The sequence below is a fragment of the Phalacrocorax carbo genome, chromosome 1 (assembly GCF_963921805.1).
Source record: "Phalacrocorax carbo chromosome 1, bPhaCar2.1, whole genome shotgun sequence".
Lineage (NCBI taxonomy): Eukaryota > Metazoa > Chordata > Aves > Suliformes > Phalacrocoracidae > Phalacrocorax > Phalacrocorax carbo.
In genome coordinates this window covers 164181897-164326075 of record NC_087513.1, presented here as the reverse complement: position 1 = coordinate 164326075, position 144179 = coordinate 164181897, and positions in this window count along the sequence as shown.

Here is a 144179-nt window from a genome sequence, read left to right as displayed (position 1 = left end):
AGGTAAAAACATTCACAGCCTTTCCCTCATCTACTAAGTGGCTCACCTTGTCAGAGAAGATCAGGTTAGTCAAGTGGGACCTGCCTTTCATAAACCCGTGCTGACTGGGCCTGATGACATGGTTGTCCTGTACATGCCATGTGATGGCACTCAAGATGATGTGCTCCATAACATTTACTGGTACCAAGGTCAGGCTGACAGGTCTGTAGTTCCCTGAAACTTTCAGCCCTTCATAGATGTCACATTTGCTAACCTTCAGTCAACTGGGACCTCCCTCATTAGCCAGGACTGCTGATAAATGATAGAAAGGGTCTTGGTGAGCATTTCCGCCAGCATCTTGGGTACCCTTGGTTGGATCCCATCCAGCCCCATACACTTGTGCTTGTATCAGTGGTGTAGCCCTTTCTCCATGGATTATGGGGCTTCATTCTCTCCATCCCTGCCTTCCAGCTTCTGGGCCTGGATACCCAGAGAACGACTGGTCTTACTATTAAAGGCTGAGGCAAAGAAGGCATTAAGTACCTCAACCTTTTACTCATCCTTTGTCACTGTGTTTACCCCTGCATCCAATAAAGGATGGAAAGTCTCCTTAGCCCTCCTTTTGTTGTTAATGTATTTATAGAAACATTTTTAATTGCCTTTTATTGCAGTAGCCGTACTAAGTTCTAGTTGGGCTTCGGCCCTTCTAACTTTCTTCCTGCATAACCTCACAACATCCTTGGCATCCTCTTCCAAAGGTGGTAAGCTCTCTTTTTTTCCTGAGTTCCAGCCAAAGTTCTCTGTTCAGCCAGGCTGGTCTTCTTCTGCACCCGCTCGTCTTTTGGCACTTGGGGACAGCTTGCTCCTGTGTCTTTAAGATTTCCTTCCTGAAGATTGTCCAGCTTTCCTGGAGTCCTTTGCCCTTCAGACTGCCTCCCAAGGGACTCTGTCAACCAGTCTCCTAATCAGGCCAAAGTCTGCCCTAAAGAAGTCCACAGTTGCACTTCTGCTAATCCCCATCCTCACTTCTCTGAGAATTGAAAATTCAATCATTTCATGATCATTGTGCCCAAGATGGCCTCCACCAACACATCACCCACAAGTCCTTCTCTGTTTGCAAACAACAGGTCCAGTGGGGTGCCTCCCCTATTTCCCTCACTCACCATCTGTGTCAGGAAGTTATCTTCTACACATGCCAGGAACCTCCTAGACTGCTTCCTCTCTGCTGTATTGTATTTCCAGCAGACATCTGGTAAGTTCAAGTCTCTCATGAGAACAAGGGCTAGTGATTATAAGAATTCTCCCAACTGTTTATAGAATATTTCATCTTCCTCTTCATCCTGGTTGGGTGGTCTATAACAGACTTCCACCATGATATCTGCCTTATTGGCCTTCCCCCTAATTCTTACCCATAAACTCTCAACACTTTCATCATCATTGTCAAGCTCTAGAAAGTCAAAACACTCCTTAACATACAGAACTTCCCTACTGCCTCTTCTTCCTTCCCTATCCCTTCTGATGTTTAGAACCTTCCATTACAGCACTCCAGTTGTGTGTGTCATCCCACCATGTTTCCATTTTTGTAAATATATCATAGTTTTCCTGCTGCATGATGTCTTACAACTCCTCCAGTTTGTTTTCCATGTTGCATGCATTGGTGCAGATGCACTTCAGTTGGGCTATTGATCTTGCCACCTTTTTTGAGGAGAAGGCCTAAATCATATGTGATGTTTTTCAGGCACTTCTGTGGTTTCTAACACTTCAGCAGCCCTTGCCTTTTCCTTGCCTCCACTGAGATGGCTAGAATGCTTCATGCATTAGTACAGGGACATTTCAAATGTGCTCTGGTGTACCCAGCACATAATGGCGCAGACTGAAGGCCCTTGCTATCACACTTGCCCTCAAACTTTGGCATGCCACGCCTAGACTTATCTCTAGTGAGCCTGGTTTTATCCATTTACCCTCTTCAAATCTAGTTTAAAGCCCTTTCAATGAGCCTTGCTAACTTCTGTGCAAAGAACATTTTCCCCCCTTTGAGATAGGTGTACTCCGTCTATCACCAGCAGACCTGGTGTCATGTAGACGGACCCATGATTAAAAACCCCAAAATTCTGCTTGTGACACCAGTGTTGGAACCAGGTATTGATCTGCTGGCTCTTCCTGTTTCTTCCCTCATCATTCCCTGCACTGGACAGATAGAGAAGAACACTGCTTGTGCTCCTGATCCCTTAACCAGTCATCCCAAGGCCCTGAAGTCTCTCTTGATTGCCCTCAGACTTCTTATTGCAACTTTATAGCTGCCTACTTGGAGAAACAGCAATGGAATGTAATCTGAGGGCTCTCTCAGGGTAGGAAATTTCCTCGTCACATCTTTAATCCAGGCCCCAGGGAGGCATCCGACTTCCCTGAGAAGCTGGTCTAGTCTGCATATTGGGCCTTCTGTTCTGCTCAGAAGGAAGTCTCCTATGACAATAATTCATCTTTTTTTTTTCTTTATGGAAGTGGTTTTGATGCAGGATATAGGCCAGCTTAACCTTCATGACACCTCCAACCTAGATGAACCATTTTCCTTGTCATTGTTCAGTTCCACTTGCAGAGCTTCATACATATTATGTGAGGGCACCTGGGAAGGTGAGGTAGTAACAAAGGAGACGCACCTACTGTGCTGGGCAGGAACGTGTCACATTTCCTCCTTATCCCTTAGGTCAGCACGTTCTGCCAGGCATAGAAAGGATAGGGAATCCTTTGTATCACATGTCCTGTCTGCCTGTGCCAGGGAAGGTAGGGTGTGATTCCAGTAGTTTATCCAGTAGTTTATCTCTCTCTCAGAGTCCCTGATACTCCTCAACGTACTCACCACCTCCCAGAGCTCTGTCACTAAGCTGAAGAGTTTCTCTACCTGGGCACACCTCCCACAGGTGTGCTCGCTGCTGCCATCTGATACTGGCCTAAGAGTTGGGCACATCCTGCAGCCTGGCACCTGGGAGGCAGCACGTTCTCATCGGAGCTGTCTCTGGGAAGCTGCATCAGTTGTGGTGGGTGCAGTTTTGAGAGGACATGGCTTTCTGCCAGGTAGGTACCATTGCTCCCTGGTCGAGCTGGCAGAGCTACAGTATCCTTCCTGCACGTCCTCCTGTGTGTACTGCCCCATCATGCCCTTGCTGCCGCATCACACCCTGTTTGCCTGGTCACAATTGTCCTGGTCACTAGTGTGCCCTAAGGGCTTCTTTTGCAGGGGGAGTGAGTCTTGGCTGCCATTGCTCCTGGTCCTCCCAGGTCTTGTCAGCCACTGTCACATGAGCTGCAGGCTCCTGGAACATCTTCCTGCTCCCAGGAGGTTTCCCCAGTTCAGGAAACCCCCTGTGCACAACAGTAGAGTGCTCTGCTACTGGTCATGCCAGCACTGGAGCTGCTCACCTTGGTGACTGAGGCAAGGATACTTAGTATGAAGCACAAATCAACTGTAAATTTATTTGAGATATATTAGAAAATGTAATGAACTTCTATAGGGTTATCTGTACAGGGGTGGATTCCAACAAGGAGGTGAAATCCAAATGGGACTATCCATGAGAACCCAGGAACTTTGGTTTGCCTCTTTCGCCGCCGCTGCACTTTAGGTATGGTGCAGTCCCATACACTGTGTTGCTATACAGCTCTCCAAATATGCGTGCATATGCACCCAGTTTATCCCATTCTCAAATAATTTACAGGAATTATAAAGTAACTACTATAGAAGTACACAAAATTTGTGGTGCGATTTTTTTAAACACATTTTAAATGACCTAATGTGGTTAAATATTTTTTAATATTGTCTGTAAATCAATAGATTTTGTTACCTTAATGAATTATCAGACTTTTCCAAAAACTGGATTTCTAATGTGATTTTTCCATGTGCAAAACAGTATTCTTCTCATGTAATTTTACATTTCTTAAAGTTTGGTGTCTAGCCTAAACTAATTACATCTTTATCGACAACGATAGATAATAGTCTGTGTAGACAAACACTTCCTAAAGGATGACGAAAGAGAGATCAGGTAACTAGCTAAGATAAGAAACCTAATTACTAGAGCACCTGAGTCACATTCTTTTTGATCACTTTCATCCACACTATTTTAATCTTCTGTTCTCAGTCTGTTATCCCCTGTTATGGGGGTTTAAAATCACTTGCAACCAGTTACTCAGTCCCTCACCTGCAGTAAAGGTAGTCTCCAACATACTCCAGTATCTTTTCAGGCTATCTGGAGAGAGGGGTATAACATTGGTTACCCACTCAAAGAAAGAATACAAATTCAGAGGAAGACCAGTGTCTAAATTATCTTAGTAAAATAAATTATTCCTAGCTGGAACATTTCATGTGAGGTGGAAATAAAAAGAAATATATTTTTATATAAACCACAGACATTATGGAATTAGTATGTTGCAGAAAGCTAGGTATTCAGAATAGCAGTTGGGAATATTTTGCATTTTTAAAAATTGCTCAAGTGAATGTAGTTGCCATTTATTCCAACAATGGAGGAGTAAGCTTCCATTTCAGCAACTCATCCAGATGGTTTACTATTGCACGCATAACCACGTATATTCTTGAGTCCTACCCCAAAGTAGGACGCTTTGAAAAACCCTTGCACAGCTATATCACAGAGGACAATGTTTCTCTTTTTACTGTTGTGAACCCATGCAGGAAAAACACTGCTCTCGTATCTTCTAGCCTATTGAGATTTCTTCCAAACAAAACTGTGAAGTAAGTATACATTCATGTAAAACCACTTATCCATCAGCTGAGGAAGAAAAACTGCATAGCTTTCAGAAATACAGAATGAAGTATGGTTGGCATTATCCATATCCTCATAAAACATTCAGAAACACCATACATAACTGAAAATTTGAGAGTCCCATATATTTAGAGAAATTGAATTGGAAGTAATTTCATAATACCAGAATTCCATCAGAAGAAAAAGAAAGAAACAACAAAAACAAAACAAACAAACAGAAAATGCACAAAACCCAACTGGAATACATCTGTGATATACTGGAAGTACCTATTTTACTATATATACACATATACCAATACACATCATGCTATATGTTATGTGTATTTATATGTAGATAATTTTATTCTTCTACCTACTTGAAAATGGGTGACAACTAGCTTTTCACTGATGCTTTCTTTTCATTAAACATGGACTTCTGAAGGGTGGAATTAATTGTAGTGTAACTTCCATGGATGTTTATTACAAAAAGCTAACAGAAAATGAACATGTATAACAATTGTTATCATAAGTAAAACCTTAAGAAATCCTTCCACTTTACAAAGCCCTACTTGGAGAACTGCATCTGGTTTGGATCAACAAAACTGAACCAGACAATTGGACTGAGTTCAATACCCAATCCGAACTTCCCCTGATACAGCTGTATACCATTCCCTTGTGTCCTATCTCCAGGCACCAGACAGAAGAGATCAGTACCTCCCTCTCTGCTGCCCCTCACAAAACAGTCGTAGACGGCAAGGAGGTCACCCCTCAGTCTCCTCAAAGCTGAACAAACCTAGTATTCTCAGCCATTCCTAAGTCATGCCCTTTAGTCCTTTCTCCATCTTTGTTGCTCTCCTTTGGACACGTTATAATATTTTTATATCCCTCTCACTTTCTGAAGCCCAAAACTGCACACAGCACTTGAAGTGAGGCTGCATCAATACTGAGTACAGTGGGACAATAACTTCTTTCAGCTGGCTAGCTGTACTGTGCTTAATGCACCCCAGGATGTGGTTGACCTTTTGGATGTCAGGGCACATTGTAGACTCATTGAGCTTACCATGAAGCAAAATCCCCAAATTTCTTTCTGCAGGGCTGCACTCCATTCTCTTGTCCCCAATCTAAAAATACATCCAGGATTACTCCACCTCAGGTTTAGAATCTGGCATTTGTCCTCGTTAAATTTCATACTGCTGGTGATTGCCGAGTGCTCTAATCTGTCAAGATCTCTCTGTAAGGCCTCTCTACCATTGAGGGAATGAATAGCTCCTCCTAACGTAGTAACATCAGCAAACTTAGTGCGCGTTTGACTCCTGTGTCCAGGTTATTGATAAAAACATTGAAGAGAACTGTCCCTAAAATTGTGCCGCGGGAAACACCATCATTTGTAATAAATGCTGTGAAATCTCCATCTTTTATTCAGTTTTTAATAACATCTTAGACAAATAACTGTCAAGAATGGTTTATGTATGAATATCTTACCTTGTGGCAGAGGAATGGACTACAGTACTTCCGAAAATGTCTTTTAGAACCATTTGCTCTAATTGTTGAAATTGCATAATTTTAATAGAAATGTTATAATAAAGGATAAATTTTGCAAGGTAAGCATACCCTTACAACATCAACCCTGGGGAACAGAAGCATGAAGTATGATGAGATAATATAACCAGAACTACTTAAACTACAATAACAACAGAAAGAGGAGAAGAAAGATATAAACATGCTGTGAACAACTTGCCAATAATTTTCTTCTTTAGAGTCTGTGTTCCTGACCTGATACATGATGCCACATTATTTATTTGGCTTCATTCATCAGGACTTTGGAAATCAAAGATACCTGGCATTCTGTATCATTTTGGTTTTATTTATGTTAATTTTTTTGTTTGGTTCTTCTGCTTGCCTGCAGGAATCCAGGAGCTGATTTTGCTAGTAATGGAAAACTCCCACTCTTTCTCAGCTAGTTATTGCTCATTTGAGATGTAGTAATCAAAATAAGTTTGTTTTTAAAACTTTCTGTAATTGAAATACATTGAGTTTTAATTTCTGGGGGAGAAAAACATGTAAATGGGAAGTTGAAGCTAGCAGCCAAATTTTAAGGAATAATTTAATTCTGGCTACAGGTTTTCTGTCATTATTTATGATTCTTTTCATTACAGTCCTCATATGCCCTCATTTATAAGTATTCTTTCTTATGGAATTACAATTCAGTAGTATGATGTCTCAATTTTTAACAGCATGGATCATGATTCGCTAAAGCGTAACATCACTGTATCAAACCAGTAATTTTTCTCACAGGAAGTTAAGTATTTAAGTTACTCGTTAACATAAGTTTATCAGCTGGAAATAAACAAAAATAACTTAACTCAACAATGTGCAGCTAGCCAGCTCTTCACTGGAACATGCTGTGTGGGCTATAGTTTCAGAAATCCTACTTGTAAAATATTAAGAAAAAACCTCCATATTTCCTGTACTTACATTTTTATCGGAAGAGGAGATATTTCCTACATTAAAATAATGCACTTTGTAATTTATTTATTTCTAGATTTCTGCAATATACGCATAAGAAGAAGAGGACAGGTGAAGAACAAAGAATGCAGAGTTACAGGAGAAAGAGAGACTTCAGGAATGGAAAACAGGGCTAAAGGAGGACCTCTTCAAGTGTACACACATATTGGCTTTGCATGACAAGGTTTTGGTAGCTACAGGGGTGGCTACAGAAGTGAGAAGCTGCTAGAAGCTTCTTCTGTATCTGATAAAGCCACTTCCAGCAAGCTCCAAGATGGACCCACCACTGGAGCAGGGGAAGAGTGTGAGGAAGGTGCAGCAGAGACAATCGGTGATGAACTGACTGTAACCCCACCTCTCCATCACCCTGTGCCACACGTGGGGAGGCGGTAGAGAAAATTGGGAGTGAAATTGAATCTGGGAAGAAGCAAGGGGTGGGGGAAAGGTGTTTTAAGATTTGGGTTTCTTTCCTTTATTTCTCATTACCCCATTCGGATTTGATTGATAATAAGTTAAATGAATTTCCCCAAGTTGAATCTGTTTTGCCGATTATGGTAGTTGGTGAGTGATCTCTCCCTGTCCTTATCTTGAACCATGAGCCTTTCATTATATTTTTTCTCTCCTGTCTAGCTGAGGAGGGGGAGTGATAGAGCAACTTGGTGGGCACCTGGCATCCAGTCAAGGTCAGCCCTCTACAACATACAGAAATGCTCAAAACCCAGAAAATGAACAGCAGAATCCAGGGTGCTGCATATGGTCACAAGAATACAACACTGTTGGAATAATTGAGGTGGGATAGCTTGTATGACTCAAGTGCTGTGACAAAAGGATCCAGGCTCTTCAAGAAATAGCAGGAAGGATGATGAGGAGGTTGTCCTCTCTGTGAAGGAGCAGCTTAAGTCTAAGCAGCTCCCCTGTGGGATGGATGGCTGGCAGGTTGAGAGCTTGTGGGTCATTGTCAGAGGAGGGGCAGTGTGAGTGATGTTGTGGTAGGATTTTTTTGCAGATCACTCAGTCAGGGTGGCAAAGCAGAAAAATTGTTCTTAAATATCTCAAGGAAGTCTTTGTATCACAGACCTGGGATCTTATGGGGGACCTTCAACTCCCTGCAGGCTGCTGAAGGGTAGTATGACAGTACGCAGGCAGTCAAGGTTTCTGAAGGGTGAGGATAATATCTTGCTTCAGATACCAAATGGAACAACTGAGGGGATGCACAGCTGGATCTGCTGTTTACTGATAAGGAAGAACTGGTTGGGGATATAACAATCAATGGCAGCCTTTTCTGCAGTTGCCATGAAACAGTGGAGTTCAATCTCCTCATGTGAGCAAGGAAGGAGAATGGAAGTACAGATCCTGGGCTTCAGATAAACAGACTTCATTTTATTCAGGAAAATTGGTAGGTGAGTTCCCAGAGGCAGCTCTGAAGGGCAAGGGAGTTCGAGAAAGGTGTCAGGACTTTAATGACAGAATCTTCCAAGGGCAAGGGGGATCCATCACAATACTTGGCAAACTATATATCAGGAGATCAGCGGCGACTGAGCAGGGAACTCATGACAGCTTCAAAGCAAAAAGGCAGCACAGAGGAGATGGAAGGAGTTCAAAGGAAGTTCAAAAGAGGAATTTTGAAATAAACTTCCCCAGGCAAGTAGGCAACCAAAGAAATGGTGAGGTGATGGTAGGAAACCAGCTCAGCTGGAGCTGAGACTTGCAAGGGATGTGAAGGGCAAGATGAAGAGCTGCATTACTAGTAAAAAACAAACATGGAAAATGTGGGCCCTTTTCTGAATGCTGTGAGTGATTTTGGGACAGTAGACACAGTTAGGGATTAAATACTCCATGCCTTCTTTGTCTTCGTCTTCACCAACAAAGTCTGCCAGTCTTCCATGAGCATAGGAAGCTTTGAAGGTGGAAGATGAGTACCAGCAATGGATGGTGATTTAGTCATGGGCTACTTGAGAGACCTACACAAGCTCTACAAGTCTTTGGGAGGTGATAAGGTGCCACTTATGGGTTCTGGGAGAGGTGACTAATGTTCTTGTGAGGCAATTTTCTATCTTCCTTTAAAAGTAATGAAGATTGAGGCAGCTTGACATGAATAGAGAAAGGGAAGTGTTGCACCCATCTTCAGAAAAGGCCAGAAAAGAATCTGAGAAACTACTGGCTCATCAGCCACACTTCAGTGCCTGGGAAAACCATGGATCAAGTTCTTTTGGGAAACATTTCCTGACATACAAAAGAGAGGAGGACAATTCTGACAACATGAATTAACTGCGGATGAATCAAACCAACACCACAGTGAGGTGAATTGAAATTATCTAAGTATCTGGGCTCAGAGGATTGTAATCTGGGAGCAAAGTCCAACTGGAGGCTAGTTACTAGTGGTGTACAAGGGTCAATACTGTGTCAATAATCTTTAACATCTTTGTTAATGAATGGGATGATGGGACAGAGTGCACCATCAGCAACTTTGCAATGATACAACACTGGAAAGACTGGTCAATATACCAAATTGGTGCACTCCATTCAGAAGGACTTTGACGTCCTGCAGAAATGGACCAACAGGAACCTTGTGAAATTCAGCAAAGGGAAATGCAAAGTTCTGGACAGGAATAACCCCGTGCATTAATACATGCTGAAGGCAAACTGGGTCAAAAGAAGCTTTGTGAAATAGAACCTGTAGGTCCTGGTGGACAGCAAGATGACCACAAACCAACAATATGCCCTTCTGGCGAAGAAGGTTGACAGCATCCTGGGCTGTGTTAGGAAGAGTATTGCTGCAGGTCAAGGGCATGATCATTCTTTTCTAGATCTTGCATCTAGTTTTGTTCTCCTTGCTCCTCCCAAAACAAGAAAGCTACTAATAAACTGGGGCAAGTCCTGGGGAGAGCCCCAAGGATGGTCAAGGCTGGAGCACTTGCTGTTTGAATAAGGGCAGAAGACACAGTTGCAGGAGACCCTAACAACAGCCCCCTGGTACGTGCAGGGTGAAAAGCCTGAACAGTGGTGCAAAGTGGGAGGGTGAGAAACAACAGACATAAACTGAGATGAAAGAGGTTCATATTGGATATAGGGGAAAATCTTTTGTCCATGAGAGCAGTCAACCCATGTATCGCAAAAAGTTGTGCAGGCTCTTTCCTTGAAGGTTTTCAAGGACTTGATCAAGCCCTAAGCAACCTGGTCTGACCTAAAAGCTGACCCTAATTTGAGCAGGAGTTTGGATTAGAGATGTGCTAAATTCCTTCTAGACTGAATTATTTATTGTCCTGTGATTCTTTGAATTTAAAAACTGTAAGCATTTACAGACTTACAGTCTGAAATTAGAAAGATTTGAACACATTGCGCAGCTAACTCACAAAAGGGTAATATAAGTTGGAATGGAAAGAATGTAGGATGAAAGGCAGTAGCATCTCTTTTACTATTTTGTTTTGTTTTGTTTTAACAGGTTTGGACAAGATAGACAGTCACAGCAGAATTGTCTGTGAACTAAAGATTTAAAAAATTAAGTTGAATTGCTGTCTCAGCCTTGCAGCTGTGAACTAAAAAAGAACTTTTTACTGAAGGTGCTGAGTGGCCAGTCTCAGCATCCTCAGAAATTCTGCAATGTCCTTTCCTGAGAGTCCAGAGAATAGGGATGGGTATTCAAACAGTGATGCAGGGAAAGGAAGAAATGATCTTATCAAAGATCGATTTGTCTTTTCCGAAAACATCTATGTGCTACAGTAAGCTGTTAAATAGTTTGACCCCACACTATGATTTTTGGTTGTGGGGTTTTTTTTTGTAAGCAGCCTTTTAAGAGTTTGGGATCTTATATGGAGTTGATGGTGCTGGTTAACAAGAACCAAACATCAGCTTCTGTATGTTACATTTATCTAACTTGAGGAAACAAAAAAGCAGAGTATCATAAAACACTAGTGTGCACTGCCTGAAAACAGTAGTGCTCTTTAAAAGGTTACAGCACTCCCAAGCAACTGTAAAGACGGATATCAAAGAAATTTTAACATGAAGAACACAGAATCAGAAATTGCAGTTCTTAGCATTCTATATCTTCTATGAATTCCTAATTTTTAAAGATCTGTTAAAGTTTACCTGTTTTATAAATGCATTGTCTTTGAGACCTTACACATATTACTTTCCTTTCGTGAATGCTGTACATTATTTGGTCCAGGAATACAGCTGTGTCCAGACTATTATTGACTCCCTGATGTTCATAGGTTTTCTCCTGGCCTTTGTGGTTCATAAGCGTGGCACTGCTGGTGGAGCTTCAAAATACTGATAGCTCTTCCCACCTAAAGAGTTCAATGTCACACAGAAATGTCATCATAAACATGAGCAATCCAGAGAACAAGAATACTTATACCCGTTTTCATAGACTTATTCAAAATTAAATTGGTTATTTGCTCAGAGAAAGAGACACTTCATTCCCTTGATAAATAATTTACTGTGAATCATTCACTGACCTATATAATAAGCTTGTCTTCATACACAGCAGCTGATTTTCCGTCTCAGAATATATGTGTCAGTTTTCATGATTAACTACAGGAATGAGTATATGGTTAAAACTAAAGAAGACACTACAATGTAGTTTTCTGTAGAATTCATTAAAAAATGTTCCTTAAAATACTTTATTTTGCAAAATGCATTTTCTTCTAAGTCAAATATATATTTGCTTTATTTCTTCTTTCAGCTGATTATTAAATTGCCTGATACCTGTAAAAAAGTAATTTAGATATAATACAAGCCTCTATTGTTAAGTACTTTGCACTACTCTTACTGAGATTCAAGAAATATTATGAAAATATGAAATTTAATTTTAAAATAAGCCAAGGACAACCCACAAAGTTATTCAAGTTTGTTTAGACATTAAATAATTTTCTAAATTATTATCATGGATCAAAATTTGTTAAATAAAGTTTATTTTTTGAGAAGAAAAAATATTTTAAAGTTTGGAACAAAAGCATAATTAGCATTTGAAATTTTCTTTGAAACTATCATTCTGAATTCTGTTCAGATCTAGTCTAATGGCTGTTAAGTGGGAGTCAGGAACTGCAGTGTGATTCATTTACATCTGAGTAGTACTCCTAGGCTCCTTTGTAGTCAATCACAAGAGTGCTATTTATTTGATCTATTTTATACATCTAATATAAAACAAGATTGAGTGCTTATTGGAAGTACCTCTTTCTCTCTATTGACTATAATGGACGTGCAGAGTGAATAACTTAGCGGCAGAGGCTTACATTTGGTCAAATGAATTGTTGCTGCTTACTCTATATTATCTTGACAGAACTGCTTCATGTTTCCTTCAGCTAAGGTACAATTTCATCACTGCTTCGTTATAATGTTCTTATTAAAAAGTTTATTACATTTGAGTGGAAAGGCAGTTAAACTACATCATTCACTTAATGGAGAAGTTTCTGATCTTTTTAGAAAGTTGAGGAGAGATGGAAAGCACATTACACATCTAAAAGGTTACTAGGATCCTCAGTCTTCAAAAATGCAGACATTAACAGTGGGTTACGTGAGAGTATTCTGAACATGATCTCACTGTGTTCATAGATGTATTAAGTCTATGAAGTGAAGCTTTTGGCATTTGGCAGTAAATACGTATATGGTTGCCTTTATGCTTGCATATTGGTTTTCATTCATCTAGAGTGGGATAAAATAATTACTTAACAACATGAATTGCATAAAAAGATATAAACCAGAGATAATTATTACAAATAATTAAAGCTGATATATATTACAGTGAAGATGAATGCTAAGCTAAAGTAAAAGTAAGTGCTTATGAATATGTAAAATCTTACCCTAGAAAGAACCTTTGGAAGTCATCTGGTCCAAAACCTCAGTCAAAGCAGGACAACTCTGAAATTTGGTCAGGTTGCTTAAAGCTTTGTCCTGTCAGGACACCTCAGGAATGGATTATTCACAGTTTCTAAGGGTAACATGTTAAAGTGCTTAATCATTGTAAGCACCTTTTTTCCTGAACTTGTCTTGTTTCTTTACAAGACACACTTCTAAGAAATTCTTTATTTCTCCTTCAAATAGTACTACTCTAAGATTGTCATTAAGACTTTACTTTTAAAATCATGCAACATGTGTACTGTTTAATGTTACATAATGTCAGAATCATATTTTTTAATTTTAGAAACCAAATGTTGTAGTGCAAGCCAGCTACTGTAGGTTTCCTGTATGATCTATGGAGGGAAATAAGCACTTCCAGAGGATAACACTTCTTATCTCTCACCTCTTTATTTTAAGAGTAAATTATTTGTCATCTAGAAATGTAATTTATTGCTTAGAAAACCATGAAAACAACACATTAAAGTAACTGTTCTTTTCTAAATTGAATGTAAATTTTCTTTATATCACGGTAGGTTTTTGTAATATATTTGTAATATATTTTAACAATCACAGCAGGTGGAGGTCTCAATTTTTTTCTTATGTTATCTATTGTTCTAATTTTATTTTTTTAAATAAAGCAGTGGGTTAGGATTTTATTTATTACATAAGCCATGTGATTTTCTAATTTCTACAAATAATACATTTAGTCCAGTTTAGAGCAGAAAAATTTTGTCTAGTATGTGTAGTGCATTTTATTGATTAAGCAGGCCATTATTTGTTATTTTCTTGATGTCAGTTAAAACCAGTGTTAACCTTTTTATTGTTCTATTTAATTATGGAAAAAATATATTTATGATTCAAAAAGCACTAATCAATAAGCAGGTAAGAGGTGAAATACCAATGCTTAGGAATTATGGATTTCTCCAGGATATTCAAAAGAAAATTAATTTTGGAGAAAATTGTAAACTTTATCTCTAAGGAAAATGAAACAGGAAAAAATATAAATTATTCCATTAGTGGACTGTTCTGTGAACATCAGCTTGTTGAATCCCTCCCTCATTACTCCATCCTCTGTTATTTCTTTCCCTACAGAAAATATGTGGCCATTCTTGTAAAAATATACATCTAATATGAACTAAGTTAAAATTCATAAACTCATTTTCATCTCAGGTCTTCAGTATGAATAGTTAGTTTTACTTATCTCCCACAAATCCTTCAGATGGGCACATGTAAATCTATCCCTTAGGCTATGTTATCATATGTTGTTTAGTAAGAAGTTTTTAATTACATATATTTATATTAACAAAATGGATATAGATAACTGTAGGTTTTTTTTTCAAAAAAAAACCTTAAGTAAAAACCCCACCAACAACTAGCAGCTGTTTCTCAGAAGAGAGGATCTGTTACCCAACAGGGGAAACATATTTTCAACACCAGCTCAATTGTTATTTGTAAACAAGTCTAGACACATGCACAAAAAAATTCTAAATGTTCACAAAAGAACACAGACCATTGTCAAAGAAGGGGTAGATATTTGGATGACATCTGCTTATTTTAAGAGAATTACAATTTTAGGGAGAGGGGCAGAGAGAGAAAGGGAGGTCAGTATTTAGGGAGCACTACCAATGGAGGTTCCTCAGAGGAAGACTGTGTTTCTTCATTCTCATTCTTTTTGCACTGTCACTCCTCTCTACCTGCACAACTTCTCTCACTTCAAATGCTTATAAATAAATAAGTAAATTCAGGAGATAATAGCTATCAGTCTCCAGTAAGAAATTACTTTATGCGAAAAATTGTTTTCATAACAATGTGTTATTGTATTGGGTGTAGGTGCCAAGGTGTTGGCAGTAGCTACAAGGGTCACCTCTGTGAGGAGAGGCCAGGGGCTGCCCTGTGCTGGGCGCAGCCAGTTCCAGACACTAGTAAAACAGACACACCACAAAACACAGCTGAGTCCCTCAACCAAGGTGGTTGTGCCTCAGGGAAAACATATTTAAGAAAGGGTGAAATGCTTTGCAGCAGTTGTGAGAAAGGCGTGAGGGGGGAAAAAACTTTAGTGAACAGCCCTACAGACACCAAGGTCAGTGAAGAAGGAGAGGGAGCTCCAGGGGCTGGAGCAGAGATTCCCCTGCAGCCTGTGGATGAGACCCCACTGGAGCAAGTGTTTCCCTGTGACTCTGGAGAGGTATTTATGGTAGATATGGCCTGAAGGAAGCTACAGCCCATGAATAAGCCAAGCAGGAGGGGTCTTCTGGCAGGAACTGGGGTCCATGGAGAACCCATGCTGGAGCAGGCTTATCCTGAAGGGCTGCAGTCCATGGAAAGGGCTCATGTCGGAGCAGGGGAAAGGCATGAGGAGAAAGGAGTGGCAGATAGGAACTGTTATGAATTGACCATAATCCCCCATTCCCCATCCCCCACACCACTTGTGGGGTTCGGGTAGGAGGTATAGGAGTGGGGAATGAAGAAGTGACATTCAGCCTGAGGAACTGGGGGGAAGATGTTGGTTTTTTATCTTTGTCTCTGTTTCTCACCATTCTACTCTGCTTTAATTGGAAATACATTAGATTACTATACTTCTAGTTGAGTCTGTTTTGTCTAGGATGGTAATTGGCAACTGATCTTCCCTCCTTTTTTCTTGACCCATGAGCTTTTCTATCTTATTTTCTCCCCGCATTCTGTCAACATTCAAATGTAATTCTCATTCCAGCCTCTCCGATGATCACTATAGCTAAATTTCAAAAATAATCACATAAAATCAGTTCCTGGGGAAAGAATATCTGTTGCAAGGTGAATACAAACAATGGTTAGAAAAAGAAAATTATTTGATGACACCATGTCCTGGTTTCAGCTGGGATAGAGTTAAATTTCTTCGTAGTAGCTAGTATGGGGCTGTGTTTTGGATTTTTGCTGAAAGCAGTGGTGATAATGTGGAGACATTTTAGTTGTTGCTAAGTAGTGCTTACACTGCTAAGGACTTTTTCAGCTCCCTGTGCTCTGCCGGGTGCACAAGGGGCTGGGAGGGGACACAGCCGGGACAGCTGACCCAAACTCACCAATGGGATATTCCATACCATATTATGTCATGCTCAGTATATAAAGCTGGGGGAAGAAGAAAGAAGGGGAGGACATTTGGAGTGACGGCATTTGTCTTCCCAAGTAACCGTTACGCGTGATGGAGCCCTGCTTTCCTGGAGATGGCTGAACACCTGCCTACCGATGGGAAGTGGTGAATGAATTCCTTGTTTTGCTTTGCTTCCGCGCGCAGCTTTTGCTTTACCTGTTAAACTGTCTTTATCTCAACCCACGTGTTGCCTCACTTTTACTCTTCCAATTCTCTCCCCCGTCCCACCAGGGGGGAGTGAGCAAGTGGCTGTGTGGTGCTTGGTTGCTGACTGGGGCTAAACCACGACACACCCCTAAGAAAAACCATGCAGAGTCATATTAAGCAAAATATTTAGAAACCTTAAGTGTGCTTTAGGTGTATTTTTGAAACATACATTAAGGAAAGAAATCAAAAAAACCACTTTCTAACATCTGTGGGATTTCAGACTCAAACTATTCCTAATAGCAAAGGCTTGTTACTTCATAATCTGTGCACACAAAAGAAACAAAAATATGGTTCTTAAGAATTTCTCAGTCTGAGAAAATTTGCTTTCATTGTTTCCTCACTCCAGAGAACTGAATAAAAAATCATCACCTTAGAATATAGTCTTGGAGGAAGGAGAATCTTGTTCCCTGAAGTTTTGGTAGCTCTGCTGCAATTAATCCAAACTAATTTTAACTATACAAAAGTGATGCAGCCAGTTCAAATACCTTGCAATAGCTAGTGAAGACAGACAGGCATCTCCAGAAGACATTGTCTAAAAGATTTATCTTGGCTTAGTATAAATTGTCTGAATAAGATACCTATCTGTCTTGCCTTTCATCACAGAATGGCTAACAAACATTTGCTGTCTACTTTTAAGATGATTAGAAGTAAGACAGCTGAAATTCTACCCTGAAGTTCTATAGATATGACACACTTCTTAACTAATTCAGACGTTAGGTTCAACATGATTGGTAGTGACAAAAGCTTTTGGAGATGGTTGTAACAACTATAACCGATCCCTTGAACTGCAACGATGACTGTTTTTCCTTGCCCATTCAATCTTTTTCCTCCCCCTTCTGGTGTGACTAAAGAGTATGAACCTATGGCAGTTTTATGGTAATCATTTCTGGAAGAACTGCTAATGTTCAGAATATTTTCCTAACTTGAATATCTTTGCTTTATTTATCATCCGGTTCCAGCTGTCAGCATGTTACAATGAGCACTTCCTATTATTATACCAACCTTCTTTGTCTGCAAAATACAGCTTTAAAAAAACAAGTAACTAATACTGCATAGGTGATTATGGGAGCCATTGTGATCTCATATGAACAGAGTAGGAACAGCTGGTCAAATAATGTAGATCACAATATACAAATATCCTCACTCATACACAGCAGTGAGTTAATTGTTCTGTGTGAGCCATTATTGACCATTGTTCCTGATTACACAGTTTGCAACTAGCCATCCAAAAAAGTCTGTGAATCCTGGATGTCTTTTTGAAGTTAGTACGAATAATTATTTGTCTAAAATTTGTTCATAGGATGGCAGTCATAATTCACCATTATCTCTTATTCTTTGTTATCTTATTTAGTATAGTGCGGTGTGAGCCAATCTGGGAGAAAAAACAATATACCATATAAGATGAGCAATCATACACTATAAATAACAAATAATGACTAGTCAATGTGAGCAGCTGTGAACAGGCCATAGGCAAATACATATGAATAACGAATACATTCACAGACTCAGCATTAGTTTGCAAGCAATTCACGGATAGAAAAAAGGACAAAATTTGTAATTAATAGTATTTATAATGAATAATTTGGTTGGCTCTACTTCTTGACAATTGTCATGACACTTCCTAACAAATTTCTTCATTGAGATCTGCATATTTTGCTCTTTTAATCTTTCATATATTAGTCCTCTCAGCCTAAGTCTTAGATGAAAGTCCTGCAATTCCTAAAGTGATAGCAAAAATCTCATTCCACCTGAAATCTTTATTCTTTCTAGAGGTATTAGTTTATTATAGTTGTGATTATCTACATTCTAAAGGCTTACCTTTTCTGTCATTTAAGAATAAAAAGTATGGCAACTTGTTCCTTTTCAGTGGAAGGCTTACAGACAAATGAAGCAATTTCTATGCAAAGTGTTGTGGGTTTGTCTTGGGTTTTTTTGTTTTGTTTTGTTTTTTCTTTTTTTCCCCCGGCATTTGCTTCCTATTGTAAAAATGTAGAATTAATAGAATAAGGTTAACCTGTATCCAGAATCTTAATTTACCTTCACTTTCCTGAGAAAAGCTCCTGATTTTATTTAGAAATGTCGTTCTGTGCTTTGCTAGAAATCTCCTTAATATTTACTTTTTATTTGTTTTACAGATTTTCAATTTAAGAAACTGAAAAGCGTGTTTAATTGCCATAACTTTAAGGATACACCTGATATCTTTCATCTCCTTTAACAATTTAGGTAGACATACCTTATTCATTAAAAGAGGCATAATACAAAACTGTTGGATTAAGTTGAAAACACTTGGCTATTCTCTAACTAATCATGGTAAAGAACATATTTTAAAGCAGAAACTAAATACTTGCATCTACAGAAAACTGCCTAGTTTTCTCAAAATGAAAATGAAAACTGGTATTTTCATTAAAAACATATTCTCTCAAGTATAAATGCATGCTATTATGTAGTTTCTTTGTCAAATAACTTGTGGAGTCAAATCATAGAGGCCAAGGTACAAAACATCTCAAGATTTCTAATACATTTTATAGATAGACATCTAGCTATGACTTAACCACCACACTCTTCTTTCAAAGCAACTGGAAGGATATAACTGTAAGCATAGGGTGATTTATCTGGCCTACTTCAGGATGAGACTAATTATCTTCTAGAGACATCTATTTCCTCTATTGACTATAAAAGTAATTAGTTAACTAATTCAGAGTCATATGCCTAGAACAAGGTCAACATTAGTTTAGATAAGACTATGGAACAAACTGGAAGTCCAAGAAAGAATTATCACCAGTTGTCCTGCAAAGTTTCTTGCTTACTTTCGTTGAAATACACTGTTAATGTGGACTTGAAAATAAAGAGCATACATTATTAAACAACTGTATACAACATTTTCCCTATGGGAAGAATGAGGAAAGTAATCTACTTCAGATACCAAATCCATCATCATTAAAATAAATCTATAATGCTCAGTGGAACATGATCCAGAAGACAAGTTAAAGCCTGCATGGAGCTGGCCATGCTTTGGCAGATTGTGGCTTGTCATTCTATAGCATAGTCTCAAAGGCAGTACAGGTGTTTATCAAGGTGAGTTCTCCAGTTCTGATTCCCTAGGTGTCCAGTTTAGGGAAACTGTTGACCATCACGTTCTGTGCACTTAGATTTAAGTTCAATGGAAACAAAAAAGGAATCATTACTTCAAGTCATCTTGGAAAGAATACAAATTAATTATGTTATAGAAAACAAATGAAGAATAAAAACCTAGAAAAAAGTGAGAAGTAAAATGGCTGATAAACTTACTTTAATCCCTTTTTGCATATGTGTGATATATATTTGCATAATTCTACTTTGGTTTTTCCTGTCTATATTCTTTACCTTATATGTTATGCAGCACATTCTTTTAAAAATAAAATACAATGTCATTTCAAAAGAGAAGGTTGGGATATTCTGTTCCTGGTCCTTTCTCATTCACAGCACAGGATAGATGGTTCTCACTTAATGCCCAGCTATGTGATAATTCTGTTTTATTTGCGTTGCTCAAGGTATGGCCTCAAGCCAAATTATTGTACGCTATTTAAGCCTTACTCTGAAGGCAGAGTTATCGATTTTGTTATGGACATCCTTATAGCAATCCCCACTAATGTATATGAGCACTTCACAAACAATTTATCTTCACAACTATCCAGTAAGGGCCCTGGAAGGGAAGGGGAGGTGGTGGTGAAGGATTATGTTCTCACCTTGGTACAGAACTAAAGCATATTGTGTGTAAGGTTATTTTGGAGTAACCAATGTGAAGTAGTCTAAGACTTAATTTTTTAGAAAAATTTCCACTACGTAATACTTCATATGTTCAAGCACAGTATCTTTTGAGCTTAGATGCTTTCTTTTTGAAAAGCAATCCCATTTCTCAATTCAGTTAAAAGGTCAGGTTCAACAAAGGTGTTGGATGCTAAAGAGTGTGTTGATATTGTAGCTGCAAAGTATAATTTCCAAATCAAAATGAAGGTCATTAGGATAGAGCTAGAGACATGAGAAGGTTGATTAAAAAACCATAAACAAACAAGCAAAAAAAGCCCTACCCATACAGCCAGAGATAGCTAGTAGTAAAATGGTGAAGAAGCATTCACTAAAGTAACACTTCTTTGAAGTTTAGTTCAGAGGTATAAAAGGAGGTGCAAATTTGTACTGATGTTCTACGGTGCCTTTCCTAAATATATTACTGTACTAAGCATTTAGTTGAGAAAACAAGAGACCTGAACTGTATTTCCCATGAAGTATGTCTGTTTCATGCTCTTTATGTTACACTATTCTCATTAAATATTATTTGTGTTGGAGCAATACAATGGGAAACAATTTTTTAAAAACAGAAATTAATTTGTGAAGATTAATTTGATCCCCCCCCCCAAAAAAAAATAAAATTCATGGCTTCCGTTTGGGAAAACAAACCAACCAAAAAACATTAAAATATACCAGCAAAATTTTCTATAAACAGGAAGTGTTGCACAACACCCTCAAATGACAGAAAAAGACTTCATGTAACAGGTAAGTCATCATTTTAGCTGATAACCATTTTTTTCATGGGGAGAGTTAAATCAAGTTCAGGTTTATTTTTAAGTACTGAGGGGGGTTATGGAGTCTACCATCGACCTACCATTGGCAGGACCTAAATAGCAACTCCCTTTTTTTAACATGATGCGCCTATGAAGCCCTTCAACTTGTACATCGATATTGTAATTGAATCTTCACCAGATTAAATATTCACTGATCGGTTATCATCTATCAATTTAACTGTGGACTTAGTATGGGCTGGTCACCTCACTGGACTATTTTCATGACTTTGCAGTTCAGATTTGTGACTGTAGGCTTTGATTATGGAACCACTCTGCCAAAAATTGATAGCTAACACCATCACCCAGTGTCGTGGTTTAGCCCCAGTCAGCACACAGCCGCTCGCTCACTCCCCCCACCCCAGTGGGATGGGGAAGAGAATCAGAAGAGAAAAAGCAAGAAAACTCATGGGTTGAGATAAGAACAGTTTAATAATTAAAATGAATTATTAATTATAATAATAATGGTTATGATAATAATAATAATATAATAAAACACAAAATAATGAGAGAGAGAAATGAAGTCCGGAAAGAAAAAGAAAAAATAACAAACCACAAGCAATGCAACCGCTCACCACCTGCCAACCGACATTGCTGATCCCCAAGCTGCGATCGCTGCTCCCCACTCCTGGCCAGCTTCCCCCAATCCCCCCAGTTAATATACTGGGAATGACATCATATGATATGGAATATCCCTTTGGCCAGTTTGGATCATCTCTCTTGGCTTGGCCCCCTCCTGGCTTCTTGTGCACCCTCCAGAGCATGGGAAGCTGGAAAAGTCCTTGACTAGTGTAAGCACTACCCAGCAACAACCAAAACATTGGTGTGTTATCAATCAACATTATTTCCATAGTAAGTCCAAAGCACAGCACTATGCCAGCTACAGTGAAGAAAATTAACTCTATCCCAGACAAAACCATGACACCAGGTTCGGTTTTAAAACACTGTCTAGATTTCCCAACGAAAAACATGAGAAAAATAAACCAAAATTTCTTCACTCATAACCATGAGCTGAACATCAAGAAGTTTGGTCTAATCTTTCCATGTTTTGGGTAGGAACACCAGCAGGTGTCCTAAAGAAAGAAAACATTAATAAGGTGATGGAACAAGTCAGTATATAAAATATAAATCATAAAAATACAACTATAGTTAGCTTCCTTTTTCCCAAAATACGGCAACTTCTAGGTTAGGTGGGAACTTTGTCTTGTTGCAACAAAACAACAATAATTAAAAAAAAAACAAACCCCAAAAAAACCCCACCCATCCTGTATATCAAAGCTTAATTTAATCAAAGAAATGAACCTGTGGGATCAATTGGTTCCACTGAATGATGCCACAAGTTTCTTTCTGCTTCTTGTGCTGGCCACCCTTTCAAGTTTTGCCATGTTCCCTGCAACTTTTTGTTCTGCCTCCTGTTTCTGCTGACTGCTGCATGCTCTGCTTTTCACTCATACAAACAGCTGCTCACAGCGCTCTCTCTTCTGATTAACCACAAGAGCACTGCTAAGGTCCAGTATGTCACCTACAGGTGAGGTTACCTCTAACACTGACAGTTGACCCCATCCTACAGTGGGTGAGGGATTCTCAAACAGCTCCTCCAGTCTCCTCGCTGGTCAAAAAATCTTAAACAACTTCTACCTCATTCCTTACACAAAGTCTACTGCCCTCTTCCTTTCCTTTCTAGGCTGTAATATGTGCTAATCCTGAAAGTTTGGGCCTTACTTTAGAATAAGTACTTACCGCAGGGATGGTTACTTATAGCTTGCTAGACCAAAAGCTATGGTAAATTAGAAACTTTTTCAGTTTATAACATGACTATCTTTTAGTAAAATTGCCTCTCATACATAATAGAACATCAGCATCTTTTTTTTTTTTAATTTATTTCCCCTTATTTCCACTTAATGGTACCAGGATACTCTCATTTCTTGGGGGTCCTGCCCCTTTAGATTTCTTTGGTGGGGAAGAATGTCAGGGTTTTACTTTCAGTTTATTGAGTATGTACCAAGTTCATGGATGCTTAATGGATCTTATCCAGCAGGATCCATGTGTGAGATGTCTATACTCCTGAGAATTTCACATGTAAGCCTCTCAGGTGTGTGTGTGCATGTAAAATACGGAGAATATATAAGTTTTATAAGTTTTTGCACTTATCAGTACAAGAAAAAGTACATTTAATCTGTTATGTTTCTGTGAAGAAATCTGGACATTTTTTACTCAACATCAGAGCAATAGGATAAGATCCTAAGTGTTCAATATAAGAATAGTATTCTTTGTTAAATTACTTTTTTCTTTTTAATTACAAATGTATTTTTAAAGATTTCTTATATGTTTTCAGTAAAATATAGCCAGACTCACAATGAAACATGCCAGAGAATTCCAATATGAAACTTGCAGATTGATTGATTTCTTGATTTCTAAGTAGAAATCCACTAAATACCACTAAAATTGGATTTCTTTGATTTATTCTTTACTTTGTATTTACTTTTTTTCTATTGAGAAAAAGAGAACCAAATCTATAGAACAAATAGATCTCACATATGTATGCAAGGAGAGATGTGTACAGAAAAAATTAAAAAGGACTAGTAAGAAGCTACTTTACCTATGATAAAATTAAGATATATTATTTTGAAACAATATTTCAAATAGTTATTTTACAATGAAAAGGTAAATGATATGAATTTTCCATTTTTCTTCAGTCTTTAAAGAACATTCTCCTTTGCAATTAGATTATAGCTCACTGTTACCAAGACAAAGCAATTTTCAGGGGTGAAGTCTTAAAGACATTGAAGTAAGGCTTTATCAGGTATCTTGGAGGCAACCTTAATCACAGAGATCACTAATCTCCATGATAATGACACTATAGTGTAGGAACAATTTACTGTCTCACATTTATCACAAAATCTTTTTTGGGGCAATCTTTTTCTCTCAAGGAAATACAAAGTCATTGCATTATCAGCATCATTTTTCTGCAGCACTTCAGATATAAACACACTATAAGACACTTCTAATTGAACAAGAAGTGCTTAATTTTTATGTTTGCCAAAAACGTATGTTGAAGACAACTCTTAGTATTTCCAAATAGGAATATGAACTCAAATTACTATAATCCACTCTGAGCAGCAGGAGTTAAAACATTAGTTTCATTGTGTGGGTTGTTAGGAGACGAGCATTTGCAGATTGCTTGATGTGATATTATAATGATATGCTTGTTGCAATACCTTAGTAAAGATGGATCCTGGTATCTGATATTGTTCTGTTTTCTCTTCAGCTCTGCCTACCTCTTCAGTATGGCATTTTTACATTAGCACTCTTTTTTTGGTGGTTATTATGCTCTTCTCTACTAATCCTGTTAAAAATATTTTCTTGTGTTTCCTCCCATTAAGAGCAACAGTATCTCTTTCTTCATGTATCTCTTAGCATCCACAGGTTTTTTTTTTTTAATCCAGATGGAAAGTAAATCCTAGAGGAACTCTCATTTTATCCCTTGACAAGGCTATGATTTATCTTTCTTCCAGTCACTAAGATGATGAACACAGTACAGAAGCTTATTTTCAGACATTTTGTTCCCAAAGTGGTTGCAATGCCATCTCACCCACTAAATATTCTGTTCAAGCTTCCAACGGAGTAAATTGCTTTCTGAAAGTCCTTTATTTTTCCATTATTCTAGCTTCAATATTTCCCTCCCACTGATGGTCCCTTTTCTGCTCTCCATATCATGGTTATTTGTTGTCTCCTGTCAGCAGGGGCAGTGCTGCCCCACGAAGGGGGTCAGGTTGTGGGGTGCCATTGAGCCCCTGAAACTTCTGGTGTGGAGCAAGACAGAGCTGGGATCTGGTCAAGGGATTCCTAACAGGAGCAGCCAGAGACAGGGCTAGAAATAGGGCCAGAGGTGGGGTCAGAGATTGGAGACAAGACTACAGCTCACACCTGAGGTCCATCCAGGAGTCAGGGCTGAAGCCAAGTTGTGGCATGCTGACATTGGCCAGCCACCAGACCCCTGTGCAGCAGTTCTTTCACTCCCCCTCCTCAACAGGACTGGGGGAGAAATTAAGATGGAAAAGCTCAAGGGTCAAGATAAAGGCAGAGAGATCACTTACCAATTACAGCCACAGGCGAAAAAGATTCAATCTCTGGAAATTAATTTATTGCCTTTTAAAAGGAGTAGGATAATGAGAAATAAGAAGAAATCTAAAAATACCTTTCCCCCACCCCACCCACCCAATCTTCCCAGGCTCACCTTCACTTCTTCATCACCAGCTCCTCTACCTTCCTCCCAACAACCAGTGCAATGGGATGGGAAAAGGGGGTTGCAGTCAGCTGATAACACTTCTGCTCCTCACACTTCTTCCTTGCACTTTTCCTCTGCTCCAGTGTGGGTCCTTTCTATGGGGTACAGTCCTTCAGGAACATATTGCTCCAGTGTGCGTCTCCAACAGGACACAGCACCCACTGGAAAACCTGCTCCTGCATGGACTCTTCCTGCCAGGAATCGGCTCCTGCATGGGCACTCCACAGGGCTACAGGACATATCCGCTTGCTCCAGCGTGGGGACCTCCAGGTGGATATCTGCTCTACCAAGTTTCTACATGGACTGCAGGGGAATCTCTGCTTTGGTGCCTGAAGAACCTCTTACCCCTTGTTCTTTGCTGACCTTGGTGTCTGAAGAGCTGTTTCTCACACTTTTTTATTTCCTCCCTCCTCTCTCTCAGGCAGCATTTTACCCTTTCTTAAATGAGTTTTCCCTGAGGCACCACCACCTTGGCTGAGGGAGTCAGCCGTGCCCTGCAGGGGGTCAGTTGGACCTGGCTGGAACCAGCTGCGTCCAGCACGGGGCAGCCCCGTCCTCTTCTCAGAGAGGCCACCCCTGCAGCCCCCCTGCTGCCACAACCAAACCTTGCTACCTACACCCAATACACAAGTATAACAGAAACCTGGTTCAGGCAAGGACTGGGTGTGCAGGGTTGAGCTGAAACAGGGCTCCTGGTCCTGTTGGTGAGGGGAGGACCCAGGTGATGCTGGACCAGTTCGGTAAGACCCAGTGTTGTCCTCAGGGTCCTGGCATTTCCAAGGAAGATGCCTAGGACAATGTTTGCTCTTCATCTGCAGCTGGCCATTTCTCTACAGGGGCTGTATACCATTTTGATGAGATGTTTGTTCAGAAGGCAGCTTGCTATGCAGTACCTCCCATCTTCCTAGAGGTTTTCGATTTATTTTGAGGATGCTTTTAGGATGTAGCTAGGGCATGTGCATTTCTAAGGGATTTGCAAGTAGTCATCTCCAACCCACAGTTTAGACAGAGCCTCTCTACTCTGGGAATCAATGCCAAGTCCAGTCTTTATCACTTATACATTCCAATGACATTTATATTCCAATTCCAATTCTGCTGTAACTGGAAAATTGGAGTGCTTCAGTCCTTTTATCAGTCACAAACAAATCACATACTGTCATGTTAGATTCCCATTTTACCCTTGAATCTTAATCTTTTGACTGTTCTTACTAAAGAAATGTTAGTTTATACTGTGAGCATATGCAAGAGGAGTATGTCTGCTCCTTTAAGGGAGCAGTACCCTTAATGATTAAAGGAGCCAGAAACCAGAACATACAAAGACAAACCTGACTGACACACGATGAGGGAGGTCATGACAAGAACAAACCTGGTCAGCAGCACAAATACGTAAAAGTATGTGGGGATGTGAGAATGTTTAGGTTTTTTGGTTGGGAGGACGAGGAAAGGGAGGGAGACAAAATACACAGAGACATAAATCCTGATCAACTAAAGTTAACAAACAGTAACCAGAAACAAACCTGATCAGTCACAGTAATTGATAGGCTTTCAGAAAACTGCAGGCAAACCAGCACTTTGCAATGGATGAGGTTGCAAACCTGGGCAGTACAGGATGTTAAACAGGGTCAGTGAGACTGTGCCACCTGATGAGGCGGGGAAGTAGTAGTGAGGGTCTCCATGCTGATGGCTGGCGCAGGACCACAAGTCCCAGCTGGTGTGCTTGGTGCTGGCTGCTGGAGGGGTGTTAGCATCTGCATCTTCCCCAGTCCTGGTGTGCATGGTGTGTACATGTGTATTCACTAGCAAAATTCAAGCTGGACCTACCAGTGAGTACAGGGGCCTTGGGTCCAGGCAAGGATGTCAGGCAGGAAAGGGTCTGTGCTGGTTTTTGGGGGAACCTGTAAGTGTGGGGTGCCTGTGGGTGAAGTGTGTGAGTGCTGTGTGTTTACAGCAAGCACTGAGATGAACCAGCTGGTGAGTAGGGAACCTGTGGGGCAGGTAAGAGGGGCCAGGATATGGGCATGGGTGCCAGGTGGGCAGAGGGGCTGTGAAGGTGCTCAGGGGATCCATTAATGTTTGTGTGTTTGTGTCACGTGTGTGATGCAATAGTGATCTTCTGTCTCTGCTAGCACAAGAGAAGGAGGGGCCTTGGTGGCCATCTTAACATCCCTTAGCATATACTATAAGATTTTTTTTATCATAAGAAAGCACACGCAACATATGCCATTGCTTTCAGGCTATAAAAAACACACTTTGGTGACTGACTGTAACATAATTTTTGAATTATTTCAGATACTTTGAACTGAAGAAGAAAAAAAAATAAAATAAAAGTAACTACCTCTTAGAGTCATAGGGATGCAAATGTGAACCTAAATATTCCCAATATCAAGTGTTAGATAGGGTGGTCATGACCAGTCTGCTCTAGCAGAAGCTAGACATAAGCATTACAGGTGCAAACTGCTTGACATCTGTGGTGGGTTGACCTTGCCCTATGTGCCAAGTTTTCCCATGGGACTGATAAATTTTGCAAGGAGAGGTAGTTAATATGTCTTCCATGACAAAGTTACTAATCTTAGATATTTCACTTATGTTTAAATGTCTGTTTTCTACTGATGTTTTTAGCTGTCAATATCTCTTTCTTACTAGTATTATTAATACAGCAATAAGCATCAGCAACCTATGTATCAGTAATCTTTATTTATATGTTTGTCTGCATCCAGCCATCCCAAAAGTGTTTCCCACTGCCCTCTCATTCTCCCTTACTTTTTCACTACTTTTAGTTCCTCATTACCGGACATAACATTAACAATTTCTATCTCCCCTTCAATTTAACAGAGGATATTAAACATTTTTTTTCTTTATGTGACAGATATGATTGCAACCTTTTGCCATGGGGAAGCTGGTTCAAGGCAGTAGACTTACAAGCACATAATCAGTCAACAACCAAAGTAAGACTGCTGTAATGCTTAGTGCTTTGAACCATGGATCTCCATACTTAAAGCTGTGGAGTCTTAAGCACAAACAGGTTAGATATCATGTCTAATGTGGAAAAATGAGAGAAGAAAAAAAACGTTTAGACACTATTATTTCAGTCTTCCCATGTATTAGTCAATTCATTGCATTATTACTCTGTAAAACATAAATATTATCAAAAGCTTTCCATTTTTCATAACTGTAAAAGCATAAGATAATATAGCTAATTATATAACAAAAAAACCACCCTGTACTTGTATTTTCTCTTAATTTATTGTGAAAAAAAACCAACCAAGATTTGATTTATCAACATATTCTAACACTGGGGCTTGATCCAGTAAGAAATATCTCACATCAATGTAATTAGTTCAGGTATTTAGGGGTTTAAATGTTACCTCCTGTATTTATTTTAGAATACTGAACATGTAAAATAATGATGAAGGTAAATTTTGTTTTTTCTATACTCTCAATAAAACTTTCTTTTTTTCTTTTCAGTGTTAGTATATTTGGTTTCTTTATTTGTCCCTAGTGGCATTACTGGACCAGAGATTAATACTTTTAAGTAATAAAAGTTTATCAGAAATTGAGAAGTTGAGGTCAGTTTTCCTAAAGACCATGATTACTAGAACAATTGACTATCTGTTATTGCCTGGTGTTTGCTCTTACCTATATCATCTTTCTTCAATGTATTTCAACTATAATGTTCAGGCCATTGAAGAAATCAGCAATGGTAATCAAAAGAGATGAAGGAGAGACGTGTATGTCTGAAGCCTGATTCAAAAATCTACCTACCCTCCATTTTTCAAGCTTTGCAAAAGAATATAATTATCACTGAGATCTCATTCTCCTAACTAACTGTATACATATATATACTTATAGATGTATTTGAAATCTGTAAAAGATTCAAAATTAATTGCTACAGAAGATACATAAATATTCATCATGTAAGTCTTGTTGCCCACAGCTTGGTACTTTAGTTGCTCTCTCTTGTACCCTAAATGCTACTTTTCATCACAGAATCAGAGAATCGTAGAATGGTTTGTGTTGGAAGGGACCTTTAAAGGTCATCTCATTCAACCCCCCTGAAAAGGGACTCTTCAACTAGATCAGGTTGCTCAGAGCCCTGTCCAACCTCACTTTGAACGTTTCCAGGGACGGGGCATCTACCACCTTTCTGGGCAACCCGTGCCAGTGTTTAACCATCCTCATCATAAAAAAATTTCTTCTTTTATTTAGTGTCAGTGGACACTCTTTTAGTTTAAAATCATCACCTCTTGCCCTGTCATAACAGGCCCCACTAAAAAGTCTGTCCCCATCTTTCTTATAAGCCCCCTTTAAGTATTGAAAGGCCGAAACAAGGTCTCCTCGGAGCCTTCTCCAGGCTAAACAAGCCCAACTCTCTCAGCCTGTCCTCATAGGAGAGCTGTTGCAGCCCTTAGATCATTTTTGTAGCCTGCCTCTGGACCCACTCCAACAGTTTCATGTCCTTCTCATGCTGAGGGCTCCAGAGCTGGACACAGTACTGCAGGTGTGGCCTCACCAGAGCAGACTACAGGGGCAGAATCACCTCTCTAGACCTGCTGGCCACGCTGCTTTTGATGCAGCCCACGATACAGTTGGCCTTCTGAGCTGCAAGTGCACACTGTCAGCTAATGTCCAGCTTTTCATCCACCAGTACACAAAAGTCCTTCTCCAAAGGGTTACCCTCAATCCCTTCATGCCCCAGCCTGTATTGATACGTGGCATTGCACTGTCCCAGGTTCAGGGCCTTGCACTTGGTCTTGTTAAACTTCATGAGTTTGACATGGGCCCATTTCTTCAGCTTGTCCAGGTCCGTCTGGATGGCACTAATAATAATATCAATGTAATAATTATAATTATGACTGTTGAGCCCTCATACCCTGTGTCCAGCTTGACTAAAAGTGGCCAAATAATTCATATTTTAAGTAATTTCAACAGTAGGGATTGGAAGGGACCTCTGGAGATCATCTAGGTGCCCAAGGACACCTAGAGCAGGGGACACAGGAACTCATCCAAGTGGGTTTTAAATGTCTCCAAGGAAGGAGACTCCACAACCTCCCTGGGCAGCCTGTGCCACTGCTCTGTCACCCTCACAGCAAAGAAGTTTTTCCTCATATTTAAATGGAACTTCCTATGTTCCGACTTGTGCCCATTGACCCTTGTCCTGTCATTCGGCACTATTGAAAAAAGCCTAGTCCCATCTTCCTGACACCCACCCTTCAGATATTTATAGGTATTGATATGATTCCTCCTCAGTCTTCGCTTCTCCAGGCTGAACAAACCCAAGTGTCTCAGCCTTTCCTCATAAAGGAGACGCTCCTCTCCCTTGATCATCTTGGTAGCTCTCCGCTAGATTTGCTCAAGCAGTTCCCTGTCCTTCTTAAACTGGGGGGTCCAAAACCAAACACAGCACTCCAGCTGTGGCCTCACTAGGGCAGAGTAGAGGGGGAGGATAACCTCCCTTGATCTGCTGGCCACAATCCTTTTAATGAACCCCAGGACACCATTGGCCTTCTTGGCCACAAGGGCACAGTACTGGAACATGGTCACCCTGCTGCCCACCAGCACTCACAGGTCCTTCTCAACAGAGCTGCTTTCCAGTAGGTCAGCCCCCAGCCTGTACCGGTGCGTGGGGTTGTTCCTCCCCAGGTGCAGGATCTTGCACTTGCTCTTGTTGGATTTCATGAGGTTGTCCTTGGACCACCTCTCCAGCCTGTCCAGGTCTTGCTGGATGGCAGCACAGCCTTCTGGTGTATCAGCCGCTCCTCCCAGCTTTGTATCATCAGCAAACTTGCTGAGGTTACACTCTATTCCTTCGTCCAGGTCATTGATGAATATATTGAACAGGAATGGACCCAGTACAGACCCCTGGGGAACACTGCTAGTGACAGGCCTCCATCCAGACTCTGCTCCATTGATCAAGACCCTCTGAATTCTGTTGTTGAGCCAGTTCTCTGTCCACCTCACTGTCCACTCATCCAACCAACACTTCCTTAGCTTGCCTGTGAGGATGCTATGGGAGACGGTGTCAAATGCTTTACTGAAGTCAAGCTAAACAAGATCCACTGCTCTCCCCTCATCGACCCAGCCAGTCACACCATCACAGAAGGCTGTTGGGTTGGTGATGCATTCCCTTGGTGAGTCCATGTTGAGTATTTCTGATAACCACCTTGTCCTCTGCGTGCCTGGAGATGACCTCCAGGATGAACTGCTCCATCACCAGGGACAGCGGTGAGGCTGACTGGCCTATAGTTCCCCAGGTCCTCCTTCTTGCCCTTTTTTGAAGTTTGGAGTGACATTTGCTTTCCACCAGTCTTCGGGCGCCTCTTCTGTCGTCCACAACCTTTCAAAGATGGTGGAGAGTGGCTCAGCAAGAACATCCGCCAGTTCCCTCAGCACTTGCGGGTGCATCCCATCAGGGCCCATGGATTTGTGAGGATCCCGTTTGCCTAGGTGTTCTCTGACCCAATCCTTCTCAACTGATGGTAAGACTTCCTTTGTCCCAATTTGTCCTCTCTTCCCTGGGGGCTGAGGTGCCTGAGGGCCAGCCTTAGCAGTAAAGACCGAGGCAAAGAAGGCATTCAGTAACTCTGCCTTCTCTGCATCCTGCGTCACCAGGGCCCCTTCCTCGTTCAGGAGTGGGCCCAATGTATCCCCAGTCTTCCTTCTACTGCTGATTTATTTAAAGAAGCCCTTCTTGTTATCTTTGTCGTGCCTTGCCAGATTTAATTCCAAGTGGGCCTTGGCCTTCCTTGTTGCATCTCTGCACACCCTGAACAACATTCCTGTGTTCCTCCCAAGCGGCCAGTCCCTTTTTCCACATACTGTGAAACTCCTTCTCCCATTGGAGTTTCTCTAGAAGCTCTTTGCTCATCCATGCAGGTCTCCTGGCTCCTCTGCCTGACTTCTTCCTCCTAGGAATGAACCGATCTTGAGCTTGGAGGAAGTGGTCCTTGAATACTGTTCAGCTCTCTTGGACGCCCCTGCCTTCTAGAGCGCTAGCGCATGGGACTCCTCCTATTGGGTCTTTGAAGAGGCCAAAATTGGCCCTTTTGAAGTCCAAGGTATAAACCCGACTCATAGCCCTGCTTCTACCACACAGTATCCTAAACTCGACCATCTCATGGTCACTGCAGCGAAGGCAACCCCCAACTCTCACATCCTCAACCAGCCCTTTCTTGTTAGGATAAGGTTGAGCAGCACATCTCGCCTCATTGGCTCCTCCACCACTTGCATCAAAAAGTTGTCCTCAATGCTCTACAGAAATCTTTGGATTGTGCATGGCTCACCATGTTGCTTTTCCAGCAAATATCAGGGTGGTTGAAGTCCCCCATGAGGACCAGGGCCTGCAATCGCGAGGCTACTTCCAGACGTCTGTAGAAGGCCTCATCAACTACCTCTTTTTGATCAGGTAGCCTGTAGCAAACACCCACAACTGTGTCGCCCATATTTGGCTGTCCCTTAATTTTTACCCACAAGTTCTCAGATAGTTCTCCTTCCACTCCAAGGCAGAGCTTGGTACATTCCAGTTGTTCCCTCACATAAAGAGCAACTCCCCCACCTCGCCTTGCTGGTCTGTCTTTCTGGAAAAGCCTGTAACCATCCATGACCACATTCCAGTCATGTGAGCTGTCCCACCATGTCTCTGTGACTGCAGTGAGATCATGGCCCTGCGACCGCACACAGACCTCTAGTTCCTCCTGTTTATTCCCCATGCTGCGTGTGTTGGTGTACAGGCATTTCAGAAAGGTAATTAAGCATACAGGTTTCCCCGGAAGGGTGCATGAGGACCCACTACTGCTAATCAAACCCTTGAGGTGGTTGGTCTCATGGTTACCATCACATGAGGCCACCACGGAACCTTTATCACTGCTCAGGTTATCCTGTCTTATTCCCCCACTGTGTGTGGTGGCATTAGCATTGCCAGTTTGTCCCCCTCCCCCCAACTTCCTCAGTTTAAAGCCCTCCTCACCAAGTTGGCCAGCCTGCTGCCAAAGATTCCCTTTTCCTTTCCAGACAGGTGGAGTCCATCCCTCCCTAGCAGCCTATGGTTGTTGAAGAATGTCCTGTTGTCATAAAAGTCAAAACCCTCACATTGACACCAGCCATGTAACCAGGAGTTGATTTGTATTATTTACCTATTTCTAGTTGCCCGTTTTTCTCCAACAGGTAGTATGGAGGAGAAAACTTGGGCACCAATACTCTTCACTTGCTTTCCCAGAGCTTTATAGTCTTGCTTAGTTCTGCCCAGACTCTGGCTTGCAGCGTCATTTGTGCCACATGGAAGAGTAGCAGAGGATAGTAATCAGTGCTTTTGACAAGTTGTGGCACCCTCTCAGTGATGTCTCGGATCTTAGCTCCCAGACAACAGCAAACCTCTCATGACTGCCTGTCAGGTTAGCAGATGGGTTCCTCTCAAATACTTATAGGAAAAACACAGAGACTCATACACTAAAATTCATATGATCTACTACAGGTATTTACACACCAGTAGCACTATAAGGTACTGTGTAGCTGTTTTAGTCAATGAGGACAAATAAATTGGAAAGATACTGTAGAATGCATTTCCTATACAACTGTCTTCAGTCTGTCCAATAAATCACAATGAAATCCATTGGAAGATTTCCAATAACCTGATGATGATAACATTTGCCCAGTGTGCATATTCCAGTAATCTAACACCTCAATAATCTTCTCAAGTATTTTTTTTTCACTTGTCCATTTGTCCTTTAAAACATAATTCAGCTTTAGAATACGTGTTTGCACTGAAGCAGATTTATAATATCAAAATATCATTTGCAAAGAAAAAAACCTGGCTACTTCAATTGAATAATGATTGTTCTATGTATGCGTATGCGTGTCTCTAAGTAGGTAAGAGACAACATCTTATACTCAAATCCAAATGCAAATTTATGTATACACTTAGGGTAATCTGAAAAAAAGTTATCTTTTATGTCAGAAAAGTAGACAACTTGCTTAAGCAGGTTTATACCTTTGACAATTATTTATGAAGTATTTGTAGGATGTTGGAGAAACACTATTGTCCTTTGTATTTATGAAGTACATTTCACTATTAGATGAGTTTGCAGATTGGCTGCCTGCCTTGAGCTACTCCACTTTGATAACAAATTTAATGGTACATACGTCAGCAGATGTGGCAAATTAGCATAGTAGACAGCAGTAATAAATCTGAACTATGTTAACAAAGAGTGTTACTTTTCTTCTATTATTTCTTATATTGCCTTATTCCATCCTAACCAGTTTTATATACAGTCTGAGAGGTGAACCTTCACTTTTTAACCAAATATTTAGATTGATAAATACAATATTTCTCATATAGTGTCCAGGAACAGTTACAATTTTGACAACTGTATACATTTCATGAGTAATTATTACCTTGAATATTTCTTATTCTGTACATCAGCTATTTTGATATTAGTGAAATGTTACATGTTGTTAACTACCTAGAATGATATATCATCTAACCGCTAATAACCCTTCTGTCTTGGCTAGGTTTCTAGACACTACAGTCAACCAATACAAGCTGGCAGGCAGGTTTACCTCACTTGTATATCTCTCTCACAATGAAAAGGAAGCACGTTGTGAAGAAATTTCTTCTAATGACCATAACAGTTTTGATATATACAAATTATTTCAGTAAATACAAATTAAATCTATCTCTAAAAACTATTTCCACTTCTTTCCATGACTAAAAGATTTCATCTTGCAGTCAGACTGTTATCATATCTCATATCTTGCAGTACAGTAGGATCAAGACCACAACTGTTGAAATAGGCACTTTGTTATCTGATCACTTTTTTTCAAAAGAGATAGTACAATAGAAATTATTAAAAACTTGACTTTTTTTCCCCTTAGTTTACACAACCCTTTACCAAAAATGTAAAAAGTAGAGTTAAGTGAGTCAAATATGAACTATTTGAGACTTTAAGAAGTCAGGAATAAGAATTTTCTTTCAAATCAAAATCTTACCAGCCCCACCAGTAGGACAACTACTAGCAGGACAGCTCATAAAATGGAGTGTTACTTGATTGCTGTATAAATAGGATGCTGATTTCTAGACTATCTTCAGTTTTCAAATGGTGGTGCAGAGTAGCCCCAAACAGACTAAATTATAGGAACATAACTGTTGTGATAAAGGCAGGAGTAAATGAAGTGAGATCAGTTTCTGAATTAAAAGTTTATACTCTCTCTAATAAGCAGAAATGAAAACAATAATTCTTTGACACAGTCACTACAACACCCCTAAACAAAAACGGGTTTACAGATAACAGAGTCAATAAAAATAACTTTAGTATCAAGAGTGACCTAATTTTGCATACTTAAATTTTTCTCAGCTTAATTTGTGATTAGAATGTGCGTGTGTGGGGGGGTGTCTTTGTTTTCCCTGTTGAAAAGATACAAGTCTCATACTAATTACATTAAGAGAGGTAATATGTGTTTGTTTTTCTTGGATATAATTTTAGAATAAACTATTGATTGCAAAATATCTTATTCCAATAGCAACTCATCACAGCATCAGCACACCAAGACAAAATTCTCCTTTCTAATTGCTTGGTTTGTAAAGTATGCTGTGCACAACAAGGCGACTAACAAAAACAGATGTACTCTGTCAGCCAAAAGAGAAATATCTGCATAACAAGTTAGCTCAGAGGAAGCTTTCGTTAGCATAGAAATGTGGTCATTAATGTGCATTATCATTCTTCATCACTCTGCTCTTTGCTCACTATTTTTGCTTTCATCTTTTAAAATCCTGTGTGCTACTAGCATTGGCATGTACCATTTATAGAACATATGATGCTTCAAATACTTAATAGATCATCCAAATACAAGAGATGAGGGGGGTGATATATGCTTTTAGAAGCAGATTCTTACACCAGGGATTTTCTCGCTGCAGTGTGGAGGCACGTTTGGAGCAGCATATGCAGATGTAGCAGTCAGCTTTAATCTCTCTAGCTGAGTTACAAGTGAAGACAGGGCAGCTATTCAATGAAGTCCCTTAGAGGTTCATGTGCTACTGGAAAAAGTAAAACAAATTCAGGAGACCCACAGAGGACAACTCCATTCAGTCAGCATAGTCATTTGGTACAACCTGGGTGCTTAACATTTCAAGCATAAACATATCCCAGGAGGGCTAAAATTATGTTTTTTGATATGGCACAAAAAGGTTGTGATTTGTTAAACTGCCCATGAGAACGCTCATTACTCATCTTTCTTTGTTTAGGATCTTCAGAATTCCTCTTAAGATTCTGATTTTATAGTGTGTTCAGAACATACATATGTATGTATGTAAGGAAAATGAAATTTGAAGGGAAAAAAAAGTAACTACAGAGTACTGGTAGAATAGTCTATGCAGTTCTGGTTGCTTCCCTCTGCCTTTCCTTCTCTTTCTCTCGCTCTTTCTCTCTCCCCTCCTCCCCGTTCTCCCCCACCTCACACCCTATTTCTCCTTTTCCCTTCCCCCTCCCCCTTAAATTATAATAGTACATCTGAGCACGCACAAAAGTGAGGCCAAGACCTTCTAGACCAAATAGTTTTGAATATATTATTCTCACATTTAATGAGGCTGAAGATAACAGAAGAAGCTATAGATAATACTTGAAATTTAATTAGATTGTTCATGTATTTTACCATAGATGAGAAAAGGAAGGGAGGTGAAGGAAAGGGAGGGCAAGGAATGGGTAGAGAAAATGAAAAGGAAGCAATATTATTGAAGTTATGCATACTTACACTTCCATAAATGGTTGGTGTGGCACAATTTTCCTCAAAAGGAGGAAGAATTCCTCCTTACGAGGAGCAGCTGAGGGAACTGGGATTGTTTAGCCTGGAGAAGAGAGGCTGAGGGGAGACATTATCACTCTCTACAACTACCTGAAATGTTGTACTGAGGTAGGTGTTGCTCCCTTCTCCCAACAAGTGATAGGACCAGAGGAAATTACTTCTTTTTTAGGTTTTAGATTGGATATTAGGAAAAATTTCTTCACTGAAAGGGTTGTCAAGCATTGGAACAGGCTGCCCAGGGAAGTGAGTCACCATCCCTGGAGCTATTGAAAAGACCTACAAATGTCATGCTTAGGCACATGGTTTAGTGGTAGACTTGGCAGTGCTAGGTTAACAGTTGGAGTCAGTGATCTTAAGAGTCATTTTCAACCTTAAATATTCTAAGATTCTATGAATTCCAAAGCAATGAGAAATTTTCATTAGAGTTGTGAAATCAAGAAGAAATGGAATTTTAGGGAAAATCTGCTCTTGAAAATGTAAATCAAACCATGAATAGGACAATTTAAAAAAATTTAAAGATGTCTTTCTTAAGTCTTTTTCATTCTAAAGCATGTGTAAAGAGAGAGAAACAGTAAGAAACAAAATTCAGTTACCCTAACTGATACTAATGAGCAGACTAATGAGATGACAGGAAGATGGTTTGATTGTAAACACATAACAAAGAAGTCTACAGTTCATTCAGCTCTGATTTGGTGATTTTACCTGAGATGATAATAATTTTTGAACACTGATAGTGTTATCAATACAGTTATTTTAACAAATTAAATTGCTGCAGTTAGAAGTTAAATAGTTTGTGTTGATGTAATAACAAATTTAATGAAAGATTAATGAGAATTCCTAGAGAACAAATGGGTATTATGATAAAATATCATGCAACTGAAGATTTGCTGTAGGCAGAAGCAGAATATCAGGTTAAAGGTATCCTTAACAATACAAATATTTTGTAATTGCACTTTTACAGTTATAAGTGTTAAATTGCTTGATCAAGGTATGTGATTCTGGGAGGATACAAAAAGGTCATACAAGGAATTTAAAAATTAAAAGTGACAATCATAGTAAAATATGATTGATGTAAAACAAATGTAAATTTAAGACAGATTGCCAGGAAGGAATTGCTTATGGACTAAACAGAAAGAATGATAAAATCCTTCAAGTAATAATTTATATAGAACTTAGAAAAGTCTGGAGAAGCACAGAGGAATAGTTGCTTGCTTTGTTCCATCCCTATGTGAAAATGAGTTGTTAAAAATGCGTAAGGTAAGTGCATGTGGCCAAAACTACAGAAAAAAAAAAACCCCAACATTTGGTCTATTGCATACGTTCCAACTGCAGAATTTTGCAAGAAAAAAAAATAATATCTGTAGATAAGTTATATTGGGTTTGCGTGGCAAGATATTGGTAGTGGGGAGGCTACAGTGGTGGCTAATAAAAACAAAAACATGAAGAAGAACAAACAACAAAAATTTTTAAGAGTATGCAAAGACTGTAATGGATTTTGGGTTTTTCTGTGCTTCTTATGGAAGGCAATAAAGAGCAAAAATTACCTTAGTTAGCCATCTTAGTTGGAAAATATTCCTCCACAGAAAATTCTGGTGATATTAAGGGTCTAATTAACTGCATATTTATATATTTATTTTATTGACTAGATAAGCTTATATTTTTAAGCAACTGTGTATCAATCTTGTGATGGTTGGCTGTGTGTTGGTTCTTCATAACAAACAGCTAAAATTAATATTTTAATATAAAATAGTATTTGCTAAATATAAGCAGATATACATCTTGTCGTAGATGCTATAGGCTAGTAGTCAGCTACTCTCTTTTCTTTTTCTTCCAAAACTTTTTGGAAGACATGTTAAAGGAGTCATAAAGCAGATACTGCATAGTTCTTCCTCACTTCCTGTTGACTTTTAACTGTTAACCTTGTCATAAGTGTATTGGTGGGACCACTTATCATACTAAATTATATCAACTCCCTATTCTTTCAATTTCTGCCAGTATTTCCATCATGTTCTCCTCTGGTGTCCCTTCCAGAAGACTTATTTATTCCCTCTAAAATGCCACGTATGTCTCCACCGATGGATTCCCTACCATTTGGGCTTTCCTGATACCTTCCATACACCCTTTCTCACATCTGTCCCTCTTCTCCAGGCACCACTGTTGTAGATCATTGTTAGCAGATGTTTCAGCCTTGACTCATTTCAGTAAGTTCAGTAATCATTGTTTTGAGTCTTTTGCTCATTTCAGTCCCAGTTCTGAAACTAACCCTCAAAGATTCATTCAGGCCATGTAAGTCAATCACTCATTTCGGGAACCTAAGTCAGAAGTTTAGGTGTCCTGGGATCTCTCCGTAATGAAAAGAATAATGTACATCTAGCCTACACAAAATGTGAATCACCTTCTGTTGTTCTGATGCCTCTGCAGCGAGAGAAATGTGGCAACACTTTTATCTCAAGGAACCTAGATTAATGCTTTAATTTGCATGGGAAGATCAAGGTGCTTTGTACATTTATCTGGCTATTTGATTAGTAAATTAACAGAATTTAACTTAGGGTATTAAAGATTGATTCTCATTTTGCTTTATACAAATAAACTTTGAAATCTGAAAGTAATGAAGACAGAATACACCCAGTGATCAACACGTAATTAAGATGATTATTTACTCTAACACTAGAGAATTATTTCCATGGAAGAAATGATCATGTGCATTTAGCTAATCTTTTCTATTGTATGAGTTTATTAGACACTAATAAAAAAACCCTCAATGCCTGTATAATTGTCTTTGGACTATTCTACCTGAGTTTTCCTCACAGAAACCCTGATCCAATGACAATTAAGTTTAATAGAAATGTTCCTTTGACTTCAAAGGACTAGCTCAAAGAGAGACCAAAAAGCTAGTTGAAAATTTGATGAACAAAAGCGCATTACCTTCTCAACATGACTAGCATAAATAACAACATTTCACAACAGAGACCATGAATAACTTATGATTCACTGGAAGCAAGAAGAGCAGACTTTGAACTCTAGTAATTGCGTTTTGTATAAGTTTGCACTTAGCAGCTATTAAACTTGCAATTGCTCATTTACCTTTTAGGTGTTATTAGATGTGTGAAGATTCACCATTCTTCAAATAACAGAAAAAAAGCAAAAAGGTAATATAGCATCAGAACAGAATAGTTAAGACATGCCCGTTTCTGTAATGCATTATAGTGAAGTACATATGTAGAAAACCGATATTGTAATTGAATGGGGGGAAAAAAAGTGCAAAAGTCACTTATGTATTTCCCAGAATATCTTCAAAAGCATAGAGGGCTAGAAATACTGTTTGTCCATTGTACGCTCTTTTTCAGTTTTCCAATAGAGTAAAATGAGACAAAAATACCCTTCTGCCTTTGAAGAGGTATAAATCAGGAAATGAAATAATGGAAAATCATACGCAAATATCACAGATATCTGTTCTGAATGATAGACCTTTGTATTACAAGGTCAAGCTTGATATCTCAATTTACTCCATATTTTTATATCAATACTATCAAAATAAATTATAAAGTTCTTTCCTCAGTTCTATAAACACTTTTAGCAAAATAATACCATAACAGTGTTCACATAGACTTAGACTCTTCTATAATGTGACTGATAAAATAAGTATTTCTAAAAAATGAAAATCCCTCTTCCTATAACAGTACTTATTTGACTGTTTCCTTTAACAATATTTTAATGTTGTTTATGGAGGGGGGGGAAACCAAACAACAAACAAACCAAGAAAGTAGTATCCTTCATGAAAGTAAATTTTTGTTTTCTTCTCTAAGAGCTTCTTACCCATATTTATAAAAAAAAACCAAACAAACCAAAACAAACCAAAACAAACAAACAAACAAACAAAAAACAACAACCAAAACACACAAAAAAACCAAACAAACCCAAGGAAACTTTTTGGTCAGAAGACAGAGAGGGTGGGAGGAAAGAAGGGATGGAGAAAAAGAGAAAGAAGTGGGAGGGGTGGGGGAAGGAAAATAAAAATGCAATCTAAATTGACAGGCTTCCCTCAGGCACGAGGAGAGACTTCTTTACTTCAGAGATGTTCTTACTGGAAATTTTTAACACTAAAAGGTTTTCATCACAGATGTGTCTGTTTAGTCACCTCCTAGGTCTGGATCCCCATCAGGACTATAAGGAAGTAACTGTCAGCTTGGGAAGAGTCTGTGTGGATCTTGGCATACAAATAAGCACATTATGCTTTTTATCTGTGCAAACCTGGGACACCTGTTTTTTTTCTGCTATGTATGATAGATGTTTTATGCACAATGTGAATCTCTATATCATATGCAGCTTTATGCTGTGTGTAAAATGCCCACAGGTATCACTGCTAAGAGCTCCGTATATGAAATGAATGAATAATATGCAGCTGAGCACCTGAAAGTTAAATAGCAATATTTTTACAGCTAACCTCTAGAACACAGTTATAGTAAACACTTTCATGAGGTAGTTATTGAAATCTGTTGAAACTTTTTTCACTATGTCAGTGCACATATATTTGCCATTTTTTCCCACCATATTTCATGCTTCCTTTATAACTTCTCCCCTCCTTTTTGGTGTGAAATTGAAATAATTTGGATGTCTAGTTGAAATGAATGAAAAAATAAATAGTTATTTTATTAGTATACTCACAGTTGGCCAGAAAATATCCATTATTCTGATGGTCTTTTGAAGTTTTATGTAAATACAGCTTTGATGTAACAATGCTTGCAGACATCTGACTTTCAGACAAAACCCCAAAACTAAGAATGTGTTGCCTAGGTGCTTCTGTCTCATAACAACTCTTATGATGAGCAGGACACAGCCTAGAGCAAGCTACTAGAAACACTGGGAAAAAAAAACAACCAAAAACCTACATAAAAAGTCTGTCTTCCTTGGTCAGAGGAAAAGCCAACCTCATTTGGTATCCTGACTCCAATTGTTCCAAAAATTGGTGCCTAGGGAAGACAACAGACTTCAATAGCAGACCTGAGTTGTGTTTTATTTAATGTATTTTAGAGCCCTCAGTGTATTTCTCTTCTATGGTGTGTCCCAGTTTCACCCTGACTAAACCTCAACAGCCACAACATGACAAAGAGCTCCAGGACATTTCTTTACATGTTACTTGACAAATTGTTTTATTTTTTCTGTTTTCTAATCTGCTTCCTACTTCTTTCAGCTGCTGTTTCATAATTCTTCTTACATTTTAAATGACAACAAAAAATTAAATTTTATGATGATAATGATTTTTATAGATCTCAAATATTTTTCCCCTATTTTTCCTCCTTATCAGACTAGCTTACTTAGTCACTCCTTATGTAGAATGGCTTATGTCCTTTCTCTGAGTCTTTTAAAGTTCTACTAAACCTTTTCTGAGCTAAAAGTACTAAACCAGCACTCATTATTAGGTAACTATTCAAATTTAGATAATAAAGGCATTATAACTGTATTGGTGGATTCACGATATTTTTCAATTCTAGGGTCCACAAGGTCACCATCATCATCTTCTGAATATAGGACAACTAAAGAGCCATGCAGTAACTTTTTCCAGCAGCCTCAAATAAAGGCATTACAGTTAGCCTTAATCAAAAGAAATCAAGGATGAAAGGGATCCATGAGATGTTCCAAGAAGGCATGTTGGAGCATTTTGGTCCACTTAGGGTAAAATTAGTAAGGCCATATACCTGTTCCTTCTAAGTAACTGTACTGTGTATAGCCCTGTAGCCTGGGAAATACGGTGTTGCTATTGCTGGTAATAGACTGTGTGCTAAGGTAACCACAGAGGCCTCAAGATTTACAGGCTTTATCTGAGCTTGACCTGCCAGGAGCTTCATTAGGCTTCTTTAACTGTAACAACAGTTATTTAAACAACCAGATGACTTACCCATTTGTTTTAATTTTTGCTTAGCTTTATACAGTTGAGTGGTGTAACAATCTTTTATATACACACACACACGTATATTTGTATTTGTAACTAACAGTTAGAGTAACAATCAATTATTCAGAGTGGCATGAACTATCTAGAACCTTAGAATAAATTACAACAGAGTAGTGCAGCATGATAGCAGAAACTGTGAAAATATGAGCACAGGACTGTACTGGGGGCTCCAAGGATATACGAATTTCATCATTGTTTGGATACTGGTCCTTGAAGGAATTCAGTCTTGAGAGATATGTAAAAACAGTTTTAGGGCTAACAAAGAAAAGAAAGAATACCTGAGCTACTGTAAGCCAAATCATATCCAGTGAGATTGGGTGTAATGTGGAATTGTGGCAAATGCATGAAAGTAACCCTAAGCACATCCTAGAATAAAAAGGAAGAAATCAGCTCTCCCTGCCACAGTGTTCCTGCCAGCAAAGTACTAGGGATGCTGATGATTCCCTGGCCAGTGATCTCAGCGCCTAAAGGGCAGGAGCCACTACTTCAAGGTTGGTGTATGTATCATATTAACTGTATGAAATTTGAACTATAAACTTCATTGTAATTGTAACTGGACTAATGATAACACAATTAGACTGTTAAGATTTTAGTTCGACTAAAAATTATTCTTAGCTTTCCATATAAATTGTATTCCTTTGAACCACATAAAATACATTGCTGTAGTGTAACGAACTGACAGAGAATTGGTGCTGTGTAACAGTGCAACAAATCAGTGATGTGCTGAAGAGGGACAATAACTGTAACCACTGTGTTCTAAACAAATAACTGCTTTTTCAGAGATAGCTGAACCTCAGTATGTAAAGAGTACATATTACTCAGAGATCATTAGGAGGCAGTGTCACCTTTCTTTACGGATGGAGAAGTGAAAGGAGCTGACCATTTAACTGGACAAAGTTTAGTACCTCACACACAAAGATTGCTGAGGGAACTTTCAGAATAAAATTTAGGTCAGCTGTGGAAAGATCAGATGGTCGCTAGGCAGAGTTATATACAACATAGTTCTGGATTTCAGCACCTAACTTTTGCTGATGTCCTGGTTTAGATTCTTCTGGTGAGACTGACAAGTCTGACAAGACCCAAGCAGACATTAGATGTTCACGTCTCAGCAGTTAAGAATAAATGCCTCCTTGCTGTAGCTCTTAACCCAAATTTCAGTCAGAGCCTATATTTTGGCCCTCAATGTCTCAGGTAAAGATAGCCAGGATTTCTCAGCAGAATCCCAGTCTGGGCATGCAGATACCTTTTTCTTGCTGAATCACCACTGTGATTCAGAGGATGCAGAGAGGTTCCTGGACTCTATCAAAGGAATTAGGTCAAAATCTTAGACCCAGTCATAAGCCTTTTTTTTCTATATAGGCCCTACTGTAAGCTCTCCTGTGCCAGGGTTTAGCTGCCTGTGCATCAGGGCCACAGGGCCCAGGTCTCATTCAGTTCTGGTGCATAACTGGGGCTTGGGCTGCTGAAAGAGAGGTAGACAGTGTTCATAGAGATGATGAAGTCACAGAAACAGGTGGTGATGGGACTGGTGACACAAGACTCTTGTATTCAGGTATTCATGAGGAAAAATGTCAGGAGGAAAAATGTCAGAAGGAAAGGTATAAAAGCCTAAAAGACCAAAGCTGGGAAGGCCAGGCAGCAGGGTCAGTCCTATCCAGGACTGGTCAAGGATCACTGGGTCAGGCTGGGCTATGAGCATCCATGGTGTTGATAAAGCTGGGGAAAATGTTAGCTAGGCAATGCCAAGGACCTACAGGATGGAGCCATGAGGGTCACCCCATTCCCTCCTAGTTGTCACCTGCTGGCCAGCAAACACACCTCACTGGGGTGGTGAGCACACCAGTGCTCAGCCTGACAGTTCACAAAATTTTTGCTGTCTTTTGTGTGTGGTAGCCAATGAATGACTGCCTTGTATTTGTAAATTGTGTATATCCTACTTATTTGCATGTCTCTGTGTTTGGCTAAGAATACCCAAACTAATTGACCCAAAAGGGGGGCAGTAATACTGTCCAAAAAGGTGATTATGTATGATACAATGTGACTCTGTGGTGTAAATCTGCATCTGAACTGGTCACCTTCAAGATATTTTAGATTCAGCAGAGAATAATAGACACTTCAAATCACAGAAAATCACAGAATCACAAGAAGGTTGAGGTTGGAAGGCACCTCTGGAAACCATCCAGTCCAACCCTCCTGCTCAAACAGCGTCAGCTAAAGCAGGACACTCTGGACCCTATCAAGTCAGGTTTTAAATAGCTCCAAGGAAAGAGACTTAGTAACCCCTCTGGGAAACCTGTTCCTGTGTTTGACCACCTTCACAGTAAAAGTTTTTTCTTGCATGCAAGCAGAACTTATTGTGTTTCAGTTTGTGCCCATTGCCTCTTGTCCTGTCACAGGGCACTACTGAGAAAAGTCTGGCTCTGTCTTCTTCATCTGCTCCCATTCCCCTGTACCTCCTCCCAGCTATTTACACACATGGATAAGATCCCACCTGAGCTTCTTCAGGCTGAACAGCCCCAGCTCACTTAGTTTCTCCCAGCTTCTCTCAGATGGTCCAACACTTTAATGATACTCAGGGCCCTTCCCTGGAGTTGTCCCTGAATGCCCATGTCTCTCTTGTACTGGGGAGCCCGAACTAGAAACAGCACTCTTGATGTAGTCTTTCTGCTGCTGGCTAGTTTAAAAATCATCTGCAGAATAAGACAAATCATGCTGTAGAAGTGCCTGTTTCTTCATGCTGCTTATAAAGACGACTTGGGTCATAAGCAGCATGATAGATACCTGAATCCTATCATCTTTCACCTCATTTTGCTCATCCCTAAATACCATCTGCAGCCATTTCTATTTAAAAACAAGGGAGATATACTGTCACCCACCTTTTCAGTAAGAGATGGTAGCTAAAGCATTTCCCAGAAGCTTGACATAACTGCTAAGATACAAAACAAATAATAAGAAAGAAGGGCAAAGGTAAGGAAGGATCGGAAAGGGATGATCTCTCTCATCTTGAAAATGGATCACTGTGCAACTAGGAAACCAGCAATATTTCCACAGGGAAGAAAAAAATAACCCAGCAAAACAAACATAAACACCAGAAAAAAACCCACCAAACAGCATGTAGAAAATTGAAACTGTGGCTATGTAATTTGGAAGATACTTTTTGCTGCTACAGTATTCTCAGTGGTCTTTCTGATTTTCTCCAATGACCATCTAGTGTTCAACACATTAGCAGTCATGAGAGTAGTATCCCAAGCTTATGACTGCTGTCCTAACAGTGAAACTGTAAGGTTAAGCCTTTGTCACTTGTTTTAATCCTATTCCTGTAAATCTTATATTGGCAACACTGACAGCTGCCTCAAAGCTCTCTGAACAGTTTATGCAATTTCCTAGAAAATGGGCTTCATGAATCTCAGTCCCTTCAGAACAGCATGAAAGCTGAAGCCAGTTATCTCATTTTCTGGATGAGTGCTTTAGCCTCAGACTTATACACAAAAGTCAATCGATGCTATCTGTGTCTTAAAAAGTCAGCCATCCTCATTTAAATGTCACCTTTAAGAGGCAGACTACATATTTTAAATCGCATTGGACATGTATACTTGGTGTACAGCTAAAGTCAGGAGCCCTGCACTCAAGAGAAATGAGGGAATTCTTAGTATGTTTAGATTTTCTGTCAGCAAGCTATAAGCTGGCTATATAGTATAATATTCCCTGCTTATAGATGGTAACACAGAAATTCGTTTCCAAGACACCTGAATATAACTACAGAACCTCAGAGCATTGCCCACTTCTTGGATTTGGACATAAGTCACAGCTATGTTCTAACTTCATCCTGGATTTAGATGGAGCAGAAATCAGTTTTTCCTACTCCTAGTGTTCTAGGAAATCTGATGGGTGACCCAAAAGGAAACATCCTGTGCTAGATCTATAGTCCAGTCTGAATTACTGTGGGCCCAGGCTCTGTGAGTATCATGACATGCATCTAACCTACATTTTTTTAATGTCCCATATCATACTCTTGACAATCTAGGCAGATTATAAAATGCTTTAGGGAATTACTTCAACATCTATCAAAACCAATCCCAACTTTAAGAAGATTATCAATAATGTCTTCAGACTTTCTTATTGTCTTAGAGAACACTGATGCTCCTTTTCACTATTTCTGTATTTCCATCTTACATTTTTCACTATTCAGTTGTACAAATGGAATACTATACACAATTTTCATTCTGAGGTTGAACTAAATTTTGAAATAAAAGTCCTTATGTATTCACAGATATGTAAATGCTTAAATGTGTGCTTGTTTTAATAGACAGACAGAGGTTAATATGTTATACAACCTCACCTTGTAATTATCGAGTTTGGGAAATTATCTCTCACTGGAATTTGATATTATAGCCATTCTGCAAAAAGATTTAGACTGACAATCATAAACATTTCACTTCTCCCAGTGAGTTTAACCTAAGCTCATGGGTAAGCCTGTGAAAGAATTAAACTATCCAGAAATTCTGCCCACATCTTTAATGTGATGCTCCGAAAAATACTTTTGCATGTGCTGAATTTCTTCCCTTTTTGATGTTTGACTTTATGGGAAATAATTTTGAATGAATTATTCCAGCAATACTTTCAGTTCTTCCTTTATTAATTTGCTATTAACAGTGTTGGAAAGAGGCAATGTATATAACTCAAATCAAGAATGCACTACTGAAGATGGGTTTTTTTGTGGCAAAGAAAGGTGAAAATCAACAGCTTGGATATTTGGTATTTTTCATGCTCATAATCCCAATGTCATTTTCTTTCCTTCCCACTGACAGAATATATCAAAAATACAAATTTTTGTTTTGAGACACAGAGATAAATTTTCAATTCTAGTTTTAATATTTGTTTTATTGTTATTCAGCAATGGAAAAAATAAAGTTCTCCACTGCCTTGAGATATTGTACATGACCTGGGGAGTCTGAAATAACACATACACTTATGCCCTTTGCTGACCAAGAAGCATGCTCATGTAGATCCCTTGAAAGCATGAACAAAATTTCATTTGTCTTCTGTGAAGTAGCTAGACTGGAAAAGTACTATCAGATTCACTGGTTTGAGACCACTTGCACTTCACATTCTGTGATAAACTAAAGCCTTAAACAAGTACAGAGATAATTTTCAACATGTTTTGAGTGCACTAATGCCGCTTAATTAACTAGCTTTTATAAAAACAACTGAAGTTTTGAGAGTCATAGAAGGAAGAGAGAACTGGCCTGTTAGAAGGCTGTAAGAGATTAAAAAGTGGTCAGATTAGAAAGAATGGTATCGTCTAAGACTGGAAAATAATGTTTGAACACTGCAGAAGGTTTATGTTGGACAGAATTAGGTGGACCATTATTTCAAATCAACTGTGTGTGGGAGCCCAGTATTATATGCTGACATAGTATTGTAATGAATGAGATTGAAAGTATTATGGGGATGATGCTTTACATGTCTATTTATTTTCTCTAGTAAACGAAGAACAAATTTTCTTTTCACTATTTTACTTGTTATATCTGGAAGGTGTTATTATAGAAAATATTTATGAAAACGTTACACCAATAATATAACTAGCTCCCATAGCTGGAGGCTGTAAAGGACTCACCTAATTTTCCCTGGTTACCTAAACTGCCATTTAGGCTGAACTATAAGTATTTTTAGATGCTTCTTTCGTATTTAATATTAATAAACAGTCTACAATTTAGCACATGCAAATAATACTCTTTCTAGGAATGAAACACCAATAATCTCTTGTACCTTTATAGTGTTCTGCAAAAAATGTTAACTTGAAGCAGAAGAAAATTTGTAAATAAAACTAAAAATATAGAAGACAGAAATCTGAAGAAATGTAATCAGCTTCCAGCTGATTTTGAGTGAAACTATATAGAATTCAATATAAATAACCACTTCAAATCTCATCTAAGGTTTTGTTCATCTGTGTGTTGTTTTTCTTTTTTTCTAATTGCATTTAAAGCTAGATAATTTTGTCCTCTTCTCATCTTGACCAAAATGAAACATCTTCCTAGAAAACAAGGTAGGCCTCCATTGTTTTGATGGTTTATGACTCAATAAAGTGTGAGGGTACTTGTTTAACTGGAAGTCAATAAATGGGGGTGATTGATCCAATTACTGAACAAGATAAATCTGTTGATGAAAAACAATGAATTAGCTAGTCTACAGGTTCTACTTGTAGACTAATGGCTTTACTTCCTCCATTTGAAAAATCTCACTAGTTTGTTTCTTTCCTTGCTAGTGGTGGAGTATATAAATTAACATCTAATTAACTTCTAAATTACTTTCACCTAACTATCTCTAGTATCTCTAACTGTATTTAGATTAAGTGCCAAAGGTCTGTTAAAAGTCAGCTGAGAGAACTGTGCTATCCACAGGCAGCAAGCCATTCCCTTTAGGATAGTACTAAGGACCACTCAATGGTTTTTCTTAAGTTCTTTGAAATAATCCTTTCAGGAATATTTTAAAAAGCAGATGAATTAAATCTGGATGAACTGCTGAGAAAAAAATGGTAGAAATATTATGTGGAAAAGTAAGATAGCAGACCATCTGGTCTATTTCTATCTGATGCTATTAAATAAACCTAAATATTAAAAAAAGGTCTGGCTGTTTTGTTATGATCATTAACTTGTGGTATAAAAATAATAAGAATAAGGCTAATTTTGACAGGATTTTGATTTTTTACTAAAAGCACTTTATTTAGATGGCTTTTATAAAGTCATAAAAAACATTTAAATATTCAGTCCCAAATCCATTTAGTTAAATGTTATATGAACTTAGTTGATACATTCACTTGTATCTAAAAATAATTTTAATAAACTCAAGACACTTGGGAAATCTATGTATCTTAGACATTATTGGCATATTATGTGTTTTAGTAATGAATAATTACAGCATGTCATCATATATTAAGTAATCAAAAGCAGGATCATATGTAAGATTTATAAGTTAGAAACAGCTTAATCTAAATATGATTGGGTGCCAGTAGCATAGATGAAGCACATTATTCTATCAATTTGAAACTTAACATCAAAACAGTCTAATGATCTTTGAATTTTATCCTGTGGAGGTTGGCTATGCAGACAAAATGGTAAGGTTACTTGAAAAGGGAAGGTGCAATCTGCAATGCTTTATAGAATTTCAGGCAACTTAGCCTTACAATTTCATTAGTTAACAAGAATAAGTCCTTTTCACTGTCTGTTCACCTGGTCTCCACAGATGAGATAATTTACTGAGGCAGAAGTCAAGAGGAAAAAGGATAAATGAAGCAAAAAAGGAATTAATTGGTATGTAGATAATGAACCAAGGCACAATAATGCATTTCTTAGATAAGGGCAATAAGACAAACTGTGTCTGATAGAAGAAACCCATAATGAAAATATTGAATAAAAGTCTTACTCACTTATAAAGATTTATTTTAACCTTATAAAAAAGAAGACTATTTAATTCAGCTCAGTTAAGTCTTAATTCAAATCCAGTTTGAATGACTTTCTGCTTTATCAGCATGCAATTTTCTTGTATATCTTAATAATTCTCCAAGCTATTTTGAGATGAATATAGATCAAAAATAAAAGTTAAAAGTTTTAGGTTTTCTTTGACATATTCTATTTCTTGATTTTTGCTTATAGCTCACTGGACATGTCATCATCATCAGAGTTTGCCTTTAAGCTATCTTGATACTAAATAAAGAAGTATAGGTGTTTTTGAGTGTGATTCAGCTAACCAGTTTTAGACATCTACATTAAGATGGAAAAATCTGCTCCTTAAAAGACTTTTTCTTATCCTTACAATGACTAATCCTTTTGTACTTAAAATTAGGCAAATACAATTAAAACTCATATTATGTACTATATTAAGGGTAAGTTTAATTCTTATTAATTTATTTCCTTGTTTATTTATTTTAAAAATAATTTTATCTTAGAACAGTCTTTTAACGACAAGAGAATATGGTTAAAAAAAAAGAAAGACGGAGCTATACAAATGGAAGGAGAAGTAGAGATGATTATAGAGATATGAAGACTGTGATGAGATGGGAAAACCTGTTGAAATCAAAAGAAGTGTACCTAAGAGGTTATTAAAAGGGGCTTTGGCTTTCAAAAGACTGTAAAAATAATCCACAAAGGACCTAACTACCTGAATTTCTATGTCCAACTCTTTGTGCTCTTAATTCTTTAAAGTCCTTGTTCAGCTGTTGCCCAGGCAAAGAACCTTAATTCTCTACTTAATTCTTACTTTAATTCTCTTCTTTTCCTGTCATATAAATGTTTGCCAAGTACACACTTCTTATCAACTTTACTGTTGGTTGATGGTTCAGCCAGTCGTTCTAGATTCCTTTATAAATGCTGGAAAGAATATCTACCTCGAACCATTCCCATGCACTGAATCACTGGATCCAGGGCGAAAAGATCAGCACCTCCATCTCCACATCCCCTCCTCAGGAAGCTGCAGAGAGTGACGACGTTCCCTCTCAGCCTCCTTTTCTCCAAACTAGACAAACACGGAGTCTTCAGCTGCTCCTCACAGCACATGCCTTCCAGGCCTTCCACCAGCTTTGTTGCCCTTTTCTGGATGCATTCAAGTACCCTAACATTCTTTTTAAATTGTAGGGCACAGACACAGAACTGCACATGACCTGTAGTTCTTCTAAGTCAGATCTCATATAACATTCTTATTTATGTTCTCGGGACACTTTCCTTTCTATATTTGCCACTGAAGAACTGTAAGGATCTATATAGAGGTGATGCTTACTTTTTTATGCAGTTTAGTATATGAAAACCATCTCCATATTCAAAGAACATGCCAAGTACATTATCTTCACATCTCATGATGGGGCTTCTCTTTTGCACACAGAACATCAGGGAATCCTAGATAGAAACATTTAGGTTCATGACCTCAAAGTCTGTACAGAGATATTGTCTTTTGCATTACTGATTCACTTTATAGTTCTTATAATAATTTTTCTTTAAGTATGGAAACCTGTAATGTTTGATTCTGTTCCTCTCTTTTTTTTTTTTTTTGAGCATTTGGACATTTGTTAATTATTAATTAACATTTCCCAGTCTGTGTTCTCTATTATTTTCAGTGTATATTTTGTCAGAACCCCAATAAATATTTCTTTTTATCTTGAGAACAGCATTACTATCTTGTTCTATTTATTCCTTTCATATACTTCCAGGTCATCTTTTGGCTGCACTGTTCTGCATTTTTTTACCCTTATAATGACACAATTTGAAAGATGATTCATTGCCCAGTTACTTAGCTTACTCTGGGCATAAGATTAGTACTACTGCTCTTACTATTATTCTCTTTCTATTTCTACCCAAATTATTACTTCTGATGTAGACTTACGTAGACTTCTATGGTATGTTTTTTTCCCCATCTCTTCTGCACTGCAGTTCATTTTTTATGATGCTGTCATATCAATCAAATCAGTGACTTATGTGCTACTTAACCTCTTCAACCATAGCAGTTCCTGGAGGTAACATGTAGCTTTGGCTTTGGCAAGAACAAAGAGAGAAGGAGGGAGGGAGGGAGGGAGGAAGGTAGGTTGGTTACACCTCTATGAAGACATTTATATTTACCAACAAGTTAATTTGATATTACTGCAAAGTTTTTTCACCTATTTGCTTTTTGCTAAAGAAAAAGCTGTACTTCCTTTAACACCATAAATTTACATCTTACATACTATACATTTACAACATACAGATTTAGTCCATTTTTTAACTTGTCATTTGCATGGTTTCACTAGCGTGATCTAACTGCTAACAAAGATATAACTACTTTCTGAACCTCTTAGCTGCAACTTGTAAGGGTTTGAGGCTCACCTTACATCTAATTTACGAATTAGAATATTTGCACGAAAAAGTCATGAAGTCCTCCTAGCAAGTCTTTTAAGTTTTTGTTGTCATTGCTTTAATCTCCCAGAGGACTGCACTAATCACACAACACTGCAAAAGTCAAACTGAGCAGTTCACAAATTTCTGATGTAGTGCTAGTCTATCTGAAAAATTAAGTATTAACTGGCAGAGGAATCTGGACCTGGCTCTCCTGCTTTCAAGAAAGCAGCTTACCTGCTAGTCTAGCAAAGAAAAGTTTTAGGTTTTTTCTCCTCCTTTGACTCAATCATTAAATAAAACTGAAAATTCTTCAGGAGATGCTGAACTCTGTGTGTCCACAATGTTTAAAAAGATTGGATCATATTGGTTAATATTTAAAGTGCAACATGTTCTTTCTTTTTCTTTCTTTCCAAGAGAGGCGTGATCACTCACTCAGGCTACAAGAGATCATCATTGACTTCCTAACTGCTCTCCTTCACTGCTTTAGGGAGTCATATGCAAATGTTCCACCAGCAAGTAATAAACAACAGCTGTAGTGTACTACCGCTGGTAGCGCACCCTCAGCAAAGTTGCAGATGATACAAAACTGAGCTGATACACCATTGCCATTCAGAGGGACCTTGAAGAGCTGGAGAAATGGGCTGGTAGGAATCCCATGAAGTTTAGGAAAAAGAAATGTAAAGCCCTGCCCATAGAAAGGAGTAAATCCAGGCACCAGGATGGGCTGGTGGACAACTGCCTGGAAAGCAGCTTTGCAGAGAAAGACCTGGGGGTCCTGGTGGACAAGAACCTGACCACAAGCCAGCAGCATGCCCTAGCAGCCATAAAGACCAACAGCCTACTGCATTGCATTAGGAAGAGTGTCACAAGTAGGTTGAGGGAGGTAATCCTTCCTCTTAGCTCAGCACTAGTGAGGACACACCTGGATAGCTGGGTCAAGGTCTGTGCTTCCTAGTATAAGAGAAACATGGGCTTACTGGGGCACTTAAGTCCAGCAAAGGGCCATGAAGATGATGAATAGTTTGGAACATCTTTCATTTCAGGAGAGGCTGAGAGCTGGCACTGGTTAACCTGGAGAAGAGAAGGCTCAGGAGGGATCTCATCAATGTATATAAGAGCCAGGATCTTTTCAGTGGTCCCCACTGACGTGACCAGAGGCAATGGGCACAACCTGAAACACAGAAGGCTTGCTATCAACAACAGGAAACACTTTTGTACTGCGAGGGTGATCAAGTGCTGAAATAGATTGCCCAGAGAGGATGTGGAGTCTCCATCCTTGGAGATATTAAAAATCTGTCTGGACATGGTCCTGGGAAGCCTGTTCTAGCTGATCCTACTTAATCAGGGAGGATAGACAACATGACCTTTAGAGGTGCTGGTGATTTCATGATTGTGTCCCTTCTGTTGAGAGGTCAATTCCTTTCCTTTGGAAACGATTCACAATTATTAACAATTGTGTTGAATAACAGATATTTTCTTTAAGCAGTTATTTTTGCTGTAAATCAATATTATTAATATAGAAGACTATGGAATATTTGATACGGATAAAGTCAAATTATACACAAGGGTGCTGTAAGAGCATTGCAACTCAATGTGATTATATCAAGATGTAAGAGAACAACCCCCCTCCTTGGAAATAAGAGGTATTGTCTATGTTTAATTAGCATGAATCTAGACTTCATTTTGATCAAGTATTTTTTATGTAGCATTTGATATTTTAATATTTAACCTAAACTTCGGGACAAGATATCTTGGCCATCAATGTTGCCCATTTAATCAAGGACAAATGTTCCTTTTGGAAGAAAATAAAGGAGAGCTGGCAAGAGAAAAATAGCCTTGATTAGTCCTTAGGTGACATGCGACTATATATATGGATAAAAAGGGTTAGGGTACGTCATCCATAAAGACCACCAAGGACCCCCAAATAGAGGAAAACATGCGCAGAAGGATCTGAAGTGGAGCCAAGACGACTTCATGCCGTTACACAACCTATGTAGATTGGAATGTATATGTGTTAAGTAGGCAGGATATGCATGAATGTATTGTATAAATATAATGAAGGAGCCAGCTTCAGTGTGCTTGATTTGTGGAAAACCACTGAGCACCCAGGCTTGTACAACCCTGAAATAAATTAATAATATCTCTCCTGACTGTTTGATTATTGACACACCAAGTGACGAATCTGTTCTTTGGACGACAAGGAATTCTAGTAAGGAAGCTTGGGACCTCTCCAATTTCCAAGTAAAACCATAAATGTAAAAGAAAAATATAAATAAATGTTAACAAAAGCTGTAGATGCATGTAAAGGAAAATAAAATACGCTTTATATTAGAACCTCAAAAAGCATATATTTGCCTGCTTTTTATATGTGACATTAAAAGATAGAGGGACTAATAACAGACAAAACAGCTGAAGGTGGATTTCCAGAAATTTCTGGGCCTTTGGTCCAGAGAGAGTAAGATATCTATGGGGCAGTTGGCTGCCCCAGCTGTCTGATGTATCAAAACCAACTCAAAAGTAAGTCAAATTAGTGACATTTAATAAGTACTGAATATATTTAGTGTTAATGCTTCTATATGCTCTATATATGATTTATTTCAGCCTTCAGTTATTGTTTGATACCTCATTTGAGTTTTATCCTTTTTCAAGCTATCATGTAAATAAACTGCACAGTTCTATTTTTAACATCACATTAAAACTTCTTTGCAACATATGCATAGTAAGTTCCTTTTATTTTCTTCAAAAAGATGTACCTTTTATCTCCCAAATTGCTCAGGGCAAGGAAGAGATGTAACAGGGAATACAGCCTTTGAAAGTCCCACTAGATAGGCCAGAAGTGGGCTGATCTGCAAGAGACAGCAAGGGAGGATCATAAAAATAATATTGCACTGAAACCCAGAAAATAATGAAGAGCAAGAAGAAAAATGAGAAAATGGACAACTCTAAAGAGGGTTAAGTGTGACTTTATGTGAAATAAAGGCGGGGGGGTATGTTCTTTAAAGGTAGTTATAGTAAGTGTGTAATGTATAGAACAACCTCTAAAGAGATCTGAGATTCAATCTGAAAATGGGGTCTTGTTCCAATGGATCAGTTAAGTGTATTATGCCTGTCACAGTTATGGAAAGAGAAATTCTCACCTTCCTTTTACAAAAAGGTGTATATTCAGTAATAACATTTGTCATGTCAAGTTGCTTAATTGATTTTCTATCTTTACAAAGAGGCAATTGCAAACCAGGTAAGAATATTTGCACAGTCCTAATGTCATCTGCCTTCATGTGACCAGGAAGACTATGAAAAATTCCTGTCAATTAATTTTATGTCAGCGCTCAAGGCTGATTCAGAAATATGAAGTGAACAAAAAAATGCTACATACTTCAAAAAATTATATTTTAATCTAAAAATACCTAATTTTATACTTTATTCAATATCAGTTTTACTACAATTTTTAAAATCATATGATATTTTATTTGAAATACAGTATACAACAGAGAATAATTTATCTGAATTTAAGAACCTTTATAGGACTAAACCTGCTACATAAACAAATGAGAATTGTGAATATGGAACTGCTATATACTGAACCCTTCTAAAGTTCTAGATGGACTGAAACTTAATGGTATATACAGTTCTGTTACAATCTTTTACTTTTCCTTTTTTGTTGTTTTTGCTTGTTTGTTTTTTAAGAAAAAGCTGCTTTTCTAGAGGAAAACATCTCATAGTAGTGTACTATGTTACATTCTTCTTTCATACCAATTCAGACAGTAGACTATGACAACTGCAACTTGATATACTCAAGCAATGAAATGCCTGAAATATCCAGGAAGGATGATACTCTTTTTTTATAGTATATTTGAGTAGAATGGCTTCCCTTTCCCTCATACACAGAATTTATAAACTCAGTTTTCCTTTAGTTTCTCCTTATATTTGAGATATTAGACATATATGTTAGAATTTTTTTTTAATCATCCTGGATCTCTGGTCAATCCATGATTCATTGTAAAGACTACAGCTGAAAGACTCTGGAAATTAGAGTTACAAACAAATATCTGGAGAATACATAGGTAGATTGTGCAGCTGTCAGTAAGAATGAAATTTGGTTTCATGTAGAACTTCCAGACTCCTATTATTATACATGAGGTGTAAGTTTTCCTTGTTAATTCATCTTTCCTAAAACTATGAATAATTTAACCAGGTAACTGTCCAACAAATTTAGCTCAGAGGATCATAGGATAATTTAGGCTGGAAGTGACATCAGAGCATCTCTAGCCCAGCTTCCTGCGTGAAGCAGGGTCATTTCTGAGACCAAGAGGGTCAGGGCTGTGTATAGTTAAATCTGAAAAACCTCTAAGGACAGAGACTGCATAGTCTCTCTGGCCATATTTCATAATCTTTTTATAACTAGATGAGCTGTTTAGCAGGGTGGTGGGGGTGCGGGCTTTTATTTTTTTTTCAAGAAGTTCAGTGATTTTCCCCCATTACTCCAATTGCAAGCCTAATCCTGTACCTCCCTGCTCAGATGATTAAAATCTTTTGCTAATTTATAGCTTGAAGGTACTTAAGACTAGTTTATAAGCACTAGGTTTTGAAACAATATTGTCTTTATTAGCTAGCTATTATATTTCTCTGCCATTTTGCAAGGTATATTTATAGAGAAGTCATTTTTGTTCTTAGTCTTCATTTTGTCAGGCTAAACTACCCAAGTTCTGTCATTCTCCATAAGTCTTTTCAGACTCCAAATTGTCCAAGTAACCCTTCTCTGTTCTTTCCCCAGTTTGAATTGATCTCCTCTGAACTGTGCACAGAACAGTAAACAACTCTATAAAGTAGCTTTAGTATCTCCTTGCCTCTATTAGGCATCCTGTCCTAGTATATTTCCCTTCATGTTGGTGTGTCATCTTAACACAGATTCTTTAGTGCATATATTCTAATACAAAAATTGTCCCACAATAATAGAAGTCTTTAGTTAGCATTTTATTCAATTTTTAAACTATTGAAACTCTAAGCCATAGAAACAGTTTCATAGGTGCTGAGTACACTATGAAAATAACATTGAGATGACAAAGTTTTATTGTGAGGTAAGCCACAATCAGCATACATTGCAGAACCCTTACTATTGTTTTTGTTTTTCCTTCACAATCATTCTTTTTATTTTTCTTTTTTTTTTCCCAGTTTCAGGAAATTATTATTTTTAAAGCCTTATATATTGCTGGACAAGACTGCAACCTTTCAAAGGCAAGCCTGTTTCAAATTATTTTACTAGGCAGGTGATCAAACATTCCTTAATCTGAAACCTTTTATACAGGCTCTACTTGAAGACTTCTGAAGGAAAAGTTATATTTTACCACGTTTTATTTAAATTAAATTCCCCCTTTCTTGAAAAGTAAAACTCTACTCAAAATTCCAATAATGTAACTGACAAGCACAGTCATAAAGATAAATCCCAATGTTTACTAAAAAATGTATACAAAGTAACTAATATTGTAATTTATAGTACTTTAAGAATAAATCATAAGCAGCTAATCTTGAATTAGAAGAAAATTCCCCAATAACTGTGGGAAGAATATTCTAATCCAAAAGAGTGGTTCAGAAATGTTACATGGAGCTTGTTCCAAGAAAGTATTTTCGCAGCATACCCTACAGTCCCAGCAATGACTACCTGACATCTGATTTAGTAAGAATAGTAAACTTCAGTTATTTTAAGAACCTGGGATGAAAAAAATAAAATAATTAATTAATATTTTGCTGAGAGTTAAGGGCACCCACTAAAGGAATAACAGATTACATAAGGGAAAACATAGTGGTATTGTGACTGAAAATTTAAGCCGTATAAATATAGCATCATAAGAAAATGGGCAGCTGGAATCAATGATGAATAAGAAATCATAGATGGTAATTGACAGTGAAAGGTGATGATGACAAGCAATTTGTGTTTGATACAGAAAGAGGAACTGAATGGAGGGTTCCTCAAACATTTTGGCAGAGATTCTCACAGATACTGATGCCTTAGGGCCTTTTCATATATTTCAGAACCAATTTATTTTAGTGCAGTGCAACAGTTGATACATTATATATATTTCTCTTTGATATGATGAATTTATAATGACATTGTTGCATGTGCCACTTGCATTTATTGTGTGAAATGAAATTTATTCAAACAGGGTCTGTTAGACATTTGAAGAGTTTATTCACATTGCATTCTTTTTTTTTCTCTCTGCATAATCATGCCAGAGTAGATTGCACATAGTTTTTGAATGCTACAGATTTTTCAAATATGCAGCAGGCAAATAGTTCCATGAAAGAAAACTGATGCATGTGTTTGTGTTTATGAATCAAGCATCTTAGGCAAAGGAACCAGAACTGTAAGATGAGAGCAACCCAAGTAACTGAATAACTCAGCAAGTCACCATCCATGCATGTGTTTTTAAGGTGAGCACCTCAAGGAAGAGAACTATCCAGGAAATAGAGTAGAAGTCAAGTACCTCCAGGAAACAAAACACTTAAGACACACTGACTGCTCATGACATGAGTAAACACCTGAATACCAAGGCAAAACAGCCTGCTTTCCAATTATTTCTCTTCTCTTCTTTATAATGAGCGCGACAGTAATAACAGACAGCCAAGAACAACTAATGGTATTACCTTAGTGGCATATTTGTGGATCAGTTAAATCGCTAATTAAACTTACAGACTAGTCCTTAGCCTCCTGGGAAATGGATTAGAGGCAAATACTGTGCTGTAACTTGATTATTCAAGCAGGCCTTGAAGGATGACAGGTACCACAAATCATGCCTCATATCAGCTGCAATCCTGTGTCAAATTTAATTAACACTAGCCAGCACATACAAACGCTTCAGAATGAGGGACTCAAACTGAATTATTGATGAAGATTTTTGTTTACATTAGAATCTAAACATGACTTTTTGGTTTTGATATTCTAGCGTATACGAGAAATACAACTCTTGCTTTTCTTTTCAGTGCAACAGAATGCTGATGTATTTTAGTGTGGTAGCAGGTTTCTCCTTGATATGAATTTGCTTTGTGTTTATCCTTGATGTCTTGAGCTTGGTGGGCTTGAAAATGTTTCCCTCATGGTGGAAGAAAGATTGAAGTTGTGCATTAGATCACCCTCTTGAGTGACTCACTTTCAAAGATGGTGTAAGGTTAACCAGCAGTTAGCTCCCTACTTATATATGTAGTGCCCACCTAGGATTAGCAACATCCAAGACCTTAACTGACAGCTGGCATGCAGTGTGGACATGCATTTCTGGAACCAGAATGTATTGCAGCAAATTTAACTCTGGTCTTTCCCTCTTTGCATTAAACACCACCTTTGAGTCATGTATGCAAGGATGCTTAGTCTGACAGTAAGATGTTTTTATATGGTAACTCCTCAGTATGGGGATTTAGAGCTGTGCATCTATTCAGCACCTTCTGTCATGGGGTTGCAATCCTGTCATGATGTAATACTACAAACTTTGTTCATTACCTCATAGGTATCTGCAACAACAAAACTGTCACAGAGAAAGGGCTGGGAGCATAAACTTTCAGTGTAATTTCTATGAAGAAAATCCATTTCTAGGAGTTATTGGTGTGAGAAAACTGGCAAGAATTTAAAAGGAATGTCTTTAAAAGGAATATTTTCATGTTTTCACACAAAGAAAGCTAGAATATTGATCAATATTTCTAAGTGAATGCTAAGTAGATTTATTCTCTTCTGTATAAACAAATAACCCCAAATTTATTGTAGAATAGATGAAAGTAGTAAAATACATTTTGTTTTCAGTGCTTCAAGTTTTTAGATATAGTCACAGAATCACAGAATCACAGAATCACAGAATGGTTGAGGTTGGAACAGACCTTGGGATGTTACCCAGTCCAATCCCCCTGCTCAAGCAGGGCCACCTAGAGCCAGTTGCCCAGGACTATGTCCAGACAGATTTTTAATATCTCCAAGGATGGAGACTTCACAACCTCTCTGGGCAACCTTTTCCAGTGCTCAGTCATCCTCACAGTAAAAAAGTGTTTCCTAATGGTCTCCTGTGTTTCAGATTTTGCCCATTGCCTCTCATCCTGACATTTGGCACCACTAAAAAGATTCTGGCTCCATCCTTTTTGCACCTTCCCTTCAGGTATTTATATAATTATAAGATTCCTCCTGAGCTTCCTTTTCTCTAGGCTAAACAATCCCAGTTGTCTCAGCATTTCTCCCTCGTACTGAGGAGCCCAGAACTGGACACAGGTCTCCAGGTGTGGCTTCATCTGTGTTGAGTAGTGGGGAAGGATCACCTCCATCAACCTGCAGGCAACACTCGTCCTTATGCAGCCCTGGATACGACTAGCCTTCTTTGCCATAAGGGCACATTGGTAGCTTACGTTTGATTTGTTGTCCCCAAGACCCCCAGCCCTTCTCTGCAAAGCTGCTCTCCAGCTGGGTGGCCCCAACATATACTAGTGTATGGGATCGTTTCTCCCCAGGTGCAGGACTTTGCACTTGTACTTGTTGAACTTCCTGAAGCTCCTGTCAGCCCATTCATCCAGCATTTTGAGGTCCCTCTGGATGACAGTGTATTGGGTTTCTGTGGCAAGATTTTGGTAGCAGGGGGGCTGCAGGTGTGGCTTCTGTGAGAAGCTGTCAGAAGCTGCCCCCATGTCTGACAGAGCAAGTTCCAGCTGGCTCCAAGATGGACCCGCTGCTGGCCAAAAGCGAGCCAATCAACAACAGTGATAACACCTCTGTGGTAACATAGTTAAGAAGGGCTAAATTCTGCTGTGCAACAGCAGTGAGCATGCGGAGGAAGGATCCGCAGAGCTAACGTGTGAGGAGCTGACTGCACCCCCATTTCCCATTCCCCTGCGCCACTTGAGGGTAGGAGGTAGAAAAACTGGGAGTGAAGTTGAGCCTGGGAAGAAGGGATTGATATGAGGAAGGTGTTTTTAGTTTTGTTTTTATTTCTTATTCTCCTACTCCACCATTAATTATCAAAAAATTAAATTAATCATCCCCAAGTCAAGTCTCTTTTGCCCATGCCAGTAACTGCTGAGTGATTTCCTGGTCCTTATCTCAACCCATAAGCCTTTTGTCATTTTTTCTTCTCATCCAGCTGAGGAAAGGCAATCATAGTGCAGCTTTGGTGGGCATCTGGCAACAGGCCAAGCCAACCCACCACAAGCAGCATGACCCCTTGTTTTTTTAGCAACTCTACCCAGTCTGGTGTCATCTGCAAACCTGCTGAGGGTACATCCTGCCTCATCATCCAGATCATTAATGAAGATATTAAACAGGACTGGACCCAGTTTTGATCCCTGGAGTGTACTGCTAGTTGCTGGTCTCCAACTAGACTTTGCACTGCTGATCACCACCCTCTGTGGCAGCCATTAGTCCAGTTTTCAATCCACTGCACTATCTGGTCATCCAGCTGATACATCAACAATTTCTCTACGAGGATTTTATGGGAGACAGTGTCAAAGGCCTTCCTGTAGTCCAGGTGGACAATATCTCCTGCTCTTCCCTCATCTACAAGGTCAGTCACTTCATCACAGAAGTTTACTAAGTTGGTCAACCATGACTTCTTGATGAAGCCACGCTGACTACCTCTGATGATTTTTTTGCCCTTAATGTGCCTGGAAATGGATTCAGGGATTAGATGCTCCATCACCTTCCCAAGGATCGAAGTAAGGCTGACTGGCCTGTAGTTCCCTGCATCCTCCTGCTTGTCTTTCTTGAGGATGGGGGTGACATTTGCTCTCTTCCAGTCCTCAAGCACCTCTCCCAGTCATCATAACTAGTCAAAGATTGTCAAGAGTGGCCATCTGCCAACTCCCTCTGTATTTGTGTGTGCATCCCATCAGGGCCCATGCACCTATGTGTGTTCTGTTTGCCTAAGTATTCCATGACCTCTTAGACCAAGGCTATGTATCTCTTGCTTCAGCCTTTCTCCCTGGTCTCTGGGACCTGTGATTCCTAAAGGCCAGACTTGGTAGTAAAGACTGAGGCAAAGAAGGCAGTCAGCACTTCCACCTTTTCCATGTCCTGTGTAGCCCAGTTCCCCGTCTCATTGAACAATGGGCCCACATTTTCCCTAGTCTTCCTTTTGCCACCTATGTACTTGTAAATGCCCTTCTTGATGTCTTAGATGTCTTTGGACAAACTCAATTCCATTTGGGCTTTGGCTTTCCTGACTTCATCCCTGCATGCTTGGACAATGCTTCTGTATTCCTCCCAGGTTACCCATCCTTGTTTCCACCCTCTGAACACTTCCTTTTTGTGTTTGAGTTTGGCCAGGCGATCCTTGTTCTTCCTTGCAGGCCTCCTGGAATTTTTGTCTGACTTCTTATTTGTTGGGATGGAGCTCTCTTGAGCTTGGAGGAGGTGATCCTTGAATATTTACCCACTTTCAAGGGCCTCTCATGTCTCTAGAGCCTTATCCCATGGGACTTTTCCAAGCGGATCTTTGAAGAGGCCAAAGCCTGCTCTCTGAAGTCCAGGGTTCTAAGCATGCTTTTCTCTTTTGTCCCTGCCCTTGGGATCATGAACACTATCTCATGGTGACTGCATCAAAGGCTGCTTTTGATCTTCACATCCCCAGTGTGCCCCTCCTTGTTTGTGAGTATGAGGTCCAACAGAATACCTCTTCTCGTTGGGTCCTCCATCACTTGGAGGAGGAAGTTACCACCAATGCACTCCAAGCACCTCCTGGATTCTTATGCCCTGCTGTGTTGTTCCTCCAATAGATACCACAAATAACATTTTAACATATTTCACAAATAATATTTTTAACACATGCCACAAATAATATTTTTAATTATGTGAATCTTTGTAAGATGGCTCAAAAGCTAGAAATTAATAATACCTGGGTAAAACTTATTGTCATCTGGATATAAAACACATAGGCCACAGTTTTGATATTATTTAGTGGAATGTAATAACCAATTACTTGTCTGTGTTTTGCTTTTAGCCTTTACAATTGGTTCTAAGAATCAGAAGTGCTTGTAAAAGAACCACTTCTGAAATTTCCGTTATACGTTTTTTCAGCTTCTAAAGATCACTTGTCTTCAAGTACCAATTTTCCCTAGTCCTTGCGTATCTGCTTTAAAGAGTTTTGACTATGTTTAGTCACAATCCTTGTTACTTTTTGAAGAGACTTGTAAGAGAATAATTTTCTTTGGAGTAAAGAATCCCGTTAAGGACCTACAGCTTCAGAAAAATTGAAATCACAAGGTAACATTTATTAACTAACCACCTCAGTGATGTCAGCATTAATATAGTATGCAGTATGAGGATCTGGAAAAAAAAAATACGTCTTCCTGACGATATAAGGAAGGAGAACATTTAGAATAGGAACTTGGAAGAGGTGAAACTATTAATATAATAAATGATGATACAATTTATACAATCTCTAAACTTCTGTACTTTGTTGCTTCCAATAAAAAAGGAAAAAAAGACCTTGAAATAAAATATGTTTGACATTGATATGCATACCCTTTGGGGAATAAAAAATGACAACTCCCTGGCTTTTACAGCTAATAATGCATCATTTGTGACAGAATAATTATGATGTCATAGGCTTTTTTATGCTTCAGATATATTCACCTGCACCACATTTTATATTTCAGCAGTGAACAAACTGTATCAAGAATTACGGATACTGTAAATACAGATTTCTATTTGTTCCAGATAATAATGTATCTAGACAAAAATTTTCAGTCTGCCTGAATTTCAGAAACATGAACTAACATGAATCTTTAATATGAAATAATATTAAGAATTAGATACTATTCCTGAGATTCTTATTAATGAACTGAGTTTATACACAATGTGTATGAAAGATAAAAGCCTGCAGCTCTTCCAGCATTCAGTAGAATATTGTGGGGTTCTTTGTACAAGTGCATGTACAATACTAAGATTGCTAAAGTTATTAAAAGACAATGGCAGCACTGATAAAAATTTCCCTTATGTGTCTACATTACATATATATATAAAATGCATTCCTTGCCAATTATGTAATTTTTCTCTTTAATCTTCATGTTAGGATATGCCTAAGCCTTTGTTCTTGACCCTCTCTTGACCTCATCTTTCTTCTTTTAAGATATTTTACTGAGAATTTCGACACTTATCATCACATATGTGGATGACAACCTCCTTCAAATCACATCTCATGGGTTTCTCTGTCTTTTGGTATGTGTTAACTGCTATCCACACAATTTGCTTCTTATTAATTGCTAAAACAGCTGAAATATACCTTTACTAGCTGAAATATCATCATTAATTTCTTTATATACTTACTAATTATTTTTTAAGAAATGTAAAACCTGATTGCCTTTTTACTTTCTTAAGCTTCATACATACGAAGCCATGGATTTCAATAGAGTTATTCTTATAATTTTAAGAAGTGGGATAGGTAATCAGACCTTTTTGTTTGTTGTCAACAGTAGTGATCTTGGAAGTATTATTGCTTTTTAATTTTTATTTCTTTTTAAAAGATCATTTTCCCATAAGATGTTTCACTTTCAATAAAACACTGTTTTATCTTAAAAATCACTCACTAGGGAACTCCAAACAAGCCTCACAAATGCCAGTTGTTGTGTCTGACACTGTCCTTCTCAATCTTAAAATCATTTTGAATGAAAATTGTTTTTTAAAAAAACTTTTATTTATGAAAATGGTAAAAATGCATCCCTGGAATTGTATAATTCATATTTATTTTCTTCTACTAAGAAAATAAACACATTTAATTGCAGTACGGAGCATGAAACAATCAAGATAATTATGTCTGAGGTATATTAATGTGTTATTCCTGGTATGTGTTAATGTTATTCCTATTGGTTACCCGAATGAAGGGGGGAGGAAATGAATCAGATAATTAAATAGTCAGGATATATGACATGAATAAGTAATTTGTTTTATTGTATGGAGCCAAAAAGGCCTTAGAAGGCATACTGCACTTCTTTGTCTAACTCTTTTCTTTCTGCTTTGTCCTTCACTACTCCTTTGGCAAATGTGGAAAATGCTTATACTTGCTAATCGAAAGACTGATGATAATTTCACACTTTATCCTTGATTTTCTGATAGCTCTGCCCCTGCATTAGTTGTGATTCAATAATGGTATTGAAAATTCATTTTCATATAAGAATTATATTTTGAAGAAGGCCTGGCAACTGAAATACGTGCTCAAATGTTCTATAATCTTGTTAATACTGAGGTAAACTGCTGAATATGGTATGCTCAAGGTGCATCAAACTGAAACAAGTGTTTTAGCCAGGTATTCATATTTTCAAGCTTTGTATCAGACTAAGACCTTCTGAAAGAAGTCAAGATTCAAGAGTTATTAACACCATGAATCTTAGAAAGGTTGTGCTTTTTTGTTTGTTTTTCTTAACCTGAATAAGCCTATTCAATTTTTGCATAAATTGAAAGTGAGTATCAATTCATATATGTGTGTGTGATTATCTACCCTCTCATGGCCAAAAAATTTTCATACTCAGCCATCCTCCAGCTGCTCATCACTGCCTGTCTTCTTCCTCCGTTTCTCATATGTGAGAACTGAAGGACTTGTACATCTCCACTATGTCAAAAGGAGTTATCAAAACTCTAGTTTTTCAATTGCTTAAACTAATCTGGGTCATTTTTTGCTCTGAGAGATCAGGGATTGTTCTCACAATCAGATAAGACTGTGGTTTCAGGATGAAAAATCATCAGTCAGTATTTGCTTTTTTTTGGCATTTCTCGCCTTTCACCACCTGTTCCCACTTCTGTGCCACGCATGGAGTACTCATATGATGTGTTGGCATCACTACTTGTGATATGCTGTGAAGCAGAGAGAAGATTCAATCCAATTAAAACATACAAAAACCGTTTATTAATTCCTAAAAGTAGTTGTGCAAGCTCTATGGCCCACAAAGAACAGTTAAGAGTGAGCAATTGCACAACAATGGAAGAGGAAACTAGAAAAATATAGTCACATCACCTATGAATATAATAATTTTTTCTATGTTGACTTATAAGAAAAAAAAGAATTTTAGAGAAAATGTTAATGTTACCAGAGTATATTCTCCACCTAGTAAATACAGTAACCTTTTTGCTACACTTCCGTTGTAAATTAAAGAAAATTAATTATCAAACCCCAACAATGTATGATAAAAAACAGGTGCAAAAACTTTAGCAAAGCAAATGTTAAGCTTGAGTAACTGAGTTTCTTTTTTCAGCTGCAAAACCCACACTAAGCAATGTAGTATAAATGTTATATTTTATTGTTAATTTTACCTTTCATAGTTACTGGTGCATTATTTATTTATAGAGGTTTTGTGATGTTCAATAGCAAACAAAGGACTTTTCTCAGGAACTGAATAAGGAAATCATATATATAATATATTTATATTCACACATAAAGTGGGAAGAAAATAAACTCTCAGAACTGGGCTTTATACTTGATGCATGCTGCCATGCCTAAGAGAGGCAACCAGAAATAACAAAGTTGTGTGTGTGTAGGCATAGGCATTAAGTTTTATAGAATTATAGAATAGCTCAAGTAGGAAGGGACCCATGAGGATCATTGAGTCCAACTCCCTGCTCCTTGCAGTACCACCTAAAACTAAACCATATGGCTAAGAGTGTAGTCCAGATGCTCCTTGAACTCTGACAGGCTTGGTACCATGACCACTTCCCTGGGGAGCCTGTTTCAGTGTCCAGCCATCCCCTTAGTGAAGAACCTTTTCCTAATGTCCAATGTGAACTTCCCCTGACTCAGCTTCATTCCATTTCCTCATGTCCTATCACTGATCACCAGAGGGAGGAGATCAACACCCTTCCATCTGTTGCCTGCCTTGAGGAAGTTGTAGACTGTGATGAGGTCACCCCTCAACCTTCTCTTCTCCAAGATGAACAAGCCAAATGACCTCAGCCCCTCCTTCTAAGTCTTGCCTTCGAGACTTTTCAACATCTTGGTCACCCTCCTCTGAACACACTCTAATACTCTGATGTCCTCCTTATATCGAGGCACCCAAAACTTCACACAGTATTCACAGTGGGGCCACACCAGTGCAATGTACAGTGGAACAATCACCTCCCTCAACCAGTGGGCTATGCTGTGCTTGATGAACCCCAGGAGTCAGTTGGCCCTTTTGGCTGCCAGGGCACACTGTTAACTCATATTCAACCTGTGTAAGGGACTAGAAACTTGTCTCAACATTGTCGGCAGAATGGCTTGTCTACCAAGGCTTCACCACGACGGCAACTGAGGAAGTTCTACCCAACAGCAACATATATATATCTACATCTTCTTGTCTCGGAGCACATAGGCCCAGTCCTCTGCACATGCGCCTGGCCCCAGGGTCATCTTACAACAGATGGGAGGGGAGCTTGGAACCCCTGGAACCCTCTGGAACCATCGAGCACCCTCTAGTGACGATACTGCGCATGCGCCCCACTGCCGAGTGGGAGGTGTGGCCATGCAAACCAGCTCATTGACTATGCAACGGGACAATGCTATAAAAGGTGGAACCAGCGGAGACCAGTTGGAACGTTCCCCCACTGGACTGAAGATACATCGGACTGATGGGATGCTGCAGATCCATGGTGGTAGCTATTGTAACTCTCTGTCTCTCTTTTTCCTTTCTTTTTCCTCTTTCTCTCCTTTTCTCTTGTGTAGTTGTTGGTGGCCAAATAAAGTGACTTGGCACTTGACTCCATTTTGAGTCTTAATTCTGTTTCTGAGAATACAACAAACCTGGTCACGATAACACATCCAATTGAACATTGCTCAGAAGTTAATCCCAGCCGCCCCCAGCCACCCAGAATTATCTGAGGTTGGTTAGAAAGCAAGGGGGCTCAACTTCGGCCAAATTGTGCAACCCAACAGTGAATTGTGACAACCTGCCATTAGCCCAAACCCCCACATGTCTTTCCACAGGGCTGCTCTCCGGCCTCTCATCCCCCATTTATATGTACAACCAGAATTACCCCATCCCAGGTGGAGAATCCAGCACTTACTCTTGTTAAATTTCTGCTTCATTGTATCTGAAGTTTCATTGTATCTAAATTGAGACAGGCATTCTGTCTCTGAAATCACAGATGTACCTAACCAAGTCTGCAGACCAGCTTCTAAGATGAACCTATCTAAGGTTAAAAAAAAAAAATAAATTTTGGAAAGAATATATGGCAGACTCTAGTCCATTTTTTTTTCAGCTAAGGTCTTGGAACTCTTGTGAATGTTATTCACTCTCTTTTCTTGATACCTCCTTGCTAACTTCCTGCATACCCCTTCAACATCGTATATCTATTTCATCTTTCTCATTAGCAACTAAGTCAGTAGATTTACTACAGTCTGAAGAACAGTATTTTTTTTCTTTAACAACTCTGTATCCCTTTTACACCTTATTCCATTTCCCAAAAAATATTCATTCATTAATCATAATATATTTAGTTAAAATGTGTTTAGACTGTGTTTTCCTTGCAGTGGAGGGTGTTTATATGATTAATTTTGAAGAACCTGGTAACTGCTTTTCTCAACATTACATCTCTTAGGATTAAGGTTCATATTCAGACATCTAAACCTAGCTTACAGTGACAGAGGTATCTAACCTCTGTCACAGGTTACATCCTAGTTTAGGATCCTGTTTTAACCACAGGGTATTAGGTCAGTATTTTTGGTCTAGGGAACTGCACTGTTGACCCTGCAACTCTGTCCAAAAAATACATGTCTACTATAGAGTAAAATAAATAGTTGTCTGTGTTGACTAAAGGCTGTGTTCAGCTTGCCTGCAGAAAGCCTATCACCATCTGAGGTGACCGAGTGTCAGTGAAGAGGGCTGGAAGATCAGACAAAGGACCTGTGCGAGATTTTTACCTCCTGGAGTAAAGGCCATATGTCTGACAGAATGTCTTAGAACACCATAAATGCTAATAAATGTTTATATGGGAGTAATTAAATTGAGCTCTAGATCACTGCTGGTGTTGGACACATGCGTATGTATGTGTGTGTGTGCGCGCATGTGGCAGAGACTGGCAAAAAGGATGTCTTTGTAATTAAATGCATTAGCTAGGCTCATGAGAAAATGTCGCAGTTAACACTTCAGATCTTTTATTTTATTAATCTTTTAAACCTTGTTCTTTTCCTGATGCTATTATTAAAATCAGATTTACTTCAAAATGTGCAAATAATTGCTTTTCTCACTACAAAATATTTTAATGCAACATTATGTATCTTTAGCTCCTCTGTTAATTATATTTGCTGTATTCCTATAAATATTTTTCTGTGCATATAGGTTATGTATTTTTATCTGAGGAGAACTAGGCGTATACCTTAGAATAAATGCAGCATAAATTTAAATTCAGTTTCCTAATTCCTTATACATCTGTAGTTGTCATATAATTTCAGACTAAAAAATGTTGTCTATAAAATGTGTCTAGTTATCTCCAAATACAACAATTATATGAGATTTAACTGTAGAACATAACTTCAGACGTTACAAATATGCTGTAAATATTATTTTAGAAGATATCATTTTGTTGAGAACTATAGTTTAGCCTTAGATAAAGAAATGGTGGGATTTTAAAAAATTTTTGTAGAAAACAAAGCAAGAACTATTCATGTTTAGGATAACTTTTCAGTAAAACTAATCCTTTGGTAAAACAGATTGCAGTTTTGCAACTGCTTTCAAGGAGAGCAGGAATCAAGTCAAAATTCTTATTGTTAGGACTTCAGTTAAACATACTGGGATAGGACACAAAAAGAAGTCAAAACAGGTTTGGGTTTGGGGGGGTTGTTTTTTCTTTATTTTATGCTTTGTTTTGCAAGAGTAGAAGCATATGAACAATACCATCTGTTACAGAAAAATCCTTTGATAATTTTGATGTCAGAAAAAAAAAATTAGCAGAGGCATTTTGCTTGACTAAACTAAAGGTTACATATATCAGTCAAGGTACTTCTTCAGAAGGTTGAGGATGAGATTAAATAAGCAAAGTAATTTGATATTGGGTTATGCTTTATGTGCTGTGTGCTGTGATTATCTGTTGTACCAGAGGAAGTTAAATGTGGGGCTGTGGGGGTTATGGGGAGGGACTAAAACTTCAGTAGGCATTATTTGTAGCTCTGAGTTTTAAAAACATGCTAAAGAGCACTGGAGGTTTCAAGCTTTCTTTGACTGCTTGCTACAAGAGTTATTGAGACACCAATAGTATTTTTTCATTACTGTCCAATTCCTTCCATTATGAAGTAAATATTACAGAAAACTGTGTCATAAAATACAGTTCTATATATAAGCACACAAGTTTTCTTATTATGAAAAAACCCAGTTAATAAGGACAGAAAATATAAAAGCACAAAGAGAGGATGAAATAAAAAGGTTATTGAGTTTTGTATGTCAAAAGTTGATTATCCAAGTCTGTGTAACCCACAGCTGTGGCTTTCCATGGTGTTTGATTTCAACAGTAGTCAAAGGCTTCACAGTGTGAAGCAATATCCAAAACAAACTAAGTATGAAACACATCCAGTTTTGGACCGTCCATCTCTATTGTAGCCCAGTCCTTGCAGGCTAAGAAGAAACATATTTATTTGCTTGGGGTTTTTTGGTTTTTTTATTTTTTATTTATCTTCCTGTTATATTACATTTGTGATATAAAATAATTCAGTAGAACTTTTAAAGTCATCTTTACCTGTTTGTTTCTGCTACTCCTTCATCCTCACCCTTTTCCTCTATTCCAGCTTGGGTCCTTCCTTGGGCTACAGTCCTTCAGGATAACCCTGTTCCAGTGTGCACTCTCCACAAGCTGCATTTCCTTCAGGAAATATCTCCCTGCTGTGGCATGCAGTCCTCCATGGGCTGCAGCATTGATATCTGCTCCGGTGTGGTCTTCTCCACAGGTTGCAGGAAAATACCTGCTCCTTGTTGTCTCCTCCAGGGGCTGCAGAGGAATCTCTTCTCTGGCACCTGAGGCACCTCCTTTTTCTCTCATCTTGGTATCTGCAGGGCTGTTTCTCTCATATTTTTTCTTATTCCTCACCATCAGGCATGTTTTGCCTTTTCTTAAATATGTTTTCCCTGAGGCACCACCACCTTGGCTAAGGGGCTTAGCCATGTCTTGGACTCTGGTGAGTCCACCAGAGAAGGCTGGAACCGTCTGTGTGCAGCATAGGGCACCCCTGTCCTCTTTTCACAGAGGCTGCCCCTGCAGCCCCCCTGCTGCCAAAACCCCGCTGCGTAAACACAACAAAAATGTGCATAAATTAACCTTCGATTGTTTGACAGAGGATAAGGTATACATCTTCTGATCTTGCCCAGTTTTTGTGGGGGATGAATTTGCAAGTAACTTAGCACTGTTTGACACATCTTTGACCTGAAGCAACGCAGCAGTAAAAAACAGAGACAGGAGCATGGGAACGCCAAGAAAGAATTAAGTAAGCCAAAACAAATGAGACAGAGATAATAGAACAGCCTATTAGAATGTAGCATAAGGCACGTGCTTAGAGCTAGCTGACGAATAACAGAAATTTTTTATGCATGTGATCGCGTGGAGAATGTGTCGAAAAGATATATAAGCAGTGAAAAGCTGGCAATAAAGGTCTTCTGCAGAACATCTGTCAGGAGTCCGTGACATTCATCCCTGCAAGTTTTCAGATAGGTAAAAAATTAAAGTATCCCACGTGGCTTATAGCTTCAGAAACCCACTGTGCAGTGAAGGTTTTTTCTGGTGGCTACAATGTTGGATCAAGTAAAGATGTGTAGTGCTATCCTAGCGATGATTAATCAACACTGCTTCCAGTGAGAAGCAGTAAGAAGTTGCAAGGACTAGGGTACTTTGTTATGACTCTCTAATACTTCAAGGAGGTAATGTTGAGAGAACTTTCACTAAATTTTGCATAAAAAACATCCCTTCTTCTTACTTCTTCTTGCATCTGTTGGATTATAACTGCAAGACTTTCTGAAAGGCCACTGGTGATGCACATCGCACTATCATAAGCACATTTTGACTTCAACAGACATCCTGGGAAGTTTCCTGGGGTCATAAGTGTAATAAGAACCAAGTAAGAGCTACCATTTGTTGTCAAAGGCCTCCCTGCCCAAATAGCACAGAAAAGCTTGGACCCCACTGCCTAAAAGACGTAATACTGACCCTTATTTTCCCATGGGCTCCATGTGAGATGCCTCAGATAGGAACATTTTATTCAAAACCAATGTTTCAGAAATATTACGAGGGCTATACTGAAGCAGTATTTTTGAAGTGCCAAAACACAGGTTTGTGTTTTATTCTCCAACACTCTGCCTGAGGGCTTGTTGCAGTTTTTGAGACCGTAAAGGCTACTGGGATAATGATTAAGGATTATATAGAATGTAAGGAGACAAATCTGTTACACTCCTGTCTGTATGGGCTTTTGGCAACCAGACTTTCTTGAAGAAAGTTGTATAGAATGGATGAAAATAAAGCTAAGGAATAGGGATGATCTGGGATCCTGTACTCAAAGTCACTGCTGTTTTATTTAGCAGTGCAGATCTACTCAGGTATCTCTGTCCATAAACTTTGGGAGCAAACAGCTATTTAATTTTAACATTAAGATGATACCAAGAAAAAAATAAAGTTTTAAAGACAAAGAAAACTCCAGACACTAGTAGATAAAATAACAAACTATTCTATAAGTCAAAATTGTTTGAAGTAAGGATTACTGAAAAGGTTGAGCAAGGTGAATAGAGAATTTGGTAACTTTATTTAAGTGAGGCTTCAGGGCCTGACACTCCCATGAGCACTGTATGAATAAGAACATGAACACGGCCTGAACAAGCAATGTGCCTTCTCAGGACTTTATTCACAGGGGCTTTTCACAGAGATCCACAGAAATCTGTGCTTCTGTACTTAAACATCAGTCTAATATTTCTAGAGAAGAAAACTTAAAACAGTCAGCTCAGGTTTTAAGGCAGTTAGAAGAATATTAAAATTAACTGTGGATTTCAAAGCTGTTTATCCTGTCAGCGTAATCACAGCCTTTCTTAGGTGTGCTGGATACCACTATCTATGAATGCTGTTAGCAGGTCCTATGGACTTTCCCAGGTGTAAGCCAAATGGCCATAGATTAACTTCACACCCTTGTCCAGTGCTCCCAAAGGGTAAAACTAGAGAACACTTTTATTCTATGAGAACACTCTTATGTAGGTATGAACTATTCTTAACCACAATTTCCTGACTGATGAACTATTAAAAATGTTATGGAAATCTGTTTTCTTTTTATTCTAATAGCATAAAAATCTACTGGAATCTTGCATACTAGAGTTTATCCAGTGGTTAAGCAAATTTAACTAAAAAAATTGGAGGACGGGATACCTGAGCAAGGAAAAGGAAAACAGAATACCTGTGTTAACGTTTTCATGTTGAGACCACAATTCAGTAAATCCCTTCAGATTTTATGCTATTTTTATCCTTTCCTTTTTGTGATCCTACTGTCACTACTGGAGCTTTGGGTCACACTAAAATAAACCACGTCTTTAAAAAGTTCAATACCTGGCAGCCTGAAACAACTATTTTTACAAGGAAAGAAAAAACTAAGAAGTGTTTTTTAGATGAAACCAGAGTGTACAGGAAATGAAATATTTTGCTTCTTTTTGGAGTTGAAAGAATTGTCTTTTCTTTTTTTTAATTAAAAAGTGCTTTAAAGTACGGCAAATATTTAATTTAGAAGAATATTGAAACAAAGCATTTAGACAGTTCCAAAATGTAATGTTTCTTTGTTAAGTTGTCAGAATGAAATGTTTTGATATTTTTAAATTATTTCTTCCTTCTGGACAAAGGTATTTGCAACATTTGCAGTGGAATTCGATCTCCTCATAGCTTGTGTTTCCTTATTCCTTTGTTTTTGATAGCTCTTCTAACCAACCAGAAAAGACTCATTATTTACATTAGAAATATTTTTTAGGTCTGTTATGTAAAGGAGGACTAGCCCTCAGAAAACACTAGTGGCTGTATTACTTAGTTGATTCTATAAGGATTCAAAGTCTTCTAAATGCAGTGCTTTTATGTAGACAGTGAGGTTACCTACTGATTTTGAAAAAGGTGAGTCGTGGTGACAGGACATTCTCACTGAATGTTAAAAGTCAGAAGGCGAGATTGGTCTATTTTTAGATAATATTACTAGGCTTTTTCAGAATAGCTTTAAATTAGTCCAGTGAGTGATTCATTCTGTCTGCTTCATTTATTGTTGTATGGGGTCGATTGCCCTCTGCAGTGCCTATTACTGTTAATAGTTATATTAGGTTAAATTGGTTACCTAATTTTTCAGTGCTTAAAAACTGATGAGGTCCCTTCCAGGTGACTCTTGAAAGTGTCCAACGTGGCCGAGTCAACCGCTTCCCTGGGGAGATTATTCCAATGGTGGACTCTCCTCAATGTGAAAAACTTTCCTCTCGTGTCCAATCGGAATCTCCCCAAGAGCAACTTGTGTCCATTCCCCCTTGTCCTCTCCATGTGACTCTGTGTGAAAAGGATGTCTCCATCTTCTTTGTAGGTACCCCTTAAGTACTGGTACATGGTCGTGAGATCCCCTCTAAGCTTCCCCAACCTGTGATTCTGTGATTCTGTGATTCTGTGATTCTGTGATTCTGTGATTCTGTGATTCTGTGCGATGAGCCCAGTGACATAATAAAGAAAATATGTAAATAATATATGAATATATATTATATATAATATATATATATTTATATATATTAAAATATATAAATATAGACATAATAAAGAAAATTTTGCTGATTATAAAGGTCAATGGGCAGGATTCTGCTGCTAACTATAGGTGTCTAATGCCACTTTAGACATCATGGAGTATCCTGTTTGGATGCCCTTTCTAGGGGGAGATTTTTTGGTTGGTTGGGGTGGGAGTGCTGGGGTGTTTCTCTTTTTTTGTTTGTTTTTCCCATAAAAAGAAAGGTCTTTCGAAAATCTGGTATTATACCTGCTATATTCACCCAGAGGAATTGTACAGCCTAAGGCTCATCAAGAGCTTTATACTTAGCAAGGAAATCCCATCATTTGTTAAAATGGCTTTAGTGCAGTTTACTAAAGACTGGACTCCACTGCCAATTTAGGTATTAAGATAACTCAGATATCTTAATGCAAGCATGTATTACATGACATGAAGATTTCAATTGAATTGACAGGAATTTAGAAATCTGGTTCATATATAGGCATCTACGTTTACACCTTTATTTGGGTATCTGAGACCTGGTGCTGAATCCCACCCTTGCTGATGTTAAAAACAAACCCTTGAAAACACTCAAAAAAAAACCCCAACACACTCTAGTCATTAAGAAACAACAAAAAACCCTGAAATTGTATGAATCATCTTTAAACATTTTTGTATTAATACAGCTATAGTTATTAATTTATTTTGTTACATCTTTTTGTGAACCACAATTACAGAACCTAAATAAAATATTATCATGTGAGAACAACAGAAAGAGCTTCAGATTCTCCTGAAATCAATGCAATTTCTCTTTGATAGTGTAACTGATTTTCTCAAGATGCTATCTGCAATTTGTTAACACACTGATTTATTTTCCTAAGGGAAAGATCCAGTTTTCAGTTCTGGTAATTTGTCACCTAGCCACTACAAGGATAACACCTATGAATTTGCTCTGAGACCTGCTCAGTCTAAGCACAGAAAAGTCATTTAGCAATCATAACTTACATTCAGAGGAGCTGCTAGCTCAAAAAATGCTACAGCTACCTCTGTAACATACCCTGCTAACAACTCTCCATAATGGTTGCACAATATGTGAACAAAACTGCTCCTACATACCACGTATTTGTAACAATAGAATTTAGCTGAATGTCACTTGCAATGCCTTCCCTTTTTTTTTTCTTTTTTTTTTTTGTTTTTCTCTTGCAGAAATCCAAAAGCTCCAGCTGGCTTTTCTCATTTCAGAGCAGAAAAAAAAAATGGCCTGGGAGAATGTGAAATTCTGTCTAAAGAAATGTCATGGCTATGCTGTAATAGGTGCTAAACAGAACGTGCCTTCTTAATGTTGGTGCTCATCTCCTTTTTCATTAATTGTTAACCTTTCAAAATAAAAGTAACCCCCCTGAAATCATTATACTGAAAGTAATTTATTTCTTCGTGAACCTGCACTCCAAGCTGTCTTTTGTTTTGCTGGCTTTTTGCTCTAAATAAGTAAACAGATGACTATTTTAATAAGAATCGGGGTAATAAAAACTAAATTAATAAAAATGAAAGTTCTGTTCTTTTTAGCACTGAATGTTTCCCGATAAAATTAACAAAATGGCAAGTGTGATGATTCCAGTTCTTTAAAGATTTTATTGGAAAGTAGGGAAATTAATGGGAAAGGATTGAAGAAATGTATGTCTGCTTGTGGTGGGTTGAGCCCAGCCAGCAGCCAAACACCCATACTGGTAGTCCCTCTCTCCCTCACTGCCACACCTCAGGAATCTTGGGAGACAAAATACAAAGCAAAAAAAAGTGAGAAAGCCCTTGGTTTGAGGAAAAAAAAGAAAGTTTAATAGATGAAGGACAAACAAACCAGCAAAGCGAAAGAAATCTCTCATCCCCTCCCACAAATAGACAAATGCCCAGCCTTTATCCAAACAACATCTATCTTGGAAGACAACTCCATTTCCCTGCTTCTTCTTCCTTCACTCCAGCTTTTATTGCTGAGCAAGATGTTGTATGGCATGAAACATCCTTTTGGTCAGTTTGGATCAGCTGTCCCTGCTGTATCCTTCCCCAGCCCACTCGCTGAGTGGGGCAGACTGGGAAAAATAGGAAGTCTTGATGCCATGCAAGTACTGTTCAGTGTCATGGGTTTGTCTGGGACAGAGTTCGTTTTCTTCACTGTAGCTGGTATAGTGCTGTGTTTTGGATTTAGTATGATAATAATGTTGATAACACGCTGATGTTTTAGTCATTGCTAAGTAGTGCCTATGCTACTCAAGGACTTTTCCAGCTTCCCATGGTCTGGCGGGTGCACAAGAAGCCGGGAGGGGAGGGGGGCACAGCTAAGAGAGCTGATTCAAACTGGCCAAAGGGATATTCCATATCTTATGATGTCATGCCCAGTATATTAACTGTGGAGATCTGGCTGGGGGAAGCAGTGAATGTGTCTCAGGGACTGGTGGCATCAGTTGGTAGGTGATGAGCAGTTGCATCACTTGTCTGTTTTTGTTCTTTATCCTCCCCACACCAGGTTTCATATCTCTCTCTCTCTGTCTTGTTATTTTCCTTTTCATTACATTATTATTGTTACTATTACTGTTACAATTACTATTACTATTTTATTTTAATTATTAAACCGTTCTTATCTCAACCCACAAGGTTTCTTACTTTTGCTCTTCCTGTTCTCTCCCCCATCCCACTGGGGTGGTGGGAGTGAGTGAATGGCTGTGTGGTTCTTAATCGCTGACTGGGGCTAAACCATGACATGCCATTAAATATTGGTGTGTTGTCAATGATATTTTAGCCACAAATCAAAAAGGCTGAAGCAGGCTGCTATGAAGAAAACCACTTCCATCCCAGCCAGATCCAGCACATGGCTTAGTATTTAAAATTGTCTAAAGCCAGCACCACATTACGGTTTTCCCCATGTCTCGAACCTTTCCTCTCTGATCTACATACATTTACCTAAATTCATACAGGAACCTTTACTTTCCTCATTTTCCTCCCTAAGAGTTAATCCTTCAGCACTTTTCACCATCTTAAGGAAACACAGGTAACTCTGTCTTGAGAATCCTTAAAACAGATTCCAGATTTCAAAAATGTATATTCTGGAGCAGTAGATTTTCTATTGTTTCATATATCCATTTGAATGTTATTGCTTGCTGATGGGACAGAAAGAGCAGCTCATATTTCTGTAGAAATGAAAATTTATCAAGAGCACTATTTCTAATCCCTTGTATGCCAGAAGCCCACAATGGCAGCTAGCAGTACTGCAGCCTCCAAATGTGGTAAATTATGCTAGAAATGTGAAGATTGTTTTGAATAGTGAGTGGTAGATTATGTGTGTAGAAACACCAAAAAGGTAAAAAAAATGGACAGAAGGACTATAAAAGTAGTATGTGTCATGATTCCTTGTGTAGTTGGTCATCCAGATTGCAGCATATATCCATGTGCAGCTTCTCAGGACACACAGACTGAATAATAATAAAGGACAGTAAGTAAATCTTAATGGCTCACAAAGTGAGTTAGCGTGGAGAGACTAATTACTATCAGCTCCTGAAAGCTACAAAAAGACATATTCACAATTTGTATGTGCTCACTAGGTTGGTGCCTGCTACCCACATGCCTGCTAACATTGCCTGTACCAATGCAAAAAATCCTGGATGAGGGTGCATGGATGTAAATTACTTCATGTCTGCAAGCTGGACAAACCACCTGAATCAACAGGTCTTGCTGTTGGTATGTATGTGTGTATCTATGAAAGGGTGTGTGAACATTCTGAAATAAAATAATCTTCCCCTCCGATACCTCTTCCATTGTATTTAGTTACACTGTTGCAAAATTATATCTTACACAAAGATTGGAAATGCTTTAGTCAAAATTAGTAGTAGTAGATGATGGCAAATCTGTGAAAGTTGTCTACCTAGACTTTAGTAAAGCCTTTGACACTGTTTCCCACAACATTCTCCTGGAAAAACTGGCTGCTCATGGCTTAGATGGGTGTACTCTTCACTGGGTGAAAAAGGGGCTGGATGGCCAGGCCCAAACAGTTGTGGTGAATGGAGTTAAATCTAGCTGGTGGCTGTTCACAAGTGGTGCTCCCCAGGGCTCAGTGTTGGGGCCAATTCTGTTTAATATCTCTACCAATGATCTGGATGAGGTGATCTAGTACGCCCTGGGTAAGTTTGCAGATGACGCCAAGTTGGGTGGGAGCATTGCTCTGTTGGAGAGTAGAAAGGCTCTACAGAGGGGTGTATGGGGCTCAACGAGGCTAAGTGTCAGGTCCTGCACTTGGGCCACAATGAACCCATGCAATGCTACAGGTGTGGGGAAATGTAGATGGAAAGTTGCCTAGAAAAAAAGGAGCTGAGAGTGTCAGTCAACAGCCAGCTGAATAAGAGCCAGTGGTGTGCCCAGGTGGCCAAGAAGGCCAACAGCATCCTGGCTTGTATCAGCAATAGTGTGGCCAGCAGAACTAAGAAAATGGTCATCACCCTGTACTTGGCACTGGTGAGACCACACCATGAACAACTGTGTTCAGTTTTGGGCCCCTCATTACAAGAATGACATTGAGGTGCTGAAGTGTGTCCAAAGAAGGGCAACAAAACTGGTGAAGGGTCTACAGAACAAGTCCTGTGTGGAGCGGCTGCAGGAACTGGGGTTGTTTAGCCTGGAGAAGATGAGTCTGAGGGGATACCTTATCGCTCTCTACAGCTACCTGAAAGGAGTTTGTAGCAAGCTGGGCATCAGTCTCTTCTCCCAAGTAATGAGTGATAGGATGAGAGGAAATGGCTTTAGGTTGTGCCAGAGGAGGTTTAGGTTAGATATTGGGGAATATTTCTTCACTGAAAGGATCACAGAATGTCCTGAGTTGGAAGGGACCCACAAGGATCATCAAGTCCAACTCCTGTCCCTGCACAGGACAACCCCAAATTTACACCATATCTCTGAGGATGTTGTCCAAGTGCTTCTTGAATAGCATCAGGCTTGGTGCTGTGACTGCCTCCCTGGGGAGCCTGTTCCAGTGCTCCACCACCCTCTGGGGGAAGAACCTTTTCCTAATACCCAACCTAAATATCCCCTGGCACATCTCCCTGCCATTCCCTTGGGTCCTATCATTGGTCACCAAAGAGAGAAGAGATCAGTGCCTGCCTCTCCTCCTCCCCTTGTGAGGAAGCTGTAGACCGCAATAAGGTCTCCCCTCCGTCTCCCCTTCTCCAGGCTGAACAAACCAAGTGACTTTAGCTGCTCCTCATACAGCTTCCCCTCTAAAACCTTCACCAACTTCATGGCCCTCCTCTGGACACTCTCTAGTACCTTCGTATCCTTAATACACTGTGGTGCCCAAAACTGCACACTGTACTCGAGGTGAGGCCGCACCAGCACAGAACAGAGCAGGACAATCACCTCCCTCTACCAGCTAGCAATGCAGTGTTTGATGCATCCCAGGGCACAGTTGGCCCTCTTGGCTGCCAGGGCACGCTGTTGGCTCATGTTCAAGTTGCCATCGACCAGAACCCCCAGGTCCCTCTCTGCAGAGCTGCTCTCCAGCCTCTCGCTCCTCACTCTGTATGTACATCCAGGGTTGCCATGCCCCAGGTGCAAAACCCAGCACTTGCCCTTGTTAAACTTGATATGGTTGGTGACTGCCCAGCTCTCCAGTCTGTCCAGATCTCTCTGCAGGGCCTTTTTGCCCTCGAGAGTGTCAACAGCTCCTCCTAGTTTTGTGTCATCTGCAAACTTAATTAGGATTCTTTCAAGTCCTGCATCCAAGTCATTTACAGGTATTAAAGAGTACTGGCCCCAAGATGGATCCCTGCAGAACCCTGCTAGTGACTGGACACCAGCCCAATGTAACACCATTTATTATAACCCTTTGGGCCCGACCCATCAGCCAATTGCTCACCCACTGCATCACGTGTTTATCCAGCTGTGTGCTGGGCGTTTTGTCCAGGAGGATACTGTGAGAGACAATATTGAAAGCTTTACTCAAATCCAAAAAGATCACATCGACTGGCTTTCCTTGGTCAACTAGGTGGGTAACCTTGTCATAGAAGGAAATTAAGTTTGTTAAGCAGGACTTTCCCCTCGTGAACCCGTGCTGGCTAGGACCAATGACTGCTGCATTGTCTTTCGGGTGTTTTTTCAGTAACTCCCAGAATAATCTTATCCATTTTTTTCCTAGGCACAGAACTGAGACTGACAAGAGTTGTTAGGGATTGGAATAGGCTCTCGTGGGAGGTGGTTGATTCACCATCCCTGGAGTATTTAAAAGACCGTGGATGTGGTGCTTAGGGACATGGTTTAGTGGTGAACTGGGAGTGCTAGGTTTATGGTTGGACTCAATGACCTTAAAAGTCTTTTGCAAACTATATGATTCTGTGTATTCTGTGTAAAATTACAGTGCTGAATGACAACGGATGCTGTGCTCCAAAATTTTATGTGTAGAACTAAGAAGGATCAGAATCTTCTGTTACAAATGGTTTCCAATGTAGATGCCCCTTTAATGAAACTGATAACTTCTGTAGGTCATTAGATTTAAAAAATGAAATCAATATTTTTCTATATTTGAGATTTTAAAGTAATTAAGATATTTGCATTATTCCCCACATTCTTCTGGGAGTGCCAAAATGACACTTCTCCATTGCCTTCATCTTCTTAGAAAGTATCATTTTGATGCTTCTGTCTTGGGTAGAAGGTGAAACTGCATTTGCAGATTTCCTGTTCATGAAACTGAATAGTTATTCCACAAATGATTTTTCTCTTCCAGTAAAACAATCGTCTTCAATTTTCGTCCAAATTTGTGGAGTAAAGATGATTCCAATAACAATATTTTCAGTAAGTAATGGTTTTCATTTTGATTTTAGCTGTAGTCATGACGTTGCCGGCATGGTTGAAGATGAATGGTTCAAAAGTCAGCTGTGCCTTCAGCTGCTTGGACAAATACAACCGTAAAAACTGTATCCAGAACAGTTTCTCCCAGTCAGTTCTTAGACTGTTTAGTAAACAAATGTTTATCCACACTTAGTGGAAGTCTGAAAGGATTACTCCACATTTTGAAAATCATCAGAAAAAGCCAGGCTGAACTAATCAAAACTAGAAAAGAAATCTGAAGTAATAAAATTTCTGTGTTGATACAAATGTTCTACGTACTAGCAGATGTAGAAGTAGACATAAATTATGGGTATAGTGTTTATGCAACACAAAAAGAAAACATTTAGAACAAAATAAAAGGATGTAAAAATTATTCACTGTGCCCCTGCAGAATGCTCAGTTGTTGAATTTGCTCCCCAAGTTCTCTGTATGGCCACTATAGAACGATACATGCTGCTAAAAGGTACACCAGAAAGCTCATGCAGTGTCAAGAGCTACCAAAAGCTATTGTGCTGGTTTTGGCTGAGAAGGGGTTAATTCTCCTCACTGTGGGGGTCGGCTGCCTTTCCAGCTTCCCGCGCTCTGCCGCGGGGGGGGGGGGGGGGGGCTGGGAGGGGTGGGGCCATGGCGGGGGCGGCTGACCCCCACTGGCCAATGGCAGGTTCATTCCATACCACGTGACACCGTGACCAATATATTGAGGTGGGGGCAGTTGCAGTGGCAGCGCGGGGGCGGCGCGGCGTCGGGTCGGCGGGCGGCGAGCGGCTGCAGCGCATGCGGTTTGTTTCGGTAGTTCGTTCCCCTCTCCCCTCCCTTCCCCCCTCCCCCGGGGCTTTGCGCCTCTCGCTGTTCTCCTTTACATTGCATTTCTGTTGTTGTTTATTTTAATTTTAATTATTAAACTGTTCTTATCCCAACCCACGAGCGTTACCCTTCTGATTCTCTCCCCCATCTACTGGTAGGGGAGTGAGAGAGCGACTGCGTGGGGCTGAGCTGCCGCTAAACCATGACAGCTATGCAGTAACAAACACTGAGCCTAAGAGTGTGTTAGTGTGACTAAGTCTGAAGTGTAACTATCTACACAGAAGGAGTAGGATTTAGTTATACTGTCCAAAAAATTCAGCATAAGTACTTAAATAGCAGTGTGTATATACTAGATGAGGTTCAATTTTCACATATAGATATTTAGTGCCTTTTGAGGTGCCATAGTGTATCTACCCTTACCTCTGGCAGATGCTTCAGAGAAGTATGTGTTTTCTTTAGGTGTTGTGTCTTATCTTTTAATCACATACATATGTCTTACATATCGTAAGATTTTTAAAATACTACTAGACTCTTATACATGGTAATTGAGGTCTGTATGTTTAAGCTGTTCTTATAGACAGTGAAGACATACCCAACACATTTAGTGGGCTATGTATTTATTCCCCTTTTCAAAGGTCACTGCTGCTCCAAAAATTTGTAAGTCTCCCTTGAGTCCTCTGACATACAAGCTAATTCAAAGAGGATAGTCTGGACTCATAGAATGAAGAACTAAAAGTTAAGAGGGATATACTGAGATGCTTACAATGGAGATAGGCTTCTATTTTCATACACCTGAGCCAACGTTATGCTGAGCTAAAACTCGTAGAGGTTGTCATTCACTTATAATCCTAAGCACTAATCTTCTCTTACATTCAAGTGTCTAACTGAACAGAATTTACTATCTTAACAACATGCTTAGACAAAGAAACAGTGCCATACACTCTGTGCAGTAAAATGTACATACCAAGGCAATAGGAAACTTGCATTTAAGTTCTGTTTCATTGTGAGGAAATCCAGAGCATACTTTGCAGAAGAGAGTCTTAATAGTTGAAGTAAAATGGAGAAGTGGAATAAGAATTCATTTGGAGGAAGTTGTATGCTAGAAGTGCTGAAGTCTTGGACACCTAATTCACTTTACATTAAAAAATAGTGGACTGAAAAATGAAAAGCTCCTTGAGAAGAAAACACAATAGAAGGCTGCCGTCTTCTAATCCTGCACTACAAATTATAAATGTAATATTCCTCTAGCTTTCTCTCACTTTACCTTTTATGTCTTGCGCTTCTTACATTTCCATGTCTGTGAAAAGGCAAGTATTTCTCCAGTTTACCTGCACTTTGGTAATTTTCAGACTCTTCTGAAATATAGTTTTGTTTCTGAATCCTCTTATGCAGAAGACAGTACTGAGCCTATCTTCATCACATCATGGATAAACACTTCAACTCACACAATATTTTCTGAAAAATTATGGGAGGCACTGAACTTCTTTGACCACCTCTTTGAATAAAAGTCATCATGGTTGCTGTGCTTTGAGCCAATTTCATGTTGACAAGCTATACCAGATCTGGGCTAACCTCAGAATTTAGATACTTCTGTCTTTCATTCCTGAAAAAATACAGACCAAGCCGTAACTAACCAGATGTCCAGACATCAAATTTAAGGTAACCTAGGATTACTTCAATCTTATCTGGTATTAACAAAATATTCTTAAAAATTCAGCAAATCCACGTATTCTTTACTTACCTGAATGTCTCTTGGGGAATGCCTAGAACAGACTGGCAGATAGTTCATAAAGCATATAGTTAATACTCCAAACAGAGCTCACAAATTGAAAAAGACACTTTCTGCAAATGTCACCGTGCTTGTGATTTATCCAAGATAACTCCTCACATATATGGTAAGTCTTGATTAGAGTTGACTTGTATTATATCAGGGAGGTAGAGTGATTTCTTGTTTATGAAATATGATGAAAATATTTCCATAGAAATAGATAGTCCTACTCTCTTGAGTTTTGATGCTTATCTTTCCCTGTCTCATATCAGCCAAAACCCAGGATTTAAGGAAAATTTACCTTACCACTCAGGACAGTGATGTGATTAGTCACCCATAAACAGAGTTCATAAGCAATTCCACCTTTCACGCAAGTTGTAAATTGGTACAACAAAATAACTTCATACCAAGTCTGCCTGTAGGATTGACTTGTTTTGCTCATATTTTGTCTCAGGACCATATATTCAAAATATTGCTATGGCCAAAAAAGAGAACACCACTTCTATGAAATCAAGGATTTGTTGCTACCCTAAATAAAACATAAGCGATCTAAGCAAAATAGAATTTATTATTTCTCCAGTTACACTACCACTTTACTCCCAATTAATACAGAAAAGGCACATTAATAATATGCTTAAAAGTAATACAAAAGAAAATGTACTAATATCTACACCTTTACTTCAGTCTTAGTGTCACCCTTCCAGTGACTGTCTGGGTCATAAGGTGTCAGTGTCCCAGGTCTACACTAAGAGGAGTTTGATGTTGGAGATGAGGGTCTCTTCATCCTCATTCTTCAAGACTGATTGGAACTATTTTTATAGTTTCTTACTTCGGCCTGCTGCTTGGTCATTGGTATCCAGGAAAAGATTGAATGTTGCCCAATAGCATCCCGCAACCTCAGCTGACATCAAGGTTATCACTTTCTACACTATGATAATTTTACTTGGTCAGGCCTTTATTCTATGTGGTATTCACAGAACTGAAGCTGAAGCAGGACAGGAAACATTTACTTCAGTGGTAGATAGTTATTACAGCAAGGTAAAGTACCCCTTGGCCAAAGAAAGCTTTGACTAGCCTTGAGTCCCCTCATGGTAAAATTGGTATGGGAACTACCTTCTTGTACCAACAAGGAAAAAAATTCGTATTTAATGAGTTATAAACCCATGCAGAATAGGTTATCTATTTTTTCACTCCTGGACTCAAATCTAGAACAAGAACAGTGGTTTTCTTGGTGTTGAAGCCTGACCTGGGGCAGAGCATAGCTTGGCTCAGAGTCTCTGACGTGCTGACTATAAGGGTGCTAATCAGTCTGAAATGTTTGTTTTGGTGACCATTTGTCCTTGCCTTGTTTTTACAAGAACAGTGTATACATTGTGTCTGTGACATGAAAAGCATCTCAAAAGCCATAATCCCAATGGATTTGAGCAGACTTTTATAGAAGAAGATTTACTTTTAGCACAAAAATGGTCCCACAACATTTAGGCACTAAAGTAATTGTAACGTGGGGATATCAGAATACAGAGGAAAAAGAAGAAAACCCATTCCATTCAACATTAGTGTCAGAAAAGGCTAAATAGTTTGGTAGAAAATGATAATAATTAAAAAATATATATTAATGCCATCATCCAGATGAGATCATAGCTAAATTCTGACAAACTTATGACCTAACCAACTGAGAACAGAAGCTTAAAATAAGAAACTCAGAGCAATATTACTAAGATTCAGAAACATGTGTTTTTTCCAGGTGTTAAAAATAAAATTACAAAACTGCATACTTTCTCCAGTGCAGTATATCAAGCTCCTTTGATGTTTTTATTGGCTAAGATGCCTAATATCCCTTTTTGGTAATCACTGTCACTTAGAGTAACAGATGTTTGATTTGAGGAGGCAATTTGTTAAATTCTGAGTAGCAAATTATAGTCATACCGTACAGCTTGTTAAATGATTAGTATATAATCATATACTTATTCTTAGGTGTTTCACTTTTGGAACAGTTAAGATCTATTTTTTAACAAGGACATTAGCAAAGCTGTAACATAACATCTCATCGTAATGAACAGATCAAAATAATTTATAAATGATTCAAATAAATTAATTTTCTTGTCAACACGATCATGCATGCATTTCAGTATTTTACAGTAAAAAACATCGAGAACATGTATTTATTGCGGGAATGCAGTTTAAAATCAGATGTATTTCCAGAAACAAGCTTTATGAAACATCTGAGTAATTAAGTGTTTTCTTTAACTGAATAACTGAGATAAAAATATATGGGTAAAAGTATGAGGTATATTTTGCAGGTGGTAACAGACAAAAGAGCTTACAGGTACTTAGGCATCAGTGTTGAAGACAACTATTAATCATCTAGGTGTTTCTGTGAAAGAGCTTCATAGACACACTTATGTAGTACAATTAACAAATTCTTAAAACTGTAAAGTAGGTATTTCTGATACAGAAATAACACTTCTTTGTATGTAGAACCTGCATGATTTCAGCCTTTATTAGAACACTAGTGGCATAGAAATAGCAAGAAAATGAGTTTAAGATTGTTAGATATTGTTTGATTTTCCTGATAATACCAGTGGTCCTGATTGCATAACTTGTAAAAAGCACAAGGAAAAATAAGCAAGAGTGCACTGAAAGAAAAACTGCTAATCTTCACTCAGTATAATAAATAAATATGACAGAATAATTTCCTTTACCTTGGAATACCATGTTGTTTTAAAGGCATAACTTTATGTCTTTATGCATTTCTTCTTCATGCACACCTATATTAGAAGGAGAGGGACAGAAAGAAGCAGTAGTACAAGAATAGAGATGTTAAAATTGGTATCTTATTATGGAAATAAAACATTCATAAAAATAAATTGGATTTTTTTACTTCCTTCTTCATCTGGTTCATGTCACCATGATGTGTAAAATCAATTACTCTAAACATTAGAGTACCTTTTCTCATTTATGTATTATTAAAAGTATTGTACACTCATTAAAGCATGACTTAAGAATAAAAAACCTATTTCTAATTTAATTAAAAGCAAGAACAGGTGAACAAAACATAAACATATCGAACTGAACCCCCATATATGAATTTCAGAAAAGTAAAATTAAAATCTAAAGATAATGATGAAGCAAAGGAACAAATCCATCTACAATTACAAAATCTGTTAGTGCTTTTAAGTCAAGGAAATCAAAACAACATTAAGAATAAAAGGCAAGAATCTGACGCATCCTACAAAGAAATGAGAACAAATATTAAGGAAACATAAATTAGAACAGAAATAAAACAATTTACTTACATATAGTTCATTCTATAATGAACAAAATTTATATAATTTAGAAATAAGTCAGTTCTGTAGCTGTTGAGATAAATACTTGGTGTGGTTTAATCAAGTTCCAAGTCATGCACTTCTAGTCTGAATTTCACCAGGATATACAGAAACAGGAGACTCTGTGAACCTTCTTTGTGTCATAATCCTCTTTTTTGTCTTCAAACCTTTTTGTCTTCAAAACCTGTCCTGAAAGTCCACTGAGGACTCGTGCACCTACACCACAGAAAAATTCCACAAAACATTTAAGTATTAGACAGAAGATTAATTTTAAACAGAAATCTGTTTGCTTCATCCTAGACTTACATTTCTCATAAGCTTATGGATAAAGGATACTCAGCTTTCACAGAAAAGCAAAGAAAATCCTTTATGGTCAAAGACTTGATCTCACCTCATCAGCTGGAGTAACAAGCACAAGCTCAAGAAAAAGAGAACCCTTCCTAATATCCTTCCTATCATCTGTTTTACAAAATTCCAAATATGTTAAAACTTTTTGGTTCTATTTTGTTTTGCTATTATGCGTTATATAAGAAGAAAAAAAAAAGCCTTGTTATTATATTTGTTTTGAAAACACCTTTCTGAAAAACTGCAGAATACATATTGACAGGATCAATCAATCCTGGCTTGATTTTTTTTCCAAAAGAGAAAAGTCTGGTTAAAGGGATTTTTACGATTGTCACCAGATCTTCTGTGTATCATGATTGTCAGTGTCATGTAGACTATTTGCTTTATTTTTCATATTATTATACAGAATCACAGAATCACAGAATCCCAGGTTGGAAGGGACCATCTAATCCAACCTTTCTAGGAAGAGCACAGTCTGGACAAGATGGCCCAGCACCCTGTCCAGACCACTCTTGAAGGTGTCCAATGTGGCCAAGTCAACCACTTCCCTGGGGAGATTATTCCAATGGGTGACTGTCCTCACTGTGAAAAAATTCCCTCTCATGTCCAATCAGAATCTCCCCAAGAGCAATTTGTCTCCATTCCCCCTTGTCCTCTCCATGGGACTCTGTGTAAAAAGGGAGTCTCCATCTTCTTTGTAACTACCCTTAAGTACTGGTACATGGGGATGAGATCCCCTCTGAGCCTCCTTTTCTCAAGGCTGAACAAACCCAGCTCTCCCAGCCTATCCTCATATGGAAGGCTTCCCAGTCCTTTGATCATCCTGGTGGCCCTTCTCTGGACCCCTTCCAGCCTGTCCACATCCTTTTTGTAGAGCAGGGACTAGAACTGCACACAGTACTCCAGGTGTGACCTGACAAGCGCTGAGCAGAGTGGCATAATGACTTCTTTATCTCTGCTGGCAATGCCCTTTTTGATGCAACCCAGCATCCTGCTGGCCGCCTTGGCTGCAGCAGCACACTGTTCTCTCATGTTGAGCTTCCTGCCCACCAGGACCCCCAGGTCCCTTTCCACAGAGCTGCTCTACAGCCAGGTGGATCCCAGTCTGTGCTGCCCTCCTGGATTATGTTTTCCCAGGTGCAAGACCTTACACTTCTCCTTGTTGAACTTCACAAGGTTCTTGCTGGCCCACTCCTCCAGGCTATCCAGATCTCCCTGCAGAGCAGCTCTCCCTTCTGGAGTGTCTACTTCCCCACTCAATTTGGTGTCATCTGCAAAATTAATCAGGCTACACTTGATCCGTTATCCAGATCACTTATAAAGTTATTGAATAACATTGGGCCCAATATCGATCCCTGAGGGGCTCCAATTGTGACAGGTTGCCACTTGGAAAAGGAGATATACAGAACAGTTAACTGATCAAAATGTTTAAATATAGACTAAAGTTAAATTACTGGGCCTATTCTGTTCTGTTCAGCTCAGTTTTTATACTGTGCTACTGTTCATGCAAGAGCAAATTTGTCTAAACTTTTCAGGCTTTTTAAATTTTTTTTTCAATTTTTGTTTTCCCTTTTCAGATAGTTAAACCATATTTATTAAATTCCATTAAAATTTCTTACATTTTAACACAACTTTGATAACTAATAGTAAGACCAGTTTCTATTTTTAATTTTTTTTTTTTGACAGAATTTCATAACTCACATCAGTTACGTATAGCCTCTGAAAGGAAGATATTTAGCATGTTTGTCATTCAGGGCCTTCATACGGGACCTGATAGAATGGATAGAAACAAGCATCTCTGAAGTGTTATCTATCTTAAAATGGATACCTATGGGAAAGGAGATGTTCTCTGCTGTGTTACTCCAGTCCTTCAGATGAAGAAATTTGTCTGAATCCATCAAAGGTTCTTTTTTTTTTCAAATTAAAGTTCAAAAAAAAAGAGCAAGAAATGAAGGGAAGAAAAAAAGGATGTTGTGCAACTGGTTGTCATCCTATTTCTCCATTAGGATATGGGTCTTAGGAACTAGAAATCTTTTTGAATCCTACACTTACAAAGCAGTATTTATTTGCATTAAAACTAAAAATCAAAGGTCATATTTGCTTCTGATGTCTTTATATGTGAATTACATCTAGAATTACAACTAGAAAGAATGAAAATACAAGTTAGAAGGAAAGATACTATGAAAAATCATAGTATCAAAAGTCAGAGCTTCCAAAAACTAATCCTTTATAAAGGGAATCACAGAATACAAGAAAGTTGAAGTTGAAAAAGACCTCTGGAGGTCATTGAGTCCAATCCCCTGTTCAAAGCAGGGTTACCTAGAGCACATTGCCCAGGGCTCTGTCCAGTCATGTTTTGAATGTCTTCACAGGAGACTCCATCACATCTCAGGGAGGAAATCTATTCCAGTTTTCCATCACCATTACAGGAAAAAAAAAAGTCTTTCTTAAATTTGAATGTAATTTCCTGTATTTCAGTTTGTGCCCACTGTCCTTTGCTCTGTCACTGGGCATCACTCAGGAGAGTGTGGCTGCATTTGCTTTCCTCCCTTCCACCAGGTATTTACACGCACAGAGCAGATCCCTGCTGATCCTTCTGTTCTCCAGGCTAAACAGTGCCAACTCACTCAGCCTCTTTGAATGTAAGATCTTCCAGTCCCTTAACCATCTTAATGGCCTTTCAGTGGATTTGTTTCAGTAGCTCCATGTCTTTCTTGTATTGGGGAGCCCAGACCCTGATCCAGCACTTCAGATGTGGCATCACCAGTGTTGAATAAAGGTGAAGAAGGAACATCTTCAGCCTGCTGTTGATGCTCTTCCTATCACAGCCAAGCCAACAGATTTCTTTGCCATAAGAGTACATTGCTGGTTTATGGTCAACCTGTTGTTCGCTAGGACACACAGCGATTTTCTGCAAAACTCCATTCCAGATGGTTTCCACAGCCTGTCTTGGTGCCTGAGATTACTCCTTCCCAGGGATATGACTTTGCATTTCCCTTTGTCGCACTCCATCAGTTTTTTCTCTTCCCATTTCTCTAATCAGCTGAGGTCCCTCTCAGCCATCTGGTGTATCAACTACTTCTTCCAGGTCTGTACCATTTGCAAACTTGCTGATAGTGCACTCTGCCCCATTAATAAAGACCTTAAATAAAATTCTCCCCAATGGACACTGTTAGTGGCTGGATGTTTTGCACATTGTCCAGGACCTCAGCAGAGATTAGTTTATTTTGCAGGGGTTCAGAATAAATATTTACATGCATTTTTAACTGAACCCTTGCTGTCTGTTTCTGTCAAGGTATCTCTTTGGCAATTGGTATCCCAGAATTCTACCTCAGTAACAGGTCTTGAGGTTAATCTCCCAACCATGACACATAGAGTTGGGGTGACCCCTGTCTTACTGATTTTGGTATCCCTTTTGCTTGCCAACCTGGCCCACCACTTTTTCATTTCATTGTCATCCTCTTCCTCCACTGTGGTTCTCAGTTTAAAGTTCTCCTCATCAGACTGGCCAGTCTGCTGGCAAAGATGCTTTTGTCCCCCTCAGTCAGGTGGATCCCATCTCTTCCAAGGAGTTCTTGGTCCTCAAAGAGGTTCCCCTGATCACAGGAGCTGCAGCCCTATGGCTGACACGAGCTGCACAAACAGTTGTTGACCCACAGGATCCTTCTCCTCAAGGCCTTTCATCTCACTGGCAGGACTGAGGAGAAAAACATCTGGTCCACCAGGTTCTTGACTATTGCCCCAGACACATTTAGTCACATGTGATCCTTTTCAGGTGTCTACTGGCAGCATCACTGGTCTGCACATGGTAGAGCAGGAGGGTTTAATAGCCTGAGGGCCAGAAAAACCTCATCAGTCTTTCCATAACATACTAGATCTGAGCACCCAGCATAACAAACCTCCCTAGAGAGCAGGTCAGGTCAGCAGAGGAGGGCCTTTCCCAACAGCAGGGGTCACCTGTTGCTATCACTTGCCACTTCCTCCTGGTTGCTGCTGCAACGTTCAGGCTCAGCCAGTTCAGATGCTTCATTGGACACAGCTCCCAGCCCCTAACCTGCTATCAGGGCACTAAATCTCTTCAGTAGTTGCAGACCTGCAGGTGGATCAACAGCTTCCCTCCTAGTGCCAGAAGCCACAAGCTTCCACACTTTGCAAGATTCTCCACTTTCTACCCTGACAGGCACAGCTTTGCCTGCCTTTCCTTTGATTTGGGCTCTTGAAGCTGCAGGGTCTTAGAGAAGATCTGGTTATCTCTGGTGATCTCTGCTGCTGCACAAACTGCTGACCTCCTCCTTCAATTCTTTCACTTTGTGACACAGACCCTCTACCCCCACCTACCTCTTGTAGGCAAGGAACCAGCCTCTTGCTGTCCCAGCCTCACTAGGTGATTCCAGGTGTCCCAGTAGCCCAGGACCTGGACAGCTGCAAACTCCTTAGGTCTGGGCTGAGGCCTCTGGTGTTAGAGGGATAGTTGCTGCAGCACAGGCTGGGGACCAGTCCTCACAGTGCGTCACTACCACTGCTGAACACGTGCACTATCCTCAGCAGAGTTTCTGGCCCCCTTCTGTGTGCCCCTCTTTGCAAATTGCTGTGTAGAATGCTACACCTGTGGGCTGCCTCTATTAGCTGCACTCATATACAGGTAACATCTCAGTAAGTTTTACAAAAACTTATTGTATCTTTACTCATCTCTCTTACATTATAATGCAGTACAATGCAGATTAACCTGTATCTGTGATAAGACAAGGCAACATCATGAATGGTGTCCATAATTTATAAGTGTATTAATGTAACAAAGAATATTTTAAAACTTTCTGTATTTGTTATAATCTCAGCATTAAATTTTTTCTTGTATACCTATTATAGGTTTTTTATTAGCCTAACTTGCCAAGAAGACTGGATTGCAGATCAAGCAATACATATCATTTCTCAGAATTTTCCTCTGTGCTTAACATTATATTATTTCTTTTGTGATTAAATGTTAATAAACTTTTCTTGGTATTTTTATCTATTTTCTTCTCCTCTATGAATTCTTACTTTACCTCTTCTCCTTTTCCCAACATCTGTTTCAGATTTCTTCCAATTCTATGTTCTTTGTCTCTCCCCTTTTCCTTGTTTTGTTCCTTCTTTCAATATTTTTAATTCTTACCATACAGTCCAAGTAGAAAAGAGCATGGTGACATCTGGGTGCATATTAAATCCTCTATTTAGTGGCAGTAACAGAAAGAAAACCATATGTTTCTAAAGATGCTGTAGATCCCTGCTTTATTTCCAATGCACAAAGATGTCTATCTTCAAGTGAATATCTTTCAGTGAACAGTAAAAGCCACAGAAACTTAAAGTCTAGACAAGTTCAGTGAGATTGCACTAATTAATGGAAGAAAATAATAAAGAGTTATTGAACAAAAATTTACAATAACTGGCTCAATTAAAAAAAATAGTCTCTATGACCACAGGAAGTTTGAAAAATTTAGGAGATTATATGTTGGGAAAAAATTAGGTGTCCCATTTTAATTTCCTTCATTTGGTTTGTACTGCTAGTTGCTCTTCAAAATAGGTTGCAGCCAGCCTAGATGCAGTGAAATAATTCATACGTTCTTAAATTGCCAGGAATGTCATGCAAATGTAACCAATATTCCAAGTCATTTGTGACAGAAGCACATTTTTCAGTGTTCAGTGTTCACCCTATTATGATCTTTTTGAAACCTCTTCATTTGGTCATAATGTAGAATCTTTCCAGCTATGAGTAAAATTTGTGGTTTGTAAGTATTTTTTGGCTAAAGCTTCCTCTGAAGGGGAGTTAATAGAGATTAAGAAATGCCATGCTACTTTTATACTCCATGTATTCCTTACAGTTTTTCTAAGTGATTAGCAGTGACTTTGATCACCTGAAAACTTACCAGATATAATATTAATAATGCTGATCTACTTTGGTATCAAAAGCTGCAGTTTAAAAAAATCCCATTTTCAGAATATTCAAATTTATTCTAAACTTACTACACTGCAACAATTTATTGCAGGAAATAAATTTTCTGCTTATATGTTCCTCTTCAGCTCCAAGACCTTAGACTCAAAGATATTTTACCAAATAAAATATGCTATGAAAATTGCGAGGCTATTGTAACAAAACAAAAATTCTTTTATAACAGAACTAAATAGAAAAATACTTTCCGTGCTTATCGAATATTATGTGGAGAATTAAGGTGTGTTTTCTACCAAAATCACCCAGAGATATGCTATTCTCAAGACATTCTTGCTCATCAGCAACATGAAAGTTGCCATCAACAATTTTAAGAGAGTGACCACTAAAGGCAAATACTACCCCTAGATAAATTGATAGTTTTCTACCCAGGTAAGGCATATGTATCTGATAGCATTCACCATTTCCAGAGTGCAGTTGCATAACAAATTTCCCACACAGGAAAAAAAAATACTCTTCTAGCAATAGATATCCAGGAATTTGCCCATCAAGAAAAGATGAGAATCCTAAGCATCTGATATTCAAAGCAGAGCGAGGTTCTCAGCATCTGATATGGGCCTACCACAGCCATCTTGGCCAAGAGCCAACTACTACCCGAACAGGTGCACTGGGCCATGGCCAAACATGACTGTGCAGACAAAATCTGAGTGATGAGCCTTGGCATGGGTGACGGATCAACAGGTGACCAGAGAACAATACCTGCAATTGCTGGAGAGGTATAGCAGGATATCAGCCTGTTTGTTTGGCAGTCTGTGCTGATACTTGGCTTTAAACACCACCCAATCATAGTAACCTGGGGAACACTGTCAAGCTGCTACCTGACATGCATAGAAATAGGTGACTTGAGGTGTCAGATCTAAACCCTGCCCAGAGCTTGACATAGACACTGGTGGGAGTGTGTTCTACCACCTCAGACAGGGCCATGTCAACTCACTGGTGTGGTGACTGGGACAGGTCTCAGCTAACTACAACTGTGCGTGTGTGTGTGCGTGTATGTGTATATGTGTGTGTTTGTAAAACTTTGACACAGCTTGCTTGGTCTCCTTCATAAATTGAGTTTAGTAGTATCACATTATTTGGTGTTCCTTTTCCCCCGATGACAGCATAACCTATTATTCCTATTCCTGCTGCACTGTCTTCAGCTTCTGGGTGTTAATGTACGCTACTCTGATAAATAAGACAGTACTTCAGTTATTTTAATATTAAACTAGAACTCCTAATGAAATGTTGTCTTATTATCAGTTTTATTTAAGGCTTAGAAACAGTTTTATACCTGCCATATAAATATGAGTTATACAAATTCCTGGGTTTTTCTGGATAGTTTGAAGCATGGTGTATCTTTCATTTCTTCAATATAATTCCAGTAAAGCTAAGAGTGCAGCTTCCCTTTGAGTAGACATTGCTTTGCTCTGCCAATCAGAGAAGATTAACAGACAACTCCCACGGATGCCCTCTATTTTTAATAACAGATAAAATGGAGCAGAGTATGGCCTGATCACCCTCAGGTCACTGTTGTAAGTCCCCAAATCTTCCTGAGTAAGAAGAATATAGGTTTACACATGGTCAGATCAACAGGGCAATTTTGATGAGATACTCTGACCGTGAATTAGGCCATGAGATTCCCCTTAATTAATACCAGTTTTATACCCAATAACTGTGGATGGACTGTATTCGTGTCAATCATTGGAGCTACTGGTGATCTGGGAAGATATTTGACAATGAGAAAGAGAGACATCATGATCATTTTCAAGAAGGGGAAGAAGGATGATTTGGAAAACTACAGGTTGGTCAGTCTAACTTAAATTAACAAATTAATCTGGAAACTATGTCCAGATACTTCAAGGACAAAAAGGTGTTTGGGAGAAGCCAGTGTGGATTTGCCAAAGACAAATCATGCCAGACCAAACTGATTGCCTTCTATGATGAAATTAGTAGCTCAGTGGAGAAGGAGATAAAAGTGGGTATTATCTACTTTGACTTCAGCCAGGCTTTTGAGATGAACGCCCATCCTTGCATTATCCCTGGAGGCTCACTGAAGAGATAGGGTTTGGACAGATGGAACAATAAATGAGTGTGGTATTGGCTGAATTGTTGGGCTCATAGCTTAATGATTAGTGGTATAGAATCCTAGTGATGGACAGTTATTAACCATCCTCAGGGACTGATACTGGGGCCAAAGCTGTTTAATATTTTTATTCATGACCTGGATAATAGAATGGAATGCACTCTCAGCAAGTTTATGGACCATACTACAGGGTGAGAGGGTTGCGTCTGTCACAGTCATGATGTACAAGGGCTACCTGATCTCTGTGTGTGTGTGTATATATATACATAAAAATATAAAAATAAGTTATTACATAATTGCCACCAGTAAAGTATGTACTTACAATCAATCGCCTTTATGCACACCTATATATTATGTGAGGTGTTAATAGTGCAACACTCATCAAACCACTCCCAGGAGCACAGCTACTTGACAAGTTTGTCTTCAGATATGATCTGCATCATACTGTCTGGAGTCAGCCAGGCATCCCTGGCAAGGGTCTGGTATGTCCAAGAGATCTGCAGAGAAGGTCTTATAGAGAAACTCATTTTGGGTAGATAGTGAGTTACCTTTTATACTTTTTAGATGTAGATATGTAAGTGGGCACAGGACACCGGTTCCAGGAAGAGTTGTCACTGATTCCCATTTTTCTGGAAGGCTGGTTCATTGTCATGATTTCTTTGTTCTTTGCCCATCAAGGTTTCTTCGTCCTGACACCTACACCTCACCAAGAAACTTATCAAAGATGTGTTGGGGCTCTAGGCTAAGTAGTTATTCCTTTTTGTCTGTGTGTTTACTGGGTTGCCTTTGTGTCTTGGCTTGGGCAGGGTGTAGAAACTCTGCTGGAGGGAAGGGCTGCTATGCAACAGAGCTTGACAGGGTAGATAAATGGTCTGACAGGTACCTTATGGAGTTCAGGGAATTCCTACACATGGGGAGAAATAACCCTAGGTATCACCACAGACTGAGGGTTGATTTGCTACAAAACAGCTTTGCAGAAGAGAACATAGGGATTCTGGTGGATGAGTTGAATAGAAGCCAGCAATGCACTCTCATGTAAAGGCCAACAACCTGCAAGGCTGTGTTAGGAAGAGTGTTGCCAGCAGGTCCAGAGAAGTGATCCTTCCCTGATATTAGCCTTCATGATATTGCACGCAGAGCACTATGTCCACTTTTGGCCCACCTATTACGAGAGAAAGATTGACAAATTAGAATAAGTTTAGCGGGAAGCCACCAAGCTAGCTGGGGGGAAGAGCCAAGGAAGTCAAGTTGATGAAGTTGAGTTTCTTTTGATTTAAGGGAAGATCTTACTGCTGTCTTCAACTGCGTGATGGGAGGTACTCTCCTTGGAGGTGCAGAGAATGGACTAGAAGCAATAAGTTCAATTTACAGTAAAGGAAATCCTAATTATATAGGAAGGGGGAAAAATCACAAGAAGAGGTCAGATATTGCCCAGGAAGGCTGTGGAAATTCTTTCCATTCTTTCCACTGAAATATTTTCAATTTTACCTTAATCAACCTGGTATAATGTCAAAGCCACCCCTGCTTTGATAGGAGTATCACAATGTTGTACCAGATGACCTGCAGACATTTCTGTCAACCTAAATTATTGTATGAAACTGTGATTTTTCTGTACAAAATAGTTCAGAGGGATGGGGTGGGAAGTTACTTTAATTTTTCAAGTATTATCAGTCTACCACGATCTCTGGTAAATTATATTATTGAATAAACTGGCTTTTCTTGTAACTTCAAATTTTGTAAATGTCTCTTCTTGCTTTCACTGTTAACAGAAACTAAATGGTGGTCAAACTTCTGCTCCCCACCTACTCACAAACTGAACTAAGCCTTTTCTTTCAAAAATTAAGATGCCTTCTTGTATCTGTCACTAACAGTCTATTTTCCTTTTCAATACTACTCTAGTGACTTTTTTCCTGAATCTTTCTTAGAGTTCTGGAGTGGAGGCACAAAAAAATAGGCAAAATACTTGAATGAAAACTGTACCATAGTAAAAAAATAATGTCAGTTATTTCCATTTGTTGTAGTTTTTCCACTATAAAGAATAAAACAGGAATACAATTACTTTTAGTTAGGTCTCTTACCTGATAGGTGGAGATACATGAGTTACAATATCTGTCTCCAGAATTTTTGGGGTATTTTAATCCAGTCTTAGGGTAATTTGTCATAGAGTCATTAGGACTGTTCTGTATTTCCTTTAGTCAACAAAGCAGTTTATCAGTTTGGGATGCTATAGAAACACACTCAGTATAGCTGTCATCCTACTGTTGGCATTGCAGAATGAGTAGAAAGAATATTTCTTTTCCTTGTTTTCATAACAACTTTTTACTGCTCCAGTCTAAAACCTGAGGCCAAAATAGATTTAAACTAAGACCAAATTAAATTTGTGTGACTCAGTTATTCATTCTATAGCTCTTTTTTGACTTCCTTTTAAGCAAAATCATGAGGGTTTGGACATGCCAGGATAGTACTGGGACACATGGTAGGGAATATTCATGTGATGGGAGAAAGTCAACTGTATCTCTATTTTTTGAGTCATTGAAAGGTAAGGTAAATGGGTATGGGAGCTCCTCAGATGACTCCAAATTCCTGGGAGTGGGTTATTTGATTTGAAAAGATCTGCTTGGTAGTTGTAACACAATACTGGCACTTTTTCTAACTATGAAAAAATGCTGAACACTAATGGTTGCTGAACCAAATGTTTGCAGCATAAAGTTCCCACATGATTTCTAGCTTTCACAGTTATGGGAAAGAAGTGAAATTACTGAAATTTGAGAAAACTATACAGACCTGAAATCAGAAGACTAATAAAAAACAGCATGTGTTTCTTCTACTAAAAAATAAGACAATTATTAAGTACCTCTTAAAATTAATTTGTGTATTTAAATGCTGGAGTTTGGATCAGCTTGGTATTGCAGTAATATTGCTGATAATTTTCTGATTTTGTTAAAACACAGTCATAAGCTATATGCTTGCCAGTCTGTTTGTTCAAGATAATAGGAATTTTATGATTGCTTTCATAGGGACTTATATCATATTAAATATTTATGATTTCAAAGAAGTATAAACAAAAACTAAATTTTATCTGATGGGTCAACAAGACAGGGTTGACTTCAGATTTCAGCTGCTCTGATTTTAAATAATTCTGTACCCCAGAATCCACTTCTTTAAAGCTATCAGTGTTTTTCCTCTGAGCTGTTGGACATTCCACTCAAATATCAAAGAGGTAGCCCAGTTTTCGTGGCAGGATGAAGTGTTTGGTCATTACATTATTATTCCCAGAGTTACTGCCTTCTTCCAAAAGCAACATCATTTATGTGCTGGTTTTAGCTGGGATAGAGTTAATTTTCTTCATAATAGTTTCTATGCTGTTATGTCTTGGATTTGTGCTGAAAATGGTGTTGATAACACAGGGGTGTGTTTTTTATTGCTCAGCGGTGCTTACACAGAATCAAGGCCTTTTCTACTTCTCACACCACCCCACCAGCGAGCAGCCTGGGCATGCACAAGAAGCTGGGAGGGGACACAGCTGGGACAGCTGACCCCAACAGACCAAAGGGATATCCCACACCATATGACATAGTGCTCAGCATATAAATCTGGGGGATAAAGAAGGAAGTGGGGGACATTCAGAGCGATGATGTTTTTCTTCCCAAGTAACCGTTACGTGTGATGGAGCCCTGCTTTCCTGGAGATGGCTGAACACCTGCCTGCCCAGGGGAAGGAATGAATTCCTTGTTTTGCTTTGTTGGTGTATGTGGCTCTTGTTTTACCAATTAAACTCTCTTTATCTCAACCCATGAGTTTTCTTATTGTTACTCTTTTGATTCTCTCACCCACTGGGGGATGGTGAGTGAGCAGCTGTGTTGTGCTTAGTTGCTGGCTGGGGTTAAACCACGACAACTTTAAATGTGCAGTTGGTATTGAAAAATCTGTTTTTTGAAATAATTGTTAATATTTGCACTTTAGAGTGACTGTTATCTGATTAATTAATATCATTTAGCTAAGCTTTGAAAGACTACTTTACACACATGTGTTTCATTTCCATAGTGTGAAAGAAAACTAGAAAAAAAGGGAAGGAAATGACACTGTGCAGGTTGAGAAGGAATGAGGGGCAAACCTAGGAATAAAGCACTAGATTCATGATTTTCAGTCCTCAGTTGTATTTCTCAGACCCCTTTCTCCTACACTGAGAGCCTCAGAGGTGTTATACTAGACCAAGAGAGAAGACACTTTTTGAAGTGATAATGAGTACTGCCAAGACATGACACCATCCTGGAGATAAAAAGAATCAGAAATACTGTTTAGCAAAATATGCACTATATCCCTACTGGTCCTGCAGATGAGCCAACTTTACAAGGTCTCAGAAAGCACCAGGATCTTATCAGGCAACAAGCAGATGCTTTTTAAGAAAACTTTTTCTTAGCTATACAAGACTACTACTTATATTTCTTCATGTCACTGTTCATCCTTTTTCTTCCCTGTCATCTTCTAAGTATTTCCTCAGTCAGCTAACCTCTCTTCCACTACCCACATCTTTTAAAAACTTTTTTTTTTTACTGTTTTATATCAAGGAGTTCTATGAAGTAATAACTGAAAATAATACTAGCTTTCAGAATATTATTTTGCAGCCTTGCTGTGATTTGTCAAAACTGTATGTTTTAGTATTTCTTACAGTGATCCATCAAAGTGGATATTGCAGACACCCTGAGCTTTTCAAGAACCCTAGCTTCCCACTTGTCTTGTATTTTCACATCCAGGACCTGTTTCTAAGATCTGTGTGAGAGCCCACACATGTCTGTACATATGAACATCTTTTCTAAGCTGTATCTTCAGATCTACAGAAAGGCTTTACATTCTTTTTTTTTTTTTTTTAAGTAGTGGTCCATAGTCAAGTTCTAATTGCAGGCTTATAAGATGGATAATGTGAATATGTTCAGCATAATTTTTGTTAAAAGTGTGTTCTTTTACTGACAGAAGCAAGCTTTTACACCTGTTCTGGAATGCAATTCCAATTATTTCCAGTATTTTTTTTTTCAGAATTTAAGACCATCAAGTACTAAATTACAGGGTCTTATAGCAATATTTGAAACTTCCCCCCCCTTGTCTGTTCAGATTAATTTACAATAGTTTATAGAACACTGATGCTTTAATTAGATTTTGGCATGTGTCACATTAACACATTATTGTTTTTAATTAAACAGATGTTATTTCAGTATCATTTCTCATTTTCCTGTCTAACATGTGCTTTGTACTATGAGATTTAGTATTTGCTCACAAGGCACACGTAGTTCATGCTGAAATTACTCATGTCTCCTTTTTAAAGTGCTTTAAGAAGAATGATTTAATAAAGCGTCAAAGATTAATCCAGAGATTTGTGTCTCTGACACTCATCTGAATCCTTGGAGCATGCTTGGAATGGGTACACAGCTGGACTATTTTTACTCACTAATTTAAGTGTCATCGTGGGTAGCCTGGTGTGACTACATAAACATGTATATATGCCTGATGTGTGCAGCCATAAAGGTGACCTGGTTATAAGGGGAAAATTCTGAAGAAAATGTCTGCTACAATACTGACAGAGAAAATACCTGCCAGCCTGGGGACTGTTAACCTGGGAACTAGGCCTGATAATCAGAAACATCCTTGAGAAGTGCAGCTGGCATCTTTGAAGTACAGCTGCATACCTCAAAAATGCAGACATCCTGAGATACCATCAATAAGTCCAAAGATGAGGAACTGTAACTGCAACTTATCAGCTGAAAACATCCTGAGAAAGTAAGAACTGGTAACTGCCATTGGCTGTTTTATCTGCAAGAACAGGAAAACAATCTAGAAAAATAAAAATTGCTGAGTGCATAAAAACCGTCATTGTCTATTGGATGTTCCAGGTCAAAACCAGAAATTATCATCATTATTGGCCGCTCAAAGTGGTGACATCCTATGTCGTCTTATGTATCTATGGTATAAAAACTGCTTAATTTTTATCCTAAAAGACCTTCTCTCCCTGAGGACTTCCTGTGTTGCATGTGCGTTTCCCTTTCTTAAAGAGTTCTTCATGAACTTTCTGCAAGATCTTGGTCTCTCTCTGGGGACACCTGGCTGACTCCAAGCTCCGTGGTGCAGACCATCGTTGAAGCGAGACACTCTTATTTTGTTGGTCTCCCTCTGGACCTGCTTTTGGGGCCTGTTTGTTTTGTCCTTCCACTTCTGTGATGATTGTCCTCCCTTCTAGTTTGGCCCCCTTCTGGAATCTGTTTAATGCACTTCTACCATATATATATATACACACACACAATATACAATATGTATATATAAATATACAATATGACTATATATGTGTAAATATACATTGTACATGATACAATATATAATATATATAAAAGTAGTCGACCATAAGTATATCTGCTGTTATATTATTGATAAGTTTGGTTCACTAGTGATAAATTTGTAACCTGTAATATTATATATACTTTACTGCTGCTATTATTGATTGTTGCAGTAATTGCTTGCTGCTATACTATTGATCATTCCTACCATTGATTGCTGATAATAATTTGTAATATCTTGATATATATATATACATTCACTTTATTAATCATAGGTATAATTGCTAGTGATTTTTGAGGCAACAAAGAAGAGGATAAAGCCTCTGTGTCCTTGTGTATTATGGAATCCTATGGACCCGTGGTCTCAATTTCTATATACCTGCAGGCCACGTTACCCTTTAGGTCATTACAAGACCAGGTTAACATCTACAAAGCACTGTAATTAAACCATGACAGAGCAATGCTGGATAACTCACCTGCATGACATCTGAAATTTATCATCATAGTCATGCTGTTGAAAACTAACATATGGATTCAGTAGGTATAATATGTTCTGATTTCCACTGGAACTAGGACACGGAGGTTGGAGGAGCTGAAGGAAATCTGAAGGTGGAAAATTAGTATTTACAGAATCTAAGATTTATCCTTTTTTTTCCTAAAAAATATAAATAAAGTTACTGTAATTTAACTATTGTTTAATTTCAAATTATTTTATGGAGACATAAATCACAATTGTTTGCACTAAATAACTAATATACACTATCTACCTTTAAATAAGACAGAGAGTATTTTTTTTCTTTCTTTAAAGTTTTTAAAATTTAAAATTTCTCAGTATCACACTGATGTGGCTTGCTGCCTCCTTGATTTTCAGGTTTGTGGAGTTTCCACTGTAATTCAACTCTCAGGAACTCAGTTCATTTTACTGACCAAAGTGCATAAGCAGCAGTATCCCAACACTTTGTGAAAGGAAAACCCTAGCACACTCTAACTGGGTACCAGTCTGGAAAAGTGAAAGATCAGAACTCCAAAGCAAGCCGAATGAAGCCAGACCCAAAGGCAGAATGGTCCAACTCTGCTGACCGAACTTCTGCCTTTACCTCCCTTTGAAGGTAATGCCTCAATGTAATCTGATGATTCTACTGTTCTTTAACTAAGTCTTGGAGATGTTGCTTGTGTGAGGCAATGCCTCAGAGGGGACAGCAGTGTTTTGTCACTCACTTTTTTCTCCATTTGTAAACCTGTGGCTAGCATGAGTGATGAGCAGTGTGCTTCTTGTTTTAGGTGTTTTAGAAAACCTAGCTGACTACTTCACAGTAAACATCAGGGAATTGAAAACATTCAATTAAATTCTGAGGCGTGACTGAGATGTTTTAAACATTAAACCAAAAAAATATGCTTTTTAGCTGTCACATCATCTTGACTGAGGGTGTGAAAATACTTGGAGCTCAAACCACCCTAGTTTTTGTGAGTTGTACCTACATTGTGGTGTTATACAGTAACCTGCAGTATACCTTCTGTTTATGTTGATTTCTTGTCATTTGGACATGATTTTAAGGAAGTGGTGTGAAATCATCCAAGTGAATGTAATAATTGTGTTTTGTTATGCTAAAAAAAATTAGTATGAAAATAAAATACCCTGAAAGAAACCCATCTTTGTGTGGATTAAACCCTGGGTTTGAAACATGATTATCTGTATCTAAAATCCTCTCTTCATTCTGTTGTCATTGTTTCAGAAAATATTTGATACTTGCACTTTTGTGTCATAGTCTCTAGTTATGAAATCTGTATTTTATGATCATTTGAATTACAGATATTGGTCCTGGTATTTGATACGTGGTTTTCTTTGTTAAATCATTATGTCCTTATTCCAGATCAGTTTATTGAAATACCAGTATCAATTCACAAAAGCAATTTCCCTCCCCAATCTCTTTTTTTTTTCTCTAAGGAATTTTCTTTAGTCTGGTGTTCTTTCGTTGTTCATTATAACTTTGAAATGTGTGGGCCTACAAACATCATGCATTTATTTCATTAGTTATGTCCATTTCAATCCACATTTTAACTTACAGTCATTGTTCAAGTACAGTGAAGTGGAAGAGCAAAGGGACAAATAGATAGAAGGGTATAAAAGAATAACAGAAACATTGAGTCTGTTTTTTAATACCTGTTCTAGCTTTGTACCACAGCTGACTTGCAGAAATGCAAAAATTAATACATTGGTTTTCCTTTCTTCTGTTAGTACATTTCTGAGCCAAATCTATCATCCCAAAATGAATAAATCTTTTGTTATTGTGAACCCATAGATTTTATGTTAAGACTTAATTAATTTTTATTGTTTTCAGAAGTTTGTTCATGTGTAAATGTCAATTTTTGGAAAAAAATTAAACACATTGGCAAAGAAATAAAACCAAGAATGTGGCAAAGATGTTCTGGTGATTCTTCAAAAATAATTTGCATTGTGTTTTCTCCTTCAAAATCTAATAACATTAAAAAGAAAAAAAATAAAGAAAAACAGGCAAAGAAATTTTTATTATCCTGGTTAATCATGTTACTAGGTTTCTGAAAAGTCATTTCCTCATAACTTAGAGGGGAAAACAGAAAAGGAAAGGGAGGTCTGATTTAAGATCAAGATTTGCTACTTGTATCTCAGAAGTATCCAAAACAAACTTCTCTACTTCTTTCCATTTCTATCGTCAAATATCAGTTACAAGTACAGAAGCTCTGGAAGGCTGAGATCCAAACTGTGATTCAGGTATATGTTTTTCTTTCCATTACCAGTGTTATGAAAACCTTCGGATTTGGTTCAAATGAGGATAAGATACTCCCCACTTTAGAATGTATTAAATTTATTAAAATATGATTGTCCCTAAAAACATATAATCCAAAATACTGATTGCTTTTGTATTTGTGACATAAAGGAATTCTAGAGGGTGTGGAAATATTTTGTGCTATGAATCCGAACTGTTATTGTTATGTCTTTGAATAACAGTTGGTCATTAAGAGAAAACTGTTTCCTTTCTGTAAGGAATACATTACTGATGATGCTGAAGAGTTCTTTGATTGCACATAATGTTAGGAAAAGCTGTCATAATTACCATCATAGTACTTAGGCTACACTATCTGGTAAACAAGAGGAATGTTCAAATCCAAATGTATTGTATCAGCCTATATTCTCTTTATAGGATTACTAACTCAGCCAAATCTATTTAAATGCTTCATTTGCTAACCAGAAAATTCTGACTTAAGTCTAAAAAGAAAAATGTTGATGTTTATAGAATCTGAAAGAATTTAGGGGTTTCTTTTAGTTGCTCTATTGTTTAAATAACTGCAATGTATGTAACAAAGCAACATATACATATATGTACCTTTGTATAACACAATCCAGAAAGTTTAAACTGTGAATATTTAAGTATATCTGTAATATGATTTTTTACTATTATTATTTTGAAAAGGATTGACATCTGAAAGCTCAGTGTAATTGTACAAAATCATGGAGGAGCAATAGTTAGATTATTTTTGCAGCTTAAGTAAAATTCTTTTGTTTTAAAACAGAAATATAAAGTAAATATTTTCCACTTTTACCCATCAAATTGGAGGAAGCCTCTCTGAAATATATAGAGAATAATATTGTTCTTTCCGTGAAAGACAGAACCTGAAAGCATTTATTTTTTTGCTTGCCACAAAGTAACACAGTAAAAACTGATTTTCTTATGAGTTGGCAAGCATTCACACAGAATTTAGGTTCGGTCACGTTCTGAGAAAAAATAAAATGTTGTGATGAAAATAGGTTCTGGAGAGTTATGCACTGATAAAAATATTCACATGCCTGCAGATATACAGTGGATTCTTCAGTAATCAATGACAATCTGTACTCCTCAGCCTTCTCCATGTTCTCTCAAGTTCCATTCTAAAGCATATTTAGAGAACCTTTTCCTCCTTTCTTTGCTAGGTACTTTTTTTCAAGAATACACAGGAAAAAGTTCATATCCCTAAACATACCCATTTATTACCAGTTTAGATGTCATAGACTATCATAAGCTGTGGCTTTTCTAACAAGTAAGGCAGTGTAATAGAAAATACTCTGCTGAGTCAGATCAGGCTCAGGCAGCATGTATTTATGAAAGGCAGGTCCTGCTTGACTAACCTGATCTCCTTTTATGACAAAATGACCTGCCTATTGGATGAGGGGAAGCCTGTGGATGTTGCCTACCTAGAGTTTAGCAAAGCCTTTGACACTGCATCCTCTGGATCATGGCTTAAATGGGTGTACTCTTTGTTGGGTAAGGAAGTGGCGGGAGGGTTAGGCCCAAAGAGTTTCGATGAATGGACTTAAATCCAGTTGGAAGCCAGCGACACGTGGTTTTTCCCCGTATTCAGTATTGGGACCAGTTCTGTTTAAAATCTTTATCAATGATCTGGATGAGGGGATCGAGTGTGCCCTCAGTAAGTTTGCAGAAAACACCAAGCTGGGTGGGAGTGTTGATCTGCTGGAGAGTAGAAAGCCTCTATAGAGGGATCTGGACAGGCTGGATTGATGGGCTGAGGACAACTTATGAGATTCAACAGTGCTAAGTGTCGGGTCCTGCACTTGGGTCACAGTAACCCCAAGCATGTAGCATTGCATGGGATTGTTGTGGCTTGGTGGTTTTACCGAGTTAAAAGATTTTTTTCTGATTGCCCTTTGGAAGTAATTCTTCTTTTGTTTCTTTTGTTTTCTTTTTTTTTTTTTCCCTGAGTCCAAATGAATTCATAAAGAATGTTTTTAATTTATCAAAGAAAACAGGGTGAAATAAACATATACATAGCAGTTTCGATAGGCACATCAAATGCCTAAGCTTCAGAGCGTGGGGGGAAGCATAAGTTATTTAGCACTTTAATATGGCTTTTTCTTATCACATTACCATAGAAACATAGAATCATGGAATAGTTTGGGATTGAAGGGACCTTTAAAGGTCATCCAGCAAAAGCACCTCCATCTAGATCAAATTGCTTAGAACCCCATCCAACTTGACCTTGAATGCTTCCAGGGATGGGACATCTACAACCTGTTCCAGTGCTTCACCAACCTTATTGTAAAAAACTTTTTCCTTACAAGCATGTGCTATGGTTTTGGCTGGGGTAGAGCTAGTTTTCTTCACTGTAGCTGGTATAGTGTTGTGTTTTGGATTTAGTATGAGAATAATGTTGATAACACACTGATGTTTTAGTTGTTGCTAAGTAGTGCTTACGCTACTCAAGGACATTTCCAGCTTCCCATGCTCTGCCGGGTGCACAAGAAGTTGAGAGGAGAGGGGCCACAGTCAAGAAGCTGATCCAAACTTGCCAAAGGGATATTCCATATCATATGACATCATGCCTGGTATATTAACTGGGGACAGCTGGCTGGGGAAAGAAGCAATTGCAGCTCAGGGACTGGTGGCATCAGTCAGTGGGTGATGAGTGGTTGCATCACTTGTTTTCTTTTTCCCTGGGTTCCACCTCTTTCTCCTTGTTTTCCTTTCATATTAGTATTATTATTATTATTATTGTTATTATTATTATTATTGTTGTTGTTGTTGTTGTTGTTTTTGTTATCATTGCTATTGCTGATACTACTACTATATTACTATCTGTATTTTATTTTGATTATTAAACTGTTCTTATCTCAACCCATGAGTTTTCTGACGTTCTTTCTTCCAATTCTCTTCCCTCTCCCATTAAGGTGGGGGGAGTGAATGAGCAGCTGTGAGGTACTAGGTTGTTGACTGGGGCTAAACCACAACAACTTGGAAAGTCACGTCTAAATTAATTGGAAATTCGACCCAAAAATAAGTGAATAGTATGTGATGATAACTTTATGGCAGAGTGTTTTCCTTATGAAACACATATAACATATGTGACAACATAACATGAATAAAAATGTGTTTTCCATTACAAGAGTCATCATCAATCCACATACTAACTTTCTTCACAAGAAAGTCATAGCAAATAGTAGTGACTTAAACATTTGTGAAAATTATTTTAGTGGTAGAGTTAACAAATATCTCACTGAAATGAGCTTTCTATGCTTGTTGCATCTTTACCAGTTCATTAACATAAATTTTTCTTCAGTTTTATGGGAATACACAAAGCAAAATCAGACTAAAATGCAAAAAGCACTGCAGCAAAGCTACCCAGAATGTAGGACTATTGATTCTGAATAAAAAATTTGTTACTGGTCAGAAATTTAATACTCAAGAAATATGCTGGAAGTGAAAACCAAGCCTGAAGCAATCAAGATTTCTTATTTGGGTAAAACTACTGTTTTTGAATGCAGAGATGAATCAATACAAAAATGCCCTATAAAGTCAGATTTTCTATTAATTTCAGCAGCAGCAAGATCTATGTTTATATGTAAAAAATATTCTGAAAACATTAAAGTCCATGGTTCATTATATGCTATGATTCCACAGCAGCAGTGCCACTCCCAAATTGCTACTGTTGTACACTGTTTATTTTGATGTTTTATTTTGTACCATGTCAGTGCAGTTGCAAGGCCAAAGAGGTCTTGATGAATGACAAGGGTGCCTAGATGATAAAAATAATTAATGACAGTAAAATTTTAATCTCATTTCCAAATTATGTGAAGGCCTAATGAAGGCTACCATTTTAAAATCTTGCCTTTATTGTCACAGTGTATTGGTACATTTTTGTACAAAAATGTTTCTGTCTTTCTATTTTACTATAAAACTGTTTTTAACTAATTCTTTTTTTATATATAGTGCCCTTTATAATTTTGTTATCTCACTAAGGTAAAATAATTTATCTTAAATATGAAATCAAGCTAAATATTTTCAAAAGCCTTGCTGCACAAGACACCAAGTTACTATACATGACAAACTTTTAACAGTTTTCTTACAGCTAAGAGGATATTAGCTTCTTTAGAGACTGTAAGCATCTGAGGGATTTAAATATTTCTGAGGTTTCAGGATTTCAGATATAAAAGGCAAAGGAAGAAGCTGCACATGTAACTGTTGTGTAACCCTCTGGATAGCTTGCAAGCTATTTCCTCTGTGCAGGGCAGAGAGGATGTTTATCTGTTACAAACACCAACTTCAAGCTACAGAGATTTTTTTGTTTCTGAACAAGATGGCAGCTGTCATAATAATCCATTGTATGAATCCATTGCCTGAATTGCTGCAAAAAGCATGTTCTCCACAACTTGTCAATAATCCTCATAGAAAGGAATAAATCTTCTCAATAGTGGTCTTATTAGGGAGCTTCATTTAGGATTCGTAAATCTTATTTGACATCTAGGAAGGTAATCAGACTAGTAGTACGTCAAGAAATTCTCAGTAAAAAAAATTAATAGAATAAGAATCCTCATTTTAGACATTGTATTGATTGTTTCTTTAAGTTGAAAATTAAATCTTAGCAGGAGGATCTGTAGTAAAGGTTTCAAAAAGTTCAAAACACTTGTAAGCAGTAAAACAAAAAATAAAAATGCATGAAGGATAACCTATCTCGTATACACCCTGCCTATGGTATCATAACTTAAAAAATACTATTTTATACTAGTAAAATACAATAGGATTGGAATTTTTCCAAGCAAAATTTTAGTACACAGCACATTTCAAAAGGCAAATCCTAAGGGGTTTTTCTGTTGCAATCTCAGTATTCTCAGCCAAAGGGTTTACTAAACTGACAATTTTTTTTTTAAATTAAGTTAACCAGAGCCATAAGAGAATCCTATGCAGTTTAACATTTACAATGTATAGAGCAGAACATAGGCACATGAATACATTATATTTCAGTAGAGGATGCTCCAAATCTAAGGTACAAACCCATGACCCACTTGCTTGAATCAATTAAACTCTACACGGCAATCAAGCACCACACACCCACTCACTCAACCTCTCCCCCCCAGTGGGATGGGGGAGAGAATTGGAAGAGCAAAGGTAAGAAAACTAATGCCTTAAGAACAATTTAATAATCACAATAAAATATTATAATAATAATAGCAATAACAAAAATAATAAATTGAAATTAAAAGGAAAATTACAAAGGTGAGAGAGAGAGAGAGGAACAAAATCCAGGAAAAACAAGTGATGCAACTGCTCACCACCCACGAACAGATGCCCAGCCAGTACCTGAGCAGCAATCACTGCTCCCTGGCCAAATCCCCCCAGTTTATATACTGAGCATGACATCATATAGTATGGAATATCCCTTCGGCCAGTTCGGGTGAGGTCTCCTGGCTGTGCTTCCTCCTACCTTCTTGTGCACCTCCTTGCTGGCAGAGTATGGGAAGCTGAAAAGTCCCTGACATAATATAAACACTGCTTAGCAACAACTAAAACATCAGTGTCATATCACATTATTCTCATGTTAAATCCAAACCACAGCACTCTACCAGCTACTAGGAAGAAAATTAACTCTATCCCATCTGAAACCAGAGCATATATAAATTGAGATATTTTACCTCACAGATTGAGGTCCTACCTGCAATTAAAATGTTGAGGATATTCAGGACAGTGATACAGTTTCTAGAGTTAATATCTCAATCTGTGATGAAGGATTCAACATAAATGCTCAAAGGGACTTCAGATACCTTCTCCAATTCGGTGCTTGGAGTCATTATGCAGTTGTCCCAGATGGCTAATTTCTCCTTATACACAACTATGCACACTTCAGACCTCTATGCACTTCATCTTTGTGATGTGTTTTCTTCATGTCTTATTTGCATATCTAGACACTCTTGTGACAAAAGGTTTTACATGACATTACTAAGGCCACTTCTTAAAGAAATTTGAAAACCAAGGTACCTCTACAACCCAATGAATGCCAAGGCAAGAACTGTTGAGCTGTAAATACCTTTTCCCCAAGCCCCATTTTCACAGTCAATAACAAGAAGACAGGCATATTTTCCCTTTCTTTCACAGTTCTAAAATTTTTATTAAGTTTTGCTGTTACCTCTCAGCATTCCCATCTGCTCTACCATGCCACTACTCTGTGCTTCTCTAAAGCTTATATAAATTCTGTTACTGTTTTCTTTTCTGTTTCTTTTCCCTGGCATCATTTTTAACTCAGAGGCTAAAGTAAAAATATTTTGTGTAGTTATACAAGTAGTGGAACTCAAATCTCATCTTAGGACCTTCATTTCAGAGAAGTTCAGGTGGGACAGTAATGGTGAATGCAAGTCAAAAAACAATTGTAACAGTTGCAGACAGCAGGATGCAGGCAGCAGAAAAGTTGCTGCTGAACAGTGTTCAGCCTTCACAGAAGTTTAGCTGACAGAGTTGTTGTGTATGTATATGGAGAATTTAGCCCTAAGTACACCTTTAAACATTTAAAGATAACTACCCATTGGATGCTGATACAACACAAATGTCACAAGTGGACAGAGGGCTTACAGACCTTGTTGGAATTTCTCTCCATCTGTGCAAAGGTAGACTAACAAAATTCTCCCATTCCAAATACCATCTGCTCTTAAAGAAAAATTGTACTGGAAAATATTTAAACATAAGAAGCATGAAAATATTTTCCAGTATAATTTTTCTTTAACCATTAATTTGACTATTTAAAATTCAGGAAAAATTTGGGGGGGAAAACCCCAACCCTAAAACCTCTGTAGAATAAATCTACTTTTGAAAGTCCAGGAGGTTTTAATAAGAAATCTCTTAAGAAATGCAGTCATATACATTCCCACTTCACTTTCTTTCAGTACACATGAGCAAGCTAACATTTACCAGTACCTGAACAGGCTTCTCCCTTCTGGATTATATTTCAGTTATATGAGCCATATGTGTGTATGTTAGATATGTCTTAGATTCAGCTGAAACAGTTGCTCTATGTCTCATACACTAAAAGGACCCATTTATATTCATAACTGTTTTTTGAGTCCTTGTGCAAGTCAATAAGGACTTTTCAGAGCTCCAGGCTTATGCCATATTACTCATATTAGCTCATCAGAAAATCACTGCAACCTATTTAGGCTGTGCTTAGTAAGGGCTTCTTGCGGATCAACATCAGCTGTACATAGCAGATGGTCTTAGCACTTCACCAAATCATCAGCAATCCTCCTGGTCCTGGCAGTTTTCGTGTCAGGAGTTTTGGAAGTATGTGTACCTGTGAGCAATCAGTGGACCTGCTTTCCCCTTGCTGAAGTGGAAAAATAACAGATTTCAGCATGCCCAGACTTCTGGCTTAAATGTAAGTATGTTTACTGATAGTGCCCAAATCTATTTTGTAATTAAATGCACATATATGATTAGCTGAAACCCAGTAGAGTCATTAACTGATAGGACATAGTTCTGTTTTTCTCTTCTTCATATAAAATTCTGATATAGCTAAGTCAAGTTACCTATATATATAATGAAATAATCTATGAAAGAAAACATCAGCTCCTGTCAATGTTCTTGAACCAACTCAACCAGTCTTTATTGAAATAGGTAGTGTTTAAGGATCACTTAGAAATATACTGTCTAAATATATGTATAGCAAAAGGAACAAACCAATCTTGATTTTTCAAGGAAAATTTAGTCCTGTGAAAACCTTGACAGAATCCAGTCTGCATTATTTGTGCTTCAGTTTGGGAAGGGTTATATACTCTAAATACTTACCCAGTTGTAACTTCCTAGCATCCTTCAAAAGATTCTTCTATGTATGAAAAACACAGTGGTCATGAATATTGAACAATTATTAATATCAACATGTTTTAAAGAATAGTAAAAGGTCTGCTGACAAACAGGAACTTAGTTCTCTCATATCATTGTACTAGATTATTAACACATATACTCTACAAATCTTCAAAACATTGTCTTCAATGCATGAGAAGTTTCTGTATTTTTTCTGTGTATGATGTATAAAATCTCATAGCCACTTCTGATTTTTATATGCCCAGTTCTTTTAAAAATAGCTGAAAACACATCCTCCTATTTGAATTAAATTTAATCTTTATGAAAAATAGTCAGCTAATCACTCTATTTTTCTTTCTCTTTCAAACCTTTTTGTCTCTTAACATTATTTCCCACACTAACTTCTTTCCATCCCTATGCAACTTCCAGATTTTTTCTCTGCAGATATTTTATATATGTTATTTGAAGCTGTCAGTATATAAAACTCAGAAGTATTTTTGAAAGAAGGTACAGATAACTCACCATTTTCCTTTATTCCTGAACAGCAACATAGCAGAATAACTTAAACAGGATATTTCCTTCTATTTTCTGTTGGATCTATAATGCAAGAACTGAGAGCTCAGTAGAAGCACATCTTCAAATACATACTGAAATCAAGCAAAGAGGTCTTCTCTGAACCTGCTCAGTTGCCCAGATTCCCAAGGGACTGAAATGCCATAAACAGAAGAAAATGAAAAATTATAAATTTACACTTATAACTTTATAAACCTTCACCAGGGTTTAGAAATGTCTCATGAATTCTTTTCATATCCCATTCATAAGTATGTGCAGTGTGACTCTTGTTAGTAGAAGTTGTAATTGCAGAGGTTGCAGTTTCCCGTGTTCACATTACTGAGATTGATCATGTTTCTATTTAGAATGAGAATTTCCTCCTTCCCTCACTTAGTAGTTCAGCAGTTCAGCATTTGAACCTAGTCCAGTGCTGCCAAAATAAAATAAGTCTTGGAAGGGTTTCTACAAAGTCAGCCATTTGGGGTTTTGGTTTTTCTTTTTTTTATCAAAGTTGTTCATGTTTCACACTTGTATGATCCACAAGATCCTAATACATGCTTGCTCTTTCTATCCTGAGAAAAGATTTGAGACAAGTACCTGAAAGGGTTTTCTAGTTGCATCCTGATTCTATGTTACTACAAAGTGTTTGATACTGGGTATTTTACAGAATTTCTGTAACTGCATCTGCTTGTACAATATTTGCTGATAGAATGATTAACAATACTGGAAGCCAGATCTGCTATAGTGTTTGACTTGGAAATACTTCTAGTTTTTATTATTCTAGTTTGGTAGCTGTTACAGCAACCAAATGATCAAAAACGAAATGCTATCAGAACGTGCATACTTGTTGCAACCTTATGAATTCATGATTGCTTCTTTCAGCTAGCACTACCTAGCTTTACTCAGGCTTTTGTCTTACATGGGTGTTGTTCAAATTCTGAGAATACTCAAGAGTTCTCTCTAGCGTTGTCTGACAGTGCTTAATAAATTATTATATATTTAATTTTCATAGCATGTGAATTTCCTGTGAACTGTCTCTCTGCCTGCCCGCTGTCTTTTTCAAACTAGATGTCAGATATAAACATGTATGACAGCCAATGAACAAGATACTGATGCTTTAAGTACTGAAAAGTACTGCCACATGAACAAAGCCTTCAGGGAAACCATCACTGAATTTGTCAAAGAGTTGGTTTTGTTGCCAAGATACCTACTCCAGCTTCACTATTACTGAGAATTATACTGTCAAAGCAAGGGAAAATTCACATTGTTTGAGATGTCAAGCAAAACACTTTTCCACCAGACAGTTTATGCTTGGATAAAACTTCAGTAAATAAAACTCCTCACTGACTTCTTGTTAGCTTCTATATATATAGTCAGTGCTAGATCCTGTTTACAGGAACTGTGAGAAGATATAAAAAGGTCTAATTCTTTTTCCCACTGGGAATACTTGCTTTAAAACATTCTTAAAATATGCTGTTCTAAACTCTTGTGAAAATCTCTAAGCAACTGCACTGGCCACTATAACTTAAGTCCACTCTTTATGAGTTTTATACTTAGAGTATCAGTGAAAGGTTTTCTAATAACAACCTTCTTTTTTTCTTTTGGCTCTTGAGGAGCTCCATAAAGATGCTATTAGACAGAGAACTGTTTGCCATTTAATATTAGCAGGGCTTTTGTTTATGTCTTTCCTGAAAAAAAATGCAAAAAATATAGAAGCAGCCTGACAGTTTGGCAAGTTTTGCTGGAATTGTTTATAGACTTAACTTTGACAGAGTTTGTACACCAGTACCTTTGTGTTCCTGACAACCTCAGCATCTAGAAGATAAAGCAACTTGCTCAGCTTTGCAAGTTGACTTTGTAGAATCAGTGTTCTCATTGTTTTTCATCACTGGTTTTGCAGGTGACATTCAGGAAAAACTTGCTTTTCAGTTATTTTTTTAGTCAACTTCAAATGTACATAAAGCATTCCATTGAGTCATCATAAATCTTCTAAAACCCCGAAAGATCACTGGTTCCATGAGGGTTCTCATTAAGACTTGCAAATTTCAAAAAGTGTACACTATAAGCTCCAGAAATCTTAGGGCTTGTTTTTAAAGCTTTTGGTACTAAACAAAACAGAAAGTATTTGGAGGATGTTGAATTTCAGCAAAAATGGGAAATATTGTCAGCAGAGAAATTTACTGTGCGATGGAATACTAACCAAGCAAATAAAAGTATTTTTACTTGGTTTTCAACGTGATGAATCAAAACTCTTCAAAGATTTGCTGAAAATGTGTGTCTCTGTGTGTGTGTTTAGAGATTATCAGTTTGGCATGCAGTGGGCATGTGTTAAAATCTTCAGTTTGTTTAATGGGTGGATATACCCTTCTGAGCAGTGATGTAACTTCTTTATGATTTTCTTTGTTAAGTGTGAAAATACAACTGATGCTATCAGTTTGTTGAATAAATACCCTCAGAAGTTCTCCTCCTCAAAAAAAAACAAAAACAAACCAAAACCAGCACAAACCAATAGTGATAAATGGTCCTTTCCTATGTCACTTGACAATTCCAGTGATACGTTTCCACATGCTTGCAGCTGGATGTAGAAGAAACTTCCTACAAATATGACATATTAAAAATATGATTAAAGCTACAAAATGTTGATAGCTTTTCCCTTCAGGGAACTCAGCCAGAGAAATAAGGCTGGTATGGAATTTCTGTCTCTAGCTTCATCAGTAATAAACCACAACAGACTTATATGTGGGTCTTCCTCATTTATTAAATACAAATGGGCATAGATATGAAATAGTCACCTTAGCACCCAAAATGGTCATCTACAAGTGGTGGCATACAAAAGTGACTAATGAACTTCAGGCAGCTAATACACTTTCTGACATTAAAAAAGCAAAGAAACAACAACAACAAACTGAAAAAAAAAAGACCCAGCAAAGAAAATATAACTAAGGAATATAAAAATCTGGAGTTACTGAAGTTTCATATGTCACTTCTCTTAAATTCAGGGAACTAAACTTTGCCTAATGGCTTTCCAGATAGCCAGATGTTTTGTTTTGATCTTGCTTCTTATGCCCAAAATCCGAGTTACCTGCATTTATGAGCAGAAAATCTGCTATACCTCAAATTACATTGACTAAAAATCTAAATAGGAGGGAAACTTAATGAATCTATTTACAAATATCTTTAAAGTTTCAGTGATAAAAATAATCCAGAATAATAGATACGAGAAAACATTGTAGCCACTCACTGAAATAGTAGATATATGACAATCACACTGTGGCATTGACAGCTAGCTTTTAATATTACAAGGGAGACTTAAAAAAATAATTTCCATGACGAATAAATACAGAAAACTAAGGTATATCTGTATGATTATATAAACCACATTTTTGTTAGAAGGAAGGGAATCACATCTACAAATAGTTCCCTTATTTTGGATCATATTGCAATTCTGATACTTACACTGCAAAAGCAAATAAAAATCTTCACAGTAATTTTATAAGGAATGCCAAGACATTACCAGTTTGTATAATGTATAAGTACTATGCCATTTCATTTTGCTATATACTATGAAAATAAGAAGCTACATCATTTTTTATCTATTTTAAATTGATCATTCATCAACTCCACTATTTATGAAGGTGAAAATTGTTAATTTTACATGTCATCTTATGTATATTAATATATATGCATTCAAATGAGCTGGTGGGGAATGTATATATGTACATTTTGAATAAAATTTAGCAGTTCTAGATGGATGGGAAGAAACTGATCCAAATTCCCAATTAATTTCACCAAACCTTACTAAACACTGAAAGTGCAGTACATCCTATATTCTTGTCAAGCTGTCCTGGTTTCAGCTGGGCTAGAGTTAAATTTCTTCGTAGTGGCTAGTATGGGGCTGTGTTTTGGATTTGTGCTGGAAACAGCGGTGATAATGTGGAGATGTTTTAGTTGTTGCCAAGTAGCGCTTACACTGCTCAAGGACTTTTTCAGCTCCCCATGCTCTGCTGGGTGCACAAGAAGTTGAGAGGAGAGGGGACACAGCCAGGACAGCTGACCCCAACTGACCAGTGGGATATCCCACACCATATGACGTCATGCTTAGTATATAAAGCTGGGGGAAGAAGAAGGAAGGGGAGGATGTTTGGAGTGATGGCGTTTGTCTTCCCAAGTAACCGTTACGCGTAATGGAGCCCTGCTTTCCTGGAGATGGCTGAACACCTGCCTGCTGGTGGGAAGTAGTGAATGAACCCCTTGTTTTGCGTTTCTTCCACGCACAGCTTTTGCTTTATCTATTAAACTGTCTTTATCTCAACTCATGTGTTGCCTCACTTTTACTCTTCTGATCGTCTCCCCCATTCCACTAGGGAGGAGTGAGCGAGCAGCTGCATGGTGCTTGGCTCCTGACTGGGGCTACACCATGACACAAGCACAGATTTCTCTAGAGATCATAATAAATCAGAATTTTCATGGGATCATACTAAATAGTTTATGTTCATCCCATCAAAGAAGGCTAAAGGCTTTTAAACTGGTGGTGGTGTGCAGATGGGAGGTGTCTATTAAAATAGAAACAAATCCATTCCACTTTTTGAAATAATCAAAATTGAAAGAATATGGATAAAACTGTTTGGAACTAGGATGTGTTTATAAACAAATCTCCTGCTGTCCTTACAAAGGGGTTGTTGCTGCTAGGCAGTTCAGCAGTTTTCTGATGTTCAGTAAACTTTCTGTGGTCCACTGTGGTCCCAGAGGTATATTTGGGAGTGCTCTTGGTCCTGGCTGCTTGATGCTGTGGAGCCAATCAATGGGTAGTGGAAGAGGGCCCTGGGGAAATGGGCAAGGACAGTGCGTGTATAAGCTCAGGGAAGGATGGAGGGATCACCTGACCGCAGCTGCTGCAGAGAAAGCTGAACTTAACACAAAGGGGACTGGACTTTGGTCTGCCTAAACAGCTATAGCAATTGAGTAGATCGGTTGGATATGTCAGTTGAGCAAATCAACCAGTTATATTGGTTGAGTGAATCAAGAAACTGTGTAACTGCATTTCTTTGAGTTAATCAAAAAGGTGAAAATAGCTTCCTCAGTCAGCTAGACAACATGTGAGGGGGGGTTGTATATGTGAGTAATTGCAAAACACAGTATAAGAACTGCACAACCAACAAAAGGAAATTTGAGGGGAGCAGTGGGCTTGAGCTCGTTTGAACCCATGCCTTCCTTCCTGGCAAATGGGGACGCTCAGTGCTTTGGCAATGTCCATATCACACAGACAGGCAGTGAGCATCAAGTTTGTATTTTGATGCAACTGTATATGGTCATTGTTGCACTCTGGTAAGTGTAGCTTGTAACATTGCTATATTTCTCTGCTAAATCAGAATCTCATGTAACTTCAAAGAGCTTCAAATAAGTAAATTTTGTATTATGCATTAAACACTCCACATGTGGAACATCTGAAGGAACCTGGTCAGAGTGTACTGGACTGTGACATGCTGGCACCCTGCTCTTCTTTACAGCCCCTCTCTGTCTTTCCCTCTCTACAAACTACAGGCTTCCAGCACACACTGTGCCTCTCATCCAGTTTATATAACTTCTCTTTAACATAACAGCAAACAAAATATACAGCCCACTACAGATTGTATGAGATAATATGCCTCCTTTTACAACTTCTTTTTAAAATCTAGTAAGCTGTAAATAGCCTCTATGAGGTGGGTTAAGGTATAGCCAATATATATTACAGTCAATTTGAATTTCCATAAAATTCAAAAGAAAAGTGTCAGCCTATACAGAACCTTTGATTACAATTGATTGCAAATGTCATTGGAATGTATTCCATCATCTTTCCAAAAGTAAAAGAAATAATGATAATTTCAATTTTCTTCAATACATAGCTGATACCTTCAGCAGAAGGCTGAACTTTTAAATGTAATAATTCTCATCTATGAGTATGTTCATTCCAAGAAACAAAAGAATTAATATTAAGGCTAAGATGTCTGTATTTTTCAGTAATGGTAAGACAGTGAACCTTCTGTTCATCAGGAAAACAATAAGTATATAAAATTAGGTTAGCAGTATTGTATAACTTTTGAAATTATAAAAAATAATTTCATATACACTAAGAATGTAGGAAGCATCTTAGGGTGAGTGGAGGAAAAAGTGAGAAAAAATCTGTCTCTTTTAAACACACCACTCAAAATGTGACTAAGATGCTTTCGTGCCATGCTGATTCGAGAAGACAACTGGCCTATTTCACAGCAATTTAGCTCACCTTACATCTTGTCAAGAGTGAAGACGGAATTAATCTCGCTTAACTTTAGCTATATAGAGGTTAAATATCTCACATAAACTAATCATATAGGCTGCTTTTACAATCAGTGGCAACAGTCACACCACAAGGTGAGTTATTCTCCCATCTTCTTTCATTCCCCTGCCTCTGTTAACTAACTGTGACTAACTGAAATGTGGCTAAATTCCAGAAAAATAGAAGTGGACGAGATGATTCCAGCCCTCAAAAACCTCTGCATCTGTGTGTTCACCAATGCTGCAATTATGCTATGGTCACAAAACCATATAAGACTCTGATATCAGATTTTTCTATTGATTCTTAGCACCATTAAAGTTAAAAATTATTATAGATCTAGTTAATGATGATACCGCCATTGAAGTATTAGTAGAAACAATAGGTCAAATTTGCTACAAAGCATGAGAGGTTAATGCTTCCAGATGGAGGTTGTTCCACTGCCTGTGGTTATCATTAGCAGACATATGGACTTCCGAAGAGGCTGAAGTAGGATTCACTGAGCAATCCAGATTATCAGAAAAGCAGTAAGGTACCTTCCTAGAGGCATTCTTGGTTAATTAGTATTTGTATACGTAGAAGGAGAGTAACTATGAAACTACCCCCACAATTTTGACCTACTGCAACTTTGTACATGTAAATGTTTAATTATAGACATTGAGAAGTACAGTACCCTACTTCTGAGGACATTTTAGTGGTTCGAATACTTCATAAACTGTTCATATTTAAGACTGTACCTTTAATCTATAATACTTCAGTACTTAAACAGTTTAAGAATAAAATTAATAAAAAGATAACCATTACAGGTGATAGTTCTGTTACAAATTCTTCAATGTAAAAATACTTGAGCTATCATGGTTTATGGGACAATGTGATGTCTGGCTGCTTTCACTGTAAATGTCAGAGATCTAATGGTTATTTGCTGGTTGCTGTGTATATGCACTAAGTAACATTTCATTTCTTCTCAGTTTGGTTTTCACTGATTTGGCCAAGATACAGCCAGGATACCTCTTTATAGTTCATTACATATTGGGCATATACAATATTAGTGGGATATCCATATGTAAATGCAAGGTAAAATTTAATTTGCAAAAATACATTCAAATAAAAAACAAGTTGGAAAAGACAATATAAAACTTCAATAAACCATTAATTTTAATATTCTATCTCTCTACATAAGAGCTATTCTTGAAGCTTGTTATATAAGGAAAACGAGCAAATGTGAAATATTCAAATACATAATATGGCAAAAATTATTTCTGACTTCAATAAGAGAACAGGTTACCCCTTGAAATGCAAATAATAATAATCCTTATAATACATCTTCATTGTGTAGCTGTGCTAATTTGCATACATGACCTGGGACCTGGAAACCTGAAGAAGTGAGTAGGCCAGCAAAATATATTATTCAGCTTATGAACAACAAAATCAAAAGCAAAAGGAAGCCAACCATTAATAAGAAAACCAAGATAATATTTTGACATATTTTAACACTATGCATGAAAATCACATCTTAAATTTTGCTGGCCCTCATTGGCAACATAGAGTAACAGCCTGAAGGAATGATAGGATGAACTTCTTATGACAAAAAAAAAGGACTGTTATATGCGAGACCCCATAATCTCTTTAATTTCAGGAGTGAATTACAAATCAGATGTAATTACTCTGTCTATTACGCCTTCTGAACAACTCTTTGATCCCTTGGTCAGTTACAGCTAAAGTAGAATTTACAAAGACAAAAGGTTTCATGAAATCAGTGGCCAATATAAAACAGTTACAAATGAATGTCACCGAAAAAAAGCTAATATTTTTTTCTGCAAAAATGAGCAAGCCACATCATGTGCTTCTATTTGGTCATAGAAATAGATAAAAGATGTAAGAGGAAAAAAGAAATATTTCATAACAAAAGGGGAGGGACACTGAATATGGAAGAAAGAAATAAGATGTATGTGGCAAAGGTTTCATAAGAAATCCGATTTTATTGCTGTCATTCTTCAGGTTTTACCAGTTCCAGTATTCACATAGTAACTTGTTTATATTATAATCAGATAGGACCATCTTTGCGTATATAAGGTCTTCTTTCTTCTCTAAGATTAAACTATATTTAGCTTTCCTTATGTGGGACTCTGCATGTCTGATATCTAACACTTTTAAGTGTCCTCTTCTTTCTCAGATAAGGGAAAAAACCCAAAAGTTACTTTAATTTATTCCCATTTTCTTTCATTTTGCTTATTGACTTAGGACAAATTAATATCATTATCTCTAAGAAAAATGTTTAATTTCTTCTTTTGTAATTTCAGTTTTGCTTAAATTCCAGATCGCATATTTTTCCTTGTACAAGATAATGTCAAGGCTCATTGAGAATAAGTCTTGTTTACCCCTTGTCACTGTGGGGGAAAGAACATCAAACAACACAACACCGTTAAGCTTGATTTTGGGACAAGTGGGAGATGTTCTGTGTCAGAAAAGCTTTGCACATGCACATGAATAACACATTCCAGTTAATTGAGACGTTCCCCAGTAATCACACCAGTAAGTTAGCACAGCACAGCCTGGAAAAACACACCACCTACTCCCTCCTGTGTCTGTGCCAGGATCCGGGCAGGGCTTGGCACTGACTCCTCACGACCTCTGCTTCTATAAGCGTTGGACAGCTGTGTGACAATGTTCCCCCGGTCTCTATCACTGCATGAGTTTTTATCCAGGTGTTGGCACAGGCTGTCAGCCAAATCAGTTCATAGGGATACTGTGGTATATCTTTCCTTCCTAATAAGGTCCTGATGTTTCCAGGACGTGTCTTTAGTGAAGATGCTACAGTTCAGTGAAGATGTTATAGCTGTAACTCAGTGATAGTTTAGAAATTCATGCTATAGTTCTAGAAACTATTTTATCTTTCCAAACTTATGTCAAGATTAACACCGGTTTTCTCACTCAGTTTTGCACTAAGCTATTAGGCCCACACACATTGCTTTGAGGAAGGTTCGTTTTCACATTATTATTTTAGTCATACCTTTGGTAGAGCTTTTGCAGAACTACCTATAAACATAGCTATATTTATTTTAAGATTCTGCAGAAAGCATGTACATTTTATACTTTAATCATGGATACATTGACATCTTGTGGCAGCTAATGCAGGTAATGTTTACACCATTATATTAGGACTTGAATATTTCAAAGAATATATGTTTATACAGCTTTTTTTATTATTATTATTTATTTTATGTAGACTGTATTGCCACTTATCACAGAGAAAAGCTATAGAAACATAGCTTTGGATGCATGATATTTTTTGCTTCTGCCATACACAGTCAGATACTTTACATTGATACCAACACTGACACTTGTAAAAAGGAAAAAAAGAAAGAAAAATGCAGATTTCTTTCTTCTTACAGGATAGAAATCTTCCAGAAATGGTAATGTGTCCTCACAGATATTATTGAGAAAATAAAATACATTTGTAATAACTTTTTAGTTCTCTATAGATTATTTTTAAATTTTTTATCCATAAGGATGGAAATAATGACCTAAGAAAAAAACTCAGGAGTCATTCTTCCAGAGCAGTTTTCTATTTGACCAGAATAAATACTTCACTGAAACAATATCTAAACTGAGTGGTTCTTTAACAAGGGAAATTTAAACAAAGCAAAACACACAACTTGATTTTTCAGGACAGAAGGAATGGGACTCAGCTCACTTAAAATCAGATATCTATATCTGAGCAAGCCTCTCTGGGCAGGATTCAATTGCCTTAACATAAATATTTAATGTAATTTTTAAGTCTCTGCAATATTTCCTCTGGCTTCCATCATGACTTCAGCTTATCTCATCTTTCAGAGCCATACCTGCCACCCCCATGAAGGCATGTCAGGTGCCCCAAGTGTGTATATTGACAATGGACTCCAAAGCTTAAGAAGCATCCTGACCCTATTTTATTTTGATAACCACCAGAAAGTAATGTCAATTTTAGAGGGATAATTCTTCTGATCTATTTTAGATGTCTGCTTGAGGATGATAGGAATCAGTCACTAGGAGTGCCTGTTTCACTTCACTGATTATAAGTCTAGAGAACTACGCCACATGTAAATGTTTATGTTAGAGCTCACTCAGGTAGGTTTCAATCTGATATCAAGACTCCCAGATTTAGGTATCTACATGAAAATTAGGCCTCTAAACTCCTATTATAGTTAAGAGAGATTTAATCAACATAATAAACAAACCACAGAGTGATTCTATTTATTATCTGCTGAGGGCTTCTTTTGTTTGACTGAACATACATGTCTAGTGTCATTTGCCTGGTCTCCAGCTATCAAGCCAGCTCTCTTCTGTGACCTGTGATATATGCAATTGGTCTATCAAAATGTTTCAGTGTCTCATAAAAACCAGACATCCATACTAAGACAATTGATTTGAGTCAAAGTCAATTTTTGGAGCTCCCTTTCACCTATACTGTGTGATGATACCTACCTAGCTTGTATTGCTCTCTGTTTACTATCTAAATAAATATCATAGAATCATAGAATCATAGAACTTCCTGAGTTGGAAGGGACCCACAAGGATCATGAAGTCCAGCTCCTGTCCCCAAAATTCACACCATGTCTCTGAGGGTGCATCCAAATTCTTCTTGAATAGCGTCAGGTTTGGCACCATGACTACCTCCCTGGGGAGCCTGTTCCAGTGCTCCACCACCCTCTGGGCAATGAACCTTCTCCTAATATCCAACCTAAACATCCCCTGGTGCATTCCCTTGGGTGCTGTCATTGGTCACGAAAGAAAAGAGATCATTGACTGCCCATCCTCCCCCCCTTGTGAGGAAGCTGTAGAACATGATGAGTTCTCCCCTCAGTCTTCTCCTCTCCAGGTTGAACAAACCAAGTGACTTTAGCCATTCCTAATACAGCTTCCCCTCCAAACCCTTCACCAACTTCATGGCCCTCATCTGGACACTCTCTAGTAGCTTTGCATCCTTAATACCCTATGGCACCCAAAACTGCACACTGTACTCAAGGTGAGGCTGCACCAGTGCAGAGTAGAGCACCCCCCTCGATTGGCTGCAATGCAGTGCTTGATGCACCCCAGGACATGGTTGGCCCTCTTGGCTGCCAGGGCACACTGTTGGCTCATGTTCGACCTGCTGTCAATCAGAACCACAGAATCACAGAATCACACAGAATCATACAGAATCCCAGGTTGGAAGGGACCTCAGGATCATCTAGTCCAACCTTTCTAGGAAGAGCACAGTCTAGACAAGAAGGCCCAGCACCCTGTCCAGACAACTCTTAAAGTGTCCAACGTGGCCAAGTCAACCACTTCCCTGGGGAGATTATTCCAATATTTGACTGTTCTCACTGTGAAAAACTTTCCTCTCATGTCCAATCAGAATCTCCCCAAGATCAGCTTGTGTCCATTCCCCCTTGTCCTCTCCATGGGACTCCTTGTAAAAAGGGACTCTCCATCTTCTCTGTAGCTACCCCTTAAGTACTGGTACATTGTAATGAGATCCCCTCTGAGCCTCCTTTTCTGAAGGCTGAACAAACCCAGTTCTACCAGCCTATCCTCGTACGATAGGCTCTTTCCACAAGATTGCTCTCCAGCCTCTTGTTCCCCAGTCTGTATGTACATCCAGGGCTGCTGGATAGTTTTAACAAGTTGTTAAACTTCATAAGTTTGGTGATTGCCCAGCTCTCTAATTTGTCTAGATCTCTCTGCAGGGCTGCTCTACCCTCAAGAAAGTAATCTTCTCCCAGTTTTGTGTCATCAACAAACATAATTAGTATTCCTTCAAGTCCTGCATCCAAGTTATTTATGAAGACATTAAAGAGTACTGGCCTCAAGATGGATCCCTGTGGAACCCCACTAGTGACTGGCCATCAGCCCAATGTAACCCCATTTACTATGACCCTTTAGTTGCTGACACCAGGTAAATGAGTCCCACAAGTTCTGGTACTCTAACCTACACCCGCTGCACCCTGCTAGATGAACACTACTGACGGAAAACCAGCGGGAGACAGGCACCATCCGATGATGATCATCAAGTCTCGTTTATTGGCAATTAGCAAATATCTTTTATACCGTTCGTTAATTAGCTCATACATATTGCAAAAGCACAGCTCATCATTGGCTGGGAGGTAGATGCCAACTCCTCCCATGCTTATCTCTTGTGTTCAGCCTTGCAATTAGCAGTTACTTGTTTCTCACACTCCTTTACCGGTCAACAGCAGCTGGGCTCACACTCCCTTGTAAAACACCAGCTGACCTCACACTCCTCTGTCGACCAACAGCTGGGCCCAAGGTTGCTCTAACTCTGAGCCTGCTTTCTACTTCAATGCCCGCTTTCTGCTAGCCGTTCCCAGGCTAGAGTTTCCCACATCTCCCCCTTTTTCTTTTGTTCCTTGAGAAAGGAACACGGCACTCATACTTCTTTCCATCATTTGTTGCATACATTGCGATATACAAGGGACATACATTAATATAATAATAAACAGTATAAATATTATTAATCCCATCTGCAAAATACTCTTAATCCCATTGCCAATGCCCCATCCATTAAACAAGCTGTTAAACCAATGCCATGGATCATCCTGTCTTACAGAGCCTACATCTAGTAATAAGTCAGATAATGCCTTTGATGTGGCATTTGTTTGCTTAGCTAGCCAACACCCTAGCTTGTTTAATGTCGTGAGGCTTTGAGCAACACCAACTCCAGGAGCCAAGAAGGAAACAGCTATGATCTTTGTAGGATTCCAAAATTCAGCTGTAGAGTCACAGTTATCCTCAAACTTATGAGTGCTCCTTTCTCTTCTCATCTTTCTATGATGTTGATAAATCATTGAAGTGTTAGGGGTAAGAAACGTTAGGCGACCTATAGAGCAAGGCCCTCCTTTTATATGTGACGGGATGCCAGGCCAAGCCCCATCTCCACAAATTAAAAACAAACCTGCAGGTAGCGCAATAGGCATATTGTTAGAGCGTGATATATTTACAGAGGTATAGTTACACCAAGCAGTAGCATTAAGAGAGCCCGCAAGGGCAAGCTTTTGTGGTTCTGGGCCTACGGGGAGTACATCATCCCAGATATCATACTCAACAAACAGCGAAGGGGCGTCACGCCACTTAAAGGGACACTTCCGAGTTATGTTATGCTGCTGTCGCAGCTCTGCTACGGACTGGGTAAAGGTCAGAAAGGTTGCATTACTTAAAGGCACCCCAACAAGACATGTGATAAATGGGGAGTCAGGCGTTGCTAGGCTGGCACAAAAGCTAGTCGTATTCAATGATCTAGCTAGCGTGACCCAGATATTTTCTCGCGGGTCAAAAACGTTAGGTACAAAGGCAGTGCTACATACACTTAAAAGGGCTAATACCCATAATTTCTGTTCAGCAGAGCTCATTATCAGTCCGCCTTGTATTCTCGGTCGAAACCAGACCAAACCTCGGGCGCTATGCACCCTCTGGGACCTTTGTTCCTCCTGGACCGTGGTTATTCAGTGGTGAGTGCTGCACAGCGCTCCTCTGGGTTCCTTCCGCTGATCCCAACCGTTCGGGTGCCGCTTCGGCTGGTGCCGCGGTGGGCAACTGTTCTGCGTCGCGCTGTGTGTGGGAGGTGGCGGGTCTGGCACATCTAGCTGGAATCCATTGCGGCCCTGTAGGGGTAGAAACACAGAGATACCCCCTCCCCCAATATAAAACCTCCACAGGCCCTGACCATACACCCGTACGCGGGTCTTTGTATTTGACCCAAACTCGGGGTAGCTCCCGTTCGTCTTTTTTCTGTCTATAGTGAACGATGACAGCAGGCACTCCCTCAGAGCCAAATACACACAAATAGTTTAACACAAACAGTGCTTTTACCAGCCGCTCTTGCGGGTCTTTTATATCTGCATACTTTTGAACATAGGTTTTCAGCAACCCATTAGCTCGTTCCACTATTGCTTGACCCGTTGGGTTGTGAGGGATACCTGCAATGTGTTGTACTGACGCACCCACGCAGGAGGGTTATCGTGTTCTGCAAATAGGCATAAGTGATTTAATACAAACAAAACTTTTGCACAAACAAAACTTTTGCCATTCCAACACCCTTATCTTCTCCCCCTTTTTCTTTTTGCACTGAGTAAGTGCACCCAAAATGTGAGTAGAACCATGGAGTATGGTGAGATCGATGGGGAGATCGGGGTCCAGGCGGTCTACTGCTCTCTGGACGATCTCGGAGCTAAGACGTTGTATCATAGTGTGTTGTTCAGCAGTCGGTCGGACCGGCGCGGCAGGGTCAGTGCCCTTTAACATTGGGCGAAAAACTGAGAGTCACTGATGCGCCACCCAAGGTATTTCCATACCGGTGAACGTTGAACCTTCTCTGCTGCTATTACTAGGTCGTGTAACTGGAGCTGTTGCTGTAAATATAATTCTTGCTGTGCTGAGAAAGGTTGTACTTGCGCAAACAAGATGTCATCCATGTAATGGTAAATTATAGCGTCCGGCCATTGCTGCCTCACTTCTTTCAATGCAGCATCTACGAAGAGTTGACACAGAGTAGGGCTATTCTTCATGCCTTGTGGCAATACTGTCCATCCGAAGCGTAAGTCAGGACCCTCTCTGTTGATTGCCGGTAACGTAAATGCAAACCGCTGGGTATCCTGAGGATGCAGCTTTGTAGTAAAAAAGCAGTCCTTTAAGTCAATAATTAGTAAATGCCAGTCAGTTGGTAGCATGGCTGGATTTGGAAGGCCAGGCTGTAAAGCTCCCATCGCTTGCATTTGCTGATTTACTGCCCGTAGATCATGTAACAGCTTGAGATGTCCTTGATCTAATTGTTGTTTTATTAATATACGGGCTTGTTGTAGACTTTCCCGTTTGAGCGGTCACTGCCCGACCCATACTGGCTCTTCTGTGAGCCATGTCAGTGGGATTGGGAAAGTCCATGTGGCAGCGACCCTCTTTGGTTACTGTTGAGAGTTTTTGGCTGGACCCAAGGGGGCGAGAGCGGCACAAACTTGTTGCTGAACCTCTACCATTCCCTGCCCAACTTCCCTCAATGCTTCAACTAACATAGCTCGGGGGCCGGGAGGTACCCGACTCATGCGTTCAAGCATCACCTCAATGCCTGCGTCTAGGGGAAGTGTAATTAAAATGCTTTTAGTAGCATGGTTGGAGTTTTCCATAACACATTGACGCAGCAATGGGCCCTTCATAAAAATTGTCCAATCAAGAGGATTATGGTGTGCTAATAAATTTTGATTGTTAGCAGGGTCCGGTTGATAGATGACAGGGAAAGCCTGAGCTAACAAATCGGCGGTCTCTAGGTCCCCGTTCTGTAATGCCTCTAACCCGATTTTTCGCCAGTCAACCTGGCTACGCACAGCAGGCACAGAACGGTGACTAGACGTGCTCGGCTTATTTTCCTTCACCGGAGAGACTACATCACATAAATTTTCAATATCTTCACCTCCCTTTCCCAAGCTTATTCCTCCTCCGCTAGTTTCTACAGATGTAGATTTATCAGGGGCGGGAGGGGGGGGAATAAGGGGTTTTCGAGGTACGACAACTGGGATCCCCGAGAAGGGAGGAGAGAGATTGTCTAAGCCAATTCCAATCTTTCCAGCATTGGGGTCACAGCTGTCTAGCCGATCAGAGGCGGCTGTTGCTAATCTTTTTTCAGTTTTATATTTTTTCATACAGTTAATCACTTCCTGCCAAGGTTTCATTAACTTTTCCGCTGTCTTATCGTCATCTATCACCAAATCCCACAAACAATCATCATAGGCTCTCCCTTGTTTTATTCCCATATAAAAGGGGATCTCTCCTGTATCCTTAACCTTAGTCATAGCTGCTCGAGCAACTCTCATCGCTTCTCTACACTTCTCTGGTCCCAATAAAACCTGTGCCTCCGTTCTAAAGAACGCTCCCAGTCCTAACAGTTCATCCAAGGTAATGCCTTGAAGGGGATCTCCCGGTGCCCTCTGGGTTGCAGCTGACGCCTGTGCCTCAGCTTGCCAGTGAGCCTCCCACAGCAATCTTTGGTGTGGCGAAAAAATCAACTTGGCGAGCCCTTTGATATCGGCAGGCAACAAGACATGTGCAGTGAACAGATAGTCCAGCATTTGTCTTACAGGCTCACTCGATACTCCGAACTGACTAACAGTGAACCGTAATTGGGACAATAATTTCCAGTCTAACGCAGTAATCTCCGCCTGCAGTCCTCCCCCGGGATTCGGTCTATAAATTACCGGAAAAGCGAGAGTACCACCGGCTTCAACTAATTCAGGATCACCCTTTTCTGCCCCCTCCCGCGCTAATGCTGCCCATGCCCCTCGCCGCTCCCGTACAACAGCTTCCGCTAAGTCAGATTCCGCTCCAAGAATCGGCTCCTGGTCTAAGCCGGGAGCCGGTACCGTTGCGGGCTGGTTATTCGCAGTAGCGGGAGTTGCGGGTGACGAGGGCAAGTTTGAGGGGTCTGCCGGCCCAGGGGGCAGGTAGACAGTTGAAACCGCAGGCGGGCCCGGGGTGCTAAGTCCCCAGTCTGAGCCGTAGCTCCGATTTCGCTCTTGAGCTGAGACAGCTTGCTGCACAGCTCGCTTTTCTGCTTGTATCTGCAATAACTCGTTATGTACTACCTTCCATAGCTTACTCATTTTCTTGGCAGTTTTATCTTCCTCTAACACCGCCTCCCACAAACTGTCCCTCACCTTTCTCCACTCTGCCAGTTCATGCACCGTATGTGGGTTTACAAAGTGTCCCTTCTCGCATCCCCAGCTTATCAACAACGGTAGTTCTTTACGTAAATCTATACCCTTAATGTTACGCCTCTCTAAAAGAGATGTAAAGAAATCATATGCTGCTTGCCTCTCCATTGTGCTCGTCGGCGCCGTTGCAGCTCCCAAGGTCTCGGCAGCACGTATCAGCTGAGCCCACCTATGTGGTCACCCAGGGCACGCAGACTGAGCCCACCTATGTGGTCGCCCAGGGTACGCAGACCAGCTGCGCTGTCTGTTTTGCCGTCCCTCTGCTTGCAGGACCTGAACCCTACGCTGGACCGTCCGTGGTATCACGTCGGGGTCACCATTTGACGGAAAACCAGCGGGAGACAGGCACCATCCGATGATGATCATCAAGTCTCGTTTATTGGCAATTAGCAAATATCTTTTATACCGTTCGTTAATTAGCTCATACATATTGCAAAAGCACAGCTCATCATTGGCTGGGAGGTAGATGCCAACTCCTCCCATGCTTATCTCTTGTGTTCAGCCTTGCAATTAGCAGTTACTTGTTTCTCACACTCCTTTACCGGTCAACAGCAGCTGGGCTCACACTCCCTTGTAAAACACCAGCTGACCTCACACTCCTCTGTCGACCAACAGCTGGGCCCAAGGTTGCTCTAACTCTGAGCCTGCTTTCTACTTCAATGCCCGCTTTCTGCTAGCCGTTCCCAGGCTAGAGTTTCCCACACACTACCACATCCATCCCTCCACATCTCTCCTGTAGCAGGCCCAGGCCTGTGGTCTCCCCTGTAGCTGACTTTAACACCCCAGGTCTGTCACAATTGAACAATTTGGCAGAGATTAACCCCCTTGCTTTCCATCTGACCTCAGATAATTCTGGGAGGTTGGGGGCAGCTGGGCTTAACTTCTGATTGACTCCAATGTTTTATCATGACTAGGTTCTTTTCACATTCTTGGGAACAGAATTAAGACTAAAAACAGAGTCAAGTCCCAAGTCACTTTATTAGACTAACAATAAATACACGAAAGAAAAGCAGAGAAAGAGAGAAAGGAAAAAAAAATGTGAGAAAGGGTGAGAGAGAGAGAGTGAGTGTGAGAGTGTTGCAATAGCTACCACCATGGACCTGCAGCGGTCCATGTGCTCAGTCAGTCCGTCCGTGCTCTAGGTTGGTCTGTCCCTCCTTCTGCCTGTGCTGAGACAAGTTTCTAGTCCCTTACAGGGTCTTTCCAGCACTCTCTGGAAGCTAGTTCGTAGACCTTTTATCCTACTTTCCAGTTACTTTCCAACTGCTCTGCCTTGAGATTTTCTATTGAATTGCTCATATGTACATGCATACGCATAGGACTCCCGTTCCCAAGGGAAACATATATGCAGACCTACCGGCCCTTGTGACCAACAACCTCTCCTCTGGTTGCTGGCACTGAGACTTTCACACATATATGCACAGAATATAAAGCCCCATCACCCAGGTAAATAGTTGGAACGAGGGTTTAATTAGAAGACAGTACAGACTGCAGGGGAAAGAAGCTACATAGTTGTTCCAAGGAGAAAAAAGCTTTCAAAACTTTATTTCTTTTGGGAAAGGACACCTGAAAATCTTAAAAATTCATTCTGCAATCATTCATATCCCAAAAGAAGCAAAATACTTTTTATAGTAATCTCTCTACTGGAGTGACAAACATTCAAGCTCTCTCCTAGGCTACAGCATCCCATATTGATGTGACTAAGGGACAGATTATCAAAGCATGATACAAATCCTTCTGAAGTCAAAGAAAAATCTTTCATTAACTTCAATGTATTTTGGTTCAATGTTTAATTAAACCAGATACATTTTCCAACTGAAAATAAGTTAGATTTTCTGAGGGATTTAAAATTTGAACTGATATGGGCTGAACCACAACAGTCCATTTTGGCACCCAATGTGGGGCACGAAGGGTTTGAGATAATAACAATTGCTGGTCACAGCGTTGATTCATCTGTTCTCAATATTAGTTTGTCCAGTCTAGACCATGCTGACTGCAAAGTACACGTTAAAAATTGCTTTTGGTTTTTGTAGTTTGCTGTGTTCTGCAGTGATTAGAGGTGTTTTGCCTAGAAATGGTCATGAACTGTCATGGTTCAGCGTCAGTCGGCAACTAAACACCATGCAGCCACTCACTCACTCCCCCAGCCCCTGTGGGACACGGAGAGAGTCAGGAGAGTAAAAGCACAAAAAAAACCCCCAAACTTGTGGGTTGAGATAAGAAAGTTTAATAATTAAAGTAAAATAATAATAATAATGATGATAATATAATAAAAAGAAAAAGGGGAAAAGGAGGAAAAAAAGCACCAGAAACACAAATGATACAGCCGCTCACCACCCGCCAACCAATGCTGCCCGACCCCGAGCCGCGATTGCTGCCTCCCTGCCCCAGCAGCTCCTCCCAGGTAACATACTGGGCATGATGTTACATGATATGCAATATCCCTTTGGTCAGTTTGAATCCGCTCTCTCAGCTGTGCCCCCTCCCCTCCCGGCTTCTTGTGCACCCGGCAGAGCATGGGAAGCTGGAAAAGTCCTTGACTGGTACAAGCACTGCCCAGCAACTGCCAAAACGTCAGTGTGTTATCAACATTATTTTCATTCTAAGTCCAAAGCCCAGCGCTATGCCAGCTGCAGTGAAGAAAATTAACTCTATCCCAGCTAAAACCATGACATATAGTTATTACAAGAATTTTATTAATCAGGTAACTCTAAATCAGGTGTTATTTCTTTCCACTAACCATCAGTGGAAAAATATTTTAAAAGTAGATGTTATTCCCTCTTTAACTGCCACCCTACTTTAGCAATTCCATGGAATAACATCTTTGTTATTCTAGAATTGGGAAATTACTCCTAAGGGCATTTTTAAAATGGTATTATTCTCAGGTTTCACCTAAGTTTAGGTTCCTTTTTCTGTTTGTCGGAGATGTGGTTTGCTTATTATTGTACCATCTCCCATTTCAACTTTTCTCCCTGGGAATTAACATGGGTCTCTAAATCCTTGGGAAATAAACACATTAATAATGAAATACAAATGAATAAGAAAATAAGAAGCTCATTCCACTGACAAACAATAGAACGATTGCTATCTGTAATTGTTGTTTCAGATTACGCCTGGAACTTTTCACATAATTTCCTTAAAGCTGCCTTAAATTATTTTCTTCCTTAATCTTTCAGAGCAGTTGAATTTCTTTGGTATTAATGCAATCCGTGGAAATGTCCAAACTTTTCTCTGTGTAACTTTATGAGCTCTGTGCTTATTACTTCTTTAATTAAGAATACAGGTTAAAAAATAATCTTTAATTAATTTAAAAATGTTCTCAAACTTTCCCATCCTCCTTACATATATTTTTTTTCTGAACAATGGCATAATATAAGTAAAAAACCTTTATTCAAACCAAATAATGACATGGTAAGAATTTGATATTAAAGTCTACATGCTCTTTAAATTTCAAAGGTTCTCAGACCTGTTAAAGGGAAAGACAGACACATACATGGAAAGCCACGTAATACTTTTTCTGTCATGTTGCTGCAAAAACTTGGAGCAAAATCTTGGTCCAGCTGAAAGTAATTATCAAACAAGAATGACATTGTCTTTTACCACAGGACAAAAAGCTAAAAGATAAGCGAGTTTTTCCCACCAGTGGTGATAATGCAGCAGAATTAATGAAACCAGTTACAGGATTCTCATTATAAATGAATCTCCAGTATGACAATGAAGTGTTAAAATCATGGGAAGTGTGCTTGAATCAAAAGTGATGGTAGATCAAACCCAACTGAGAAATATACAATAGTTTTTATTTCCAGGTCCTGGTAATCATAGTGTTCATTTTCACAGCTTCCTGGCTGATAGAGTTTGAAAAGGAATGCTTAATCCACTTAGCCTAAGGTTGGCGTGGATAGCCCGTGTCCAGTATTTAGAATTCTGTGCATACAGCTTCTTTAACTGAGAATCAGTGATTATGTATTTAGAAGGAAAATGGTAATAGTTTCTTCCCAAATTCAACTTTGTATGTGGGTAACATTCACAAAAAATATGTAATTTTTCTTTCAGGTTTATATCACTCAATAGCTTGGGTTTTTGGTTTTTTTTAATATTATTATTTTTCAGTCATTCAGATAAAACTGAGAGGTATGTATTTGTAATGACAAAGTTAGATCAGATGCCAGAAACTCCTTACTACCTGTCTCTCCTCAGCTTTTACTTTTATCTTTCTCCTTTATCTTTAAAAGAAATTTCTTTAGGAGTAGCCTTTTCTAATAAGCAGACATACTTTGAGAGATCTATTGCTTTCCTCTACTCCTTAATAGAGTTTTCTTGTTCCTGCTTAACAATTGTTCTGAGATAGAAGTGTAACTCACTCCTTGGTACTTCACGTTCTATTACTGAGAGAGACAGAGAAGAGGAGGCACAAAGAGAGCACGCCATCTCTCTAATCCTGTAAGCCATCTATTGCTTTTCCAGTCCTCTAAGGAAAAGGATATTGCCCAAATCAGAATAGAGAAAAGACAGTATTCAGGTCTATAGTTCCATATTCTTCACTGCTATTCTTTCACAATGCAATGGACAACATTACAAACAAGCCACTGCAAAACCAAAAAACTTGGTGTGGAAATTTCTTTTCCCAGAATTTGTCAGTTCCCATGAAATCTGGGAAGGTTCTTATCTTCACTGGAAATAAATATCTTAACTCTCAATTTTCTTTTTTTTGTGCTTTGTCTTCAATCAAGATTTGGTTGATTAATTCATTGACTTCTCATCAATCACAGTCTGTTCTAGATCAGATGCTACTTAAAATACCAATTAAAGCTCCATTAACCATGAGATATGAGGTTAAGAAAGGTTTACATTTACTAATGACCTGAACCAGATTGTGACCCTTGCTATCCTTTGTACAGTTAAGGGAAACGGAGAATTTTAAAGTAAATCTACCGTTCCTACATTTCTACTGGTACCAATCTCAGTTTGGTCAATGTTTTCCTTCTCTGCAAAAAAAAAAAAAAAATCGTCCTTTTGGTGTCTTGTGATATGTTTGGCAAAGGCTTTGCTTGACTTGACTTTCAGCTAATTTTAGGGCAACTAGGAGAGAACATGTTTGTCACCTGTGTCAAAGAGGAACAGGCCAAGTAAGGCAAGTGACCTTGCACTGACCAAATTTGAATTAGAGGTGGGACCAGACTTGGAGAGAAGGGCTGTTGAGGGGATTGTATTTGCAGGTGTTTAAAACATTTCACTATTAACTGAAAAAGATTAGCCACCTGTACAAAAGAAGGAAATGTATGGAGCAGCAGTGAAGTTCCCCAGTTCTGTGAATTTCCCTTCACTTCTGTGAAGTTTGTTCACAGAACAAAATTAACCTTAATGTGCTACTTGATGTGCTTTTTTTTTTATAGGCAGAACTATCTTCCTCCTTCTCCATTTTTCAGCATCAACACCTACTAATAGGATAAAAAAGTTGTTTTATATATATATGATCTGTGGTTTTTGTAGCATATCTAAAGAATCTTCCTTTTTCTCTAACTGAAGTATAGACTTGTAATCCAAGACATTTTAGCTGTTCCAGCCTTCGTGTATTAGAATTAGGATCTTTGATTATATTATTTTTCAGCTGTTGTGGAACAGAGACATTTTGATAAATGATGATAGCAAGGGTCATAAGTACATTACGTAGTAACGTAGCACTGAAATATTATAATAAAGGGAAAAGCAGACAGCTTGATGGCATCAAACTCAATCATATACCTCAGTATTCATACATCTCTCAGATAATGATAAAATCATACCACAAAAATAGATGTTATAATGTTCTACCACACAACACAGAATTATAATGTTCCATTTATAATTAATCCTAATAGATATTAATCCAATATTTACTACAGTAGAAATAAGGGCAGAAAAAAATTTAAAATAGAGCATTTATGCTTTGAATATAAGACATCCCCAATTAAAAAAAAAGTTGTGAGGTTTTTTTGTGTTTGTATCTTGAGGGATAAATATTGCCTTGCTCAATAAAAGTATGAAAAGCAGTAGAAAGTCAAAGGTGACATGGTCTTAGAAGTTGGGAAAAATGATAGCTGGTAAAAGATCTTCCTTTAATACAATCAACACACTTTCAAAACCTAGCATGTGGCATCTGTCACTACAAGATTGAGGTAATTAAAACCAAGCAAAAGTCCTGAAAGAATTAGCTCTGAACATTTTTGTCTTCACGAATTACAGGATCTGCAGCCAGTTTAATGAGTTTACTGCTGCTTTTCTCTGAGGCAACAGCAGCATCCAGTGGCCAGTTAGGCTCAGCCTAGCTGTGCTTCCTGAGGACTGCTGATGTGCAATAGTCTTTTTATGTATTCTTAGCTTTTATCCCATTGTGAAAGGAGCAGACAGGATTTAAGGAGGCAATATCAGCACCCTGCAGGTTTGGTATGTCTCAGCATAAATCCTATATAGATTTTAATTTTTGCTTTCCTCTGTGGTATGTATAATACTGGAGGAGGTAGAAGTCATTTGGGACAGCTTTGTGACTTTCAGGTTTACTTCATTAAATGCCTGTTTATTGACACAAGCACAAGGGAGCAGTAGGATATTCAGAACATTGTTTGTTATAGATAACCTGTGGGGCCTTTGTGCTGAATAGTATACATAGGTGTTGTATAAGATGCAGTCTTAATTTATTAGAGACCTGTCAGATGAACTGGAAAAGCTGTTTAGGTGTTATCAATACTGACTGTAGATAGAATTGCAATAGTCTCCACAGAACTTAAATGAGTTGAAGCCTTAATGTGTTTGCTGCTTTCTATCTATTTTTAGGGTGGGGAGAAAGTTTTTTCTTCCACATGCTTAAACAAACGTGCATTAAAAAATCTCAGAATCACAGAACAGTAGGGGTTGGAAGGGACCTCTGGAGATCATCTCATCCAACCCCACTGCTTCAGCAGGAACACCTAGACCAGGAGGCACAGGAACGCATCCAGGTGGTTTCTGAATGCCTCCAGGGAAGGAGACTCCACAGCCTCCCTGGGCAGCCTGTGCCACTGCTCTGGCACCCTCACAGGAAAGGAGTTTTTTCTCATGTTTAGCTGGAACTTCCTGTGTTCCAACCTGTGCCCATTGCCCCTTGTCCTGTCATTGGGCACCACTGAAGACAGTCTAGTCCCATCCTCTTGACACCCACTCTTGAGATATTTATAAGTATTGATGAGATCCCCCCTCAGCCTTCTCTTCTCCAGGCTGAACAAACCCAGGTCTCTCAGCCTTTCCTCATAAGGGAGATGCTCCAGTCCCCTGGACATCTTGGTAGCTCTCTGCTGGACTTGCTCAAGCAGTTCCCTGTCCTTGTTAAACTGGGGGACCCAAAACGACACAGCACTCCAAATGTGGTCTCACTAGGGCAGAGTAGAGGGGGAGGATAACCTCCCTCAACCTGCTGGCCACACTCCTTTTAATGCAGCCCAGGATACCGTTGGCCTTCTTGGCCACAAGGCCACAGTGCTGGCTCAGGGTCAGCCTGCTGTCCAACAGGTCAGCAGGTCAGTTCCCAGCCTGTACCGGTGCATGGGGTAGTTCCTCCCCAGGCTTCTTAGCTATGTACAAGACAGAACATGGGATTAAAGAACTTAGTTTGTGTTCCACAATGTTGTATTAAGAGGATTCCTCCAGGCAAATGGAACTAGCTTAGAAAATATGTGATTGCTTTTCTCTGCCTTAGCAGTATTTTTTTTCCAGATATTAATTTTTCAACTTTTTACTTATAGCATCTATGGTCTACTTTTCAAAATATGGCCATCTATAGTATATTTTCGGACATGTCCTGGAAAAATTGTTTTCGCACGTCAAAGATACAGCTTTTGGAATATCTCTGGAGAGATTTTTTTGATTCATTGGGATAAACAGTATGGCAATGACAGTGTACGTATTTTATAGCCATGAAAATAGCGTTCTTCCACACACAGAAGAAGGGTATGGTAAATGTGAATTTTAGTGCAAGATACAATATGAAATAAAAACTGTGTGATCATTTAGTGACAATATTGTGCATGCATTCTTGGCTATGGACTAAAATAATAATAATTCTTTGTATAGTATTCAAAGAGGAAACAGTTTAGTGAAGGGCCATGAGAGCTAGTAGGCCTGTGTACCCTTCTTTACATAGGCATGCATGAAATGTGGCAACTTTCATAGTGGTCACTGTAGGCAAATAACTTCAGCCCTCTCAAATGTCAATATGTGTTCTGACATCAGTTATGTACATGATGCTCAGTAGAAGAAGCCAAGATTTAAGCCAAAGCATTTTAGAATATTACCCTCACAAAAATAATAATATGCAAATGTAAATATACACATATAAAAATACCAAACTGATTGTGAGATTTTATCTTTGTCTTTTCCAGTGACAGCTATTGCCTCCTGTCTCCCATTAAGAACTTTCCTCCCATCCCTGTTTAGAGATCCCTCCCATTGTATGAAGGACTTGGGAAAAATATTATATACCAGTGCCTAAAGAGTTAAGCAGGTTTTGGAGACTATGAGTAAGTGGTGCACTGCTGAGTGCAATTAAGATTTACAGAGAGTGGATTAATGGGTAGCAGTCAAGGACAATGGAAAGCTGTTTTGGAAAAGAATTAAATGGAGGAAAGAAAAAGAGTCATGCTAAGGGTTCTTGTTTCAAATTGGCTGAATTAATTGTGGAAAAATGAATTTAAAAAGTTCTTTGTTCTTTAAAAGCATCTTTTAAATTCTAAAATATTAAATACCTTGTTCTTACATTCTTTCATTCTCTATATTTTCATGCACTCAACTTGGTAGCAAATTTGAGAGTTTTATGTCTATTTTCATTTCTTAAAACACTTTATGAGGATTGGTTTGTTGCATGGAGACACAGTGGATATGTAGCCTCTACAAGACACAGGCCAGTCTGCTCACAGTAAGTAGCATTTAGCTTGAATGAGCTAAATAGTAAAGACCAAGTGGAAAATTTATGGATAAATCACAACATACTAACAGAGAGATCAGATATAAATTTTTTTTATTCAATTATTATGACTTTGTGTAGCAATTAGTGATTGAAATTATGTATTACTTAGTTTCAGCCACCTTTGATACACTCCATATTACTACACATAAAAATTTATTTTAGTTTATACATTAACCTCATAGATGTTAACTTCTTCAATGACTTTAATGACATTTGTCTTCAAAATTATTTGAGCTCTCTCATCCCACAATGCAGACATACGCTGATATGAGCAGGATGTTGACTGGACACATAACAGAAGAACTGGTGTTAAAAAGAAAGTAGAGAAAGAGGTATAAATACACTGAAAGTATTTTTCTAGATGCTTTAAGGCTGTTTAAGTGTTATAAAATCTTTACCTAATTGCCTCTTAGCTATTCTATTTCTTTCTCCAAAGTGGCATTACCTAGCAGTTCAAAATCTCAGCACTCCATATTTTTTCTCCTTTCTGTCTCAGTAATATTTACCATCCAGGTAGCCTTTTCATTTTCTATTCATAAAAAGCAAGCAAGCAAAAACAGTCTGGTAATTTCCTTAGCTCATTACTACTAAGTAGTATTAATTAATATATTTATGTAGTCAAAGCTAATTCTTTAGGTTCCTATTATTTTTTGTTTTGTTTTGGGGTTTTTTTGGGGGTTGGTTTGGGTTTTGGGGGGCTGTTGATTTTTAGGTTTCTTTGGTTTGTTTTTTGGCGGTGTCTATTTTTCTCCTTTGTCTTAAGAGCCCATACTCTTAGAAGAAAGAAAAACTTTATCAAAACCTAAAATTTTACTTTGGTAATTTTATTTAATCTTTCATGTTAGAAGTGCATTCTTTTTTGCTCATAAGACAAGCTATCTCAGAAATGTTTTCTTAAAAATGTAATTTCGACCCCAATACATCTATATTTAAATTGAAGAGAAGTGGTTTTGATTTTCTTTTGCTCAGTACTTCATACAGTAATTTCTTTCAGTGCAAAATGGATTTTAAATTCTACTAAATCAGAATGTTAATGTTGTATACCAACTATGCCATTGATTCTCTCTTCAGGTGACTGCCCATGGTACAAGATACAATTCAAGCATGGTCTCTTTTTGCCTCCTTAAGAAGATCATCCCAAACTCAATTTTTTATAGTCTGCTACTCAGAGATCTCAAAGTAAAGATGCTGTAGCAAAAATCTGCAATCTATTAATGCAGAACACTCTATAATTAGTTACAATAATTGTCTCATGAATAACTATTCTCTCACTGGTTATCTCATTACATATGACAGAAACAACAGTAGTCTTTTAAGTGGAAAGCCAAGATTAATATTAAAACTAAAAATATAAGGCTATTTTATCTATCTTTCAATGAAATTAGTAACTAAAACGAAAAAGGAAATAAGGGAGTAGCTAGCTACTTACAGGTCAAGGAACTACTTCACAGATTTTTCACCTAAATATATATTTATTTATATTAATATGTGTCAGAAATGCATTGTCTACATGTACTTATTTATGCAGATGAAGAAGTGAGGATTTTTTCTTATGGTAATCTCTTAAAGTCAGCAGATCTTTCAAATATATTATATTTCACTTTAGTCATATTCAATGACTGTGAATATTAGCTTTAGTGTTATAGACTGAGATTAAGCATTTAAAAGCTGCAACAGTCCTACACACTCAGTAGTTACTTAATCTGTACTGCAAAAGATGTTGAAATCTTCAGCAGAGCTACAGAGGGTAAACAACTTGCTGTATCAGCAGGAATACACAATTCCCACTCATGGGAGAAGTCTATATTTCCTGCTTGATCAACCTGAAACAGCACAGACATTGCATATCTTAGACGTGTTGGCAAAAAGTTGTTTTGATGTGTCTTGTTTGTTCAACAGGAAGTACAGTGTGCTGTAAAAACAGAGAATGAATACCAAGTCATAAGGGTATGGCCCTCAGACTACTACCCGTTACAGCTCTTCCGTATGAGTGCCAATGAAGTTGAAATGCAGAGTCCAAGGGTGATCAAAAAAGACTTCAGGGCCCTGTGGACAGTTGGTAAAGGAATCTGTAACACAATTTATTTTTCCCTCTCCCCTTTTCAGTTACGGGCAGCAACATTGGAAGTAACAGATGGGCTCAGATATTAATACATGGCCCCATGGCTGGTGTCACCATCACAGTTTGGGGTTTTTCAATAACGGGATGACCTACACAGCACAGGCTTGCTGGTGTCAGATGAGATTAACCTTTCTCAAATGGGGAAGAGGGTCTTTGCTCACAAACTAGCAGGGGTCATTGACAGAGCTTTAAACTAGACTTGAAGGAGGAGGGGGATAATATCAGGCTTGCCCGTGACAAGTCATGGGATGGCACACCAAGGTTAGAGGGGCAGGGTGCTGGCAAGGGCCCTCAGCCTATTGCTCTGAGATGTGCTGGCTACACTGCAGCACACCTGAAGTCTTACAGAGATGAGCCGGGGCCTCTGAGGTAATAAGAGCCAACAGGGAAACACCAGTGAAATACCTCAAAGGAATTAAGGGGTGTCTCACTAAGAAGGTGACATGGCTGACAGCCCAACTGAAGTGCCTTTACACCAATGCACACAGCATAGGCAACAAACAGAGGAGTTGGAAGCCACCATGCTGCTAGAAACCTACAACCTAGTTGCCATTACTGAAACCTGACGGCGAATCCCACGACTGCAGTGCAGGTATTGATGGCTACAGGCTGTTCAGAAGGTACAGACAAGGAAGGAGGGGCAGAGGTATTGCACTCCATGTCAAGAAATGGATAGAGTGTGAAGAGCACACTGTCTCTGAAGAACAGCCACAAGCAGGTTGAAAGCTTATGGCTATGAATCAGACACGAAGGCAACAAAGGGAACCTTGTGGTTGTTGTCTACTACAGGCCACCCAATCAAGGGGACCCTGTTGACGAAACCTCCTTACTCGAGCTCCAGGGGGCATCGTGCTCGCAGACTCTCATCCTGCTGGGGGATTTCAACTACCCTGACATATGCTGGAAAAGTAGCACGGCAAGCACGACAATCCAGGAGACTCCTGGAATACACTGATGGTAACTTCTTAAACCAGGTAATAGCCCTATCAGACAGGATGCAACACTGGACCTGTTGAATACCAACGCAAGTAAGCAAAATGGCTATATCAAGATTGGAGAAAGCCTGGGCAACAGTGATAATATACTAGTGGAGTTCACAGTCCTGAGGGATATGAGTCAGGCAAAGAGTAAGGTCAGGACTCTGAATTTTAAGAAAGCAAACTGCCAGCTCTCCAAGGAGTTAGTGAATAGGACCCCCTGGGAAACTGCCCTCAGGGACAAGGGAGCAGAACAGAGTTGGCAGAGCTTTAAAGACACTTTCCATAAAGTGCAAGAGCTCTTGATTCCAGGTGTAAGAAATCAGGAGAGGAAGGCATGGATGAGTCAAGACCTGCTGGTCAAAATAAAGGGCAAGGAGGAAATGCACAAGCAGTGGAAGCAGGGACAGGTATCCTGAGAAGAGTATAGGGACACTGCCCAGTTGTGTAGGGATGGGGTCAGGAAGGCCAAAGCACAGCTGGAGCTGAACTTTGCAAGGGATGCAAAGAAGAATAATAAGGGCTTCTTCAGGTATGTCAGCCAGAAAAGGAAGGTCAAAGAAAGCATACCCACCCTATGAGCAAGACCGGCAGACTGGTAACAACGGACGAGGAGAAGGCTGAATTACTCAACAATTTCTTTGCCTCAGTCTTCACTGGCAACCTCGCTTCCCACACCTCTTGAGCAAATAAACCACAAGATGGGGATTGGGGAAGCAAAGTATCTTCCAGTGTAAGGGATGATTGAGTTCATGACCACTTGAGGAACCTGAATATATATAAGTCTATGGGACCTGATGAGATGCACCCCAGCGTCCTGAGGGAACTGGCTGATGCAGTTGCCAAGACACTCTCCATGTTATTTCAAAAGTCATGGCAATCAGGTGACTGGGGACTGGAAGAAGGGAAACATTGTGCCCATCTTT